This window comes from Apteryx mantelli, chromosome 14 (assembly GCF_036417845.1).
Source record: "Apteryx mantelli isolate bAptMan1 chromosome 14, bAptMan1.hap1, whole genome shotgun sequence".
Lineage (NCBI taxonomy): Eukaryota > Metazoa > Chordata > Aves > Apterygiformes > Apterygidae > Apteryx > Apteryx mantelli.
The window spans coordinates 3,562,311-3,684,206 of record NC_089991.1 but is presented as its reverse complement, the minus strand read 5'-3'; the positions used below and the strand labels follow the sequence as shown (position 1 = coordinate 3,684,206).

Sequence of the window (121,896 nt, the reverse complement as noted above, 5' to 3'; positions counted from 1 at the left end):
GGGCTAACGGGGTCCGGCATGTCTGCACAGAGACCTGTCGCCTGTAAACAGGAGTTTCCTGTTCTCCAACAAGAAGTCTAAAAAATTCGCCTCGTTCGTTTCAGCATTTTGTCTTTCTGTCATCCAGTCAGATCAGGAATCCGGCATCGCTACGTTTAGTCTTCAGACATAAGGGCTTGAAACAAATGCTCCTATTCCAGCTTCTCCAGCTTCCTGGTGTAACAGCTACAGGAGATCTGTGACTGACTACAGTTAAAGCAGCTCGGGTGCGGGAAACAGAAGCCAACGGGTAGAGTCACAGCACCTACCGTCTACTGCAGCAAGCTGGGGCCTTTCTCTGCTTTCTGCCGTATCCATAGGGGATGCAGTAAAAAACAAACAAAAAAGCAGCACAGGGCAGGGACAAAAGGCTTGTTTACTCATCGGCGCTTTCAATTTTGGCAAGTACTTACTTTTACCTTTTTTACGAGCTTTCTGTCTTTAACCCCCCACCCTCCCCCCAAACCAAACCAAACGAATTTCCCAGCATCCTTACATCAGGTTGCTGCCTAACTTTTTTTGCCAATGCCAGTTTTACAGTGAAACAGGAAATTTGGAAGGGCCTCTGGTCCATCGCGGTGTGGGCAGCAAAACCAGGCGGGAGAGCGAAGCGCCCGGGGGCTCCGCCAGCGCGGGGGGAGAGCGGCACTACGTGGCCGCGGCCGAGCCGCGGGGCGCAGCCGAGCGCCTCGTGGTCGGTCTGGAGGCGCCGGCGGCGGTTTTGGCGAGGACGGAGCCGGGGAAGGGGTCGCCGTGTTCGCTGTGCGCGGCAGGGGCGGCAAGCTTGTCTGAAGGAAAAGCGGAGGATATGCGTTGGAGCGCGTCCGGAGGAGAGGGAGGGGAGTCTATAGCACTTCCATCGGAAGAAACTGGGCTGGCACAGCGTCCTTCTCCTTGTAAGTACCGAATGCACTTCTTTTTCCTCCTAAGAACAGTGAAGAGAGTTATCTGTAAATAAAGGGTGAATTTACGGTCATATATAAAATGTAAAACATTGCAATATTCAGCGCAAACGTGGGGGCGCGCAGCAGAAAGGAGTGCTCGGGGCACGGCACTGAAACCACCCCCGCTTACTGCGACCCTCAGCCGCTCCCGTTCCTCTCCCTGGCCTTTGGCTCGGTTGTGCTCCCCGCTCGCCTCTACTGGCCTCGTCAGCCCAGAGGCTCCCGCAGGCCCGGGGAAGCCTCCCGGGGCGAGTTTCAAGGGGATTAGCTGGCCCTACTGCACCTCCGGGCCGGCGCGACAGCGAGCCGCCAGGTAGCCTGGCTTTGGCTTAGTTTATCTTCCTTGAATGATTTAATGCAAGTTAACTAACACCGTGACCGAGAGAATTTGGAGTAATTTTCCCGCGGGTCGGCCCCCCGGAGGAGCCAGAATTATTCACAGCTCAAGAAAGTGCCCAAATGTCAGTGTACAGTCCTTGGGCCAACTAAGGGCCAAATGTCGAAGCCACTAATCTGTGACCTCCTGCACTATGTTACCTTCCAGAAAGAGCAAAGAGCTGCTCCTGACAGAAGATGCTTCGCCTGCCTGTGATCCAGGCGCCGTATCTCTGATGTGAAAGGAGCAGCTGCCTTCACGGCTGGCCTAAATATAGGCTCAGGCCACGGGGCTCCGTGGACTGGTGGCACCAGCTTCCACGGGGTCTCCCCCACCCTATGGGCCGCTCCAGCACAGACCCTGGTTGCTGGTACCCCTGCCCCGTGCGAGGCGCTGGCATGGACTGGGGGGACCTGCTGGTGGGACACGCTTCCAGAACGTGGGGCACGCTGCACGAGTCTTTGGCCTTGCGGTATCCTTATTAGATGGGAAGGAACAAGCCCCACTTTTTTTCTTGGAGAAAGTGGCCCTTCCCGTGCCCCACGCCTTCCCTGCTCCTTGCGACTGGTACCCTGGTTTTGCTGCTGGAAGAGCACACTGTTACGTGAGTTGCACTCAAATGAAAAGGCCTCGACCCACAAAATATGGAAAAGGAGGTCATTTCTCACCACCCCAGCACTAATGCCACCCATCCAAGCGTCTCTGCTTCTGGGGTGCTGAATGGGGCAAAGGGGCTCTCGTGGGGGTGCTTAAAGACCATGAAGTGTGCCCTGAGCACACATCTGCCTGCTGCACGACCAAAACGAGCCCCTGCACATGGCCAGGTATGTGGGTGCCACGCTGGTGCGGGACTCGGTGCCGCTAACTCGTGGCCCACCACACACGTGAGCGTCTGGTGCGTGGCCCAGAGCCGCACCGGGGACGTGCCCTCAGTCGGACACGGTGTACCCAGACAGCCCCTCTCGGGAAAAAGGTCTCGCTGATGCCCTGCCAGGACATCTCCTGCCCTCTCCGAGGAACACCTGGGAAAGTGGCGGCAGGATGCAGTACGCTGGCCGGACACTTCTCGCTAGTTCATTTTTTGGCTTTCCTTCTACAGCAAAGCGAGTCAACCCAAACTCTCAAGGTAAGAATGTCTCTGTGTGGGGTCCATTTCGCACCGCTTTCCTGGACTTGTGCAGACTACATCTACTCACTTTTTCTGCAGCAAAAGCTTTTGGTCTCAGTCTAGACATAACATCTCTGAATCTCAAAATGCTCTACGTTGATTCCTGCAGGACCTCTAATGACGGTTCAGTGACACAGTTGATTTGAAAGTGCTCAGCTGCTCTGGGTTGAGCAGGAAAGGGAAGAACATGGCATGGGACTGGCTGGAAGAAGACATGGTCTGAAGCTGTGAGATCCCTTTTTTTTGGACGTTAGCCCAGCGGTGAGCCTGAGAAGCCGTATGTGGCTTGGGGATTCTTTATAACTCATCATTGCTATTTGGAGGGTAGATCACCTTTTAAACTGCTCCTCTGTTGACTAAGCTAAGAATAAAAGATAATCATGACAGTGCCCACGGCTTTTCTGGGCAAGAAGAGATTGCTGTGAATTGGCTCTTAGGAAGCAGAGCTACAAGTACAAAATGCAATGTGGACGGATGCTAGAGAGAGATTAGACAGAACAAGAAGTATCTGAATGAACCTATAACCAGACCTGTGCTTCAAAAGCTTCACTTCCATAGTTTCTTTTAATGGAGCATGACAAATAGCTCTGGGGGAAGACTTACTCACAATAAAGATTGCATAGATAAGTATCCAAATAGCAGCGGCTATCTCTGCTTTTCCAGTAAGACGTCCCCAGGGACTGGGCAGGTCTCAGAGACACCAGGGCCCGTGGAGCAGGTGCAGCCCCGCGGGCGGCTGGAGCCGCGGCTGCTTCCCTACGCAGGTCACTGCACGCTTCACTGAAGAAGCACATTCGCAGTCCCCATTTGTTCATGCGTTATGGTCTCGGTGCTTCAAAAATGCAAAAGTCCTACACCAACCTTTCTATAGCTGGATTTGGGAATGATTTCACCACTTCCCTCGACAATTCCACTGTTTAGGATCCTTGAAAGCAGCAACACTTAGCCTGCGTTTGCCCAAGTTTCGGGTGTCACCTCATACACTGAGATTACTTTTACTCCTCCTGCCTATTTACAGTTAGTACCTTGTATGTTGCCTTAAAGTAGTCTGTAGTGAGCATTCTGGTTTTCCTTCTCTTCCCGTGACAGATCTTTCACGTCACCTGCTCCGAATCCTCTAGAGCATCTCAGCACAGATTTAAGCAGTGGAGTTCTCTAGATGCCACCTTAATAACATTAAGGGCACCAATTCCTCTGCTGGAGGTGATCTCGATGACGTTACAGCCATCCAGCTAGGAGGACCTTCTTCCTACCGGTCAGCTCCCTGCCTCAGCCGTCTCATTTGAGGAAAGCAGAGCAAATGGAGAGCTTGCTAGTGCAGGCACACACCTTTCGCTGAGCTTACTAGTGAAAAACCAGACCGCGTTAGCATATGCATTAACTAGTCCAGTGTTAAATATGACTTTGCACTGGACGTGAACAAGAGATGCAGTATTACTAGTGTCAGCGTCGTAGTTAGCCATGGTGACCCAGTTAGTTAATGTGATACGAAACCCAACAGCCCTGCCACACTGAATATTTAACACTGAGGATATTTTACACTGGCTGCAATTTTAGAGTATAGACAAACCCTGGGAGAAGTTATATTTTTCACAGACATTTCAGAAGCAGCTGCAGGAAGAAGAGTTTCAAAAACCTATTTATAAGATGATAGGTATGTATCCATCGATTCACTGATCTGATCTGATTTAAAAATACAGATAAAAAGCAGATCTGATGTAACAGATTACTGATTAAATGAAGCCTTTAGCGGCCTACAGTTAACATGTCTATTATTCAGCTAAAAGGATATATATATATACACACACACACACACACACACATATATATATACACACATATACATATATATGTGTGTGTGTGTGTATATCTCCCTGTCCCTTCCGGACCTATAGCAACCTGGACCAGTTTGTCCCAGGGAGGAAGAGGAAGGTGAAACCTCAAAAGCAGGAACACGCTGTTTCAACCAGTTAAACGTCTCCTGGCGTGGAAGGGAAATTCTCTGGTGGAAGTTTCTCTTAGCAGGTGTCAGGACCAGAACACATACGGCAGAAGCCCTTGAGCTGGCAGTAGTACATTAGTACTGGAAATTGCAGAACGGCTGTTACTAAACAGTATTTGAGTGGCAAAGGTTAAAAAAAATTGAGAAAGCATGCTAAGGTGTAAGAGCAGCTCAGCATTCGTGTTACTTGGGAAGCAATGCAAAGTGTTAGCACTGGAGCTGAATTAAGGGAGTTCAAACGAAGTAGGAGTGAAGCGGTAAGAGCTGCCCAAAGACCTGCGGTCAGGCCCTGCACTACTGTACGGGAGGCGGCAGCCCAACGTTGGTCTTCATGTAATACATGAAATAGTTTACTTGTAATACATTAATACTTTCAGGGAAAGTACTAATGAGGCATTCAGGGAGTTCTGTCCGGGAAAAAAATGGTGCTTGAGTGACATCATCCCCTGTACAAAATGCAAGCGTGGGCTGCTTCTAAGCTACTATTAAGTAGTAAAAAATGCCCAGAGAGAAAGATAAAGCGCTTGCTGTTTCACAGCACCCAGAAGTACACGAAGGACTTTGTTCAGCCTCCTTCTTCCTGCCCGCTGACACTGAGCTCAGGGCCAGGGCAGCGACAGAGCTCCTTCAGGAGATAATCAGTTGAAAAAAAGCAGGTTTGTGGAGGGTAGCTAGTCTCGGACAGTTTGGCTCAGTCCCAAGTGATTTGAACACTGGTTGGCCATCACTTGGGTTGCTGCTAAGATCAGTGACCAAGCAGTGTCAGGACTCCGGGTGGCTACATTTCTGGGATTCAGGTTCAGAGAGATTAAATAATTTAGCTGGTTCTAGCTGTGATAAGCACACTATGCATTACTTTCCCCTTTTACGCAAGGCCAGCAACTCTCAGATTTTGCTAGGCGGACTCTTTAACATGTTGGCATGTTGCTCTGCGCTACAGACCGTAAACCTCTGCTGAGGCTGCATCCTCTCCTTGCTTGGGTGCCTTGGCCCAGGGATGGGCCAGGAGCTTTCTCTACCTGCATCCATTTGAAGACACCCTGAACCAGGTCATATTTATTTGGCTCAGGCTTTAAGCTTTGCTATTGCCTTTATGTGTTCATTCCTTAGAAGCTCAAGGCATGGAGCACTTGCAAGGTGTCTCGTTGCTTGAGGTTATTGCGCCCCTAATGAACGTGGGCGCAGCAGAAGCTCTGGGCCACTTGCTGAGCCAACAAGAGGTGGCTCTCAAAATACAGGGTTAGTCCCAGGTATAAATAGGAAAAACCCCCACCTGAACTACTCACTACTGGCCCTAGAATGGTATTTTTGTGATGGGGAATCGTTACAAGGGGAACAGAGATCCCACATCAGGACTCTTCTTGAAAACAGGGTGGGGATGAGAAGCGACTCAACACCAAAAAAAGAGACACGTCTAACACCAGGGAAGCAAGCGACCCAAAAAAACACGTAAAACATGCCATGACCTTGCCTGCCAGGGCAAGAAACACAGGGTGACGTTTGGACCTAGCGACTCGGACGGCAAACGCCGTGTGAACTGCGCCCCGAGAAACGGCAGCCGGAGGTGAGGGAGCCCCGAGAAAACCCCCCCGAGCCGCTCCGCCGGGAGCAGCCCCGAGCGGTGCCGCCGGCTCGCTCGCGTGTTAGGAGCGCAGACCGCCGGAGGAACATGCACAGAGACGAAACCGCACCCGCGGGAGAAACCCCGGCCGGTGCCGGGGCGCAGAGGGGGAGTTTCCGATACACACCTGCACGGGCCGCACCAGTCCGTTTGTTGGTTGAGGCCAAAGCGAGCTCTGCATTTCTTAGGAGAGGCAGGATCTGAACACAGAAGCATGCGTGGCGGAGAATGGGCAAGGCAGAGGCACAAAGAGGAGGAGCAGCAGGAGGAAGAAAAGATGCAACGTCATTTTAGCCACTTTTAGCACATAACTAACAGACTACAATCCGGTTCTGCCGCAACGCCGCTATGCCGGCACCACCTCTCCTGTAAAAAAGTGATCGTTAGGCAAATATCAAAGATCACGTCTAGCAGGCTGGAGGAGGAGGAGGAGGTTTGGAAAACGGCCTCCAGCTCGAGATTTGGTGCGTTTTGCTCTTGCTCACTTGTGTTTCCCTAGCTCAGCCATTTCCTTCCCAGTTCGCAGGCAGGATTCAATCCCAGTACGGGCAACCACCAGGGAAGTCGCCGCTCTTTGCGGCGTGTGAAACTCCTTCGTTCGGAAACGGCTGCCAAACCAAGCAGCCGCCGAGCGCCTCCCGCGCGCGCGTCCTCCCCGGCGCCCGCCTCTCCGGCGAGGGCCGAGCGGCCTGCCGGAGCCGTCGCGTTGCAGAGAAGAGGAGGAAACATTGCAGAAGCAGGTTGAAAGCAGGGTCAGCACCACGGAGATCTCGGCCTGGGCAATGCCACGCTGCCTCCCCAAATTCCCCTTCCAGCGCTAATGGGAAAGCTATTCTCCGCGGCCTTTCCCGAGGTCCTGCAGCGTTGCTGTATGAATACGGGACTGATGAGGGTGAGGCCCTGTTTTCTTTTAGGTACATCATGGGTTTTTTTTTTCCCCTCTAGTGCTGTAAACGGGATTCGAACAGCATATTTCTGTGCTAGCTTCAGGCTTCCTCTTTCAGGCACCACTAGTGTTTCCTGCTGTACCATCAGCAATCGTCTCCCAGTCCATAATGGGTGAAATTATTATTTTTATACTACACATACAACATGCATAATATAAGCCTAAAAGATTGTATTTCCCTTATCAGCGTAGGCACTGAATGAGACCAGCAGTGTTAACTAAACTGAAGATATTCCTGGGACGCATTTACGGAGTTGCATGGACAACTCAAAGCAAAGAGGTCACCCGGAAATGATTAATTAAGCTATTGACATAACCTGAGCTTTACGAATTACCGCAGGTTGCAGGATTCTGGCTGCACGGAAATGTAATCCACGGCTGTAAAGTTAGTCAAGCCAGCGCTGGACTCCCACGTAACAACCGACCAAAGAACGGTCCGGACGCAGCCAGCCAGGCGCCGCCGGCTTCCCAGGAGGGCTCCCGTGCGGAAAGGTCTTTGCAGCCCTGCCTGGTGCAGCAGCCCAAACGGCTCCGAAACCGGCAGTCTGCCCGGGCGGCCTCCACGGCGGGCGCTTTCGGAGGTATCCAGCCAACAGCCTATCGCCTGATTAACTCAACTTCATCAAAAAGCAATAAGCGGTGAGCAACCGGGACGCTGAAGGGCGGCAAGAGCTCTCGGGCGGCCGGCAAGCGCGCGACGCTCGCGGACCGGCGGCGCTGGGAGGACCAGGCGAGGCGACGCCAGGCCGCGCGGCGCCCGGCGGGCAGGGGCACCCGCTCGGTGTGGCCCCCGGAGCAGAGACTTTTTATTCCCGGGATGGCAGAAATGCTTCAAAACTCAGCGTGGGAATAGCCTTGGATGAGGCAGGGGGAAACGGGCGTGGGAACAGCTGAAATCTGCCACAAGGTTTCTAATAAACAGAGTTTTGTAGAGTGAAGAAACCTGTCATGCTGCTGCACGGGTTTTTAGTACGACTTGACTTGACTTGAACTCGAGGTTACTTTGAGAGGAAAAATGTTTTTTTGGGCAGTCCCATAGGTAATCTTCATGTCTTTCACTGCCTTTAGTCCCCCCCCCCCACAATATTGATGCATTTGAGAGGAGTTTTCTTCAACTAACTGTATCTAAAGGGCTGACGGGGACATCGTTTTGAGCAGATTAACTTTGGTGATAGCTTATATGAAGTTACGCACTTGCCAAAACCTCATCTTTTCAGTTTTCATGAACTACCCATGTTCTAATTCAAACGTGTGCTTATGAGTAAGTCACAGAAATGTTAATTTACTGTGCCTTAAAAAAATAGCCTATTTCTTTAGTTAAAGTCAAGAGAATAAAATAAAACATGGTAAAACATGACAACTGCTTTTCCCTTGGATAATCCACTCCGAGCAAAACCAAAGTGACAACTACGGAGAAGCGCACTTGACTTAGCACCAAGGCATTTACCTGAGTTGGAATCTTGCTGCTTTTCCCGTGTTCGTCTTTTCTTTTTCCCCTAGGACACGAAAGGAAAAGACCATTAGTCCATGCTCCCAGAAGAGCGAGGATGTTCCTTGAGGCAATCACCATGGGGGCCCTGGAGCCCCGGTCCGTGGTTCCCGGACCCCGAGTGCCCAGTTTTATTTATGCAAACACCCCTTTTTTCCCCCCAAACAACCCAGTTCAAATACCCTGAAAAGAAATCTGGTGGGAAGTCCCAAAGCAACTGCCACAATCAAGCGTTTGCACAAATGATTACGGCTGTCACTTAAATTGCACAGATTTATTCTGGGCATGTACGGCAAAACCCCCCCCTAATTTCCAGCATCCCCAAGCCCCAAACCATAGGTGTTTTGACTAACCCCCAGCATGCCAAAAACCACTACGCACACAATCTGCGCAAGAGCAGCAAGAGAAACTTGGAGACCAGGGAGGCTGCGTGGCCGCTGCCGCCCAGCCCGCGTTCGACAGCACCTCTCCCTAGCGTGGTGCTCCCCGACGGGTTTGGGCAAGCTCAGACCGCGTTAGGTGCCTCCGCGGTCGCAGCTGCGCTGCAGCTACAGCTGAGCCCTGATTACACTGCGGTCTGCAAAAGAGCTTGCAAGAGAAAACGTCTGTGAACGCGACGCAATAAAAAAGTGGGTCATCTTTGCAGAGCGTTATTCTGTGTGATAATCCAGCTCTGTTACCCAATTCAAAGACGCACCGGAGTAAATCACAGCGAGGTTTCGCCCGCGCTGCACGGCAGCAGGCTGATCTAAGGCTATTTAGGCAGAAACGGCCGAGGCGCCGCAGAGCTGCAGCGGCCCCGAGCACGTCGGCGGGCGCCCACAGGCTGCGGTGGCAGCGGTTGCTCTGCTTTGCGTAGGAAAAAAATAAGAGCCAGCATCTGAAACAATTCAGGATCAGAGGTCGATCAATGGGAAAGAAGGTTTTCGGAAACCCCCAGAGACCGTGTTTGGCGATACCCATCTCTGTGCCGTCACAGCTCAGAACCCACCTATCGTACTTCTGTTTTCTTCACTCGTTAACAGGAAAACACAATTTTTTCCCCAAGCTGCCTCTCTGACCCAGAATACATACTAACGCTCTTTATATCCTCCTGACTTTTTTAACGAGGGCACAGGAGAGCTGGAGCAAATCTGGCCTGCGTGAAGAACGCAGCTGGCAGTGCCGCCTTTGACCCGCGACTTTTTATATGACTTCTTGTGGTTTGAGTGAAGGTGGAAAGCTCCTAACTGCGGTGAGCTCTTCTGCAGTGTGGGAGCAACTGTATTTCCTGTCTGCGATCCGAGTCACGTGCCTCGAGGTGACCTACATTCCCCCTGCCCGTGCTCCGGGGACGGATGAGCGTTTCTGGCGCAGACCCCGAGACCGGCCGCAGCTGCTGCCCGGTGCCGGGCGAGCCGGCGCGTGGAGGCCCCTGGGCGTTTTTAGAGCCCGGGTGGCCCCTCGCCGCCGCGGTCCTCGGAGGGAAGGCTCTTCTGGAGGGAAGGAGCCAGCTGCTTCGGAGGAGGGACGATGCGGGGGGACAGGGCTGAGCTCCAGATCACGCAGCGGAGCCCTCGAGTTGATGGGTGGACAGCTGAAGACTTGCATGTGCTTTAGAGCACAGGTCTCTAACGAGCTTTTTTGGCAGGGCCCTTCATATGCAAGATCAGAACAGCCTAGAAAGCCACTGGAGAAGCCTCTTACTCTATCCTGTGCTTTTGGGGCACTGCTACACCTATGGAACCTCATTTCACTTGCTGCCTCTTAAATGATTAACATAGCTAGGAGGAAATGAATTTTTTTTTAATAGTAAGTTTTAAAAGTCCCATGGGCCAGCCCGGAGGCTTCCCAATCGTCGGTCCTACCATCATGAGCAGGCGAGCGCTGCGAAGCTCGAGCTCGCGCATGAGCCGCCGTGCGTTAACCACGGCACTGCCCTCCAACGACAGGCACCGCGTCTCCCTCCTGCTCGCAAAAGGGGCAATAGTACTGGAGAGAGACCTAGGTGCCTGTCTGCTTTAACCATGTTTTCTGGGATCTGGTTAAAATGTCGTCTTTGTATCACTCCACTCTCGATTCTCCCCCCGCTAAAATTCAGCTAATGACTCCGCGGGGTGAGACTGTCAGAGCGGCTCAGCGCTGGTCCTGCCCTGCCACCCCGGTGAAACTCCGTTCAGAGCTGCTCACTTCTGAAAATCCCATCTTAGACAGGGTCAGACTGCGTGTCTAGAAAAACCACAGTGCGGGTTCCTCTGCTTGTGGCCAGGGACTCGGTTCAGAATTGGTCACTAAGGCCAGCGAACCTCCTTGGAGGTCAAACTGAGGAAGACCAAGGCCGTCACTCCGGCGCTTTGCCTCGGAGATGCTCCCTTACAGCTCGTTGGCTACGGGCATTCACAGCCCCGACGCTCAGCGGGTTTCAGGGCCGTCCTCGTCAGCTAAATCTCCTTGCCGAGAACCGCTGCTATCTGACGAGTTGCTCAGCTGCTCTGCTCAGCAGCCGCTGCCTGATTTGGGGGTTGCTTTTTCTTTTTTGATCTGGAAAGGGTCTTTTTTTTTTTTTTCCCCTATCGGCAACCTTGGTTGGAGAAGAGACTCCCCGAAGAACCGGGTTTAGCTCGCAAGCTGCCAGCGCAAGCACCGCTGTCGTCCGCGTTTGCTCAGACTGCATTTGAATACTTTGAACGCAGCACGCTTGAACTGTTTAGGCTCCTCTCACAACGGCAGGTCCGGGTGGAACCGCAGCACCAGGGGGACGGCAGAGCCGGCGGCGGCCGTCCCGCGGCGCGGCCGTCCCCGCTGCGCAGCGTGGGGACCGCCGCTGGTGGAGCAACCCCACCCAGAGGTCTGAAGCTGAACTCCACAGCCTGCAACGCTCGGGCCTGGATGCAATTCATACAAAGCAGCTTTCGTTTTCCTATTCTGCCTTTTTTAAACTACATTCCACTGCTGTGCAGGCTTCCCTAGGACACGAATTGCAAATGAACCGTACCGGAGAACAAGCTTAACTAGCAAGGAGAGCTTCCCGGCGCTCCAAGGCACCCTCAGCCCGGCGCCGGGCAAAGCGGTGGGATTCCCCGTGAAAAGGCCACGAAGGTCGCTAAGGTTTAGCAACTTTGCCGTCTTGTTGAGCACCTGGGAGTGCGGCTCCGGCAGACGCCCCGAGCTAGCGTGAAACCCGCAGAGCCGCCACGGCCGCGCAGGATTCAGCAAATCCCCCCCCCCCCCCCCCGAAAACGGAGCGCGGGCTGGCACTTAGCGCCGCGCTACCACGATTATGGAGCCAGCGGTGCCAAACCAGGGAATTTAAAGCCCATGGAGGAGGCACTAGCGCAAACTGAAGAGTTTGGTAAACTGCAACGGCCTTTTTTAAGACTCTCCTGCCTTCTGCCCCGAACGCCAGCTCCTCCCCGCGTTTCTCTTCTGAACCGCTACGCGACAGCCTGCCGCCACGGGCTGCCCTGGGCCAACGTCTCCGCACTGCTGCCTGAGGGTCTCCAGGGAGGGGTTTCCGTGCAGCTACATCTCCAAAGGTCATCCACATCACTCCTTAAAAGTTCATCTTGACTCAGTTCGAATATACGGACAATAAGGAAACTGGGTGTGTAATCTGTAGCAGTGAGGAAAGTATAATGTTCGTGCTGCAGCTGTGCAATGATTAACAGCCAAGGGGATGTTCAAAACATTGCCGAAATGGGTATTTCCATACGCACGACTGCACAAACGCCCCGCGTGGCACTACCACTATATAGCATTAGAAGGAGCGCTGAGAGGCACCCTCAGAAATCACCGTATCACGAAAAGACAGGAGATTTGGTAGAGGACAGTTTTCCGATTCACCAGCTCATTCCTAACGGCGTGGTGTGTGTGTGTGTGTGGGGGGGGGGTCGTTAGCCCCCGGCGCATTAACCACTCACATAGTTGTCCCTGGCGGACCAGCCTGGGTAGAGCTGCATGTGGAGTTGCCGCTCCTTCCGCGCCAGCTCGTAGTACTTGGCCTGCTCCTCCCGCGACAGCGCGTGCCACTGCAACGAGAAGCGCCGGTGGTGAGCCGGGTGGGACTCACCGCTCTGCTCGGGGCCGGGCAGGCCCTTCTCCCCCCGCCACCAACCCCGGCCACGGGCGCTATTGCACCGCGATGCCCCGGCCACGGCGGGGAACGTCTGACTTTGCAGCGTGCAGCAAGAGCACGCAGCTGCCCGGGCTGCTGCGCGGCAGGGACTCAAGAAAAGCAGCGGTGGGCAGCAGCAGGTGAAGCGGCACTGCCCGGTGGCTCTCGCCGGGGACAGGCGTACTCCCTCGCCAGCGCTCGGGTCTCACGCTGAGCGAGGAGGACGGAGGACATACCCGTGGGACCAAGGTGGCAGCACGTTTGCTACCCTGAAAACTGTGATCTCCCTCCGAGCGGTTTTCCATCGGTGACAGCAGAAACCCTTCCGCTGCCGTACGGGGCAAAAACGGGCTGTTTGCAGGCCACCGATTGCTCAGGACCCTCCGGAGAAGAGGCCTGACGTGACGGAGCTGCTCGGCTCCTTGGGGACGGCGGAGGGGAAGGCGGCTCTGCCCGGAGACGCTGGGCCCCGAGCCCTGCCGCATGCTCTCACCCTCCTTCCTAGGATCTGGTTGATGGCCGCACTCTCCTTCAGGGTGCACTCGGCGATGACTTTCGCCCGCATCTCTTTCATATACAACATGAAAGCATTCAGGGGCTTCTTGATAGTGGGCTTCTTGGCTTCCTTCTCTCTCTTTGGTTCAGGCTGAGGTTTCCTTGGTAGAAACGAAAGAGAAGCAGTTAGCGCCGGAGACGCCCCGCCGCCGGCTGGGGCGGCCGCGGGAAACGCCGGCGGGCGCTAAACCCCCTCGGTCGCAAACATTATTGGGGACAACTGAGGTGCCCGCCGAAGCGTTCGTGCCGTCGGGAAACCCCGGCTCTGCCCGCCGTGACTTCCGACTTACATGTTCCGGTCGTAGTGCTCCATCTCCTGCTTGCCGGAGTGGGGCACGATGGCCGGGTGCGGGATGCCGGTGGTGTGCATGCCGGAGCCCAGCATCAGCGGGTGGGTGAACCTGCAAGAGAGCGCGCGTGAGCTCGCCTCGCCGCCGGCGCCGCTCTCGCTAGATGGCACTCTGGCTTTGGAAGCCGCGGAAGCAAGACGGTAAAAGCGGGAGGACGCGGCAAGCACAACGCCGGGTGCTGCCCGGCGCGGGCGGGCGGGCGAGCGAAGCAGCGGCGGCGGCGGCGGCACATCTGGCACATCTGGCGAGGCCGGGGCGCAGAGCGAGGGGAGCCGGGCTTGGGCCCTTCCTTTCCCGACGCGGCGCTCGGCTCCGTCCCTCGCTGCGGCTTAGCGAGCGGTCCTCGGCTGCCTCGACGGCGGCCCGTCGCCAGCCAGAGCGACCGCGCGGCAGGCGGGGAAAGGCCTTCGCCCTCCCAGAGGCGGCTGTAAAAACCCATCTGCCGCCCAAGGCAGCCTCGCAGAGATCAAGGGCTCTTCTAAACAGCGTTTCCAGCTGCTCAGACCTCTGTTGTTGCAATATCTCGTTAGCGCTGCAGAGAGAAACAACAAACTCAAGCCAGCGTTTGGATGCGAGGTGAGGACCACCCCACACCTTTCCCTTAGCGGGAAAAAGCCCAAGTCGGAACGTGGTCCAAACTCAACCCCAGGAGGGGCGCCTCGCCCAGGCGACGTGACCCGCAGCGCGGCGGCGAGCTCAGGAGGGGTCTCACCAGCTTTCAAGCTCCGCCGGCTCTCCGTGGAGCTTTGGGGGCAAAGCCGGAGCCGCTGGCTTCGCCGAGCGTGCCGCCGTCTGCCCGCAGCTCGCGACGGCGGCGCTGCCCCCGGCAGAGGAGCTGCTCGTTAGCTACGCTGGCACCAAAAGAAAAGCTGCTTAATTGAACCCACCGGCGCAGTCGGCAGCCTGATCCTTATCGGCCCAGGTGCGCTCGCTCGCCTGCGCGGCCCCGGGAGCTCCCGCACGCCCCGCGACGCCGCGGGAACCCTTAGCTCCTTCCCATCGCCCGACCGAGGCCGGGACGGGAGACGCCTCGGAGAGCGAGGTGGCTCCTTTCCTCTGGCGAGGATGAAATCCGGTGGGAAACCTTCCCTGCGGGGCCGCCAGTGCTCTCCCCCCCCGCGTCAGGACAAGGCGAAGCGGAAGCGAAAGCCGGCGGCGCAGACGCACGTTGCTTGCAGGGGACACGGCGGCGGCGGCGGCGGCCGGGCTCCGCCGGGGAAGGGCTCTGCTCCGCTCAGGAGCCCGCCCGGAGGCACCGAGCTCCGCGGCTGCGGAGGAGAGCGCGTGAGCGGCACTGTGGTCCAGGGCTGAGCCGCGGAGTTCGACCTCCTCGATATTTGGGGTCATTTACGGTCTGCGCTGCCGTGGGGGCCGGTGCAGGCTGGCCCAGCCTCCGGGGCAGCCGGCCGCCTCCGACGGGACGGGGCGGAGGGGATGGAGGCTCCTTCTGCCGTCCCGGCACAGCGCCCCTCTGCCCCCCGCTTGCTCCTAAGACCGAGACCGGGCAAAACTCATCGGTCTCTGCGCGGCAAAGCTCTGGCGGCGGCGGGAGGACGGCCAAGCTCGCGGCGAGGAGCGAGACCCTGTCTGGGCGGCGGGGTTCGCCCCGTTCTCGCCGGAGGCGGCGTCTCCTGGCTTCGCTCCCGGCCGCGCGGGCGGCGCGGGGGCCGGGGCGCCTCCTCGCCCGCGGCCGCCCCGGGGGGGCCGGCGGCCCCGCTGCAAGCTCCTACCGCAGGCACGGCAAGCGGCGAGGCCGGCGCATACTCACCTGGAGAAAGAGGCCCCAGCGGAAAGCGCTGACGAGTACGGCTGCCTAAATCCACATGACGGGAGCGGATAGACAGACTGGCTCTGCCTGGGATCGGGAAGAAAGAGGCTGTGAAGTATCTACAGCTGCGCGGCTGCTTCCTAAAGCCACCCTCTTCCAGCCGGGCTCGCCGGCAACGCCGGTGCTGGAGCCCTGCCGCAAAATTAGGAGTCGGGACCGCGGCACAGGCGCTCGCAGCTGTTTCTGAGGCAGCGGCATCAATGCGAAGCGAGTTCCTCCATCGCTCTTGCGCAGGGAAAACCGCCCCCCCCCTCCGGCCCCGTTTTCACACGGGGGCAGCTCAAAAACGCCCTCGTGACCATCAACCGCGGCAGCGTCCGGCTGCCCGGCGCTGATACGCCGGGTGCTTTTCGGGGGTAAAACACGGCTTCTGCCCCCGCAGAGCCCTAACGGGAGCGGCGCGGCCGTCGGGGCCCCGGGCCACAGCAGGGAGGGGAGCAGGGCGGTTTCTGCTCGGGGCCCTCGCGGAGCTGCCGTGTCTCGGCTCGGAGGGGATCTGGAAGACGTGTCTGCGGGAGAGGGAGCCGCGGCGGGTGCCAGCCCCAGCCCCAGCCCCAGCCGCAGCCCCGCTCAGAAGTCGGCGCGCATAAACACACCAACAAGCAGCCAAGCGCTGCAGCCCATCAGGAAACCTAAACAGCCTTTGAAGCCTCGCATTCCTGCCCCAGGGCTGAGAAAACACTCGGAGTTAATCCAGAAGTGACATTCGTTACTCCAGCGGGCCAAGATATTAGAATATAAAAGGACCGTGGCACTCATGGCTTCGTCCAAAGCGATTCTGACACACAAATTAATTCAATTGCAGAATCAGCCCCTGATGGCTGGGAATGTGCAGTTACGGCTTGCGTCGCCCTGGGACGGACGGGGGAGCAGCTCTGGAAGAAAGACGAGCGCAGGCGGCGGAGGGGCGAACGAGGCGCCGCGGGCGCGTGAACCCCGCGGCTCTCGGCCGAGGCGCGCAGCAAGCACGCTCGCCGCCCCGGAGCTGCGGCGGCTCCTCCTCGCAACGCGCTCGGCAGGAGCAAAGCGCGCGCCGGCCGAACTCGAGCTGCATCCGGCACACCGTCGGCTCCGCGGCACGGCGGCGAGCATCCCGGGCTGCCGCGGCCTCGGCGCGCCGCGGGGCCCCCAGCGTCTCGGCCGCCCTTTGCCGTTAGCGTCAACGCTACGGGAGCAGCCAACACTTTATAAAAACGCAAATTAATGCCCAGGCTTTTTGCAAAAATCATCCCACAGCATCGCTCCTTCCCTCCTTCGGGAGCCCTGTTATTCCCACGGGGAAAGCCAAGCCTGAGATGCAACCGGGCCTTAATGCACCTCCGTGCAGAAGAGTCCACCTAAAAGCAAGCGCGGGACTTACTCCGGGCCCTTTGCAAGCGGGTTTGTGGCTCTTTCTGCGAATTTCAGGCAGCACGAGCGTTCAGAAAGGTTCCGCTGCAAACGCGCGCTGCGGGAGGCGGCTGCTCTGCCCCGCCGGGCTGCTTTTCCATTCGCTGCTTCACCTTATCTACCCTATTAGTCACCACTGAACGGGTCTGACCAGCTCGGCGGAAGATGCCAAGCCCTGCCAGATGCCGGAGCGGCTGTCAGCAACACAAACTGCCTCCGCGGCCAGCAAACAAACGAAAACGCTCTGAAAAACAGAATATATATATCCGTATTTTTTCCACGTATCCAAGGCTGCCTTTAACAGCTCCCCATCCCGGAGAGGGGACCTTGCATTTGGCAAACAGGCTCCTTTCTCACCCCCGACAGTGTCTTTCATGTTATAGCACAGTCACTCCAGTACTTGTTTTTCCTGAGGATGAATCATATCATATGAGGAGCTAAATCATCGCCCAAGAGTAGCAGATTTAGCACAGAAAGCAAAATGCAATCTCTTTGAAGCCCAGCTCTGTATCAAAGGCCTCGGCCTCTCTTTCTCTGTGGTTATATATCTGGAACGCAAAACTCATAAACAACAAAAAAAAGAGGCTAACTTTTTACTCGGTGTTTTAAGGTGTTTCGCTTCTCCCATTTTGCAACGCGGCCTCACGTCCCTGTGCCTGGTGTCTCTGCCGGGGTTTGCCGGGTTTCAGCAGCCGGCAGCAGGGAGGACACGGCTCCCTGCTGCCCACCCGTGACGTCCTCCTCGGCTTCAGGCTCGCCTAAAGGCTGCCGGTCCCCGACGCAGCCTCCTAATCCCCCTCCTCCAGCCACGAACCTCTCCTCACGCCTCCGCAGCGCCTTCGCAGCACCGAAATGAATTAGGAGCTCAGCTAAAGAGCCGCTATGGGAAGACAGCACCTCCCGCCCCGCCGGATCCGCTCCCGCAGGGTCATCCGCTGCGGGACACAAGCGGCGACGAACAGCATGGAGGCAACACCGCGGTGCGGTGCGTTAGCTTCTGTCCTGGGGGGGGGGGTTTCCCCGAGGTTTGCAGGATGCAACCTCCAGGCCTGCCCGCGCGGGACCCTCGGGCAGCCGCTGCTTCCCCGCGGAGCTGGCACTGGGCGCCCGGCGAGGGGGCGAGAGCCGGAGGAAGGCGGCCGGTTGCGCTCCCTCCTCCTCCTCCTCCTCCTGCTGCTGCCTGCTCCCCGCCGCGCACATCCGCCCGCCGGAGCGGTAGCGGCCGCGGCATATTCCTTCCCCGCGTACGAGGAGAGGGCAGCACGGCCTGGTGGCTGGTGCGTGCAGCCGAATGACGCTGAGCCGGCAGCACGCTCGCGAGGGGGAAAATCACCTCCGCGTCCAAAGGAGAGGCTTTTGTTGGGATTGGAGGAGCGGGCAGAGCAGCTCTCCCGTGTTTTCTAATCCGCGTACAGGGTTAGACGCAAGGTAGGAGGTGGCTTTGAACCAGACAAGTAGCTGGGTGCAACCTCGGCTCCGCTCCGAGGATGCCTCAGCTGGGACAAGCCAGCAGCTTCTCCGCGGATCTGCTTCCCGTTCGTACAACGGGGTTCGTAACACCTCTCCACCACTCAGATCGCCGGAGGAACTGGGCCGGGGTGAAAGCACCGGCAGGACTGCAGCCAACAGTCGGTAAAACAACCCCTCGCGGTGCGGGAAGCCAGCGCGAGTCCCGACGGGAGGCGGGAGCCCGGCGAGGCCCAGGAAGCGGGGTCGGGGCCGCGCCGGCTCGCTGCGCCCGGCTGCAACGCGCAGGGGCTCACACTCACCATCCCATCGAAGGAGTGATCTGTCCGACTCCGCCAGGAGGGAGGGGGTAGAAACCAGGGATATCGGATGTCTGGGAAGGACGGTGCACTCCTAGGAAAAGGGAGAGGAAAGGCATTGGACCAAGCAGCAGGCTGGGGGACAGCAAGGAATAGATACAAAACGCCTTGCTATTACACACCCCGCAAATGGCAGGACATTGTAGTTGCTATTTTATTGCTCTGGTTCTCCTGGTAACGCACGTGGAGATGCGGCGGATAGCACACACGGCTGCAGGAACAAAACCACTCGTGCAATCATTTAGGGAAGCCGGCTTGCTCCTGCACAAGCACCATCCATGGTCGCACCTGAGCATGCCGCCGCCTGTCCCGGCATTCCCCCGCCGCGACTCCCCGAGCGCCCAGCGGGAACACCCCCGCGGGAGCATTGCCTGGATTTTAGAGGATCTGAGTCTCCGTTAAAAACAGTCCTTTCCTGCTGCTCCGCGGGAGCCAAGGAGCCGCAGAGCTGGGTACCGCGCCAGGTGGGAATTCACCTTTCGCAAGGGGAATCCCTGTGGGATCTTCAAAGCCTCTGGCACAGGAGGGGAGAGGAGACAGCCAGAATATCTACCCTTTTCTATCATCAGCTCTATCCGGGCTTCAGAACATGCTACGTGTCCTCCACGAGCAAAGAGAGGGAGAGAGCGTGTGTGCGGCAGGGCGAAGCGCTGCCTGAGAAACGTCGTGCCGTGCCGAGACACGTGAAATGGGATCCAACGGTGCCTGATGCTCGGGCGGGATTTTAGCCACGTCCCGGGATATGTGCTAGCTGGCTGGACTCTGCAAAACACTGTTTTCCAAGACACTTGAATTTTTTACAGTTCACCCTGGCGGCTCTCCGGTCCTATCTCTGAGGCCAGCTCAGCGGATGTTCCTGTCAGGTATCTCAGGGGTAGGATCGATGAATTTTGCAGAATTCTCACCAAAAATGAATTCTGATTCCCAATATGCAATATTCACGCTGATGGCTGGACCTCAGGATCACAGATCACTCGGAGAGGAAACAGATACACACTGCACCATCTCTGCATCCAGCTAAAACAGTGTGACTTTCCGATGTAAAACACTAGCTATCAACCACCCGCAAACCGGCCTCACGGAAAGAATCGTGCACTGAGACTGTTCAGCCCCTGTCCTGGACGATAAATACGTTTACAAAATCTGTGATTACTTGCAAGCAGTTTGCAAACTCAGGAAAAGTCTGGATTATTCACCAGATGCGTTAATGATAAATTATGACTTAGGAATGACACCAACGGGTTCCAAGCACCTTATTAGAAGATAATTGAAAGAAATACATAAGTGAAGGGAAAGGGATACCTAACTGAGTGCGGTGGTTTGCCTGGAGCTGTGCTGAAAGGGACCCAGCACCCCGGCCTAGATGACACAGGGTCCAGCTCAAGGTCCAGCTAAACCCAGCACCCACTACCAGGATTTCCTGAGATTTAGACCTCCAATAATAAAAGCTGCGTAAGTCAGAGCACACATTACTCTCGATGGCCCGGAGGTTAAGCGCTAGCCATTTGCTCAGAAGATCCTGGTGGTGCTTCCTCATCTGTGGAACAGACATCAGCAACAGCAGCACTTGCAGCAGTAGCTGAAGCAAACAGGCAAATGATGATACTCGGCCAAAAGTTCTGCTCACGCTGTATATTGTGGAAGGTTTTCTTTTGCGTTGAAACGCAAGGGAGTTATCACTGTAGTCTCTCTAGGTCATTTTACTAGTGACTGTGACTTGCGGATTCCAAATAAATTCAAATTGATGAGCTTCTCAATAAAGTACTTGCTAGAGTGGGAGGAAGCTATGGGTTTTTTTGTTGCTTTTTGCATATTCAAATTCTGTTTATGTTACTCCTCTGAGGGTAGGAAAATGAATTGAAACGAGTGTTTAACTTCTTTCTTAAGCATCGGGGTGAGAAAACAAGAAATAAAAGACAGGGGCTGCTCTCTGTCAACTCTCCACCCATGAAATACTTTAAAGGGAAGCCTGTATGATAATGGGAGACATTCCCATGACAAAAATAGAGATGGGTCACATCCACATAAAGGGGGAAGGAAGCCCCTGCCTTCGACCGTGAGCACAGGGATGAGGGACGCAAAGGTGACCGTACCGTGGAGGCAGGTCCCAGCTGAGGATGCTGGTCTGAACCTCCCAGCAAAGGGATCTGCGGGATCTCCGGTGCCTCCAACATGCACGAACGTGGGCACCGCGTGGGGAACAGGAGTCCGGAGGGACCCCAAAGACGCAGGCTGGCGCATGGCCGAGATGGCTCATGGATGGCCCTACAAGCCGTTCCCAAAGGTGGCGTGGGCAAGGTGTGTGGTGCTGTGTTCCCTCAAGATCCGAGGGAGACGCGTGGAAATGTGCACGCTTCCTTCTGAGATCTGGAAACCTGCCACTACTTGAGTTTTTAATCTGTTAACTCTTCGTATTTTTCTACTGAGCTTATTATACTCTGGTGGCTGACAAGCATTTGTTGGTTGGAAGAAAACCAGGATGCGTCCGGGTATCTATTACCTCGGACATAAATCCTTCCCCTCAGTGCCACTGACGGGCCCCAAATGTGGCCTCCGGCGTTCAAACCAACGAGAGTTCAGCACCACTTCCAGAGCATCCGTGATTGCAGATTGGTTTTAGAAATGCAGTTGACTTGGCAGAGTTGACATCTGCTGGACAGTTCGTAAAAGTGAGCAACTACGGAGATCTTCGACGAAGGACTTGCCCAAATTGCAACAGCTTGTTGTCGTGCCTTGGGTTTGGCACTGACTTCTTTGCTCGGATGAACCCTGAATCCCTCCCACAATGTAGTTTGACACAGAACTCTGAATTTGCTCACTTTACATGAAATCAAGACTAGGTTTGTGCCAAAGTTTGGGTGGTTTGAATAGGTTTTTTAAGATTCTGTTGCGCTAGATAGAAACCTGAGAAAAGTCTGACTTTACAATCATCTTGCCTCTAACCCCCAAAGAAAGCTGCTCTGTGGTGACTTCTGGCCTATATTTTACAGCTCAGGGTTTAACCTCTCTGTACTGTACTTTCCTCCGTAGTCTCGTGAGATAACTGATGTGCACTGGCCTAACACAGCAACCCGGAGAGTGTGACAACCGCATAACGTGTGGCCACGGACTGACACACAGATATAAAAATCCAGTTAGCTATCAGACACCGATCCTATTTAGTCAAAATATTTCCTGTTTCAAACATTTATTTTCTCAAAATGACAGCCTGACAACAGTCTGGGTATGAGTCAAAGGAAAGATTACTTTCCATTTTCTGGTTGACTCTTCTGCATCATCTCTCAGGCTCCGGTCTGATCTCGAGCTGCAGAGGCAGCTTGCACAGGCAGCTAAGCACATTCGACCAGCAAGGTTGACGCTTTTGATATCAAACGCCCATTGGCCGAGATTATAAAGAATTGCTCAGAAGCTAAACCTCAAATAAACTCCTGTCACCGAGCAATGCCCCAGTTGCTCACGGTACTCAACTTTTCCCACTGATTTGAGACCAGGGTGGTGGCGCCAACCCTTGGTTTTCCCCGGTCTTGGCCCCCTCCCGCCGTTACCTTGCTTCTGGTTGATGTCGGCGGGCAAGTGGGGCGAGTGGGAGCCGTGGCTGAAGTGGTCGTTGCTGTAGGGAATGAGCGGCGTGAGCGGGTGGACTCCGTGCGACGGCTGCACCACGGGAACCTTGTTAGACTGCAAGACACAAGGGGAAGGGAGCAGAGGGGTCAGGCACGGCGCCGGGGGGGCTCCGCGCGGCGGCAACCCGCCTGCCAGCCCGGGAAAGGGCTGCCCGCGAGCCTCCGACGGGCAGGAGCGCCGGAGCCATCGCCAGCCCTGCCTCTGCGAGGCTGCAGCGAGCAAGCGTCCCCAGCGCCGCTCCAGGACAAGGCGGAAAGTGCCCTCGCCTAAATAAATAAGCAGCGCAGCAGCCTGCACGGAAAATGCAAAATCAAGCAGTGACACAACCGCAAGCTGGTGTAGGTTTGGCCAACGCAGCGGACGAGCACGGCTAGGTATAGATCAGCTTTCAAAATCTGGAAGAATTTTTTTTTTAAATTCGTTTCCAGTATCTGTTATTCCAGGATGACCGCTACAAGCACGTTACCAAATGCAGCACCCTTGTTTTCTGCTCTGCGCCGGCGCAGCTCGCCATCGCCCGCCCGCGCAGGGGCAGGAGCACGCGCACGTGCGTGGGGTCCCGCACACCCGCCTGGGTCTCGATCCGGACGTGCACACCGCGCACTGCGGCGTCGGAGCGGAGAGCCGCTTTCCGACCCCACGGCGCTCCTCCGCCGTGGTGTTAGCAGGGCCAGCACGTACCCGGCGTTTTTAGGAAAAAAACAACAAAAAAGCCCCCAGTTTCCCTCTCTCTTTTGCAGTGACTCCCGGTTCCTTCCAAAGAGGCACCTTTCCGAAGCACGCTGCTCGGTTCAACGCGCACGCACACGCACGCTTCGCCGCCTGCCTCCAGCCTCCGCGCCCCGAGCGTCGGGCTGCTCCGTACATGCCCAGTTTCGCCCGCGGTTGCCTTTCAACCCCGGCCGACTTCCCCCGGATGGCGGAACGCTAGGATTAGTCCCAGTTAAAGCCGGAAAGAGAAACAGGACTGATCGCACAGCGAAACTGGGAGCAAACGAGAGCGGCCCCCGCGAGAAAGCTGTGCAGGCGCGGGGAGCTGGGAATCGCTACCCAGACCTTCAGCGTTGCACCGGGGCATCTGCAAAGCGTTCGCTGCACGACTTTTGGCAAGTCATTTTAGACCTCTGCACCTGATTCACTGCTGCCTTTCACTTCGGTAATGATTTTGCTAGGGCAGAGTGAGCACGAAACACCGGTCGGATCTGGGGGGGCCGGAGGACCTGTCCGGGGACCTCTGCGCCGAGGCTGGGAGCTGCCGGGAAAGCAGGCGGAGAGCCTCGGGCAGGTCCTGCGCTTCACATCGCGGCTCGGCGGAGGAAACCCGAGCAGCAGCGAGGCAGGCAGAGCGGAGCGATGGAGACGCCGCTTTACACGGGCCTCTCCCACAAAGGTTCGCTCGTGCAAATCAAAAGCAAGAGGCACGCGGTTTTTGCATTTAAGAATGACCGCAAACCTTACACCTTGATGCACACGAGGTGCCGCTTCGCCGCGTGCGGGGGATATCGGGAACGTGACCCCCGCCCCAGCGCAAACCGGGGCGATCCCGGCGCTCCTGCCCTGCCGCAGGGCTGCGGAGGTCCGGGCTGCGCCTGCCCCTGCTTAGCCCATCCGGAGCGCTGAGCTTCGGCTACTCCTGCCCATGGGAGGAGGTGCAGCAAAGCCTTCCGGGCATGGCTTTAAAAATAGCTACGGCTCAGCTTATTTAAGTGCCGCACAGCCTCAAGAGGGACACGCGTTTCTGCGGGCGCCCCTCAGCACCAAGCCGGAGCAGGACGAGCTCTGCGCTGAGCCGTGCCGCAAGGCTCCCGCGCGGCGTCTCCGCCGCTCCCAGCGCCGCCGGCCGCCCGCGCTCCCGCGCTCCCACCGCTGGACACGCCGGCAGCTCCGGAGTCCTGCCGTCGACCCGCAAAGTGCAGCCCGCGGCCCCGCTCCCGGCTCCTGGGCTGGCGGCCGCGTGCGCCCTCGCGGGGACGTCAGGCCTCCTGCTATGAAAATGAACGTGCCGGAGGGGAGGCATCGTTTCCCCTTTTTTTGTAAGGTCTAGATTTAGTTTCTGCAAATCAGCTGCGGCACATGAACCTTGGAGAGAGTCTTCAAAGCCAGAAATCACAGCTGATGCTGTGTCACGTGCTGTAAAATTAACCCCACAGTAAACGTTTTCTGCCGGCTGGACTGGATTTAGCATAAGGGCATTTATAGTCTTTTAAATAATTTCTGCAACTCGACTTTTATTTAACTTTCAACCTACAGGTACCTTGAAAAGAAAACCTGTTGGGGGAACGAAAGTAGAAGTCGAACTTGTGCTAAAGAGGCTGAACTGCTTTGCCGGGTGCTCGTTTTTGTGCATTTTAACTATTTCCCCTGGAAGACCGTGCCGCGGGATTGCTCGTTACGGGACTGGGACGACGTCCCACGTTCAGGCCAGGTAGTTTTCTCCTTCCCCCTTTGCAGGGCAGCTGGGACAACGAGCCGGTCAGCTGGGACCTTGCCACGGAAAAAACGTGTATTTACAGCAGTGTTTACCGGCGTTTCCAGGTGGGACAGAGCAGCAGAAGGGTTTTTGCTCTCGGGTTTGTGGCCCTGCGGGGACCCCGCGGCTCCGGGGTGCCCCACACCTGCCCCAGGGCGGCAGCCTGGTCACAGCTACTCAAGATTTCTATATATATGTATTTTTTTGACAAAATGTGGGTTTTTATTAGAAAATGGTGATAAATCGTAACCAAAACCTTTCTGGAAAACACCTGGTGTTAACAGGTATTTTGACTCATTTTTTTTAAGACCGATACATTTAGTCTCGACTTGCTAAAAATGAGTAGTTTTACATTGCTGGCTCAGTTTTACTTTGCCGGCTTGAAAGGTGTTTTTTTGTTTAAAAGCTTGACCTTAAGCATGGCACAATGTAACACAGAAAGTCAAAAGCCAAAATCAGAATGAAATGATCAAAACTACAAACTTCCATCGACTCCAGTGTTCTTCGGGGTTTTAGTTCTGTGAAAATATTAGAGATTTTTTTTTCTTTTCCCCCAAAGAATTTCTTTCCGCTGGACGCACACCTGGGGCGTCACGTCTGCTCAGTGCTCAGCATGCGCTTAGGAAAAAAAAAAAGGGAGAAAGGAAGAGGCAGCTATCCCGCGGCACTAGCGCGCTGGGAGGAGGAGTAATCCTAGCTGCCGCGATTCAGATTACACCGAGGAAAGGCAGCAGCTCCTCTTGCGGAGCTGCTCCCGCTCTGCCTGGCTGCGCGCAGGCACGGGGTGCCCGTCCTGGCGGCGACCCCGTCTCCAGTTTGCAGATGCCTCGCTTTCAAGAGTTTTTATGTTTTCCCCGCGTTTTGAACAAAAACAAAATTAGTAAAACGCTGGATTTTTAATAGCTTGTTTTTAAAGCCAAGCCACGTAAACGATGCTGCTGTGTAGGAAAGCAGCATATATTTTACAGATTTTCCACACGTTTGAAGTATGACTGATTTAAGAATTGCGCTATCACCTTATAAACGCCAGCCCTAAGCACCAGGGGATTTGCAGCGGCGGCAGCCGAGGAGAAGGGAATTCTGAACGCGCAGCAGCGCTTTGCTGCAGAAGCGGACGATCCTGCCCAGAGCTGCTCCGCTCCCCGTTCGGAGCGGGGCAAAAGCCTGCTGAAGGTTTTTTCACAATACTTTCAGACGTCTCAGCCCTGCTACGCCATTCCTATACTTTTTTTAAAGAGGTTTTAACAGCTCCTCTGCCACGAGCGACAGCATCGCTGGAAACTGCCTGCCCTTGGCCTTGTTCCCCAGCCTGGCGGCAGGGATCCTGCGCAAGCAGGACACCCCACACATGTAGGGATCCCATGCACATAGGGAGTCCTACATACATAGGGAGTCCTATGCACATAGGGGATCCCATGCATGTAGGGGACCCCATGCACATAGGGGATCCCATGTATGTAGGGGACCCAGCAGGCATAGGGGATCCTACATACATAGGGAGTCCTATGCACATAGGGGACCCATGCACATAGGGCACCCTGCCCTGTATATAGTATAGGGGACTCCACGGGGCGCCGAGCTCTCTGCAACACGGCTGGGGTGCACGGAGGGGCATGAACTGAGGCTGTCGGCCTCCGAATGCCCAAACCCCAGGCAGGGGGAAGCACTGGGAAATGCCTGGGACAGCTGAAGTTCCTGCGGTCACCAGCCCCAATGGAAACCAAACGAGGGCTGGATGGCAGAAAAGCCCCTGCTGAGGGAGCCGCCAGCCTGCCTGGAGCAGCCTGGGAGACTCATGTCCCGTGGAGCATCGCCGCATCCCGTGGAGCATCGCTGCATCTCGCGGAGCATCGCTGCATCCTGCGGTGCATTGCTGCACCCCACAGAGCATTCTGCACCCTGCAGGGCATCACTGCGTCCCGCGGAGCATCGCTGCATCCCGTGGATCATTGCTGCATCCTGTGGATCATTGCTGCATCCTGCAGAGCATTGCTGCATCCCATGGAGCATTGCCTCATCCCGTGGAGCATTGCCTCATCCCATGGAGCATCACTACATCCCACGGAGCATTGCCGCATCCCGTGGAGCATCATCACATCCCATGGTGCATCGTTGCATCCCGCGGTGCATCATTGCATCCTGCGGAGCATCGTTGCATCCCGCAGAGCATCGTCACATCCCACGGAGCATCGCCACCTGCCCCGGCTGGCGTTCCCACAGCCCCCCCGGCCGAGCGCGCCCGTGCACGGCCCCGCGTGCTCGTCGCTGCCGCTCTCCGGCGCCCGGCGAGGCAAAGCTGGAAACACCCCCCGGTCTGCAGATGAGTAGTCCCCCGCCGTCACTAAGCCGGCGCTGCGCCCGGGCCGGCGGCGGCGCCCGGCGAGCGCGCGCTGTGGTTTCCAGCTCCCGCCGGGGAGCCTCGGCAGCGGTGAGGCGAGATTAGTCATATCACTTTCAAATTTTCCCACATCGCCGGCCCCAGAAATAGCGAAATGAGAAGGCCGTGGGCCAGCCCGGCGGCGCCCGCGCAGCGCCGGGGGCCTGGGCGTCCCGGGGGCGACGGCGCCGGGCACCTGCGGGGGCGACGGCTCTCGCCAGCCGGGCGGGCGGGCGGCGAGGGAGCACTGCCCCGTGCCCCCGAACCGCCCGCGGCCGGGCCAGGACGGCGCAGCCCAGGCCGAAGAGGTCACCCCTGACTGCGTCGGCTTCACGTCACTTCTCAGAGATGAGTCTACGCGTCGGCTATGAAAAACAAAACCTATGAAATTTGCTGTTGCTGATTCAATGAGGAATCAATTCCTTTTCTCTGCAAAATTAGTCATCGCGCCACAGAAAGCAAGGCTTAAGGTCAGGCTGCACGGAGCGTGCGCCGCCGCTGCAGCCAGCACCAGCCGCCGGCGTTTTGCTCTTCGTGCGACCGTCGGTGCAAACGAGCAGCTTCGCAGGGGCCGGGTCCGTCCTGCGCCCCAGACGGCTCGGAGCACGGCGCCGGCTGCTCGCGGACACGGACCTGGAGCGCACGGCTCGAATGCAGAGCTGCAAAGTTTCGGGGCACCTCTGAGTTCTGCTAAAACCGCCCGGTTTGGGCCCCCCCCCGTTAGAACCAAACCAAACCAGATGGTGCCCACAGGCACTTTCGACAGTTGTTTCCCTGCGGTATCGCGCGAGGAGCTGCCGTGATGAACCATCGCCCCAAACACCCGTTGCAGACGGCGTGCCGCGGCGCCTGCAAGCGCCCGTGCGCCGGCCGGGGGACGGAGGAGACCTCCCCGCACGCCAGCAGCCGCCGGCGCCTAGTCATTTCTCGCGCCGGCATGCTCTTTCTCTTTTCTCACTTTTGCTGCAGTCACCTCTCTCCAGCCCGCCGCCGCAGCGGAAAGGAAGCAGGGAAAGTTAACGCCGCCCACGCTCGGGCGCTGCCCCGGCTCGGCCCCGGCCCCGCGTCCCTCCGGCGCAGCCGAGCTCCAGCAGGAGCGGCACCTCCGCCGTGCACGGTGCGCGGTGCACGGTGCAGGGCGAGCGAAGGGCTCGACGCCCCGTCCCTGCCTCCACCTCCGCCGCCTCCGCCTCCGCTCGGGGCTGCGCCACCGGCGCCCACCAATATTTGCAGGCGATGGTCAAACGAAGGGCGAAAACACGCGCTGTTGAGCAGGCACATGACCGACGACGCGGAGCTGCTGCGCTTAAATGTACATCCCACGTAGGAGCGAACGGCGTCGCTAGCTCGGCTTTTCATCCCTGCGCTTCGCACCTTGAGGCGGGCGGAGCACTGTTGACTCAGCTCTCCGCTTTCCCTCCGGTTTCTTTCAGCTTCTTTAAAATCCGGCTCTGCTTTGGTTCCCAAACCTTTTGGTTTGAAAGCTTTCAGCGAGCCTTTGGGTTTTGTCTTGCGTCCGCGCTAGCGAGGCGCCTCCTGGACGCTCCCGCTCCCTGGGTACGTTCACGGCGAGGCGCTCGCCCCCGTGGCAAAGCCCGGCGTTCTGCCGCGTTCGCTCGCCCGGCAGCTCTCTCGGGGGGGCACCGCGCCAGGATGCTCCTCGCTCACCGCTTAACGCTCCGAGCAGCGTTAGGAGCCTCGGTCCGTGCCGGGCTCGCTGCACGAGGACGCGCAACGCCCGAGGCCCCTAAAGCTTTGCGCCCCGGAGGTCAGAGCCGTCCGGTGCTCAGCAAGGCTCCCGGCGACAGCGCTCCACGCACGACGGCAAGAACAGGGAGCTTTTTACAAGTTTTCACAACTTTTTACGAGTTCTCTCTGAGCTCTTCCCTGGCCCAACTCGGAGGCCGTCGGGCTTTCCCTAGGAAAACCCACGATGTCCTGGCCTTGCCGCGAGAAGCCTGATGCTCCAGAGTGGAGCAACGTGCTGCTCCGCAGCGAGACTCCCTGTGCTGCCGCTGCTGCTGCTGGTTTCTGTTTTTAAGCAAGGATGGTTATTATTTTTAAGCTAAACTCTGCGGGGGAAATAGCTGAGCTTTTCACCGTTTACGGGCACAGGAAGAGCCGTTTCGCTTCTCGAGTATTTATCTTCTAAGAGAAAGATGTAGGTGGTTCTTCACGAAAAAAAAAAAAAGGCATGGAAAAATAAAGATGAAAAGTCCCTCCCAGAGGCTGCTTCGCTTACGGTGACAGAGGACAAGCGCTGAGATAATTACGTCCCCTCCCAGAGGAGAGAAACCCCCTGCAAAACGAGCTTTTGACATCACTGCCCAATATTTACAGTCACATTTAGAAGACGGGCCACCTCACTTCAGGAAGGCTCCTCAACGGTGCAGAAAGTCCCGCTGCTCTCGAGCCGCTTTGCCCACGAAACGCGGCTGCTGCGATGTTAAAATCATCGGCTCAGCGTTGCCCTTGTCGCAGGGGACGCGCGTGTTGCCAGAAAATCCCCCCTCCGGCCCCGTTACGGCAGGCGAAACACCGGCGGCGGCAAACGCCGGCGCTGCAGGCAGAGCTTGCAAAGGCTCCGACCGAAACGGCACCCGCTTGACCCCCGGCGGCTGATAGCATCTGACCTCCTTTATCCTGCCCCGGCTCTCAAAGCAGAGCAGTTGGCGAAATACCCAGAATTAATCAGGAAAATGCCCAAGGGGGCGAGGCAGGAAAGCGAGAAATAAAAGCGTGCAACAGGGCCAGCTGTTGCACTCGCTGTAAGAAGTCCCGAGCTACCGGTTCCAGAAGCATTAGGGAAATCGATTTTGGCTCGTCCGGCATGCAGCGAGCACCGAGACCCACAACGCAAAACGGCACCAAGGTTCGGTGAAATGCAGAAAACGGGCTCCCACGGTAAGATCTGCATCCCGCTTTCAGACACCCGGCAGGATCGGGGGACAAAACTCGCATCTATCTAGAGGAGGGCTTGGACCTGACACGAAGCCAAAGGGGCTTTTGGCCTCGGCATTTGGTTTGTGAGTCCGTCTCTGGTCAGGATATGCCGTGGCAGCAGATGGAAAATTCTGTGAGATTTCTCGGTATATCTGTTGGCAAATAAACCGAACAGGAAACCTTGAGGTGTCAGCAAGGCACATTTTCAGGCGGCAAATGTTTGCTTACATGTCATCTGGGCTCTCGCAGGAGGGCTTGCAGCTGCTCCGCTGGGTTTTCTTTTCTTTTTTTGTTTTTTTTCATTTAAAACAAAAACAAAAACAAAAAAACAGCCCACTGACTTGAAAGAGCACAGGGGAATTAAAGAAAAAACAAACAAACAAGAAAAAACTCCGATGCGATCGAAGGCGTTTCGATTCTCCTAACATCAGAGGGCGAAACCTGCCCCTTGCGCAGGCGAGCGGGGCCGGCGAGCGAAGCCGGGAAGCACCCGCACGCCCCGGCCAGGGCCAGGCGCCCGCTCGCCGGCCCCTCCTGGCTGCCACTGCCACTTCCCGCGGGATTTTCCTTCCCGCCTTCTGATATTCCCAAAGCCCCGCTACGGCGGGGGGGATCTTAGCAGGTGGGGATGCCGCTGGGTTGAAGAAACGCGCAACAAAACAGAAGCGTCTAAGCTGGTCTGAAAAGGAAATCCCCAGCTTGGTGACTGCGCTCGAAAAAGTGATAGTAATAACAGTAATAATAATAACAGTAATAATAATAATAGCAATAATAGTAGTATTGGTATTCTGACCCTGCTGGCTCTTTCAGAGAGCTTTCTCCCACCACATGCAGCTCCCAAGGCCGTGCACTTGCACAGTGTCAGATGACACCAAGAGAAGATCTTTTAATGTCAGATATGGTCATGCCTTAGGTGTGTGCAACTGGCTAAATGACAGATAATAAGGTCCAAGAGGGGAAGATAAATTACAATAGTCACCACCTTTCTTCACCATTCCTTCCATTGCTATGGTGAAATCCTTTGATACGTATATGGGTGTCAGAAGCGCTTCCAACACAGACGACCATGAACGAATGAATGACAGATGACCAAAATCTTCCCCAAAGCCTTTCCTAGAGTGTTCTGGAGCAGGAGGCCGGATGCTGGCCCGGCCCCCGGGAGCTGCCCGGCCGGCTGCAGTCCGGCTCTGTAGCCCACACCAACGTCCCGGCCCGGCCAGCCTGGAGCTTGCTGGCTGGAAGACCAAGAGGCAAGGACTACGGTGTGGGCCACCACGAAGGGGCAACCAGAGCCCCCCTGGGGTTTGCACCCTGCTCGCCCCCGCCGTGGCCGGGAGGAGCTTTGCCTGCAGCTGCGGCAGGACCAGACCTCACCCAGCGAAGGTGGGCAAGTTACCGACGTCACCCGCCGAATTCGGGACCGGTGCGCGGTCCTGCTCCTTCCCTGCCCGTGACGGCCGCCCCCCTGCGCTGATCGGCACCGCCGCGTATTTCCCAGCCGCGGTGCCGTGCTCCTCTCTGGAGGAGGCAGAGGGACGCTGATCCCCTTCGGAGTCAAAGGCATGTTTTATGGACACCCTGCAGCTTCCCGCGCTCCTCGCTCGCAAGGGCGGCGTGTTTACAAAGAACGCTGCAGCCGCTAATCCGGGATGACACCGTGTGTCTGCCTGGGAGAAATCCTAATTTTCTCGATACGAGGAATTAGTTCCTTTAATGCTTAACACCCTTTTTCTCCGCTGAAAGCAAGCAAGCGTTATTGTGCGCAGAATGAAATAAACATTTTAATTAAAATGTAGAATTTATCTTGCCGCGGAATTCTTGAGAGCCCCCGACGATATGTCAAACTCCACTTTCCCATTTTGAGTCGTTCTCTGATCTCATAATGCGAATGGCTGAATTAAAACCTGGGCTTGCTGGATTTGCATATAATTAGACGGCAAGGGAAATTAATAGGGAATTGGATGGTTTTCTCCTCTGCCCATCTGATGTCTTTACCAGATTAAAACCAGAAGAGTCGATTTTTTTAATTACTGTAAAAATGTATTAAATGTTATTTAACCTTTTTTTGTTGGGGGGGAGGGAAGCAGACAGGGTAAAGAAGCAAACTTATACATATGATAACGAACGCCTCCTATCATGGGAAGCAAACAGCATTGTAATTAGGATTAGAAAAGAATCCTAATTAATCTTGTCCTGCCACTTGACTTCTAGAAGTTCCTTAGCGGTTGCCTGCTAATCCCCGGCCAGGAGCGGCGGTGGCCGTGGCCGGCGGCGGGGGGCACTCGCACATCCCACGCCGCTCTGCTGCTAGATTTCCCAGTATGAACCAGGCAACGAGAGAGCGAACCAAGAGGCATATCATGCATTAAGCACCACAGCGACGTCTGACTCTACAAATAGTGATCCTTTCTGACCTTTTATCACGTTTTATGTGGTATTGCCTACAGAGTCTATTTAGAAATACTTATGGGGCTCATTTTTTAGGGTGGAACTGCAGGTAAAGGAAAGAATAAATCAGGAAACTTAAGCTCTATTCCTGTCCTATGCCTTGGTTTCATCTTCTGTAAATTTGTGATGATAAAGGTAGCCTATCATACCGGTCTTAAGTCATTCATTCATATTTTAACTCAGCTCTTGTCATGTGTCATCAAATCCTGTTCTTCAGGTATTGAGATTCTTAGGTTTAATTGCACAATATTTTATTATGTGAGTGAAAGGTAATATGATTATTTTCATCTTTGGGTCTTCAGTATGGAAGTTAGATTTTAGAGAGCTGGTTGTTTCCAAACTTCAGACTTTGTCTGAAAAGTTTAATTTTCTGCCTCTGATACTGCAGCTAAACATAATGTCAGGTGATGCTGGCCGTAAAGGCAGGGTTATAACTTGGACTAGTCCCGAAACACAGCAAAGTGCAACTTCTCTTTGCTTTCTGCTAAATAATAAATAGCAAATGACTACTGCTACAGCTAGGACAGCTTCTCGGCAGAACTTTTTCCAAAAACTCCAGTAAGTTTTCGGCTACAGCTTTATGAGAGTGACCCCGAGCAGCAGCCCGGGAATAGCATGGTTAGTACAGACATGAAAAACCTCCACGTCAAAACCGGAGACCACACAAAATGCACCCGGTCTTGAATTTCATTTTAAACCAGGCTGACCAAAAGTTCACAAGCCAGGATCGATCAAAGGTTTCCCACTGAAAAAACGAGAAACTCACAATTTCATATGGTTTTAATGAGAAAAATAATTGACGAAACTTTGCTCTTTCAGCTTGGTTTTGCTTTGAGTTTGGGGTTCATGTGAGTACGAAAACCAACAACGGGTGCAAACCCGCAAGGAATGAAATCACCGAGTTTGGTACAGTTTTAATGACCAGACTCTTACAACCGGAGCGCGTCACCTGCTTTAGGACTGCATAAGGGTCAGGAATTTTAAAGAATTTTATTTTTGTAAGAAAACGCAAGTCACGGAAACGGCAACTCTCTGCAGGACACACTTTCACCAAAGTTTTGTTGGGAAAGTTTTAGGTCCAGGGTAAAATTTCGAACCACTGCCTGGCCGATGCACTTTCCCAGGAGGTGCAAGACCCAGATTCAAGCCCTGCTCTTTCTGCATCTTTCTTTTTCTGTCTGTACGCTCGAATGAGAGGGCTGCAGGAGCAATTTTTTACCGGGCCGACCCGCGGAGAGGGAAGCTGGTAGCGCCTTTCAGTTTCCTTTCGCGCAAATTTGAGATATCGCAATTTCATTCTGATGGCGAATGGGGAAAAAATGTCAAAATACTGCCTTTTCTAGCCAAAGTCAGAGTCTTGCTGCCCAAACACCTCTCCCTCACGGCCCGCCAGGACACAGATATCCAGGAAAAATGCTTTGCAGAAACGTTGAACCCGGCCCGGTTTGCCGGGTGCTGCCACGCCGGAGGTGACCACGCGCATCCCGATACCCAAACTCATTCAGATTAAGCCCAAGCCGCCCACTGCACATCTATTTCCTTCGGTCTTTTTTGGCATTGGAGCTCACAGTAGGCACCAAGGGGTTTCCTTGGGGGATTTACTGCGCTTAATGATTTGGGTCCTACTTTGTGGCTGCTCTTGCCATTAAATACAAACTGATTCACTACAGCTGCTTCAGCGCTGAGGTTCGTTCAGAAGAAAGGAAGAAGCAAAAGAAGCCAAGAAGAAGGAAGAGGAGATTGTAATCCAGGGTGCTGTCAGTACATCCAGATTCCTGGCATTCTAGTTTTTTTCCCAACCAGGTGGTTAACTAATTTATACCGCTCTCAGGGATCAGCTGTTTAACTGTAGGTCACGTTGTGTCACAGTTTATTTTTTTAACTTACTTGGAAATTCCTCTGATTTATTACCATAACTGACAGGAGCATTCGCTGAATGACGAAACCGGGGTTACACAGAGCATCAGTTACAATAAGAAATACATCCGCCACACCTCCTACCTGCGCACCGCTTCCACGTGCCTACACAGCGATTTTCTAAACTTTGTCAACATTTAGGGCCCGAGCTGGCAGCCGGCGTGTTCACATCTGCATTACAAAAGCCTGAGAAGGAAAAGCTTCTCCTTCCATCTGGACAATGATCCAAGGGCAGAAGATCCCCCCTTCAGCAGGACACCACCACATCATCAAGCCCTATACTAGTATTTTTTTTTTTTAAATAAAAGTCCTCTTCCTAACAAATGGATTGTGCATTTGTTAAAAAACGCAATTAAAACTATTTCAGTTGGTTTACATTTCCATTTTTCCCTGTAATGTTTGCAATTCAAAAATAAGATCTTCTATCTTATGGTCATCATCGAAGCTACTTAGAATGCAAAATGTAAAAACCATATAGGTCGTAAAGGATTACACATTTTTACACTTCTTTTGGTTTCAACGGAGGAGCTACACAGAGAAAGCAATTTATTTTTAAAAGATATAATTAATATAATAGCGTCCCTTCAATTTGTTGGCTAGCTTTCTCCACTGTTCCAGAACATAAAAGAGCTTGGGGCTTTCTGAAGAAATAAACCCTCAAATATAGCCGAGACCTCGCTGATGGCATTTAGAAGGAAACATCACCTTAGGAGAGGCCACTTCCAAAGGCATACAGCTACCTGCCACGCTGGTAGCAGCTATCACTCAGGTTTTTAGGTACTCCTAAGCATGGAAAAGGCTGCACCTCATTGGCCTCGGAGACCGCAGACGCTTGATCTGCAACATTTTCTTTTTTTCAACATGCTTTAGCAGTGCAAAGTGTTTTTAATTTGCCAGGAGCACCAGTTCTACAGTAGCACACGTGGTATATGCACAACATCTGGACGAGATAGATGCAAAAAAAGCATCCTTAAAAGGGTAGTTTAACCCGGGCAGGAAACGTCGCTGCGTTGAGCGCCGCGATGGCCCTGCTCCGGCTCTCGTTTACTCATCTCAGAAACCCGGCTCCCGTGCCGGGCGAAGCCCTCGGCGCGCCGGGGACGGCGGCTCCTGCAGCCGCTCCGCGTGCACCGTCGCCGCTCGGCGGGGCCGCACTCGCCCGGGAAGCCGGGCGAACCACATGAAAGGCGCCTGGTTTCGTGCGCGCGCGCGGCAGCCGTCTCTGACGCTCGGCTTTCCCGCGAAAGGCGCGGGAGAGGCTCCCGACGCCTCCCGCTCGGAAGAGACCGGCAACGTGGCCCGCGACACGCTGCGCTTAGCGACTCGCTCTTATCTTCGCCTCTATCTGCCCGTAGCCTCCGTGCAACTGCGTCCTAGTCGTGTAGGACCATGTTCAGCCCAAGAATTCAACCCCGGTCGCATTTCTGAACTGTAAAGTGTTTTTAGGGTGGAGACTTGTTATCTTCTACATCTGAACAAGGTTAGACCTCAACAGACTCGCTGCTGGCTGTGACCCTTGCAACACAGATAAGAAATGCTGTTCAAAGTAGTGTGCTCTTGCACATAATATATGGTATATAATGTATATGCATATAATATTGGTATATATATTTACAATAGTATAATGATCATTGCAATTTACCGCGCGAGTCCGCACGTTCAGCTGAGCGGCGCCCCTCTGCCTCCCTGCACGCATCCCGCGGGGAAAGAAAAGGAGCGGAAATGGAATGGGGGGAAGGAAAGCTAGCAGGAATATTGCTTGATCTTTATGAGGATGAATTTTGCCACTGGCTTCGGCAGCAAGATCCGTGTAGCCGGGCCGGCACCGAAAAGCCTTCGCCAGGCCAGCGAGGCTGCAAGCGCGCATGCGGGCAGGGGCGCAAGGAGCGCTCCCGCGAAGCCCTGGCCCACGCTGCCGTCCCGGCGGGATTTGCAGCTCGCAGGGAGCGCGGGGAAGCAGAGGACGGGGCTCCACGCCGGGGCCGGCACGATCCGGGCAGGTGTCCCGGGCGGATCGGGGCAGCCCGGCGTGAGCGCGTCCCGGCACGCCTGCACCGCCGCCAGCCGCCTCCTTTCCTGCGCCCGGAGCCGGGAAGCTCCAGCTGGGGGGAGAAGCGGGTTCGGACGGTTTGGGGGAGGCTCCGGGGGTCTCTCCCGCGGGGCGGCGAGCCATCCCCCTGCGCCACGACGGACATCCTATCTGCAGGTTAGCGCTACCGGGGAAGCACGAAATTTTTCCCAACCGGTGAGAAAACAGCAGTAAATCACCCGGCTCGCCGGCCCTGGCCAAGCAGGCGCGGCGACCGCGGGAGCCGCGAGGCGTGAACAGGGCTGGCGGCACGGGCACGGCCGCCCGCCGCCCTCACTGCAGCGCCACACTGCAAACCGCCCCGGCAACGCATGCACAAAAACCAGGCTTTTATGGCCCGTTTCCAGCAGCGTCCTCCCCCCTCTGCCCCCGCCGGGGAAACCAGCCCCGCGACGCGGCTCGGAGCCGAGGTCAGCCCGGCCCTTGCCTTTGCAGGAGCCAGCGACCACCATTAAACGCCGTTCCCCTTGCATGCTCCTTTTCTTTCTTTTTTTAAGCATTTAATATTTTAAATTACTATAATTTGCGCTGGGGACTAATAAATCATAATTATTCACTGGAAAACAAATTGTAGTGTGGAATTTAATCCCTCATATCTACTCTATCTACTATAAACGAGCTACCAGTGATCTAAGAACGAGCTACCTGGCAGTCAGAGATCACATGGTTCATTTTTTTTTTATTTCGATTCCCCATTGGTTGCTATCTATCTGAATACCTGCGCTGCCTCCGCTCTCGCCCGACGCGTCCTAAGCTGCGTTGGCTACGATGACATCTGCTGGTGATTACACACTTTCTCAGCCGCCCCAGGTATTTTTATCCGCCGAAGGCAAGAGAAGTGGCAACGCGCTCCCGTAATTTGGGGGATTTTTTTTTTTTTGAAATTTTTTTCCTCCTGTCAGCTCAGAGCGGAGCTATGGGACGGCATTTACGCGAAAAGGAGCAATTACGCCGCCTGCGAGCAAGCTCCGGAGGTAAAATCACCGACCCACCCAAGCGGGCCGCAGAACGCAGCGCCGCGCTGACACTTTTTGGTGGTTTCTTTAAAAAGCCCATTTGCCACGGTTAAAAAAAGGAAGGGGCGGGTTTCGCAGCCGTGGAAGAGTCAGCGTAATTACAAGTTACTGGATCGTGGCGAAACCCAGGGTAAAGCAAGACGTTTCCAGTGGCAGGCCTCCAGCAGCTTCAAGGAAAGACAGCCTCAGTCCCGTCTCCGGCTGGGGAAGGCGCACGCGTCCGAAACGGGGCAGCCGCAGAAAAGCCGAGGGCCACACGGATGCCCCCCCGTCTGGGCCAGGGCCCGGGCGGCGCGTGCCCCAGCGTACCCACAGCGCGCCCCGCTGCGCGGGACTTTTGCTAGAAGGCGCCTTGCTAGGAGAAAAAGCACTGCAATATAACGTTAGAAATTCCTGCTAAGAGCCAGCGCCCGGAATAGAAGGACGGGGATGCAGCTTTGCATCGCAGCTGCTCTGCGCGAGGGTGCAGCAGGGAAACACTGCCCATCACCGTGCCCACAGGCCCTCTCTCTTGCGATATTGCAAGAAGTTAGAGGAACTTGAATTCTGGAGCTAGTGACCTTAGGTTTTAAATGGGAGGGGGCTCCAGGCAGGTTTCCTTTCCTTTGCTGCTCCACTCGCTCCTGAGACCCAGGCGGATGCTGGGTGAGACCAGGGCAGGACGGCGACCCGTGGGCACTAAAGGGCTCTTAGTTTTGCCTGGCGCTGGCACTGAAAAAGCCCGGCTACGAGCTTGCGAGCTTTGAAGAGACGCGCTCTTAAAACCGAAAGAAATAAAAATAAAATAATTAAATAATCTAAATGGCAGCCAACAGACTGCTCACCCAGCATTTTCCCACCTCGGGCAGGAGCTCTGATTAATGCTCATCAGCTTATCTGCACGTTAGATCCTCATGATTCATCACTTACTACCCTAGGAATTATGACGCACTGGGGAGAGATATATTTGCAGATTCCATGGGTGTATGCCATGTCTGGAACACTTAAATGATTTTGGCATGAAAAGGGACCAACCACAAGCCCAGCTAATCAAACCAGCATTTCTCAACCTACACCTTCCAGTAGTTATAAAAAAGATTCGGAGCAAAGACAAGACTATGGCAGTGAAGACAAATTTATCTGCCTCATCAGTGGTGTACAATCTTTGCAGAACAAAGGACTTTATAGGCAGCCTGCCAGGAGCCTGTGGCTGCTCCTCGTTTGCATATAAATTTAAAAAGAATTTTAATAAGTGTTAAATGCACATGATATTATTTTTTATTTATAGCTGAAAGTAGGTGTATGCAGCGCCTCACAAAACACACAGAAAGAAAAAGGACGTTTGGAAGTCTGAATGGAGATCAATGGAAAACCTGTGACTGCTTCTCTTAACTAACTTCTCGGTACACGGCTTTATTGTTCAGGTGGCCACGGGCACAACGGAGACGGAGCCGAGCACGTCACGCGATCCCAGCGCTTTCGCATGCGCGGCGCCGCACCAGCCAGGACGTGCTCGCAGATGTGCGCAGATGTGCGCGCTTCCAGAGAGAGGCGCGCGGGTGGCTGCCCTCCCCCTTACCGCCGGGTGACTGCCGCTGGAAAACAGTTCCAGAAAGGGAATAGCGTTTCTTCAGGACGCTTGGATCGCGGCGGCCTGCAACGCGCAGATACTCGGTTCTGCGAGGACTCGGGCCTCGAGCGTCTCTGTAGTCGGCTGCGAGCAAGCACGCCAACGGCGTGACGCTTCCCTTGCGCTCCTCTCTGGAACTGTTTTTCTTTGCTGGTTTTTGAACTGTTGACTACATAAACCCCAAACCTACATTTCTACGCTGCAGGAGCAGCTCCTACTCTCGTGTTTCCTGAGCGTTTGTCACCAAGTTGCTAAGTCGGAAAGGTCACTGCGTTGCAGCCATCGTACGAGCCGACTCCGGCACCTGCTTGGTTTTGATGTAAGCGGGATAAGAAAAAGAGGCTGAATTCTTCTGTGGGGGCTGAAGATTCAGCTATCTTTCAGACACCAGGCAGTCATGAGACATTAAAGATCAAAAGAGTTATTTGAGAACTTCAGAGCTATTACTGGATACAGTATCTTCTTATTAAAACATCTTTACCTCTTCTGTAACTCAAAAGAATTTCCTGGGAAATATATCTTTGCTCCGCTGCTAAGTTACAGTCCACCAAAACGCCTTACTTACTTACAAAAGGAAAATATTCTAGCCAAGTGATGTCATCTTACAGTGATGACATCAGATATTCTTCCCTGAAACCTTTTTCCAAGGGAGACTTTTGTCAGATCGCGCAGCTACAGTATCACTTTTATTTTATCCATATGACAGCAGGCAAAGAAATCGGGGACAGCAGGATTTCCCATCCTCTAATTCAGGAAAGCGTCAGCAGGCAGGCCGGCCGGCCATGCTGTCAATGCTCAGCCACTTTTTCCTAGCTCATAGGTCCCTAGGGCAGCAAAACATTAAGCCCAGACTAAACCCTAAACTTGCTTTGGAGGATGATATTAACCTCAGACCTAAACGCAGCCAACTGGCACCTTTTGATATTCTATCAAAACGTAGCCTTGTGGCCCTGCTAAACCCAATCCTTCCTCTTTCTCCACCTACCTTTACCAGCTCAGAACTTAGCTCCAGCCCTAAATCCAGCTGCAAGCCTCCCCAGGAAACCAGGACGGTCCGTCCCTCTCGCAGCAGCCCTGCCCCGGCTCTCCCCAAACCCGCTGACCCTCGCGATGCCAGACCTCAGTGCAGTTTGTACCAAAAAAACAGCAGCCTGGAAACCCCGTCTGAACCCTGTTTTAAGGCAGCTTGAATACAGCTGGTATCTTTACGACTTAGGCTAGAGTTTTGGTTAGGGGTAGTGTTTAACGAGGGGAAAGCGATGATGGTGAGGTTGGAGAAGGGGTCAGGATTATAATCCAGGCCAGGATGAACAGATGAAATTGGGCAACGACAGGGTTCAGTGGAGGCTGGTGGGTGAAGTAAGGGGAGAGGACACAGAGCTCTCTGAGTTCATCTTCTTCCAGGACTGGTGATGGGTCCATGAGTTTGTGAAGGGCCAGAATCACAGTTTTATCAAAAGAAAGTCATGGGCTAGGATAATAAAGAGATTTGGGGGAGATGGCACCAATTTGAAAACTCACGTCGAGCGAATCCGTGACTCCTTTGAAGTCTGAAGTGATTAGGAGTCACTGGACTAGTGAAAGGGCTGAGGTTGAGGTTAGAGTAGAGTTTGAGTCCAGCAGATTATACGGTGGACTCCCAATGTGCTGCCACATCTGGAACCATTATTAGTCTCAAAGTATATTTAGCCTGGGAACAGGGAGAAGTTCCTAGGGCTGGGCTAACACTGAGTGTAGGATTAGGGTTTGAATCAGGAGAAACCAAAGAGTTTGCACAAGAGAGGGTTTCTGAAGAGGTCACCAGACCAATCTGAGGGCTGCTCGTACACCTGGACCACACTTGGACTTACAGCCAGCAAGGCACTGTTGAACAACGCTCAAGGTAGTAGGCGAAGGCTCAGAGGGAAAGAACCAATTAAATAGTGTATCATGGGAATTCAGAGGCGGTGGACACTAGCTACTCTGTCTCATGGCTTTTCCCAGCTAAATCCTAATCCTAAACTATCTTCCTCCTCTCTGGTGTTCCCCAGCAGCCCCCAGCCCTAGGGCAGGTCAGTGCTCTGTCCTGGTGTCCAGGCTCACCTTCAGCCGTCGCTTGTCCTCATTTAGTTCTTATGTCTCTACCAGCCCAACCCTTAACCCTAACACGTGCCTTATCTAACTCAAAAACATAGATTTTTTTCTTTTGCTAAACTGTGCATTCAAGCAAATACATCACAAAATTGTTGCCATGAGCAGAATAACTAGGTCATGGTTCTTTCAATTGTTGCTAGTCTTCTGTATCTGGTTCACTGGGGGTCTTTGCGCTAATGAAGAATGTAAAGAGTAAATGAGAATGAAAAACTACACATGAAATCCATTTCCTCTAGGGTGAGTCTACTGACCTGTGAAACCCACACGTGTTACGCTACAGACTGTAAGCCTTCAACGCTGGAGAGGGAATCAAAAGTAAAAGCAATTCTCTCGCCCATACATTAATACATAATGATAAATACATCCAAGGGTTCTTTGCACAGAGTCTCTACCGGGAGATTTTTTTTTTCCAGTACCAGATTGGAAACTTCTCATTTCAAATGTTTTATCACAGAACTGGCCAAACATTACTTCTTCCCTGATTCTTTGAGTAACAAATATTTTACAAATAATAATAAGACAGAGACTCACGTTCTGCCTTCCCTTTCACTGGCACGAGTCACTGGAAATTGGGAAACAGCTGTAATTGTGCAGTTTAGGGATAAGACGCTAAAGGACTCCCCACCCTCCTTGCATTTTTGGGCTTTACTCCCTGGATCTTGATCCTCAGAGCATCTGAAAGCAGAGCAGAGGTCGACTAGAGGAGATGCCCTGTGAACACGTAGCTCTCCAGAGAGGAAAGGAGCTTCTTTCCAACTCAGCTCCAGCAGAAGGGCCACAGCCTCTCCTCTCCCTGCCACTTCCAAGCTGGGAATACTCTGCTCTCCAAGTGGCAGGTCTTACATGAGGGAAAGCAAGGGAGATTTTTATGCTTGACTTCTGGGAAAGTGCTTATTAGGATTTATATGACTTGAACTTATCTACAAAGACTCGCAGAGCGCAGCTATCTATTTAGGTTTATACAGGCTACGACTAAAATAATTTCCACCTGAATGTGTTTGCACACGAAGCGTTTATGCCACCGCAGGGGGGTCGGAGCGTTGCACCCCGCAGCCCAGCTCCGCTCCGGTGGGCGACGGGGCTCGAGCCCGGCCGCGGCCGCTGCTCAGCTCGCACAGAGCAAGCCCCCGACTCGCACCGCTCTGAAGTGGCCGCAGGCTTCACCACCAAACGCGACCGTTCTGCAAGCAAAAATGGTACTAGGAAATCACCTGAGAGGAGCATGTGTGTGCGCATACGTGTGCGTTTTTCTGTATTTGTCTGTGTGCACACTGAGGAAGTTAATTTTAGTTTCATATCTAAGACTCTTCACTGTTCTATCTACATGGTCTCCTCTGCCTTCAGAGTGTGTGTAGCGAAGTTCAGGTGAAAAACACCGCATCTGTATTTTCCATGGTAAACCACAAGGGGTTTAAATTCACATCACTGTATTTGCAAACAAGCAACTTCTGCATGCACAGAATCCTGTTTCACTTGAAACCCTTACCCCCAAACTGTCTTAACTTAAAACTCTTTCAGAAAAGAAAAAGAAAGTTAACTTCTCGACCACAAGCAGAAAACCTCACACTGGCCCCACTGTATCCTGTGCACCATTAGCCAGAGAGGAGCCTGTGTTTTGATTTCCATGCCAGGTTGTCTTTCTGGTCTGTCTAGGCTTGGTCTAGACTGTATTCTGAACAGCACAAGCTAATTCCTCACCTCCCTTTCCCTGTGCACCTCTGTGACGTGGAACGAGCTCTCAGGCACCAAAGCAGGAATAATCACCCTCCAGGACCGTACATTAATTTGTTCTACGCTGCTCCTAAATTCAGTCTCTCCACTTCAATAATCACTCTTGGTTTCCACCCAACCCACAGCGTGAGATTTTGCAGGCTGGCTATTTCAGACACGAGGGCCCAGATCCTAACTGCCCATCTCTGCTCTTGCGTTTCCACAGCATGGGAATCTTTTCTTTGCTCTATACGTTGACTTCAGAATGGGAAGCTAAAGCAGGGCTCTGAAAACACTTTTTTACCACCCAGACACTTCACTATATTGCTCCCTTTTTAGCAGCTGCCTTGAACAGAAACATTCGACTGAGGGAAAAGAAGATTAAACCATTTGCGAATGGCCAGATACTCCTATTAGCACGGGTTGCTAGCCTTTTCTTCAGGAGGTTGCACCACCGAATCTGGCTTGCCTACATTCTTTGCAGGTAATGTAATCCTCATTTAAAAGAGAGCTTGTGGCTATCCAACGTCACTTGTTACCTCCCTTCCACAAATAGCCACTTACTACCAAGAGCAGTGGAAGGCAGCAGATGTAGAAATCAGACCTTATTGCTAATTTGTGCTGTGGGGCACGATAGAGGCCGAGTGTGCCAAGACAGAAGTGAACTAAAATGGGGCCAGACAACCTGAATTCCTTGTCCCAGCTCTCCGAGCACCAGCACTGCCGGGAGCTCCCGATGGAGGTGCCCAGCGATCCGGGGCAGGATATATTTATTCACAGCACGCCAGGCCCTCGCTGCGGCTCCGAGCGCCTCCCTGTGCATCCCTGTGAGTAATGTGCGTTATACCCTGCCGACTCATGCATTGCTCACGAGCAAATCCCTGAGTGCTGGCTTGGAAATGAAAAATAAAAAGAGATTTTCTACAAGTATATATTTAAACTTCTTGCTGAGACTATTAGCTAGACTGAAAAGGGAAGTGCTGTGCAAGTCCGCGTTTGCACACCCTAGCCAAGAGGGTCCCCAACTGTGGCGGGGTTATTCCCAGCTTTTCCAAGGAGAGGCCCACCGCTCGCTGTTAGACTGTTTCCAGACATCTCCACTCCCACCTGCGATTACAGCAGCCTGAGCTTCTCCTCCCTCTCTTTCTGGGACATTTTTGGGTGACCCAGCAGTAGCTTGGATCTCCAGAACCGCTGGTGGCCCCAGTGCTTGAGGAGAACACGTTACCCATGCTCTCCCCATGAGACAGCAGAGCTGGTTTTCCCTTGTTTCCAACTGCTTTTACCCAACCTTCCTTGCAAGGGAAAATCCAAAGATCTGCGAACAACTTGTCTAAGAGAGCAGGGGAGCAGAGACCAATATCCGACAGCTCTCAGCATGTCCTGCTCATCATTTAAGAAGCAGTTTTTAAAAATAATATCACAGTAGCAACATTTTGCTACTTTTCTGCTGTTTCCTTATCTGATGCTCATGGAACGCGTTATGTCTTAACCAAACACACCGATGGGCAGAGCGCTGGCAGCCGATGAATCACCCTAAACGGCGCACCAGGTTGTACAACCCAAGTTACGAAGCCCACAGTCATTTCTGCCGCGTGTGGAAGTCGCGACATTCCCCACACCTGAAACTGTTGATATAAAGCTGTCCTTTCCCTAAAGCTGATCAGGAATACCTGTGCTACGCTACAAGGCAGGGAAATGCAATGGAAGCAGCAGAGCCCTAAATGCATGCGGTACCCCAGGACGCTGCTGTTCTCCTGCCCCGGCCGTAGGCGTTCCTCTGGGATTTGGTACCCAGGACACTGGCGTCACTTGTTTAATTCCCCGTTTCGCAAGCGCCCCTGCCACGGTGCTGCTGCACCTCCTCCCTCCGCGCGTTATCTCCATGTGGGCACTGCTCCAGGAACGGGAGCGTGGAGCGGCTGGGCAGGACGGAGCAGACCTGGGATGCTCCCCGGGAAGGCGGGCTCAGCCCCGGGCGCGCAGGGATGCGGGAGATGGCTCCGCTGCGGAGAGAGCCCTCCACCCCAGGCAGAGGTGGAAGCACCAAGGAGGTCCGTACGCCTCCGCTGCCCCCCTACACAGGGGCCTCCTCCACGGGGCGAATTCGCGAGGACGGCGAAAATCCCACAGCATCACCAGACTGCCTGGGAAAGGCGGAGGAGCGGAAGGCACCTGCCTCTGTTCATGTCTCCAAAGCCTCAGAGGCCTCTGCCAGTGGAATATCAATGTCACGGCACGGGATCGTTTGCGGCACCGTGATCCCTTTTCATATAGGTGTTTTGAAAAAGTTGGCTCGCCACCACCTGGCAAGACAACACCACAGCGTGAGCAAAAGGTGTACCTGAAAATCCTCTCCAACTGCAGAAGAGGTGCTCCTAACAAACTGAAATGATTAAAAAAAGATAAATTTACAGTTGGTTTCCAAAAGAAAGTAGTTAATTTTTTTTTTTAATTCAGGTGAATGAGCACTGGAACCACAGTTCCAAAAAATGCCCATATAAGATTCAATGGCTGTCAAATTATGATTTCATGATGCAATTTCAAGATTAAAATTAAATGACTGTTTTTTTAATGTTAGTCATGCAACCTTCCCCCGAGATCTGAATGTCAAGCTGGGTCAAGCTCTCTCTTTCCTCCACATGATCATCAATTCTAAGGTCAAATTTTATGCAGTCACTCCGGTAAAGCTATTATTTCAAATTATATGCCAATTATGTATGCCAAATTTAGCAGCTCTTCCTTTTTAAATCCAAGCCTACTTAAAACTCCTGGTATCTGCAGCAAAATATTTTGCTCACAGTTGTGGTCCTGAATCTGCAGAGGACCAGCAGTGAATGAAAGTCGTCTTCACCAAAGAGCCATGTAGTGGCTTTGAAATCAAATTCCAATAGTGACAAAAGCTCAGCTTTTGGAAAATCTCAGCACCACATTTGTCCCTAATATCAAGAGGGAGGCAGAGAACTGAATGGACATAAAAAGTAGCTATGTTTGCAACCTAAAATAAAGGGGGTTAATCTAGAGCTTTCTATATCTTTAGCAATAACCTTTACCCACAAAGAAAATTATATCAACATATAATTCAGGTGGAGCTGGGGAGGCTGAAATAGAGTTATGGTCTAACGAAAACATTAAAGAATCGTATTGCTTGTTTTGCACAGGGCAGCACACATAAAACCCACAGCACAGAAACAAGCTTAATTCATTTTCTTTCACCTAATCTGGTCATCTATGAATAGAGCTGGTTAGCATTACACACGCTGCAAAACCAAAATACAAGAACTCAAGCATAGCCTATGATCTGAACAATGAAATGAAGAAATTCAAGCTGAATTAGATCAAGATGAAAGAATTTCTGAATGACGCCTTTTGGACTCTTTTTGTAGTCCTTAACAGCATCAGGTATTGGTTAGCTCCAAGAGCAGGATGTGAGATGTTATCAATTCTGTATTTTTCCTTCATAAACTAGAGATTATAGGTTTCTAGTGTGACTAGAGCTGATGCTCTCTTCTTCCAGAAGCAGAATACGGACAAGACGACAGAACTCAGTGATCAAACAAGCAAGAAAAAAGCATCTGAAATGTGGACAGAGGCAAACTGGGGCAAGGGAACCTCTGACTTTCCAGAGGAAGGTTTGGTTTGGTTTGACGGTGTAAGGGGCCCACGTTTGGAGCTCCAGTGGATTGCAGGCTCCTGATGAATGCGGAGAGCACGACGCAAGCACTGCCAGCTCCTAGACCACGTGCATCATGCGCTTGGATTATCAAATTCGAAACAGTCAAGAAAAATTATCCCCTCTGATTCCACGGAGGTCCTAAAATGTCTTCAGGACTGAAATTCAGCTTTCACTAGACTGCCTTTCGATGAGGTCTCTTCCCGTGTGCTGTTTTGGGTCAAAAAGAGACTGGGCCCTTTGCTGCCCCAAAGTTTCCCAGAATTATCACCCAGGAACGTTTCAGATGAAGTAATGATAGAGAAAACACCTGGGCCACGTTGTTCAGTGTGTCCATGTTTATCAAAGGTAGACTTGTCGGGCATAGGAGGAAGTGACAAATCCATGAGCTAATTTAAGAAAAGGAAATTTGACAGACTTTGAGGTGAAGTCAGTTAAAATAATGGGATAGTAATAGGTTAAAATAATCTAGACACAAATCCCACACCATTCTGATCTCTGCTTAACTGATTTCATTGAAAGAGGCTGAGAAAAAAGTGTAAACTTCTTTCTGTACAAAACAGGCATTTTGGGGGTCTAGATTGCTGGCAACACACAATTTTAAATGCTGCATCCCACAGGAAGCTTACCTCCTGGAGCGTCCTTCAGTTTATCAGAAAGTGCTAAATTTAATAAATACCTAGAGGTGCAAGAGAGGCATATGAGTGGTTCCTACCGAAATTCAACGGGGCCTATGCAGTAGAGAGCTCTGAATACCCGATCAACAACGCTTTCATGCATCCAAATGAAAAATTTTACAGAGTAAAAGTCCTTGATCTTGCAAACACTTACATATACAAATAATTTTATGCACAAATTGTCAGGCTGATTTCCACAAGACCATCCACACATGTGAAATAATTTATTTACACAAGCATTTGCAGGACTGAGCTTTACGCACAGTGAAGATCTCAGGAATTACATTGCCCATGGAACAGGCAGTAACCACCAATTTAGGAACAAAGGGCATTATGATCCAATCTCTTCCATAAATCTTTAGTGTCCATACAAATCTGAGTTTTTAATAACTAATATATAGGTTGAACTGCTTGAAACTTAGCAGAAGGGTCTGTGTGGGACCCTTTGCCACCGATGATAAAGTCAAACTAGTGAAAACCTCTCTTGTAGACATTGTGCAGCGTAAGCCACAACCTGTATCAAAAACCTCGTTCCAGATAGCTTGCATCCATCATTTAAGAGAATTGTACAGCTCAACAGGGATTAAACCAACAAAGTACACAGACATTAAGTATCCCTCTTCAGAATTTTATCTAAAAAACTACAGTATTTTTAGAGAATGATACCCTCTGTGTCATGAGCATGTTAACTATGGTCTGGAAAAGAGTGAAGAATTATATCTCCGAGTTACATTCAAGAATTACACTCCCTGCCAAAGTAATCTGTAGCCCAGTTTAAAGAAAAAAAAACACTGTAAAAAGATTATCTCCAGTTCTCTAGGATTCTTACGCATGGGCGCATGCAATCTGAGGACACGGCTCTTTTCCGTGAATAATGTCATAAGCAACAGGAATGGCCAAAAAGCAGGAAGAGCTGCTGCCGGGGAGACAGAGCAAAACGGGATCAGACAAATCAGGGGAAAACACAAAGCCCCAGGATAACGAAAGCTTCGGGGCTTTCCTAACCGCCGGCGGCGCGTAGATCAGACCCGTGCCAGTTCCCACCAGCCCTACCTACAAAGGTGCGTATACAAGGATGTCGTATTCCAGCAGCTTTGAAACTAAAGAAAGCAGATTACCCACCAGAAAAGGGACCATTTTTGCCACTAGCGTGTTTTGCAAGCGTAGGATACGCTCGGCACAGCGCTCCCGGCTTCTGCCTTTACTTGTTGTCACTTTGTGTGCGCAGCAGCAGGCCCAATTCTTTCCCGATGAGATAAAGCACTTCTGTGCAGCGCTTGTTTTAAAGGCAAATTGTAAATGCAGGGCTGTAATTTATTTAGGTACATTAGAAACTAGCTAATTTGCACTAGTGCCTAGATACCCTATTGGAGGGTTTTCGTGTTTTATGAATCAGCAGGCAAGCTAATGAACAAACAATTAAGGAGCGAACAAAGAAGCGCACTTTGTTTGTTACTTTTGGTGGGCTCTAATAATATATTATATTAGCAAATATGTTTTGTTAAAAAGCGATGCAGTCTAGACAGTAACCCAGACCGTGCGCTGAGATACTCTAGAAACGAAGCGAAATGCCTGCACGCCGTACGATAACGAGGCAGCGAGCGACGCAGGGCTGCGCGCACCGGTAACGGCGTGAACCAAACGCCGACGGGCGCGAGCGACGAGCAGACCGAGAACTGCTGCCTGATGAGGCGAGCGGGCGACGGAGGAAGACGACGGCGGCGCTTGAAAGGTCTGACAGCCACGCGTCAAGCGAGGCGAAGCCGTCGTTCGCCCGAAGAAAACCCAGGCGTCGAGGGGACGCCCCGTGCCGCGGCCGAGCCCGGCCCCCCGCGGCAGCTCCGTCCCCCTCTCCGCCCGGCGAGCGCTCGGGACTCGCCCGACAAAACACCCGAGCAGGAGGAAGTGGGGTGTGTGCCGAAATGCTCCATTACATATTGTAATGGCAGACATTAATTCAACGTTAATAACACTTTGCACTTTTCAATCACGTATTCTAAAACCCTTCAGATAGGTGGGGAAGCATCTGGCTGATGATTACTGGGCAGAGCCCAAAGGTGTATCCTTTCCCCCGGCGCCAGGAGGTGAAGGGACTTGTCGGGGTGGCGGAGCTGGGAAGGCAATCCGCAGCTACCCATTTCCAGAACTGCATTCCCATCCAGTTGCCAGAAAGAGGAGCTAATTTAAATATTACCGTTCGCTGACCTACTTACGGCGCTACCATCAAAACTTGGAAGTTGCGATCGAGCATTTCCCCCTCTACACTCGGGCTTTTTTAGGATAACACAGTCTTTGAAGTAGGCCTTCCAGCTGCATTAAACAGACGGATCGTTATTATTCGCTCCACTTTCTTAACGAGTCCCCGTTTGCCGCGATTCCGCCACTGCAGAATTTGGATAGAATCTCACAAAACTTAAGATGCGTTTCCAGCACGGTGGTTTTTACGGACACACGGCAACAGTGAGACCTTGCCCGGGAGCTGGTGGCACCTAAAGACACGGAGCAGCCGAGCTGCAGCATCTGTGCAAAAGGGCCAGCCCGTATCTGGCCCCGTTCGCCCCCTTCCCCCAGACCTTCAGCTCCTCGTTCCTCACCGTCTTCGGTATTTATCGGGCCACTTTGTCACCGTTTATTGTCAGCCGTCCTCCTCCCCAGGAGGAAAAAAAAAAACAAAAAACAAACCCCAAACCCTTTCCTGCTTACACAGAGCGCTACAGGCGCGAGCCAACGTCAACAACCGCGGCGCGCAGACGCGAAAGGCGAATGCAGCGACACGCGCTCCAGCGGCGCCGGAGCGGCCGGAGCAGCCGGCCGGGCAGGGGGCCGCGGGGCGAGACCCCCGCGCCGGGGAGGAAACGCTCCTGCAGCATCCCCGCCTCGCGCGCGAGATCGGCGCAGCCGATAGCGGACGTTTTAGCCCCGGGAGGACGGCGGAAACGGTCATTGTTCTGCCCGGTTTTGAAGGCAGGTCGACGCTTCCTAAGTAGGTCACATCCTGCGGTGGTAAATCACGGTTATCTGCGCCCCGGCAGGGGCTCGCCGGTCCCCAGGTGCGATCCGGTCACCCCGACCGCGCTCCGGACATCCCAGACACGGAGCTGACCCACGGAGCCGGCTGCGGCCGAGCAGGCGGCAGCGCGAGGGCTAAATCCTGACGTTAATCTCCCCGAAACCCGCCCCGGGAGAGCCGGCTGCAGCAGAGACGCCGTCCCCGAGCGCCCTCACCATCCTGAATTTGCCAGGGCAGCTGGAAGCCGTTACACGTCTCCAGCCTCGCCGTAACCTCACTCGCTACACGAACTGTTTACAGACATTTTATCGAGGTGCACCAGGTGTGGATGCGGTTACCAGCTTTGCGACTGTTTACCTCATCCTCCTCTCTGCATCACATTGTCACAGACTGTATGTAAAAAATCAGATAACAATGGTACTTCGGTCACAGCCCGCTCAGCCTCTGCACACCAGACTCACACATGCACTGGAGGACGTGGTTCACGTACAATCCTCGCAGCAAACCACACACGAGCTGCTGCAATCAAATATCTGCCTTATCTCTCTCTCTCTTTTTTTTTTTTTGCTGAAGTAAATTACACTGAAAATTTTTTTTTTTTTTTACCCTTTTCAAAGCTAATACACAAATGACAGGATGTTGTTGAAGGAAAATATGAGCTTTCATAAGCTATTATTATTAGCACATGCGCACCTCTCTGCTGCTTTGATCTTACTGTAGGTTCGTGTTTATTCCTCCTGACTCTGCACTGGCTGAACTCAAACCTGATGTCTGTTCCGATACCGATCGTGAACAATTAAAGCTGGATTCGTTAGCCACAACATCACGGAGCCGGAGCTACGGGATAATTGCACGGGTGACATTCTGCTGAATACACTATATATAGTTTTCCCGAAGCCTCTCAGCTGTGACGAGGTGTTTGCTGTAAAACGGAAGGGCGGTAATGTGTACTCAATAAATGCTCTTTGATAGTTAGCATGTAAGCTAGAGCGTGTTCAGGTTTTGTTTGCAGCGGAACTGGGCTTCTTCCATTGTTTTATGAGCAAAAAGAAAAGAAACAACGTCGAATAAAACATTATGGGCGGACTTAAAAATGGTGCAGGTTCACTCACGGATTTGCAGCCACTTTGGCTGGTTTCAGTGACCAAAATAAGTTTCTATATATTATTATGTATTTTCTTTATGCTTCTACTAGCAGTAAAGTCAACCCACTGCAGAAAAGTAATTTCCAGGCTGTTTCTACTTCTGTCATCACTGGAATCATTGACTAAGTTCCAGTCAACGGCAAACCTGCAACCTCACCGAAGGCAGTGGCATTTTACAGACAATACTCAGGGCATAATTCGGTGATGATGCACCAAAAGAAAAAGCTAACTTGGCTCTTAGTGCCTGGACTAGATGTGCAAACCCAGCAATCAGGAACAAGCAAGCGGCCAGGTAGCGAACAAATATGACTCTATTATAAAAATCTAGTATATTCTCCTAGCAATACGCAGCAGGGTCCATTTGTGCTTGGTGCTGTACAGACACACAGGACCAGAGACCTTCAAGTCTGGAAAGGCTGGAAACTTAGCTGAAATGCAACCCGTTTTATTAAGGTAAATGGAGGGAATGAATGGGGGAGAAAAATGTAACAGGAACAGGAGAGGTGATTATACCAACTGGCTTCATGCACAATTAGACAATAATTTTAGACAGCCTGCTTTCAAAGCTGAGCCACACTTTAATACAGCAAACGGCCAATTTTTCTGGAAACAAATTGCAAAGTGTTCGCACGCTGTCTTCAAACTCCCAGCCTCCCAAGGCAGCATGCGAGAAATAAAATCCTCCGAGTGCGGGAGACCCAGGTTTGGAGGGGGAGCTCACAACGTCCGCACAGAGCCGCTGCAAAACAAGCTGCCACTTATACGCGAAGCTGATGGGAGGCTGCCTGACTGCAACATCAGGAGGCTGGAAAAAGCGATGTGGAAAAAAAAAAAAAAATTGAGCACAACCAGTTTTTGAAAAACGCCAAAAAAATAGTTTGCAGAAATTTAAAAATTTGTGCTCCACCACAGCGACTGCGGAGAGGGAGCGAAGAACGGCAACGCTCCCGGGAGAGACGCGGCTGCCAGTTTCGCTGAGTGATCGCTTCCACCAGTGTCCTGCCAACAACACCATTACTGGATTATCAGGGCGGACTAAGCCTTCAGCCAGCTACCCTGCCTGGTAACGCGCAGATTGTCTAGACTTCTTCATGTTCAGCGATATGCACAAAGTTTGTCTTTATTGCTACAACATCACCCGCTGCTCCTGTGGGATTTCATCCCGCAAGGCATCCTCGTGCCGCCGTGGGAGACTCAGCTGAGCGCAGCCCGCAGCTCGGGATTGGCTTAGGGTGGCCCTGAGCGCAGACGGATTTATTTCAGACAGAATTCTCATAAATTCAGAACCACTTCCAAATTTCTTGACTATGAGATCAAAGAGGCAAGAGCTTGCTTCGTGCCATCTGTGGAGCTGCTCGACAGGGCAACGCAGTCTGGAGCTGGGGGAGGAGAAGGCAAGGAAGAAAGTCTCGGAGATTATGCCCTCAAAAACAAACTCAAATGCCACCCTCACATGAAAAAGCATTGGTTGGCAGTAACAATTAATTTCTTAACTGAAACCCGCCCAACTGTGTCCAAGTGTTTTAATTTGCCTATTGCTACAATATGCAAGGGAGCTGGCAGTAATGGATTTGCAATTAAAACTAAAACTGGCAAAGAAATCGCAAAGCTGGCAAAAGAGCTAATCTGCAAGCCATGATCACAAGATTACAAAGTGTTTATGCACATGCTAATTACCAGAGCACATAGCTGAGAATGACTTGTAGCAGAGAATACTGGGTTTGTGTGCTCTAAATCCCTGTATCCATATGGCTAGCCCGGTGTGCACCCGAGGTACTTCCTGCACCTCCTGCCTGCCTGTTGCAAGAGCTGGAAGACGCAGGAGAAACGCCGTGTTCGGGACTCTCCTCGCACACGCTCGAGCGGAAGGAGTGCTCCGGACTCGCCGGAGCGCGAGGAACGGGACAATGAGGCAGAATGCGGGAATGACCCCGCTGGGATCACGCTGAGCGTTTCCCCCACCCCTACCACCCCACATCCATAGCAGCAGAAGGGCTGAAAGCACTTCTCCAGCACACAAACTACAACAATATTCACTGGGAGCCATTGCTTCATCCTTGATTGGAATATGGAACCTATGCATGTGAAATGAATATCACCCTGAATAAATTAGCACCCAGTTATTCACCGTATCATCTTTCATCCTGCTATCTCTTGGATCTAAAAATAGTTATTCCAATTGGTCCCCGGAGATCAGCGGGTTACGCTGCACACGGCATTGTTCTGTGCGCTGCAACTACCGAGGGCAGAAATACTCATATTGCCACGAGCACAAAACCTTACGCATTGCCTGCAAAAGCAGGGGATGGAAAGGAAAGGGAAAAGACTTCAAGTGATCAAGCGTCAGTGCCAACAGCTAATAATGGAGGAAAGGGGCACCATGAAGAACAATTTCGAACCAGAGGAGAAAATTTCAAGGAGAAAACAGAATGGAAGAGCAGTCCCAGAATAAAAGGCTGCTGGGAAAACTGAGATTCTTTAATATGTAGGATTAAGGACTGCCAATGTCCTCAGGGAGGAAATGCAAATGGGGTTCAAACCATTTTTTCCATAAAAATTAGGAAGGAGAAAGAACAGACTTTGAAGTTCAACATGTTAGTAAATGAAAGCAAGAGTAAAGGAGACACAAAGAGAAATCAAGCCCTGGACGCCCAGAATTATGTCTTAAACACTCGCTAGTGAAAGACAGAACCTGAGGTGATGATGAGACTTCCCTTCATGGTGTGCACAGATCCCAGAAAATCTCTAGATTAGAAACTGCCTGAGAAAAAAGTATTACACAACAAAGGTACGATGGAGTATAGCATTCAAATGGGATGCTTTGTGCCTTATTCAGCGAGCCGGGAGTGATGAGGCAGCGAGGAACACACGAGTGAAAACCTCATGCATATGCCAGCCTGCTCTGGGATGCGCGGAGCAGAGGGAAGATTTCTGTAGGTGCTCTTCTGTCTGCAAGATGGCAGCTGGAGTTGGAGTGGAAGGAGGCGACAGCTACTGGAAGTCTACAGAGAAGTCAGAAATGCTGCCAACATGTTTAAAGAGATTTGCAGAATTCAGCTGCATCTGCAGGGGCCGATCATTCCCGACACCCTCCCGAGAGCAGAACAACTAAGTCCAAAGTGTATGGAGGTGGTGAAAGAGTAAAAGCATCTTGAGCGATATTCAGATCACTGCTGCCTCTGGCAGAGTGATGATGTCTGCGGTGAACTTTTTGAGGTATCAGTGGCCTTGCCTGGGTCTGGTCACTAGTTGAGAAGGGCAATTTGTATTTGGCCGAGGGTCATTTCAACCTGTGTACTCGTGCAATGCAATTACAGAAGGAGTTTAAGTTGTCATTACTGGTGGTCATGGAGTGGCACGTATCAGGGAATGGAATCCAACCATCACCCTGAGCAGATAAGCGTTCCGGAGTTAATTAGAGCTATATAAACTGTGATTCAAAGGAGAAGTGCTTCAAAACTTGGCTTGCAGATGAATTTATCCAACCTTATAATACACTGCGAAGCAAATAATGGTATGTCCAGCTACTGGAGTAACTGGGTGAGATTCAGTGGTCCCTGACATAGCGGAGATGATACACCATGATAAAGAAGAGATGATATAATGCTGGTTCCATCTGACCATAAGCTCTATGACTCTACAGTTGTTCCTTGTGAGATATGTGGAGTATAAGAGTTTAAAAAATGCAACACAACTACCAATTTGCTATGCTTTTTAAATACATTTGGGATAAATCTTCTCTTATCTCCACAGATTGGGTGGGTTGCTCTGTGCTTTTCAGCAAGCATCTCCACCAGGTTCTGCTGCTGGGGTCTGATACTCTTGCCTTGCGCGCGGAGAGACCCACACACAAACGCTGCCTATTTAAAGTCATCTACAAACCAGTTTAATAAAAGCTGACTGCATCTGCTTCCATGTTATTAGTTCTGCCCCAAAACTCTGTTTCTGGCAGCACAATGTTCCACGCTAATGAGCCAACTCTTCCCCTCCCATGGCAGTTCTCCTAAACCTCCACACCATTCAGTTCACAAAGTTACCACCCTGTTTTCCCCTCGGGGGAGGGAAGGATTGCAGCTGCAGAGGGGGTTCTTCAAATAATATGAAGGCCAAAGATCTGTGGGAAAATCTGCTCTCAGACAAACAGCACTTGGGGGCATCTGCGCCGAGAACCAGCCCCTCTTTGCTTCTGTCTGGGTCCCACGTCCTTCTGGCAGCAACGTTCTCCCCGAACCGCGCTGCCATTAATCCCCTGCCAGTTCATACACCCTACCACCCTCGGCGGGGAGACGGCAGAGCGGGAGATCACGCTGCAGGGAAGCGGTATTCATTTCAGCTGGATCGCGTGGCTTCATGGGAGACTTTCTACTCGGGGCAGTTATTTCTCACCCGATCCTACCGCACGAAGGAAGGATCCGGTGCGGACCACGCACCGGCGGCTCTTCTCGGCGCCCTTCTCGGAGCGCTTTGAGCCGTTTTTTTGCCATTTTACTCTCCTCCACGCAGCACCTCGCTCAGAATAAACAGCAATTTGAGGTTATCGCTCCGAGATGCTCGGTGGTGCCTCTCAGATTAAAAAGAAATCAGATAACCCTGATTACCTAACTGAAACTAGCTGCTAGACTTTTATTTAGAAACGATAACGTCTGCGAGCTGGGCTGGCGGGTTCAGCTGCGCGGCAGAAACCCCGCTCAGCCCCTGCAGCGCTCTCCCACGCAGGTGCGAGAGGTCCCGCGGCCGCCGGGGCCGGCGCACGGGGACCCCGCGCCAGCAGCGGGCGGCTTGGCTCCGGACACGCTCCCACCGGGAGCCTGCAGGAAGGAAAACGCGGGCACCGTCGACGGCTTCAATATTTTCCAAAGGGACGGCGTACGTCCCATCGCTCCCCGTTTCCTCGTGCTTCTGAAAGTTGGACTCAGTTCATCCGACAGGCTCCTCTAACACTTCTCGTTATAAACCTTTCTGCACCACATGCGACAGCAACCTCTCCCTCGAAAAGCTTCCACTCGCTGCTGACTTTGCCTCAAGCCATTAACTGACAAACTGGCAGCTAACTACTGTTAACAAATGATTTCCTAGAGATTACTGTTTAAGTGAAAAAGGTTCCAAGATAAATAGACTCATTCTTCATGACAAGGAATTTGAATTATGCATCCAGGGGTTTGGTACGTGTGTCCAAAAACTACGCAGTTGCAATCCTCGAGGTTGTTCTCATCAGCATATTACAATCTGGTAAATGAGAAATGACATTTTGTCCTCGGTTCAGGACCACGGGTTTGTACAGCATGTGTATTTCAGAAGACATTTTGGACCATCCAGACAGCGTTCCCATCCAGCTAATGTCACTCTATGAAATTACTGTTTAAGGCTGAAAAAGTGATTTGTTTTTAAAGGGAGAAAACATGCCAACCGCCTTGAAGGAGTTGCGGTTTTAGGGCCACCTGCAACTTGCTAAAAGATTATGAAATTGCAATTTGTTTAATATCTTGGAGTAAACGGCCTAATAAAGCAGCACGGCTTGCTTTTTTGGCTGGTCCTTTCTGCAGCCCCCCCTGTCGCAGGATCCCGTGCTGGGGCTCGGTCTTGCTTTCAGCACCGGCGTGGCTTTCCTCCCAGCACACTCCCAGCGCCACTTGCACGTGAAGCCATCAAGCTTCACAACACTCCTGGGGAAACTGAGTCACGGAAGAGCACGCTCCCGGGGCACCCGGGGCAGGAGCCGGGATAACACGGTGGCTCCCTCCGTCGCAGCCTGGCGCTGCAGCTACAAGACTATCCGGTTCCTCTGCTATAAGACTTGGTAACATGCCTCGCTTCGTACCTGATTTTGAGAACATCCTGTGTTAACACATAAACAACCGGGGTTGCTAATGCCTGTGTGTTCAGCTGTGCCCAGGCGGCTGACACGGCACGGCACCCGGTGCTCCCCGGGAATGGGGATCGGGCCGGAGAGGGGCCGGCTGCCGCCCCCGGGGAGCACCGGCAGAGCCCTCATGCATTTACCGTGGCATTTTTTTTTTATATTATTATTATTATTAATTTGTACAAACAGCAATGCTTTTGGAAACGGCTGCTCATCTTTCACGGACTCATGCTTAGCATTGCAGCCTGCCTCCTTCCCTCGGTCTGTATTTATATTTATATGCAGATCTGGGTACTAGATTAGTAAGAATAGTACATGAGAGTTTAAAAGTATTTTTATTTTGCAAAGTTTAAGCGCATGCATCTAGTTATATAACATCTTCAGTTAATGCCAATATCCAAGCAACTGGCACTGACAACAGCAGGTAATTTTCTGTCCTCCCGAGTGGAGGAGTGAAATTTTCTCTACAACTCTTATGTTCAAGTGAGATTAAGAAGTCACAGAACTACTCCACCCTACCAGCATAAAACTACTGTTTTTAACTGAATTCTGCTCCTTCCAGGAAAAACACAGAGTCCAGCTGAATAGTAGAAAACCTACACTGCCAGATATAACCCTGCTTTCAGCCATCAAATTAATTATGGAAAACAAAAAAGGGCTTAGGCATGATGTTAACTTCAAGCCAGAAGTGTTCAAAACCTTTTACTGGCTGTTTCTAAATGTAAGAATCTGTTGCATTATACAGACCAAATAAGCCAACATGTGAGCCAAAACTTCTTAGAACTGAGTTGGAAATAATACATCCTTAAATTACTACTGATTGTGTTCAGAAATGAATGCATTTACTCTCTGAGGTTTAGATAAATTCAAATTATTGATTGTTTCGTCAGGGCGTTCCCATGCCCCCCTACCAGCTCTGTTAGGGAGCTAAATTAGCAACAGCTCACACATTTCTGTGATGTCCTTTTACAATACTTGATTCTTCGAAGTTACTAACAGCCTGCAGGAATTCAACAGCTTGATTTAGCCAGTTGAACGTTACCACTGGAAAAGGACTCCAGAGCTGGACAAAGGACAAGAGCTGCCCTTTAAGTTAAAACAGCCTGGAGAACAACTGAAGCTCTCACAGTGAATCACTTAAAGTTACATTTCTTGAAGAGTTTGTGTACGACAGCATTAGAACCACAGCTACATCTGATTTGAATGAAACTTCAGACTTAATGATGCTCATGCCAGCTATTTAAGAAGCAATGCAATTTTCTTGAACACCCTATTATTTTGTTTGACATCTCCAAAGATTTTTCTCCCATTCCAAAAGCAAGCTCGTTTTAAGGAAATAAACCCTTTCCAGTTGACTTTAGAGGGGCCATATGCTTAAAACCCTGGACAGGCTGAAACCGCAGTGTTCAGACACCCCAGTGTCTGGAGGTGTTTGGCTCCAGCAGCTCAATTGCTGCTTATAAAAGAAAAATGCAAACAGAAATCAGCACTGAAGATTCAAATGTTTTTTTAAAAAGCTATCCCTATAGTAATGATTTCAAACAAGTAACAAGCTAAAAACAAAACACAACAGCAATAAAATAAAATCTGATGAACTCTTCAAAAAGATCCTGAGCGATACCACTTGGCATGACTCTGTTGCCTATCCCAGAGCTACGGCAGTTTAGACCAGCCAGGGCTCTGCTGCAAACACACCAAAACGAGGACGCTTTATCTTTTCATATTTCAAAACAAAAGCCAAATTCTGACTGCTGGGAGGAGGAAGAAATTTTTGTTGTGGATACGTTACTGTGTAATTACCCACTGCAATTTCATTTACGTACTTTCGAATGCTACAGCAGATGCAAAGGCTAGGTAGATGTGGCAGTTCCTCATATCCATATCTAATGCTCTAGGTTTGCATTTTCACTGCTAGCCTTCAAATTTTAGGGATGTGCCTGTCTACTGAAGCAAAAAGAAAGAAAATATTTTCATTGTTAGGAGAATGGGGAATGTAACTGATTTTGCCAACCTCTGAGGCTGTCAAATGGATGGCAAGGAAAGAGTTTAACGTCCAAAAAAAAAAAAAAAAATTACCTGTTTTCTCAATAAAATCAGGGTCAGAAATATGGGGATAAGATCAGAAAGGAACACCAATGGATCAGAGACTATTTATGGGATCAGAACATGGAAAATTCCATAAAGCACAAATGTTGCTAAGAATATTCAAAAGTCAAAAGCTTTCTGTGGGTGTGCATGCATAGAGATGTCAACACAACTATTTCATGATCACCGAAATTGCTACTAGCCTGCATCCTCTCTGAATGGCTATTTTTAGGACCCAGCCTTTCATGTGGTATAACGATGTGGATTTTACAAGAGCATTTATAATGTGTTTCACATGGTGTACAGTCCTGGAGAAATTGCTTTGTATCAGAGAAAGTTAAACAAAAAGGTTTGAGTTTTTCCTTTCTTATTTTACACTATTGCTTCTGTTTTGGATTTAGGGTCAATATGCATATTTTTAATTTATCCTATGCGACAGAACTAACTGTCACCACATCACACCGCAACAGCTCTCCGCATGACGCGATGCGATTCCACAAGACGTTACCTGGATTTCTGAATCTTTGTGCCACTTCAGATGGTCTGATTTCAAAGATCACAATGCCACATTTTGTAAGTTATAGCAGGAAGTCAAAGTTCAAAGGCTAAATTTCTATCTCGGTTCTACTGATGTCAGAGGTTGTGCACCGTCTCCCATGTTCGAATCTGGCCCTTTTTCTTTAAGGGCAAAGTCACAAAAGACCAGATTCGTAGAAGAAAAGGACTCCTCTTGGCTCTCTGTCTTAGCTTCGGTGATATAACAGCGCGCGCTAGCAATTGCGGGGAAGCAATACGTAATGAGAACCAAATCGTCAGCCTGTCCATGAGAGGAACAACAAATTTTCATGTGGTAGATCTTAAGATGGTTTACTTCCTAAACATAAAAGCAATATCCACAGTGCCATCTTTTCATTGTTAGGATACACGTCCCACATTTCTGATCCGTTCTGAGCATTTTAGCGGGAAGAATATCTCCTAAACAATTATTCCACAAGTGTGTTTATAATTTTATCCCCCTCATGCTGAGTCAAGCATACTTTACGATCCCCGGCTTTCACATTTGCCTTTTGTGTAAGTCACATCAGAGAAGAACCTCTGTTTATGCTTGTATACGCTATTCCTAAGAGCAAACCACAGCAGAAAACAAATTCAACATATAGCATAGGAGGTTGAACCACTTTAAAACTTTTTTTTTGGTCAGTCCATGATTACTGCATAGCCCTTCGAGACAGATGTGTATTTTGTATATTATAATTCCAAATTCTCAGCGGAACAAAGGCGATATTGTTGGAGATTTTTTTTTTTGCCTATCATTTAATCAAATGTAAAGTTGTTATAACCGGAGGGGAAAAGTACTCTAGATTCTAGTATCCAGCTTTACTTTGGTTTCGAAAACTTACCACAGCATTGTTGAGTTTATTGTTTTGTTTGACAAAATACTAATTTTGGGACCCCGTGAAACACAATGAACCAGATTCTCTTTGTTGTAGCTAAGCTGTGTTTAGCGCAGAACCAGCGGGCGGGAGAGGAATGGTGGTTTAAAGCCACTTCAGTGACCTCTTAGCCCGGAGCTGCCGGCCAGCATGATGGGCCGGACAGGCACCACCGCTTCTGCTGACCTTCCTCATGCTCAGTCCTGGCTGAACGTCCCGCTTTCTCCCTGAAATCACTTTATAGAGGCAGCGGCGGCACAACACGCTCCTTTGCGACTCTGAAGACGCTCACAGTTTATAAACACCCCAACGCCAAACCAGAGAAAAGGGCCACGGCGCAGCGGTGGCGGTAAGTCACGCCGCAAGGAGGGACGCGTGAAGGCGAGAGCTATTTGTCCAAGACCATTCGGAGGTGACCAAGAAACGGATCCTGCTGCGATCGAGACGCAGAGGCACACGATGCTGCAGTCATTTCCTTTAAGAAACAAAGTAGGTGGGTTTACGTGCCAACAGCATGTGCTGAACCGGCAATCCTAAGGCGAGAACGAAGGCCTCGGGTTACGCTAGGAAAGGGTTTGGCAGACGCTCTGCAGGTTCCCGGCGTGGCCAGCTGGGCTCGGAGGACACCTCATTACTCACGCCGCGAAATACTCGCCCCGCTTGGGAGCTGCACGGAGACTTGCCCTCTCCGGCAGGCCGCTGGACAAGCCGGCAGGCAGCAATAGGCGTTAGGTCTTTACTGATTCAGCTGGATTAAACCTGGAAACTAGGAAATGAACAGCCCTGTATCCTGTTACCGGCTCTCTGAGTCACCCGGTCCTCCTACCGAACCCTGGCTTCATCCTCCAGACACGGAGATTAATGAGCAAGTGTGCTATAGCCTGTTTTTTAAGGAGATACGTGAAAGAATAGCGCATGGGAAAGCCGGTACGGGGTGCTCACAAATCCCTGCTTGGCAGCAACGCGGGATTTTGTCAGGCCAGGAACATTTCCCTGCTGCCGCGACTCTGCGGCGAGTTTTGCAACAACCGGTACCCGCTCTGCTCTTCCGCGCCTTGCACCCGCCACGGTGAACCAAGAGGAAAGACCCCATCAGGCCATGAGAGATGCACCAAGGCGGGTGGGAAAGGCACGGGAACCGCAGGAGGAGCGGCGGCAAAGGCAAGGAGAGACGTCACGCGGCCGCTGCAGACAGCCCCGGCGGGGCGCAGAGGGTTGGAGGGGAGGGACGAGGCAGAGGATGCGCCTCCCACGGTGGGAGCCCCTTCTGCCGGGACGGCACTGGGGGTGTCTGGCGCCGGCGCCGAGATGGTCCCTCTTCAAGCCGACGCAGCAGACGGCACGAGAAAACCCCTGAGGACTCCGGGAGCAATATGCGACTTGGAGGAGTTTAGTAACTGCATGGCACCACGTGCTTGACTGTAGTTTACCCAAAACTGCTCTGTCCAGCAGAGTCTCTCTCAAAAATATGCATTTCCCGCAGAGGCAGGCAGGCCGCAGAGGCCGTGGACCTCCTTCACCTTCTCTAAGCAGATCACTGGGGGAGCTCAAACACCAAACCGCGCGAAACGAACGCTAAATTTGGTCTGAGCCTGAATCAGTCGCCGCCAAAGGGCAGGCGAGCAGACCCGGGGGTGTGAAGTTAATGGCAAGCCGTAGATATCTCCTCAAAACTGCTGACGTGTCTCAGGGCTCGGCTGTGAGCTACCAGGGACCGTAACCCGCCACGGGCGCGCAGACCCGCACCGTCCGGACCCGGTTCTCGTCTTAGGCGTGCGGCTCGCCCCTGCCGTGCCCTGCAAACCTGCTCGCTTGCAGATCGTCCCGCAGATACGGAGGGATCCAAGCCTGCGATTAGGATCCGGCCCCTTGCAGACGTACCGCGCGAGCAGCCAACGCAGTCATCCCTGCAGAGCCGGCAGGGCTGCTCAGGCGCAAAAACATGCGCGCGGCTGCTCGAACAGGTACATCGGAGCAGCAAATGCCGGCGAAGCTGAACTTACAGATCTGTCAGAGTTTCCACCCAAAGTCGGGAATTTAGTGGTGTCTGCGTATTTATCGTAGGAAACCGACTGCCGGCTGGGACACGCCACGTCCTCCGGGGCGAGCAGCGCCGGCGCCCTGCGGAGCTGCTCGCCTCCCTCCCGCCGGTGCCCCGCTCTCCCCTTCCAAGCTCTGGAGAGCAGGCTGAACAGCGACCTCCTTTCATCTCGGACGCGTCACGTGCCTGACTAACCCCCAAAACCGCTTTGTTCTTCACAGCTGAAATCTCAAAAATATTAATCATTAACACGGATGAGCTCGGGGAGCCTGGGTTCGGGTTCTGTTTTTCCTCTCCCGATTCCCAGCCAGTTGAGCTAACGACGCTTCCCAAGAGGCAACAGTTGGCAGCTGGTGGGAACAGCGCCTTCGACGTACGCAAGCTCATAGCAGCTCCCCGCAGCAAACGCAGCCCGGGAAGCGCGTTCCAGGGAAGCCTACGAAGGAATCCCGGCGGAAGAGCAGAGAGTGTCGCGCTGTCTAAATCACGTGCAGTTATTCGCATGCAAGGATTTACCTACAAATCCCTTTTGTTTCCCTGTGACATTTTTCTTTCTCCTTTTTTTCACTCCAAACAATTTTAAAAATAAGCTTATGTTAGACCACACACATGCAGTGCTGTATCATGTCACTGCTTCTTAGGCAGAACTCTAATTTATTTCAAAGGGAAGTTCTGCCTCAAAATTGAGGGTGTGATATGAACTCAGAAATTAACACAAGAATTTTCCTTGGGGGAACCAAGGCTGAATCAGACATGCAATAAATGACCTCGGAAGCCCTGCGCCTTGGTACATCCACCTATCCAACATTAGGCTTTAATGTAAAAAATTATTTTCACCATGATCCCATTTCAAGCTAGGTAGAAGAGCTGGAAGAAGTGGATTCACTTTGGTCGGGAGGGAACAAGTTAGTCATCTCTCTGTCTGCCAGGATGTCCATCTGCAGACACTGCACTCCTCGCACTTTTTTTCCCTTGAATATAAGAATTATGGGGTAGGAGTAGCATGCTGGTGATGCCTAACAGCCCAGATCCCGCTGTCGGGGCCCGGCTGGGATCCGACAGGCTCTGTGGCTTTCACGCAGCAGCAGGGACCACCGGTAAAGTCCGGAGCTGCCGCCCCTCGTGGCCACCAGCCCCAGGCTCTTCAAGCAGGCTCGCCCGACATCTGGCGGGACGCGCAGCAACTCCCTCGCAGCGACGGATCCCGATCACACCGACTCCGGGGAGTTTTGCCACCAGTTTCAACAGGATTGGAACTCGACACAGAAAAAAGCAAATATTGCCCTGACGGCGCAAGCTCGGACAGAACAACCCGCACAGCTGCTGGTGCTTTAGCTCTGCCCGTCGCTGGACCCTCCGCTGCCAGCTGCTGATGGAGACCCTGCTCCACGCACTTCCACCTCACGAGACGCATCCGGGGCCTGTGGCCCCGGGCCAGCAGTAACTGCACTTTGATCTTGCCCTGCCCAAGGGGGGATTTCAAACCCACTAAAAAAAAAAAAGCACCAAGCTCAAGGAGCCCAGCAGACCCCAGGGACCAAGTTTTGAACATCTGCACTGTTTCCTAAGCCTGCTCCCTCACTTTTTGGTACTTCAGATGAGCAGAGCTTGGGAAGGTCCCACCACCCTTTTGTTCCTACAGGAGCTCCAGCTTGAGGATTTAATTACTAAGAAAAATCAGGCAGAGGCTTGGTTTCCCAAAGAAAGAGAGGCTCCCGGACCTGTTTCCTCACGCAAGAGCGGGACAGAAAGTCCAGCGCATCAGCTTTGCGTGCAAAACGTCTTCGTTCTGCTCTCCCACTCCTCGCGCGCTCGCTACGCGCAGGAGAGGTGCACGAGAGGTGGGAACCGAAGGAAGCCTCAACCAGCCCGGTCCCGCTTCCCTGCGACCGGGGAGCCCGCTCACCCCTCTGCGCCCCACGTACAAGCACAGCGCTGCTCATTCCCCTGCTTTCTAAAACTATTTACAAAAGCAACCTGAAGGAACTTATAAGTGCTCCTTCTACCATGTAACTACCACATGGTACAAGATAAAACAATGTTCAGAAAACCCCCTCAGGTCTAAACGCAATTATACAACTGTAGCAAGAAAAATATTTTAATCTGATCAAAGTGTTAACATGTTTGACCATGTCTGACCTCTAATGTTTGTAACCACCTAAAAGGCTGATGTTCTTACCAAGGATGTACTTTAATTTGATTTAAAGTTATTTGTACTATTTAAAAAAAGGATGTAGCTTTATGATTTTATATTTCATTTAGAAAAACAGTTCCTCGGCTTCTTAGTATTCTTTGGAAGTTTCTTGCAGATTTTTTAACCGATGAATCCTATATATTCTGCTCTGGGAATAGCTGGCGTCTTCCAAGAGCAGGGAGCGCCGAAGCAGGCTCGTGAAACGCACATGCATCATCCGAGAGCTGCAAGCCTGCTTTGGTGGCTCTGCTGCTGCTCCAGGGCGCTGGCTAGCTAAACGCGCATCTCCTCCGCGCTACGCGTGCTCAAATCGGCGCCGGTCTAGCCCCAAAACAGCGCTCGCCACCCGTGGCACGGGCGGCCCGCGCGGCGCCGGGTGCCAAGTACCTGCCTGCTGCAGGGTGGCTCTTGCCACATCCTGCCGCGAGCGGAGCCGAGTGGAGCCGAGCCGAGCCGAGCCGGGGGCACAGCGAGTCAGCTGGGCGCCGGGCCGCCGGTGATGTCAGGCGCCGAGACATTTTTCCACCCACCATTCACCAGCGACACCCGGGCATGTAAATAGCGCAAGTGGGTGTGTTTTGATAAAACACGCCGCGCCGGCCCCAGGGACGCAGCGACCCTCCCGGCACGACGGTTAGCGGGCCGCCAGCGACCCGAGGGAAATACAGCAAAAGCGACGCGGCTGAGAAAATAAAAAGAGGAAACACCACTAGGGCCACGCTAGTAGCGACACACCCACCGAGGCAGGCACGCTCCGGGCCGGCTCCGGCCGCCGATCACAGCGCCGTGCCTAGGTGCAACAGGAGCCGTCGGAAAAAATGCGGTTTTACGGTGCACGGCAGGGTGGGGGCTCACGCGGCAGCCTTAATTCTGACGGCCCTCGAGCCTGCAGGGAGTTGCACTGTATTTTTCAATCAGTTAAATGCAAAAAGTTTGGAAAAAAAGCACTGCTGGGCTAATTTTTCAATATATTTTTTTTTTCTTTTAAGGATTACGAAGTTAATCCTAGCTGCACACAGATGTTTACAGGAAGCTCCAGTCAGACTGAATACAACCTTTACTATCAAGTGCATGCGCGACTGCGATATGTAATCCCATTCACGGTCCTCCCCCTCGTTTTGTGCTAAAAACGTTAATTAAACGCACTTTTATGGATGGTTAAGTATCCAAAACTTTTGGTCACAGATTTGACCTCCTCAATTACCGGGAGCAGCCACCAGGTTATAGCCCACATTTTATATAATATACACAGCAGCAATAAATCTGCATGAGAGCAACATCGAATCCATGGGAGCTAGCTCATGAGAGCAGTACAGAACACTATGATAACCTTCACACAGGCAGTACAGACACAGGGCAAAACTGTCCCCCCAAAATATTGCAATAGCTACTGGATCATCTCTGAAAAACAAAGGAAAGACCAGCCTTTATCTGAGGAAGAAATCCGCCCATGTCTGTTAGACAGGTAACAGATTTTCAGCTGAAAACATTAAATCAGCCTTTTGAGTCATAAAACACCACACGACCCGAACAGGCCTGAAGCAAAGCCCACCGCGGCAGGGGAATTATTTCCGCGGACCTCGATGGGATGGGAATCGTTCCTTCTCTGCTACTGATTTTTCTCACCTTCGAGCTCCGCATAGTCTATGCGCTTCTATCTGTTGCTCTGACTGTAGCCTTTTTACATTATCAACAGGAAGGATAATTCATAAACCCAAATCTACTTTTTAGCCTAATTGCTAATAGATACGCTATCCCACTTTGTTTTCCCACACATAAGGGTTTAAGATTAAAAGAAATACTCCACTACAACGAACACCTGTTGGGCCAGTGTAACTCAGAACTTATCCAAATTCTCTACTGGGGAGCAAACTAAATGCTTTTAAATAAAACTGATTTAACACCATGATTTAAACTTTAGCAGGCAGAGAGCAGCTTTATATTTTAGAGAGGTGAGGGGGATACCCGCTACCTGGAGGAAGGGACACAAGGTGGGAAGCAGCGGAAGAAATGCTTATTTTGATTACAACACTGCACATTGGCCCCTACCAACGCAAACACACCTTTTCTTTCTGTAAACTGAAGGAGAAAAATTTAAGGACAGGTCCTAAACATCCATACTCTGCTTTCAGCAGAGCTGTGACAGTCTACAGCAGCGCAAGACCTGCTCCACGGCCTAAAAACCAAGGGCTGCGCGGTGGGTGCGAACAGCCGTACGGGGGGACCCGCGTCCTTGCTGCCTTGCGGGCGGGCAGGGCGGGACGGGAGGATACAGCAGCGACTCCAACAAACAGCTTTTTAATCACACTTTAACTCAAAGGTTGTTTCATACCCCACAATCTATCAATTTTTCATAACACCAGTTTAACATCCTCCCCCTCCAAAGCACAAAAGATTGAAATGGTTATATTAAGGGGGCCATTATATTTACTTTTTTAAACCTTTTTGCCTTAAAGGTTAAAAACTAAAAGTGAAATAAAATGAGTGATGTTCTCATTCACCATGTTCTCATTCACCCAGCTGTAAATGCAGAATAATGTCTGAAAGGAACACAGCGTTGCTGGCCTCCTCCCAAAGGAACAAGAACACTGTTTATCAGGATTTGTGAAATTCTTCCCCAAAGTTCTGACAGAGACAGCCACAGGTAAAGATAGCGTTTACAGAGAATCCTCTAGTTTAATTATTCATATTGCCAAACTTACTATAAACAATAAAATGTACAGACTTACTAGGCTTGACCTGAGAGGGTAAAACTTGGTAGGAACAAGACTGGAATAGCCCAGTACTGCCTCCAGCAGCATTAAATATTTTCCTAAAAAACCTCCATTGCAATTTAAAAAGCGTAAGATCCACCTTTCGGGAGATCAACCACAACAGAGCCTTTACTGAAGGGAGGCCAAAACCAGGCCATCTTGCACGCAGACACACCGAACAAAAATTAAACTGTGGCACACATCCCTGAACGCAAACACCAAAAGCCGCTCACCTCCGAATCCCGGGACGCAAATAAAGCAAGGGGCGTCTCATGTTAGACCCGGTCTGACTGCTGGAAAAGTGAACTTGGGGATAAGGAGGTTTGAAAAGAAGCTCCTCGAGCGAATTCGGGGAGAAGCGAACGCTCGCTCCCGAGCATCGTTCACCCTTCCCACTCCCTTTCCCTCCAGCCGGGACAGGACGTTGTCCGGGCGTTTTAGAAACAGCACCGCAATTTGCCCGAAAAAGCCCACGCCGGGGCCCGCACGGCGCTCCGGCGGCGAGCGAGGCCGCGAAGCCCCCCGTCGAGGGGCGGCCGGACTCACCAGCGGCGACATGGATCCGTTGGGCAGGTAGGGGTCGGAGAGCATGAGGAAGGGGTAGCCGGAGTACGCCGACCCTTTGTACATCCCCGCGTCCTGGTGCTTGATACCTGCCGGCAGCGAGAGCCCCGCGTCACGCGAGTCCCGCGCCGGCCGCGGCAGCACGACGGGCCGCGTCCGCGGAGCATCGGCCGCGGCGGGACGGGGGCACCGCGGTGCGGGGCGCGGTGCTGGGGGGCAGCTCGCTGGGGGGCTGTACGGGGCTATGGGGGGGGGCTATAGGGGGTCGCGGCGGTGGGGATGGGGATGGGGAGGGGGGGGGGTCTCGCTCCCACTAACCATCTTCCATGTGGTCCGGGAGCTTCTCCTGATAAACCCTCTGCGGATCCTGCGCGCGGCGGATGGCCTGTACGGGGAGGAGAGAGAAAAAGCGGAGCCGGGGGTGGCGGGGGGGCCCCGCGGGGCAGGGCGGGGGGCGGGGGGGGGGCCCGGCGCGGCGCGGCTCGGCTCGGCTCACCTCGGGGTCGGCGGCGGCGGCGGTGGCGGCGGGGCTGCCGCTGCCCTCCGACTCGTTCACCAGCGAGGACTTGAGGTCGGCCAGGTCGCGCTCGGTGAAGGCGTTCTCGGGGATCTTCTCCTCCTGCTCGCCCTCGTCCTTGAAGGCCAGCATCTCGTCCGTGGCCCCCAGGTCGTCCCCGCCGCCGCCGCCCCCGAGCTGCGGCATTTTCCTGCCGCCCGCCGCTCCCTGCGGCCGCGCCGCGCAGCAACTTTCCCGGCGAGGGTTGTTCCGCGCCGCTCCGAGCGAGCCGGCCCCGATTTCTTAATTTCTTGGGTTGGTTTTTTGTTTTTTTTTTTTTGGTGTGTGAAAAAAAGCTGCCCTGAAAAATTTTTCCTTTCAAAAGTTTTCCCCCCCCTTCCTTTTAAACTTTTTTCTCCTCCTCCTTTTCAACCTCTTCCTTTAAATTCCTTTCGAGATTTTCCTTAAATTCTTTCTAAAAAAAAAAAAAAATCTTTTTTTCTTCCTGAATATTTTTGTTTTTCCTCTCCCCCCCCCGCCCCCCGCCACCTCCTTCCCCCGGTGTTTCGCGGGGGGCTCGGCAGGCAGGCTGCAGGCAGGCAGGCAGGCAGGCAGGCAGGCAGGCGTCGCGGGATGCCGGGCCCGGCGCGCACCCTCCCCCCCCCCGCCCCGTGCCGCCCCCCACCCCACCCCGAGCCCCGGCAAGTTTCCCTGGGAGCAGCGGGCGCCGGCGGCAGGCAGCGGCACGGAGCGCCCGGGCGCCTGTGTGCGAGCGCGGCGGCGCGGCGGCCAGGCGCTGCCGACATCAAAGCGGCCGCCGCGTGATTGACAGCGCCGGGGAGGGGCCGAGGGCGGCGCGCACACACGCACACACACGCGCACGCACACACACACACACACACACACACACATACACATGCACGCGCACACGCTGCCTTAAAGGAACAACAAGCCCGGCTGAGCCTCCCCCCCCTCCCGCCCCAGCGCGGTATAGCGAGGTGTCCGCACCCCGCTATACCGCGGAGCCCCCGGTTTGGGGGGGGGGGGGTGAGGTGGGGGAAGGTTTTTTGGCAGGGGGCCTGTGCAGCCCCTGGGGGAGGTAGGTGCAGCTGGGCGCGCGCACACGCAGGCGGTGCGCGTGCACGCGGTTGCGCACACGCAACCGTGCACGCACAGCCACGCACACACATCCGCACATGTGCTGAGCGGCATGTGTCCAGGCTCATCTGCAGGCGGATGTCTGCGCACACATGTGCACGCGCGTCTGCAGGCAGGCACCTGCACACACGCGTCTGCACACACACACATCTGCAAACACGCCTGCATGCAGACATCTGTCTACATGCATGCATGAAGACATGTGCGCACACCTCTGCGTGCAGTATTCTGCACGCACACATCTGCAAATACATCTGCATGCAGACATCTGCACACACATCCACACTCACGCCTGCATGCAGACATTTGTGTACGTGCTTGCATGCAGACATGTGCGCTCACCTCTGCGTGCAGTATTCTGCACACACACATCTGCAAATACATATCTGCATGCAGACATCTGCACACCCATCTACATGCACCTCTGCATGCAGACATCTGTGCACATATGCATCTGCACACGCACCTCTGTATGCAGACATGTGCACACATCCACACACACGCCTGCACGTAGACATCTGCACACACATCGGCATGCACCTCTGCATGCGGACATCTGTGCATGTGTGCCTCTGCACACACATCTCTGCATGCAGATGTGCACACACACACACAGGCACATGTCTGCATGCAGACACCCGCGCCCACACAGTCTGCACGCATCCATCAGCACACATCCACATCTGCATGCCTCCCACACACACATCTACACACGTGCATCTCTACACCACTATCTCTACACACGTGCACAGAAACAACCGTGCGCACACATGCATCAGCATGCACAGGCATCTGCACACACATCTATGTAACTTGCACACGCGCTTTTGCACTCCCGTCTGCAGACACAGAGCAGCACACATCCCCACGCCAGGACACACGTGTGCACACACATGTACACACAGAATGCACCCGTGGGGGCACATGGGGGATGCACACACATGTGCGCAGCCTCGTGGCCGCCCGTGGAGCGCCGCAGGCCCAGCGGTGGGGCTGCCCGGAGCTCGGCCTGGCCTGGCCTGGCCTGGCTTGGCTCGGCCCAGCTCGGCCCAGCCTGGCTCAGCCTGACCTGGTTCAGCTCAGCTCAGCCTGGCCCGGCTCAGCTCGGCCCCGCTGCTGCCCACGGGCAGCGCCTGGCTCCCTGCTCCCGGCTCCCTGCTCCCCAGCCCCTTTGGAAGGAGGGCCCCGACGTCGGACTGCAGAAAATTATTACTTTTCCCGACTGGCCCCAGGGTCAGGAAACACAAAATTAACGTCTTCGCAGCCCATCTCGAAGACACCAGACACTTCTGTGTCGGCGTCAGACTTTTTTCTGTAAGCAGTTCCCATGGAAAAGGAAACTCCCCATCTCTTCTGATCGCGTACAACAGGTCCTGTGCATGTCTCCGGTAGCTTGAAAAAACACACCGATATTTATTTTCCTTAATTAAGATTGCATAAGATAGCCCTGGGTCCTGGAGACTTTTCTACAGACTGTAATGACGCCATGTAAATTGTTTTTTATGACCCAATATACTATATATTGTCACATTCAACACTTGAATAGGAAGCTAAAAATCTCGGTCCCTATTTTTCTTGTTAATTAGGGTATTATTACTATGGATATAATCTCATTACTTTTTGGGGAGGAGAAGAACTAGTTGGAGCCACTTTGAAAAGTACTGAATGTATTCAAATGAAGCAAAATCCGTCTTTCTGCTAATTGCTGATTTTGCATGACATAGAATTATTGTTCTTATTTTGGGGGCACAGTTTTCGCTATGCTGAGGGAGATGGGAGACGCTAAAGGGTGCTGCTCACTATTTTCCTGCTCAGCTCTTCCAGCCAAATGAATGAACAGGCTACCCCATAGGAAACTCCGTCTGCAAATTTCCATTCTTTTAAACACCACGAAAATAAAATAAGCTGCAGCCACTTTGAGTAATAATCATTTGAATGAAATATTTTCTACTTTAAGATTTTTTTTTTCTTTCAGATGATCCTCGTTTTGCATGTGAAAAAAATCGTCTGAGATTTACAGCCCTCCCAAATGGAGATAAAGCCTTGGCAATGAGTTGGAAACCTGTTGTAATCTGTGATCCAGGAAACAAAGAGCCTCATTAATGCAGAGACTTTGGTGAGCCTTTGATGTTAGCTAGCATAGCATTCACTCTCAGTTCCATTTGCATTTAAACATTCATAAAAACATCATCTCTGCTTCCTTTGCCTTAAGCAATTTAGGAGTAAAGTATAGCTTCTATTTAAAGAAACCCACTGTGGTGAGGCTTAGAATACAAATATCACATAATCTTCAAGCAGAGCAAATATTTTATCCTACATTTCTGGTGGGCACATTTAATAATATTATATTTAAGACCCAAAATAAAAGATCCATCTTATTTTCATTAACCTTACACCACACATTCAAGTGAAAAGAGAAAAGGGGCCCTGCTAATTCTAAATATACTACATACGAATTTGTGGGAGTAAGAGAATCCAGAGGATTTTACATTATTCACAAGAGCTGAATTTTTAAAACCTGGATGCCTACAGCAAGGTGCCCAAATCTGTATTTAGGCGTTGGACACTGAAATTTGTGAACGAGGTTGTTTCTTTTCATGGGCAGCTTTCTGGATCGCAGAATCTTCATTCTGTTGTTAGAATGGAGTCAAAAAAGAGACCGTTCCCCCCCCCCCCCAAACAAAAATGAAAATAAAAATAACTCTCAAATTTAGTAAAGCTACTAAATCAGATTAAACCCATCACGTAGAGCTTTCCTTCCAAGAGAAGGCACTGTTGCTCCCAGGCGGCATCCTGACAGCATGGCAGCACGTGGGGAATTTGGGAAACCACTTGGAAAACAAAGGCCTGTCCGTCTTTTGATTTTCAAAAGTATTGTTCACAAACACACCTCTGGGAAGTGGAGCAGTGCTAAAAATATGCAAGTCAGGTTGACTTGGTGTTTGGAAATACTCAGCTCCGGGTGTCCACGTTCAGTGCACCCTTAAAAATAACAGAGAGTTAAAACTGATCCCCTGTCACGTTGTGAGCTCTTTAGGTTTTCACTTTTAGGAGCAAATATAAGGGAATCTTTATGTTTAGGGCTGTGAGCCAGTTTAGCCAGACTAATGCTTTAAGCATTATAGGCAAGTTTCCTATATGATGAATACCCAAAATTAGAAATTGAAATGGAAAACACTTAAAAACAACTTTACCTTGGATAAAATATTTCTGGAGCTGGATCAAAGTAAAACAAAAAGCCTGGCTTACTTGTCAGATCATATCTGCACTGAACTTCAAGGTTTGATTTGTATTATTTACATGGAAAAGGTCTCAAGAAACCAATTTGGCACTAAGTATCTTCATTACGTTTTTTCGCTTGTATGGGTGATTAAATCAATCTAGGGTTCCTATTTTAATTTTTTTTGAAAGGTGCAGCCATCTGTGAATTGTGGAACTTTTCTGATGTCGTCTTTGTGCTGCAGACATGTTTTTTTCCCCCTCTTTTTTAATGAGACATTTAAAGAAAAGGAACATATTTGTTTTCATGATTTCTAACTGTCCTTCCAGCAACTGTTTAGAATTAAAGCCGTACTGTAACTTTTTAGAACATTTTAACTGTAACAGCTGCAGATAATAGTAAGCCAGATTAAACGATAACTAAATCTGTCTGTCAGTCCATCCATTCACTATCCTGCATTTATCAACATGTTGTCTGAAGCCGTATGTGAAACCCAGCACATATATTTTTGTGTCACAGTATGCAGAATGGCATTACGTGTCTTCACCATACGCATTGCATTGAGTGAAGCCTCTCCTTTAAAGTCAGTGTAAACGTTGCCACTAGCTTCTCTTAGGCTAGAATTTCACCCTCAGTTTCATTGAAAGGGGCTTCTAACAGAAGCACTTGAATTTATAGGTAGCTTTTGTTTTCTTACATTTTTGTTCACTTAGTAGAACCAGTTTGGATTAGCTTTCGTTTTACTCTCTCTGGACACGTTTTACATCTCGTATAGGTCCATTTAGTCCTGGCAGGTCGAATGTCCTACATCTGCCTTCCTGTTTCATTGTATTTGACGCAGATATGTTTCTCTGATATGCGTACGCAAATCAAAGTATGCTTTAATTTTAAAACAGACTTATTTAGCACGCTTTTCATACCAGATTAATCCATTCTGTATTCCGTTTCTGAGGAGCCTTCTAAATAGTCGCCGTTCCTTTGGAGGAACGTTTGCCCAGCTCTTCCATAACGACGGGCTGACGGACAGGTTGGCGGTACGGATGTTTCGGATAGACGCCCGCGAAGCCGTGGGCCGAGCCTCCCCGCGTGGCGTTGCAGCTCGGAGCTCCTGGAGGACAGGCTGGTACCAGCTGAACGAATCCTGGCAAGTGACCAGAGTAAATCAGGCCACTGAAAGCTCTGTTTTGCCCAAAGGGGTTTACGCTGGTGTAATTACCTCAGCATAGTCATAGCAGGAACATTTCCTTAGTCTAGACAAGCTCTAATAGGTAAAATAGATCTATCGTTTGCAACTGAAACATCTCGACCCGGCTATGGCAAGCTCTACCCCGCAATGTCTCGTGTTCTTCTTTCCGCTGTGTCTCCCCTTGGCTCACATATGCCTGGGCACAGCAGGACTTTGGGGTGGTTTGGAGCCTCCTCCGGTTTTCAGCTGTTGGTCTGCAATAGGAAGAAGGGTCAAGCAGTCACTCAGCCATTTCCCCACTTGTTTCTCTCTGCCTGTCTGAATCTTGCACTATTTTAAGTATTTATTTGACTTCCATGACAAGCTCTAGGACATGCATTGATCTAAACGTACTTAAAAGATTCACTGGCAGAAGCCAAAAGATTGCTTTTAAAAATACAAACAGAGAATCGACTTCCTGACATTGCAATATTTAGGTTGCTTTCTAATGTCGACATGCTTTTCTGGAACTGTTCCCAGCTGTTATGACTGGAGATGCCTTTTCTCCCTCTTGGGAGGCAAGTAGCAAAGGCACCGCAGCCTGGTGGTTGGGGCCAGAATCGTGCTTTCTCCAGGAAATACTAGTGAAAGAGGAAAATCACTCTCAATAGCCATTATCAGATGTTAAAAGCCATAGTGTGAAATCCATTTTGGAGACTGTGATCTTTGGATAACTCCCTGCATCTATTGCACAACCTGGCACAAGCTATTGTCAAATCTCCCTGCCACAGCTTTAGGTTTTGCCTGTGTTAGACAAGTCCCTCCATTTAGATTTTCTCAGGTTGTAGCACTGTCTCTCCAGGCAGTTTTCCCTTAAAAAGTCATTTCTTTGTTCCTGATACAAACAGCTCTTCAGATTATGAAAGGATTTTAAGAGACTCACCTATTTTTCACTCTGTGTGTTTTGCTCACCTCTTGGTTTTGGAGCTGGACCAGCCAACTGGCATTGGGTTTAATACTTCTTATTACTTTGACTGGCAGGTTCTCAGGCGCTTGCCTGATGCTGAAAGACTTAAGTTTCAAACAGGAAGGAGCTTGTTTATTTGTTTACAAAAACACTTCTCCAGTGCTGCATCCTGTGGTCATACAATCCTCCAAGTAGTCCCTGCTCTGATGAGTCATTCCTCCAAATTAAAAGGACCCATGAAGAAGGATTTGCAGAATCACACTCATTGCTTCCACAACCCTTTTTTCTTAAGCCATAGGGAAAAGTCAGTTGATTTTTTTGACCTATAAAACCCTATTTTTACCAAACCAAACTACCGGATTCCTTTTTTTGTCTGGCACAGTCCTTTAGATTTAACAAAATCCCTACAAGTCCATAGAAGCAGCCCCTTGCTGTACATTACTGGCTTGCTTCAATTCGCATAAAGTACACTTTGTCCTGGGGTTCCTGTTTGTACACTGGATGGAACAAAGTACAAGAGAAATCCAAATATTGTTCTTTAAGCTCAGGCTCTGGTCGGACATGCTCTCCAGTCCACAGCTGAGCCTGGTCGCGAGGTTGTTATTCAGAGTCAGCCTCCAACTGCTTCTTACCCTCTTGCACGTCTTCCAGCCAAGGGGACTGCGCTCCATCAGACGGGCCAGCAAGATTTCACGTGTAGCCATTCCCTATCCTGCTTCCGACAGAATGATCCCATTTTTAAAAGAAAGTCCTAAGGGCATTAACTAGAGTAATTTCAAATAAAAGGGGTTAGATAGATAGCTCTGGCTGCGGATCATCACTGACGACAGGGGCCGGGCTGCAGCTACGAGCTGCTGAACGGAGTGGCACGCAGTGATTTCCTAGTTTGGTTCTAGCTGTCCTGCACTGGGACATCCGAACGGACAACTACTGGTTTTTCGGATGCTCGAGAGAGCAGTGAAAGGAGCAAGACGCAGACTTGAGCCTCGCTGAGATGTACCTGCGGGGACCGGCGTTGCTGGGGAAAAGCAAAAAGGGCTTCGGATTATTATGACAACCTTGGCTGCAGCTCGCCCTGTGATCCCCGCATTAGCACATCAAACTCCTGCCGAGCGGAGCTGGAGGCTTTGGCAGTCTCCGGCCTTACCCGACGGCTCGTTTTGAGTCACACGGCAGGAAGCCCTCCCCGACGCGCTGCGCTTCGGAGCTCGGCGGAAAGAAAAGGGGAAAGAAATGGAAACAGCTGGTAGGAAGTGAGACTAAAAGGAAATTGTCAGGATAATGGTGGTGGGACAGGCCGGCCGGTTCGGAAGCCAAAGGAAAACGAGCCCAATATCTAAAAGCCATCCATATCATTTGGGGCGTAGGAGACCACTTCTGATACATTTCTCCCAGCGCTTCTCCAGACCCTTAGCAAAAGGTGTCTTTCTGTGCAATTTTGTTTGTTTTTTTTTTCTGCATCATTTTTAGCTTATGATTGTTGCCTGCTGTGGGAAAGAAGAAAAAATAAGTGAAGAGCTGGGGAAGAAAGGAAGCAGGGGAAAGAACATGGGACAGGATTTCTAGAGGGGGAATATTAAATTTATAAACTTCCGCAACAAAATTATTAAAAGAAGGAGGAGGAAAGAGCCCAACATATTTACAAATCTGAATTCAGCCAGGTAGAGCTTTCTGCTAATGAACGCGGAACATTTTTATTTATTTTGGAAATGTTATTTCTTTCAGCTCTTTACCGCTGACTTTCTCAAGACGCGCTGACGCGACGCCCGGGTGAGCCTGTCAGCTTCGTACCTCTCCGTACTTCAGACTGCGAAATGAAAGAGAAGTGAGGAAAGGTAAATGCTGAAGGGAGGCTTGTATCCCCGCATCATTTATGCCACCCCCCTCATCCTCGCCACGGCCCCCTTGTCCAAACGCAGGCCGGGGACTGTGCCGTCCCCTCACACACGTTTGTGCAGTACAGCATGGTTGCTCTTACCTGCTTTTCTGAACTTACAAAGAGGCTGAAAAGAAACCAGATTAAAGGAGCATTAAAGGCTGTGCTACAAATCCTACCATATTAAGCAAGGCAGTTCTTAGAGTTGTTTCGGGCTGGTTGAACAGAAGGGGTGCCTTTGAGTTGAACTACATGTTTCAACAGTATGTTGTTCTGAAAAGTGTTGTATATGTGCCGACATCCGCTGTTGGCATGTGTGCAGACTGAAGCTTGCCAGCTCCTCCTAATCTGGAAAGAGGAGACATGCGGTGTTAAATACATGTGTCATCGCTAGTCTTCCCCCCCCGACAATTTTATCATTTGGTTGTGCAATGTATTTGAACCAAGTTAGCCAATTTAGTTTAGATGAACTTCGGCCAAATAACTGTACTGAGGCAGACTTCAGAGGCTTGAGAGGAGTTGCTTGAATAGCTCGTCCCTAAGTAAATGCAAACACCCTCTTGTGCTCCTTATTCTGCCCCTTAGACAAAGACCTTTTGGTAGGGTTGCGGTCGGAGGGAGGGAGAGCCCCTAAGAAAACAAACAAACCGTGCAGCTCTTTGCATCGCACGGCTTTGCGCTCTCCTCATGTTAAATCTTAGAGGCAAAGGAGCGCCAGGCCTGAGCAGGGCTTGCGAAGGGGACTCCAAGGAAACCCCATGCCGCAAGGGTTGGTTTTGGTGACTCAGGAGGTGACATGGGTCCTTCTGAGTCAGGGCTGAGCCTACGTTCAGGCATGACGTTAGCACACCCAAGCTTGGGACGTTTTTTAGACTGAAGGCCTGACTGCTTATGCCAGTAAATGTCCTGGGAGACGTGTGTTCTCGTGCAGACGGTGAGTCCAGCGTCCCCATCGCAGCCCAACGGCATTTCCCTCAACAAGGGCTTTGTACGGTGTCAGCTGCTGCCCCCTTTAAGGCTACAGCCGTGGTCTGTACCGCAGTCCTGAGGTATGACTGTAGCTGGTTGCGGCACACCTTTAACTAATTAGTCTGGAAGCTCACGCCTGTGTGTTAGCTCCAGCTGCTGAGCATTTAAGCTGGGGTCTCAGTGCTCCAGCCCCCCGGTGATGGCTGAGCTGGTGGCATGTGAGTAAGCTTGGGTGAAGCACGCTGGGGTATGTCCATGGGGGCTGTGGGCACACCTTTGGCTTCCCGGGCCGGCTCGTGCTCTCTGGGGTGGCTCTGCGCTTTGCCACCAGCACTTTGCTGGTCCTGGGGTAAGCCCAGGAGTTACCCGGTGCGTAACAGAAGCCTGAAACGCGGTCAGGAGTCTTGGGGGATCCTGGTCCGGGCTCCAGCTCTTGAGAGCTTTGGTTTTGGGCTGAGGTTCTTGATTGAGTGTCCTTAATTCTGTGGTGAGCCTGTTAGTTGTCTGTGTATGCCATGCGTGGGGACAGGAGCTATGCGACAGTAACAGATGATGCATTGCTGGAGAACTAAGAAGTGGACAGTGTGCAGTGGCAACGGGCAGCTTGGTTACAGGCAAACAGGAGTTGCTAAAAGGCTTTAGTGACCGGAGAAGAAAGCACAGAAGCATAGGCTTCAGGAGGACAAGAAGAAGTACATAAAAATGCAATCACCCATTTTAATGGCTAAACATGAATTATGTTATGCAACGCTTTCATCTTAGTATAGGTTAGCATTCCTCTGATTCTTATATTTGTATATAAATATTTTTCTTGAAGTCAAGTTGGCCTAATTGGAAGTAAGAGCTCTTCTATGTCATTTATTTTAATACTCTAATATATTTCCCCTAGTTAATCATCGCTATTTCTAAATATAAATTTCCTTTCCTTTTCTTTCAAGTCACTTAAAATGAAAGGGCCTGCTTTACTCTTTGACCTCCTCTAACAAGCAGACCCTTGAAATGCAGCATTTCCAGAAAGCAAGCTGTAGGAACAACAGATGGATTTAGTAAATTACAGCCTGTGCATGAATTGTATGAGGAGTAAGTTTGGGATGGAGGCTTAAAATACACAGAAATCTTCTATGCTGTAGCTTTTTTCTCGTTGTCAAACCCTGACTGTTAAATGTGTAAGTTGTGCAATGTTAGCTTTCTGTGCTGATTGATTTGTAGGAGTCATTCAGCCCCCAATTACCAGCTCTTTGGGGTTCAGCCTGCACTACTACTTGGCCAGGAGCCTGCGTCCTCTAGGTATGTTTCTGTATTTTGCTTTTTTATTTGGTAGAGCTATTCTGATGGGCTACTTGCCCTGACCAGCAAATTCAAAAACCTGTTTGTGGTTTCCCAGGGATTTCATAGACAAATTAGTCCATGTCTATTTGCAGGACAGGTGACTCCTAAATGATTTAAAAAAAAGTAGTTTATAATCAAAGTTGATTGCTTGTAACAATAATCCTGAGCTAGATATTTGCTTATCTTCCAGTGTGCTAATCCCTTTTGGGATTAACAACTCATTTTTCAAAAGTGTGGATGTGGTTCTGCAGACCTTGCTGACATGAGTAAACATTACTGAGTTCAGGGGGTGCGACTGGGTGCAAGGGCTGCAGGAACAGGCCTTCGTTCGAATAGGTTTCCTGGAGGTGATTTAGCAATTGCTCTGAGATTTGAAACTCCCTAATGTATTTGATGGAGAGAAGCAGCAGTAAGTTGTCATTGTGATCAAACACAAAGCTTCTGTGGGGAAGAATAAGTTATTTGCATGGGTGTGATGAATGCTTGAAGGGAATTTGAAAAACTGCATGTTGAGCACTGGGAAAATTTCTGAAAATGATCAGTGTTCTTTGTGGTGTCAAAAACTTACCATTAGAAAGGGATCGTCACAGGTTCTGTATATTGCATAGTATTATTAAATGTTTGCCAAAAGGAATAGATCTAATATAGCATGGCAATTGATGTCAGATCAGGTGGGTTCTTACTCATGTGAGTATTTGCATCAGTAATGAATTTTTGGAGGAGCTGTTTCACATCTTTTATCCATAAGAGCATCAACACTTTTTACAGCGTGTTCCTATGCTGTGCCCCAGTTTGCAGTCCTGCAAGTCACTTGAATTTAGATCAGTTGTGTGATAGACTTTAATGAATCTCTGCATAAGGACTGTGTATGGGACCAATGTTGTTCAATACGGGACTTAAAGGAATCATGTCTGCTTTAGCTAAAATACAATTCCCCTTCGGAAGGAAAAGATGCATATGGTAATAATGAAAATGGTAATAGCAACAGTCTTGTCAACACTTGGGGAAACTGGTGCACAATATTTTTTCAGTGCTGCTTTCTGCTTGACCTCTGAGTGCAGTATGAGCAGCTGCAGCTCATTACTATCTGCTGCCCTGGTCCCCAGATCGTGCTGCCTGGGGACTGCTCAGCATGTGGCCCAGCTCCCATCCCCACGCAGGGCCTGGCTCCCTTGCAGGGAAACCGGTGCAGGGGGGAAGGCTGTGCATGCGGATCCCCTCCCGAAGCCGTGTTGGCGTGGGGTGAGCGTGTGTACCCGGGGACCAGGATTGCAGGGTGCATTGCACAGAGCATCTGCCCGGATGCTGCCTCTGGGGAGCCGGCCCTTGGGAGAGCGTCTGGCACTGCAAATGCTCCGCTTGCAGAGCGGGTCGCAATGCTGCAGTACTTAGTGCGCCGGCAGCATCCAGTGGCCAGGCTACAAATGGGATGCTTACGCTTGGTAATGGTATTACAAGACTGCAAAGCTTTCCCATAAGTCACAGATCCAAACAGGACTGCTTCTATGAGAAACACTTACAGAATGCAAACATCAGTTAACTACAGTAAAACAGCAGCCCTTGCCTGTATCTGTGATTTCTTTCTTCCAAGGCAGTCATTGTGAGTGAAACTACCAGCTTTTTTTTTCCCCCCTTTTCAAAAGGTCCATCCCACAGAAGTTATCTACGCAGTAGGTTTCACTACATTCCTAGGGCTACTCATGTGTGAAAGGGCTGCAGCAATGCACAGTAACTGGAACAGTTTTCCCCTGATGTGATTTGTCACTGCGCTAAGGTTTGCAACTCTATAATGCTCGTATTTCATGCATAATATCAGCGAGTTGTCACTGTGAGCAAACAAAATACTTAAGCCACTCGCAGCAAGCCTGCATAACGGTTAAGATCTGAAACGTCCAGCTGAAACTCTGCAGAGGACTGCTTGGGGAGGCAGCATGTAATTACCCGGGCTGGAGCCTGGCCAGGTTTCCAAGGTTAACACCTTTCATCTTGACATCAAATCTTTAATGACCACATGTGGTATAGACATTTGTTTAACATCTCGTTTGGGAATATAATGTGTCCAGAGTTACTGTGCCTCTCTTGTCATACTGGACATGCTTGGTTCAATACCGGTCTGAAGGAAAATGACTTTCAAAGTGGCCAGCAATATTTTGTGGACAATCTTGTATTTCCTCTGGTGACTCCTATCCAAGTATAATCAGGACCCACTCTGTGTGTGTGTGTGTGTTTTTTTTTTTTTTTTCCCCCCTCCAGATGATCTGTTCCTCTGTCCTCCTTACAAGCTAATAGCAAACACTGCAATTACCCTTATTTCCAGGTTGCCAACTAAAATAATTAGAAAAGTAGGCAATGTGATTTTGGAAAGATGCATTAGAAAATGAAGGGGAGCAATGACAGCATGTTCTCATGGTGCCAGTTAAAACATTGCTGAAGCAGAGAGCCAAGCAGACAGAAGAGATTCACAGGGATTCACTCAAACAGAAGAATCCCAGGAAGGCTCCTTTCTGCTGCTGAGCATACGGCAGATGGAAATTGTCCAGGGAATAAGTGGTAGAATGGCTTTCTGAAGTGGTGAATATTGTTTAGAAAGTGGCGAGAACAATCTGAAGCATCTTTAAAGATGATGTTTGTTGTGATATCTGAATCAGTCTAGTTGAAACAGAATTGTTACCTGTATTTACCTATTAATTACTCTTGCTTAGGCTCTAACACTCTTTATGATCCTTAAACAACTTAAGCTTTCTACTTCATTATGTATGCCCAACTAACCTTTGCTTAAAAATCTAGATTACGAGTGTTCTAGACACTTTGAGTAAAAGCACAACAAGCATATGTGCATGGCAGAGGAGATCATGAATATCTCACAATATGCTGAATACAAGCTGCATCCGGGCTGTAGTTCTTAATGGGCTTGGAGAAATACCTCTTGCTTGGCAGCAGTTTCAACAGCTGAATGCCAAACTGGATCCCAGGTTTTTTTTTTCCCTCTTCTAATAAATTAGGTGATTCTCTCCATGTGCAAAGGTGTTTTTGTTCCTATGAAATAGAATTTGAAGCACAGTAAAATGCTCATTTGTGAACTGAAGCAAGACAGGGTTAAATTTGGGCTAAATTCTTCTCTTCATAAGGCCATTTTCTCTTCAGTTTATTGACCTGTATCTGTTCCTTATTGGTCAAATTCGTAATGTGCTAAACCAGGCAGTCCCATTTCTGCTTTTTTCTGTCACATTCAAACATCTATCTGCTATAGAAAGAGCTCAAATGCTCACAGGTGTTAATGTTGCTAGCTATGCAATTTTGCTCTGTCCCTGTTTGCCTGTTTCTCTAGACTTTGTGATGATCTCTCCTTGGTGGGCCTAAAACAGCAGGAAGAGTTTGGCGTTTTTTGTGTGCAATATGACCATGCACCATGGCAGTTTTCTTAAGAACTGTTGCAAGCCAAGAAGGAGCAGAGGTGGGATCAGTCTGGGATAAATGAGAAAGGGATTTGTCAGAGATTTTTGTGCATGAAAATTTATCCCTTGTAAAAGCTCTGGCTGTTTCCCCTTGAGGCATGAACCTTCTGTTTAGCCAAAGAGAAGCTACAGTAGCTCTAGCAGCAGCCGTAAGCCTGTGTCCCGTATCAGCGTGCTGCCTGCTTGCTAGAGAAGCAAGAGGAGACCTTCTTGTGCTTGGATGAGGTCTTGCTGGGGCTGCCAACAGCTGTTCAGTCAAGATGGTATATTTTGTAGCAAGCTATCACATTTCCTATGAAAAAATGACCACAGTGGCTCTCAAGTACTATATAAGGAGGCGGAATGAAAGGAAACTGGAGCATCCAGGGCAATATAGGTGGTAGAACACATGTAGACCTCACAGCTGAAAAGCTACATCAGGAGTTTCTTCTCCTTGAGGACTACTGTCTTGCCTGTTACAATAGGAAAGCCTCCTATGAAGCGTTTTCCCTTCCTCATGGTCCAACACATGCCTGTAGCCATGTAGTGTTTGGGAGTTGGTCCCTTTGAACCTCCTCCAGAATCTGGCCAGGCACTCTAGTCCCCATCTCTCTCCAGTGACATTTCAGCAGTTTCAAATGCTTGAAGTGGTACGTTTGCAGGTTTTTTAGAAGTAGTAATACTAAAGAAGCATATGCTCTTATTTAGCTGATCATACGCTCTAGCTCAGTATGAGCTCGTGAGCATGATCTTATGGGCTTGTGATGCCCTGAGCAGCTGCAAGGCAAACCTGGAACTGCTACCTGAGGCTCCAAGGATAGGGAAAAAGTCTTGTAAACTCTTCTGTTTTAAAGTGTCAGAAAGTGCAACGTTTACAGCTGGCTTTCCTTCATGATGCTGAAAAACCTCTTGGCGACAGTGAGGTGATCAGGACACCAAGACCACCACCCGCTGTTTGAACTGGTATTGCTGTCTCCTTCCCTGTACTCCCTGCTCTGCTCCCTCCCATCTTAGTCTTAGATAATGAATGTTTGGGGCATAAAATATCTGTTTGCTCTTTGCAGTCAGTGTTGTCTGTGTCTCTTGGTTCATGACTGGAGCTCCTAAATACAAACACAATCCTAATCTCATACGGTAAAATAGAGCAAATGCAGGTAAAATATAAATATATATATATATAAAAATATATAAATGCAGGTGAAAATAATAATTTTCACTAGCTAAGACAATGGGGATTTTCATGGTTATAAACCTTTGAAATGGAGAAGGCAAAGCCACAATACTGCAATATTTCTTGGTGCTTTCTAAGCTGCCCAGCTGGCGTTTTGCAGAGCTGGCTCCAGCTCGGCTGCCACGCAGGGCTGGCAGGGCTGTGGACTTCTCCGCTGGGAAGCCCTGGCTGGCTGAGGAGCCATCTGGCCCTGCGGGACTTCTGAGCAGCAGCTTCAGGAGAAGGAGGAGTAGCGGGTGGCTCTGCCCTTCACCTGGTCCTAGACGAAGCACCCATGGGTGCAGCAGCAGGATCCGACTGGCCTTTCCTCTCCCACCCAGTGCGTTTTGCTGCTTGCTCCTCACCATGCTTGGAGACTTTCCCTGGGGGTCAGCGACGTGCAGGGAGCTTCCAGCCATCGGCTAAGCACGGGGATGCGTCCCGTGGCATATTGCCCACTGAACTGGCAAAAGGCTCGACTGACAATGTTTTATTACTATTTAACAATTTAGAGGATTGAAATTTATTTTGGGGCTGTACTGCTCTCTTTCTCCCCCCCCCCCCCCGCCATAGTATTTGTGCTAGGCTCTCAGATCATGTCTTTGGATGGCTGAAAACTGCTGCTTTTGCCACCTTTGTTTATCATACAGAGCCAACATTAACATGACAATTTTTATTTTACAGTCTGATTTCTATAATGCTGCATCTATCATAAAAGACCTGAGAACTTCAGAGCGGGAAACTGGTAATTGTCCTTTTCTCAGATGAAAAGAAGCAAAGATAGTAATGAAAAAACAGCAAGAACATCCTTCCTTGTTTTCTAGAGGTCTTCAGGAGCCAGGAGCCTGGGGTTTTGCTCTTCATATTCGTGGGATTTGTAGGGATTCTTTGACCTAAAGCCAGATCTCTGCCCTGCGCTTGGCCTCTTCCCAGTCCAGGCATATCAGAGTTTTGAGGGCTATTAAATCCCAGAGTGCTCCCAACTCTGTGGCTCTGCTACCCTTAATATTGAAAGGAGGTCTGCAATAACCGACAAAAGCTTGTACAGCGACGCAGTGTCTCGGCAGGCACCACGTGTAATTCTGCAGCAGCCTATGCCCGGACTGTGTAGTTCTTTGAGAAGATATCACCAAGCTACTTTAAAATTTTATCCTGAGTCTTGTGAAACTTTATAAAGCTCTTGCTCCAGGAGTCATAAGGCTTGACTTTCTCTTTATTTAAAAAAAAAAAAAAAAATCTAGCTCTTATGACTCCAAAGAGAAGCTTGGAAAAAAAGGACCCTGATGTCTTAACCAGAAAGGGAAAAGAAAGTCTGAACATCTTTTCCTCTTTGTTTCAGGGATTTTAATTTCATGATTTTTTTTAATTAATCTTTTTTTTCCCTTCCTCTGCACAGCCAGCCTAATGACTTTTGTAAACTTGTGTTGGCAGAACTAACAACAGCTTAAATAAAGTGACTAATTGTTTTCATTCATCAGCCATTCATTGCGAGAGCAATTATAGTTTCAGTGCTCTGCCCCCAAATGAGGGCCAGATCCTGCAGTTAATATATTATTTACATTACCTGGCTCTCTATACACATTCTCCAGCACAGAGATGGCCCCTTCTTTTAAAATCTGGCTTCTTCAGATTGGTTTCAAATCACACTTTGGGCATGGTACTTGCAGCTCACCTTCATTTCAAGCAAGACATAAAATACAGTTTATTCTTTTAATTTGATCTGTTTGTATGGTGGTAGGTGGCAACTAAAATGCCGAGAGCCTGATGTTGTCTCTTTCTATTAAACTGAAATTTAGCACCAAGGGAAATTGCCATACTATTGGCAAGATGCCAGGTTCATTTTGTGAAGTGTACTAAATATTTCCAGCTTGCTAGTTGCTTCTTACTTTCCTGCAGATAAGATTTAAGGAGGAAAAAAAAAAATCACCATAGCAGACCTCAGGTTTCCATGTCTAAGCACTCGGTGGTTGAAAGAACCAGAAATAGTTAAAACTTGAAATGGTTAAACAGCACACTGATCTCCACCTGTGTCCTACATGAGCTGCAGGAAAGATGAAGTGGCAATTGTGGGAGCGGGGCTTGTGTTCCCTGATGCCCAGGGTTGGGTTGGTGGGCGATTCTGTGAACTTACTGTCTGGGATTTTGTCTTAGTTGTGCAGTTAGAAATCATATCAAAAGCCCAAACACAGGGAGTGTTCAACCTATGGGTGCAGGAGCAGTAATATACTCTCTTGCCAGGTAGAAATGTGGAGAAGCATTGTAGGCATCTGCATCGGTGGATTGGTTTCTTCTCCCTCTCCTCTTTTCATGCCATTTCAGTACAACATGGGAGAAGCACAGAAAATGTCTACTTCAGTTGCATCCTAGAGCTGGAACAAAACCAAAAGCCCAACTAGAAAAAAAAATTCTGCCGGATTCTGCAGATACAGATAAAGTTTTTGTAATGCTCCCTTGCCTTTCTATTTGGCTGCAGGGAAATTTAGGCTTTGAAAATCCTTCAAGTCTAGTTGGGGAGTTGCTCATCTAATCCAAACTTCATAGCTTGGTCAAATTTCTCCTATTTCAAACCACATTTGTGTGTGATATCCTGAAAGGTAGGGTGAGGTATTCATTCCTAAATCCCTTGTCTATTTACACGCAAAGGAGCTGTAGTAGACAGCAAGTAGCTCATGGTGAAAAAAAAATCAAAGCGAAAACGGTAATCTTAACACTACTTTGTACTCTGCAGATCTCAAAACGCTTCACAAGGTGAAGGTGCCTAAATAACCCCCTCAGCCACCCAGGGAGCTAGTTAAGGAGGGAAGAAAAGTGTTTGTTAGTAACTGAGCTAGTAAATGTAAGATGTATATTTTATAAAGTGGCAGCGTGGCTTTTCAAGGCTGATCAGGAACAGTGAAGAGACCAAGGTCCTACAGCCCTTGGAATGAATATGAAACTCCCACTTCAGATGGTGGTTCCTATTCCAGTATCTTCCCCAGCGAGCGTCATGTGTTGTCATCTTGAATTGCACAAATATCATAACTGGGTTTTCAATATCCATTAGCATTAAGGATGACTGAGAATAGCGAAGTGATACAAGAAATATGAATCTCCTAACAATTTAATTTTAAACACTGTATCTTAAAGTAATGCAACTCTATTACGACATCAAAAATACTTTGCATATATATATATTTGTCTTTTCCAAGGCTCTCAATATGATTTATGAGCAGCAATTAACTAAGCCTTTTAACACCACGTGACAGAGGTGTTGCTGGACCCATTTATGAACTATGCAGGCTGAGGCACAGAAGCGTCAAATGTAGCCTGTCAAAGATGGTATTGCAAAATGCAGACCAGAACCTGAGAATCCTGAATGATAGCCCTGTTCTAAAAATTCCTAGTAAAAAGGAAAAGATGATCATTAAAATCCACTGGGCTTGCTACAAAGTCTGGCAGACATTAGGAACTTACAAATGCTTTTAAATGTAGTGGGGTTATTTTTATTAAATGATGAATGTAGGAGGGTTTTAACATAATGCTGAAGAAATGTATCTAAACCACAGTGGAATAAGAATCAATATAGGTCATTAAAAAAGAAAAAATCCTACTAGAACTGATTTTTCCTGTCATTCATCAACGTTTATATTCCAGGCTCCCTTTATGCTGCTACATAACTTAAAAGCCTTTTAAAAATGTAAATGGCAGCAGGCTTGTAGAATACTGTATGTTATAGCTGATAGACCATGGGCTTCCTTCGCCTCTTTGGTCAGTGGTGCTCTAACTATCAGCTAATACTGAAATCAGGATAAGGCCAAAGCATGTTTAGAAGCAAAGGAAAGGGGAACGGGGTTATGCAAAAAAGGAAGAAGAGAATACTTTTGAAAAAAATGGGTGGCTGAACCCCTATTTTACAGCAGTACCTACAAAAGGAGAACTTTAATAAATACCTTATAGTTTCTTACCTGCAAGTACATTCATATTAGTAATATGGTAAGAATTCCAAAAGATCCACCTTGCTAATTGTGGAAGGATAGAAGCATGTAAAAACTTGATAAATATGGCATGGGGACTTGCCATGTGTTTAAATCTTGGAAAGGGAATTGCTTTATTCACACAGGAAACTAGCAGCTATGTTGTAGTGGAAATAGTAGGGCTTTGTGCAGAGGTTTCTGCTGCATGGCAGATGATTTAATCAGGGGATTTCTTTTAATAAAAAAGGAAAAGTAGAATATAGATGTGGGTAATTAAATATAGGAGATTCTATTTCTGTTTTTAGTGTGAATGCATTTTTACTTGTAAACCTGACTCATTTGTAAAGATATAAAAAAAGATATGGTCACGCATAGAGAATTATTCAAGTTCTTGTATGAGTGTGAGCAGTGCCTCATGAGCCGGTGTCACACTGTTCTGTAGTAATGGTCTCTGCTACCAGTACAGTTCTTGCTCTCACTGATTTACATGTTACGTGTATTTATTTTCACATGCAAGTATCTGGGGAGTATTTTACCCTTTGGTGATAAGTACTTAAAAGTACTATCTGCTTACCTGATTATGTTGGAGGAAAAAAACAAACCAACAAACCCAAAGACATAAACCCCATTCCTAAAACTAGTTAAAAATGCAAGCAAAGCAAGGAGCTTTTTGGGACCCTGCAATTCAGTGCAAACTTTGCAAGCCATAAGACTGCATGGCTCGAGATCCTCATGTTGCTTCAGGCACCTGATTCAGTTCAAAATCCTGCAAACTCATCAGGCAACCCTGCCTATTGGTGTTTTATTTTTTCCTCTTCTGGCTGAAGGTGCAGAATAAAATAGGTCTGTGGTCGTGCTCCCATTACAGTCTGGGAGAGTTTGCTTACACTGAAGTCGCTGACAAAACCCTCAATAACTTTAATGGGGGCAAGAACAGGCTTCCCCGTGATTTAGTCTAAAGGGTTCAGCTCAAGGCAGAAAGACAGGGGCTCTTTGAAAATGACAACTTGTGGCTTTTGGAGAGGTCATTAACATATTTGTCATGGGGGAAAGAGGGTAAATAAGGAACTTGAAAAGAAAGACAGATATTAATTACGCCTCAGACAACATTGCTGTGTGCTGATGACATACTGTAGCTCTCTAGACGACTATAATTTGCAAGTGAACCCAGCTAGAATGAGACTTTACAACAAGCTGAGCAATTAGTTCTTCCTGAGTTGCAAGAGTGACATCATGTGTGCAAAACATGCCTTCGCCTTCAGCTAACAACACACTCATTTATTCTTCCTGTAGGGTCACTGTTTGCTGCGAAGGCCATTAAATCATACCTCTGGTGGATGCGCTGACTTCCAGAGTCTACTGAATAAAGGTCCCTGAAGTGCAGATAAAGAAACACGGATACAAAGCATCAGCTATGCATGCAAAGCATCAGCTGTCAACAACAAAAGCAAGTCTAATACCTGATTTTATGCTGTATAGCTGTCTACCAAATTCCGTCTTTTAAAGACCTTGAGTTATGTTTTCAGCACCTTGAAAACTTGTCCCCATTGAACCTGATATAGTCAAATGTTTTTTATGTGGAATTGGTCAAGAAACTGTTGGGAAAGGTGAAGGCTTGTTTTTATGAGCTCTTTATATAGACTTCTGCTAAAAGCAAGGCGTTTATTTAAATAGGAAATATAATAGAAATAGGAAGTAATCAAACAGGTTATTACACATCTGGGCATCGATTTCCAGTAGAAGTGTGTGGGGGGACTTCATAGCTTGGATCATTTACACAGCATATAACACTATCAAAGAGCCTATAAGGATCCATCTGATACTTGAGAGGGAATGAATTATGGCACTGATCTATAAAGACAATTACATTTATTCTTTAATCAGAAATGTAGTCCCACTGAAGCCACACGGTACTTACCTACAGTCAGCTAAGCTTCTGCTTAAGTGCTTTGCAGAATCAAGAACCAAATAATCTCACGAAGATTTTTCACTTAACCTTTGTCTGTTAGACGTGTGATGCAGACTCTTGTAGCTTTTGATATTTTTATTGGATTAATGAGAAAGAAAAAAGGGATATGGATGGACTTGACTTTAGGGATATGTTTCAGTGTGTGAAAAGCTGCTTTATTCTTTGAAGAAAACTTACTACAAATGCAAAATGAGCATTTCACCATGACAGCTTTTTCTAAACACAGCACTGGACACGCAGATTTGGCAGAGCAGGATGGGAGCAGAAGTAGCACAGCCAGGATGCCAAGGAGGCTCCCACTGAACGGGAGCAAGTGTCTTCTGCTGCGATGAGGACCTTTCCAATCCCACACAGAGCTGTCCATGCATCCTCCTTTCCCTTCTGAAATCCTGATTGTGCTTGCTCAGTGCTGGTTACTCTCAGCATATGTGGATCTGCCACGCTTTGTTCTCTCCCAGTGAAGTAGATGGGAAAGCTCCTGCTTTCCGTGACACCCCAGCTGGGCACGTGATACTCCTTGGCTGAACTTAACCTCCTCTGCAGATCCATGAAAGTCCAGATCTATGAATTCAGTACAGCAGGCTACTTAGACCTCATCACCTACCCCATGATTTCAATGAATAATCTATATTGTTTTCTTGTTCATTCACAAGTTTTTACATAGTCTCCAGAAGCTTTAAAATTAGAACCTTCGAGGAAAACAGAAACCTGTTCTCTGAAGCCAGCAAGATATCTTAATAGGAGTTATTAAGAATATTAATAGTCCTTTATGTTAACAAAAGCAGGAGTGAAATCTGTTGCTGGCCATGCTTGGGATTTGTGACATGCCTTTATGTCCTTACAAAGTAGACAAAACCCATCCAAGAGAAATGGGAAGGGGATGAGAGTTTAGTGCCCTGCTGAACCCAGCTGTTAGGTGGAAAGCCATGCGGCAGTGAGCTCTACAGGGCTAGGCAGCCTTTTAGCTGCTGCCTCCCCGACGTGCTACAGAAGTTTTGGTATCCCTTTTGGTTTGTGACAGCTCATCCCAGCACAGAGAGAGATTGCGTGCAACATTCAATTTCTGCAAGGCAAGAAATGCTCCCGTTTGAATCGCAAGGAGGAAGGAAGGTGGACGTGAGAGATTAGGACAGTGAAGGTGCCACACAGAGCCCAAAGGGAGGAAAAAGCTTCGGGAGCCCTGGGAAGAGTTTGGAACCCTGTTCCTCAGCCACAACTGCAGGGAGTTTCCTCCTAACTGAAAAATGAGGGTCCCTTCCTACAGGCTATCGAGTTCCTTTCTTTATCTGTAGCTGCCAGCACGGCCACAGATGCGGTAGGGGAAACCATGGGTTTTGGTGGTGTGGTCAAAGGAAGAGCGAGGCACGTTTGCATGAACTGTCTTTTGGCTACAGGCTCTGCGAAGCCTGAAGAAGCAAACCTCCCACGGAGCCCGGCTCCGCTTGCTCCGTGGGCCATTCTGCTTGAATTATTCTCCTGGCAATGCACCCCTTCAGCTAGAGCTTAATAATGTAAAGCTGGTGAAAGGCTGGTTTAGGTTATAAGTGCATGGTTTTGATTAATTTCCTACATTTCAAGGGCAAAAATGTGTAAACTTGGTCTTTACCGAGTTCTACACCACTTTCCACATGTTGTTGGCCTTCTACTGAAAGTGCATACCTTTTTTGCCTAGCTCACGTTTCTCCACGTACTGGAGAGATATGGGGACGTTGCACATTTAAATCATAATTTATCATAATCTAGTTACACAACCTCAGTTTCTCTGTGTAATTTTGAGAATAAGGTTGGAAGCTTTCAATCGCAAGAAAATGTGCGTGAGCAGAAAGTGCCACTATTATTAGATGATAAAACAAGGCATACGTTCCCGTCTTCTGTTCATCTTGCCATAATGACACATGGTGTATAGAAGAAGTAAAAAGTCTCTCTTCCTTTCTTCTATATGCATGTGCATGCGTGTGCACGCACACGTGTGTGTGCCCATACACACCAACCTCCCCACAGAGCACATAAGAAAGAATCTACTTGGTGGTTTTAATGAAAATGCAGCTTCATAGCTGTAATGATCAACAGCTGGAAAAATGCATGCTTTTCTCCTTCATCATCTCTAGATGTATTTGAAAGATTTTTGTTCTGCGGCTTTACTGGGTGACTTTCCTGATGAACTGATTTTAAAAAAATCATTTAATTTCTTCGAAGACCATCGTGGTTACCACAGAAATACGTTAGCTGCAAAACAAGGAGTAATTAGTTTGTTTGTTCCTTTGTGTCTCCTAATTTCTTCCATTCAGGATTTTAAGCATATAATTAAAGGGATTATTCAGCTTTGTGATTTTTTTTTCTTCTATAAATTCATTTAAAGACAAAACTCTGATGTCTGTAAAGCATAAATAATAATGATTACATGCGGTAATTAGTCCAACCTGTTTGTCCACATAGCAGAAAACAATGTGTTTTCTGTCGAAGGCTGGAATGCTGACCAGTGGTCGCTCTCGGCTTCGGCTGCGGCATTCTCAGTTATCTCTCTCATCCTTTATAGGTACTCAGCTAATTGCCCTTAAGAAAACATTGTGTGGGAAGTACTTTCTGTCCGTGTGCAATAAAACTATTAGAATTTGCTTTTAGACAAGCAGTGAGTTCAGAGACAAACCTGGCTGGGTGGCTTAAAGTGCCTGGGGTGACACAGCCAGCCCCTTTGCCTGGTGCGGGACAGCTTCTTCCGTCATTCAAGTTGTGGGGCGAGTTAAATTCGACAAGAAAGGCATCAGCAGGCTCCAGAAGTCCCTAAGGTCAGATGACAGTTGAGCAAGGATGCAGAGAGTTGCGACACGGGGATTGAAGGTAGTTATTTAACACCTCTGCCCCGCCGGGATTTGCTAAGTAGGCAAAGTTTGGCCTGTCTGTGCAGAAGGGCTGAACCTCGTAGGGCTTCTCCGGCATGCCGGATGGACTGGGACTGGGATGTTTACCCTGAACACAGGAAAGGGTGTTGGAGCCCTTCCATTCACAGGGAAGTTTAGAGGTTAAATCACTTTGTAGCTATTCTCTCCTGGAAGGAATGCTCTCTTTTCAAGATGAATAAACTGTCCTGGGAACAGGGATATAAGTCTTATCCCAGGGCTACACAGTCCTGTTCCCCTTCTTCGTTCAGTCTGGAGGTGTACCCCACTAGGTAGGGAAAAGCATCAAGGGGAGGATTTCTGTACAGTCTCCTGTTGCACATCAGGCTGCGGTTTGGTAGGTAGAGCACTGCCTGCGGAGGTGAGGTGTGGTGGGAGACCCATGTTCCCAGCATCCTGCACCGGCTCCAAACCTCTGAATTCCCCCATGGGAAGGGGAGAAGAGCCAATCCCTGAGCTGGCAAATGTACTCCAAAGCCTCTCTTGGATCAAGCCTGGCAGGAAAAATAGTACCAATCAGTGCAGTATGGCTTTTGAGAGGGCTTAAACCTGAGCTAGCTTCTGTGATGCTTCGGTCTGTCTAGACAGAGGGATGGTGGGTGCATATTAAAAATTTACTCACTGTGGATGGAGCAACTGAATTCTGAGCATCAGTCTTTTGGGTATCGGGCTTTAAAGTCCACGTTAGACCCCTTTATGCACCTCGTTCCTTATTTGACCATCATTTCTAAGCTTCTCTTTTTCTCTGAAGGTTTTACACCCTTTGTATCGCCTGGCAACACAAGCAGCCAAGTTCATCTGATTTAGCATCCTAAAATATTTTCCACCCCGCTCGCTCTGAACGTCCAGCGTTATCTTCTCAAAACAAGGCCACTGCTTTGAGGGCATAAATATGATGCCGCTTAACTGCAGCAAACAAGTTTGAAAGCTTGAGCGGCGGCGCGGCCGGCTGCGGCAGACCGCGCTGAGCGTCGGCGCAAGGCCCGGGCGCACCGTAAGCGGCACAGCCCGCCGCGGCAGCTGCCTGCTCGGGAAGCGCTTCTGCAGCAGCTCCGCGGCTGCTGTGACTCGGGGACGTCGCTCAAATCCCCCTCGGGAGCGGAGCGGAGCGCGCGCTCGGCTGCGGTCTCGCCGCGGGCGCGGAGGGCGGCGGCGCCGCGCAGCACCGCGCACAGCACCGCGCACCGCCCCGCGCAGCGCAGCGCCGCCCTGCGGCGCCCCCTGGTGGGCAGCGGCGGCGCGGCGCGGTGCGGTGCGGGGGGCGCTGCGGGTCTCGCCCCCCCTCGGCTTCCATTCGGCCGGAGCCTTCCACAGCTCGTGCTCAGGGCGAGCGCGTGGAGTCTCCCCGGGAGGGTCCCGGCTTCAGGCCTTGCCGGTGACGCCGCCGGCTGGGCGCGTGGCCCTGGGTGCGCAGCCCGCTTCGGGGGGTTACGGGGGTCGCGCCTCCTTGGCGCAGTCGGGGCGAAGCCCAAATCTCCGTTTCTCCCTGGCTGCACCTTCAGCGCATGCTGGCGTTGCACAAGTCTAATTTGCGCTTTGACATCACCCCCGACGTCCTGGATCTAATTCTCAGTGATCCTCTAGTGTTTCTAGTGTTTGCTTTAGCTTCTTGAAATATAAAATTCATTTCCTAATAGCAGGATGACTTTTGGTAATAACACATAATATCCAGGAATGTGCGTTCAGGATAGAGCATTCCTCTTAATGCAATTCTTGCACAATTATAAGTTGTTTACCTTAAACATTATTCTGAGGAGTAATAAAAAAAGTAAAGAAAACCCTGGTTAATAACCTAAGCAAAACAATTATCCTGCTAAGACTCTTTATTGAATCATATATGCAAAACAGCAGGTTTTCATAACAGATGTATTTAATCTTGATGCAATACTTGGTTTTAACCCTGGAGTGTCTTGCAATTCAGGCAGAGCTGTGCTGCTTCTGGTGTGGTTGAATAGACGAGACTGAGCCAGAAGCCTCCGGAATAAGAAACAAGACTTTGCTGTTATGGGAGCCCCTCAAAGGTCTTGTTATTGTGCAATAGTAACTGTAATAATGAAGCCTTGGAAGATCGTTTATATAATAGTTCAATGGCTTGGTTAGTTTTTATAACTGTCTGCAATTGGTTTTTGGAAGCTCTCCCAGTGTTTATTGAAGTAAATGTCAGTACAAGACTATTGTGTTGTTTGTGCCATAGATACAAACTCTGGCAAAAGGTGAATAACCTAGTGGCATGCAGCGCTCCAGCGTTTTGCTCGTCTAGGGAAGGACAGCATCTGGCAGCTCTCTCCCTGCTCCCCTCTGGTTGCTATTCAGAGTAAAACTGCTTACATTTACTGGGCTTCTGCTGTCGCTAGTAGTAGCGGTCAAATGTCCTGGAGCACCACAAAAGCTCGAGTCTGTGGAGTCGTGCCAAAGACTGGAGCATGGAAGGAGAGAGATCAAGAAAAGGCTCCCACGAGTGAATGTGTGAGACTTTGCTGCATCGTGTCCCGTGATGTGGCGACGTATAAATAGACTGCTGGATCTCAGAGCTGGCAGAGCATTAGTAGGTCACCTAGACAATTTCCCTGCAACACAAAGGGATTGATTCTTCTTGCCGCATATTTATTAGGGCTTTATCGTGCTTGCTTTTGAATTCTGCAGTGGAGGAGTTTCTACAAATGACCCTTTTGCCCCCCAACTATTTCATATTCTAATTTTCTACTTTAATTTTCTTTCCTCATGTTGAGCCTAAATTCCTTTTCATTCAGTTTCCTATAATTGCTCCCAGTTATCCATCCTATCCCACCCTCAACACTTCCCTCCTCTCCGTGAAGCTGATACCTGTCAGATATCCATGGACTGTTTCGTTTGGTCACAGACATACATATGCAATTCCTCTAATCTTCCCGCTGCCATCCCTTCCCTCAGGCTCTTCATTATTTTGCTAGCCCCGCTCTGAACTGCTTCCCATTTATCAATATTATTTTATAATGATTTCCGAACTGCACATGCTGCTGTACTGGCATTACTCTATGCGTTGTCCATGTACATAAATCCCACTGCGGTTGCATTATGTGTACGGACCTGGTTGATCCTGTTGTCTTAACGAAGGAAGCTCTCACAAGGGACAAACACGGGAATACCCTGTCCTGCCTTGTAATCATCTGCTCCTCAAATGGGACCACTGTGCATCAGATACTGCTCACAGTTAAATATTCACCTGCAATAAAACATTAGAGGCAAGCATGACTGATGAGGGAAGAGCACTGTTTTTCCCCATCATTTGAAAATCGTCTTCTGAAGCCTCTTCTGATGTCTGAGATCTTTGCTTATCTGGATCTTTTGCAGCCAGTAACAGGAGCTGCAATTGCTGAGACACAGCTATAAGTCATGTAGCTTTAATCACTATTTATTTTCCATCGATATTGCTTAGTTTAGAAGGATACAGTCTGTGCTTTCAACATGTTGGTCTCGTGCACTCTGGGGTTCTTGCTTTTACAGTGTTTTTTATGGCAGTAAAGAAATGTGATGTATTCCTGATGGGGTATGGTTTGTGCCTGTGTTGTTGTTTTAAGGACTTGTAAGCTTGTCTGGAAAATAAATAGTTAGAAAGTCTGCTAGTAAAATGCTTTTTGGGTAAGAACATTTTGATACATAAAACTTTGTCTGTCATCTCTTTGCTATAACATTCAGCTTTCATTCTGTAATGGGCAAGGAAGACTGCAGAAAGATATGTTTAGGAGTCTTTTTATAGCAAACAAATTATGTTAATACATAGAACAGAAAACAACTTTTAAAACCACTAAGTACTAGCAGTAAAATATAGTGACCACCAAGTATTTCGTTTCTGAAAATAGACCACTAGAGAATTATATTTCAAAATGTTTTGCAGACTGAGCATGTTTCTGAAAAGTTAATCTTTAAAAGAACAAAAGAAAAGGCTTGAACAATAAGTCCACATGAAATAATTATGTAAGTAAATATCAGGCTAGTTAAGGAGGGAGCAAAACTTGAATGAACCTCACACAGCAGTGTTTTAAGAACAATAAGACAGACTGTGACTAAAATGGGTGGCTAGACTCTCCATCGGGGTAAATCATTGCCATTAAGTGAGGGTTTGGCCTGGGGTTTGTGATTACAACGTCTTGCTCTTTGCAGGTTGAAGTGCAGGATATGCTGTTGGTTGCTTACCCTCGCCTTGACCAAATTTAAGAAGAATCAGAGATGCTTATGTGTGGAAGAGAAGAGCTCCTGGGATATTGTTCACTTAACTGATGAACTGCTAGTGGAAGATGGCCCAAAGAATGTGCGATTCTACTGTCTGTTTGCCAGTTACTGTTGTTCATCTTTGGGCTACTTAACTTCTGTTCTCTCACTGCTTCTGAAGGTGGATGTGGCTGCTCTCAGCCATGACCTTCTCTGTAACGAAATGAAATGGGTGCCCTGTGGAAGGGAGGCGTCCTGCTGTCTGAGATTTGTCAATGTATTTTTTTTTTTTTGGTCATACAAAGACTAAGAAAGAAAATGGGCGCTCAAGTACGCTCTGCAAGAGTCCTTGGTCACCAGAACTTTGTCCTTCTCACTCACAGATCTCTGTCATCAGAGTGGAGTTGCATCATCTCTATGGAGCTTCCAGGCAAGGTTGGCCACTAACTGCTGCTGAGGGTTTAAAAATCCAGAAAATTTTATCATTACAACATCCATGAATATACAGTTGCATTGTGTTTGGTTAAATGATCTCTTTGATCTTCCCAGAGAACCTAACCATAGTCAGCTATTTAATGAGCAAGGAAAGGAGTCTGAGGAGTCTTCTGACCCATCCCCTCAACCACTACAGGAATGACTACCTTTGTCATTTTAGTGGAAAGTTTTTTATCCTTTTCTTAAACACTTCCAGTGATGGAAGCTCCACAGTTTCTCCAATCAACCTATTCCAGTGCTTCCCTATCGCTACAAAGTTTTCTTAAAGTCTAGCCTAAGTATTTCTTGCCAAAGTTTAAGTCCTCATTGCGTCCTTCCTGAGAGTCCTCCTCTTTGACTCAACTGTGGATGTGGCCAGTAAAATATTTTCTTGTTTGAATGCCTTTTCAGGACTGCGATCATGTTGTTTCCCTGCTGGTCATCAATTCATTGGGCTAAGCAACCCCGTTTTCTCAGTCTTCTCCCACAGACCATGTATTCTAGTTGTCTGATCATTTCTGTCTTTGGCCTTTGCACTTTCTCCAACTGATCCATACCTTTCTTGAAGTTCAGGCCCCAAAGTGGCCTTGGTAATACAGCGGAGACCGTACTGACAGTGAATAGAACTGAAGCATCATCATATGTCCTACAGGAAATACTGTCTATGCACTCCAGTATGATGTTTACTTTTTTTTTTTTTTGGAAAAACCTGAAATTATTGACCCATATCACTATAACCAATTCATGGGGTGCATCTGCAGACTTGCACTGGTGCTTCCTCCTTCTTGTGTTGTAATACATACCACCTGTCCATATTGAACTTCATCCATTCTTATTTCTGTTGTAAAGATCGTGTTGAATTTCAGTCTGGTTCTTTGATATATTTGCATTGGCTACCACATTCACATCATCTGCAAATCTAAACACGTTCCTGCAGATCTTTACTTCATGCATAAACTTGATAATGAGTTGTTGATGTTTGCCCTCTGGGTATGGCTGGACACTCAGATACCTGGATCTAGGTATCCACTTTGTTTGGCACCCACCCTGAAGAATTAGTCAAAGTCTATCTAATCTATAGAGCTAGAAGTGGCCAAGTACCCTGACTGTTCTACCTAAATCTGACCAAATCTGAGGCTCATTTATGCCTGAAAAATTATGTTTACTGCCAGTTCAGAATGGGAGTTACTGAAATCCCCTGAGGGCAAAAACACTGCCTTCTTTGGGAATTGGAAACAACCCGAGAGCCACTGTCTCATGAGATTTCCAGCTCATACGAACTAGCTTCTGTGTGAGTAGGAAGCACTGCGGTAAAAGGATCTGAAGATGAGAAGGGGCAGAAAACTTTTGAACCTGAAGTGCGAAGCAAAGCTCATTGAAGTCAATGGAAACTCTCTGACTGGTGGCTCGTGGCCATGTGGAGGCCTATTAAAAGAGCAGAGCAGAGAAAGAAAAATATACTGTTGAAGCAAAGAAGATTGGTAAGATAGGAGGGGAAAATATATTTCTGCAGAAACTTCAAGGGCTGTGGAAAAATATTCTTCCAAAGGCTACTTGGAACTATTTAGAGCAAGCCTCTTCCAGTTAAGTAATAACAATAGCACAGGGCGCAAAAGAGTGAGGGAGGGCGTAGAACAGGAGATCAATAAAAACAAATGAAAAATACAACAAATTAAACCAAACGAGCTGCTAGCTTTCTGAAACTCCAGGCTGTGTGGGCCAGCCTTTCCACATTTTAAGGTTTTTGTTTTGCAAGTTTTCTTTCTCCTGCCTGGGTAATGGGTACAGGGGAAACGCACAGCTGCCTTCAGCCCAGAAGCAGCAGCTCCGTCCGCAGCAGAGCGCCGAGGGTGGTGTGGATGCATTTGCAGCTCCGCGGGTCTTTGGGACCCTTTACTCGTGCATGAACACAAAGGTGCCGTAACGCTGCTGGTTTGGTGCAATTTCCTCTGTTTTCCTCAAGCAGACAAATACCATTCCTCCTGTCTTGTGCTGATGTTATTCTCCCTTGCTATTAAAAATGGTGCTTCTGAGTGCTTTTTGTGGGGCTACGTGTGTGCATATGAGAGAGTCTGTCTGAGGGCAGAATTTGCCTGTGCTGCCACATTTTATTGGCAGCAGGATAACAATTGGAGGAGAATTAGTCCTTGGCTCCTGTTTGGTTTCTAATATTGTAGATTGACTGCTTGTTGCAATAATGAGAAATGCAAGTAAGCAGGCATCACATCAGCCCTTGCAGTCCCACTTTCTATTGCTGTCATCAAAGGGCTGAGGAAAGTTTGCATTCAGAGCAGTTTTTTACAATACACACACAGTATGTATTTGCACAATATTGTCTGGGAAATCCTGCACTGTAGATAGTGACTTATGGCTAAGGCATGATTTGGGTTTGGGCATTTTGGTCCAGTGGTCACGACTGGGTGGAACTGGAACCAGAAAGTCCAGGTAAGTCAGGAACCAGATTAACCACGAAAGTAAGGTGACTGGGAGCTGGGTCATGGCCAAAAAGTCAGAAAGTGATGTTGTACCGTCCTAATGTATGAAGCTGTTCTGGATTTAACCAGTAAACTGGAAACATCCTGACTCTCAGAAAACACTGGAACAAGGCCACAGGACTCTAGATATTCACGCTTTGCAGATGATTCTCATTCATCTCTGCCTTTTTTTTAGTTTGGGGAAGTGGCAGCTTTGTACTGGCTAAAAATAGCTGTAGTTACAACCACTGAAATATTTTTGATCATTTTGCAGGAACAGAACTATTGCTTTTAGTCTGGATTTCCAGCTACTGAAGAGTTAGGGTTGAAATCTGGATGGGAAATTCCACGGTGATTTGCTGCAGTGTGGTATTTCATGAGGTGCTTTGCAGTTTACCAGCCATACAATAGGTTGGATAAAATGGATAAAGTGTTAAAATTAGCAATAATTTATAAAGAATTCTGAAATGGCACCAGTAGGAGTCCCAGAAACAGATCAAAAGGTTATGAAGAGTCTCTACAGTGGCCAAAAATAAAATATTTACACAACACAGGCTTTGAAAGCGAAAAACAGAGCAATATTTGATAGGAATAAGAAATTCATGAACCGGAAGTGGCATTTGCAACCTAGGAGGAACTTTCTGCTTACAAGAGCAAGGATTTTTTTCTTAATTCTTCTTGCTTTATTTCACTGCTTTTTGCTTTATATTGCTACTCCAGTCTGGAATAAAATGAAGCAAGGGATTATCACAAAATCTGCGCAGCACTTACAGCTCATGTGAAGTTTGAAGCAGGATGCAGAGAACAGGTCCTGAGCTGGTCTCATCTCTGGCTGAATTTCATTTCTAATGAACACACAAGATTTACATTTTACATAAGATGAAACACAGCAATGTTTTCTGATTAAAGGATCTGCTCTTGTTACTTGTATACCTAATTGTATATTTGATTTGGGCCTACAGTGAGAGGCTATTTTAGATGTCCAAGAAATACTGAGGTTTCAGAGCAGCATTTCAGACCTTCAGGAACACTTGGCAAACAGGTTATAAAATCTCTGCTCTCTGTACGAGAGTAGTCGCTCTATCCAGAGTGTTTTAGCATTGTCCTTCAACCTTGCTTATCACTATGTGTTTTTTTACCTAAAGGTTTTAGTGTTTTGGATCATGTGCATTTTCTGATATTGTCCTGGTGTTGTCCTTCAGGAATCTCCCTTTTTCTTCTTTCCCAAACCCAATGTCATGCAGCCTCTTCTTGTACCTGGGCACCTGACATACCCCACATGGCTTGGTAGAGGTTTCCTGGGGGATGGAGTGGTCTTTGAACTTGCTCCAGTTTCATATGTCTAGAAAAAGTCTTCAGTCTATGAATTGAAGTCCAATTTGCATTCTGTTTTTACAGACAGTTTTATTTTCAAAGCTTTGCTTTATATAATTTGTTACAAAGAGCAAGAAGCCATCAACTATAGTTAAAACTGAACCATTGACCATGAGGGAAGGAGAAGGCCCTTTAAGCTATCAGATTTCTTTAAGAAAGCAAAGTTAGTCAGAGTCATCATCTGGATTTTATTGGATTTATTTATTTCACTTCATTAATTTTTAAGGTTTGGTTGCAAAGAAATACATATCCTCTTTGGAACTGCGTAACTATCGGAATGAATATTTATCACATGATTCCCAGAGAGACTGGGTTTTGAAACACAATGTTGTAGCTATTACAAATTAATGAATGTTCTCTTAAATATTTCTGTTTTATATCTTTGCTGCCTTAAAGCCTTGCCAGTATAGGGGAAAAGAGAGCTTAATAAAAATAAGCAAATCGCTTTTCAGTTTGCTAGAAGAAATGATTGATTTCTCTGGACAGCTGAATGGCTCTTTCAGCAGTGCTGGGAAACCACTGCACGATTTCATGAGTTTCTGAATTGGACACTGTGGTCTGAAATTCAGTCTTTTGCGAACTATCATAATCCAGCTGAAATCACCATAGCTTCACTATTTAGACTGGCTGATGATCTGTTCCTCTCTTCCTGAAAACGGGTGCTTCATTTTTTATAAACTAGGACTAGAAATTCCACCTCTTCTCCATGCGGGAAGGGGCACAGTCCGCAGACCCGCGTGGAGGAACGATGAACAGCGGAGGCAGGGAAATGCGGGGTGGCTTTGCTGCAGGACTCGGGTAAGCTAACCCAGCTCTGGGGGCTGAAGCGAGCTGCGCAGCGAAGCCGCGGGGCAAGTCTCCAACGCTTGGAGGCCGAGGCTGGTGGTGGCATCTGGGGTTGGTCCCAGCTGCTGGGGCTCTGGCTCCGGCCGGCTCGCGTTTCCCTCCCTGCCATCAGCCCTGCTGCTGCCACGTGGTTGCTTCTGCCAGCTTTGTCCAGGGGACAACCTCCAGGCGAAGCTGGGGGTTGCAACGCCTAAGGCAACGGTGGCCCTTGGCTCCGGGGCGCGTGAGCTGGGTGCTGGCTTAGGGCGTTTTGCAGCAGCAGTGACGACCGTTCCTTGCTGGCAGCCAGCCTGGGGCTAGATCACAGCAGCAGCATGGTGATAAAAGACAGAGGGAAGCAAAAAATAAATGAAAGATGCTTGGATGTGTTTGGTTTGTAATCTAGTAGGCATCTATTTTCCCCAGTCTGGGAAATGCTTGACTCTGCTTGTCCAGCCTAGGATGATCTTGACGTGGCTGAATATTTGCCGGTTAGTAATGAGCAGGGAAGAAGGGGCGATGGGAAGCAGTGCTGCTCGGGAGTGTGCGTCCGGGACCCCAGGTGCCCTGTGCTCAGAGGGCACCCCTGTCGCTGTTGCAACTATAAACCCGTATTTTGAAAAATTTAGCTTGCTGTTTTAGTTCTGCTTAAGATTTTCCATGTTGCAGTTGCCTCACTCGATAATTCAGAAATTATTTTTCTGCTAAACGTTGCAAAAAAATATTTGAATCTAAGATACTTATTTCACTTTTCTTTTTATATGTTTGATTACATTTCAGTGCAGGTCAAAGCGAGGTCCAAAGACGCACTGCCTGCTGTGCCATATACCAAGAGTACTCTTAAAGTGACTAGCTAGATGCATTGTGATCAGCTGTAACTAATGGAAGGCGTATCCAGAGTTCTTACTAGAGAAATAAGAGAGCTAAATATAGAGGTAAGCAGACTCAAGTTACAAATTTTAAAAGTTTCCATTGTTTACTTATCTAATTAAGAATCTATCTCCATATAGACACTTGTACGGCAGGTACAAATATATCAAGATGTCTATCTTTGTTCCACTGTACGTTTGCCAGTCGGTCTCTATACATAGCAACATAAAACGGCTTGTATATCCTGCTGCCTTTTGAAACTTGCAGAAAATTACCAACAGTTTCTTTTCTCTAGTTTGCTCAAATGCTTGTGGTTAGATATTCTGAAAGCAGAGAATTACAAAAAAAACAGAGAGACAAAAAGAGAGAAGATTTTGACACTTTGAAAATTAGTTGCTTGATTAAAAAATGCTTTCTTAATAAGTCAGGACGTTATTTTGATTCTCAGCCTCTGCTTGGTGGATACCGTGAAATCAGGCAAGATTGCTGCTAAAGGTTCAGTCGGTTTTTGGGGAGTCCATCGGCTGGGCTGGAGTCACGTTCAGCATGTGGCACCCGACGGCTAGAATTTGAGAGCGATGTGGTGGGTTTTAGAGAGCAGAGCCAGACTAGACTGCATGTTTGTTACCAAAAAGTCCGGCTAGAGTAAATGAAGGTTTTGCTCAGAGCGCACAGTGACCCACTGCATCTTATTAACTGTCTCAAAATCCAAAATGTAAAACAAACTGAGAGGAGAAGATGAAAAGAAAATTCATTATTAGGTTTAAGAGGGCTATTCCTCATTAATATTTTTTTTTCAAATAAGAATCAAAACTTTGCATAGCAGCACTTAAACATAAGAGATTAATAAAAAAGGGGAAATGTCCTTAATGAAATCATACCCAATGAACATAATGAGCACAAATCATATTTAATAATTGAGTCCTATCTAGGAATGGGTTTAAAGTGGTTAAAGCCTGAAATTAATTTGGCTTTGTTATCTCCTGGTTAAATTTGATTCTTTTCCAGATTGGCCATTAATATTCAAAAGCTACGAAGAGCATAAGCACACCTGGCCTTATTCTTTGTTAAAACACCCCGGCAAGAAGCGTGAATCGCTAGGGGTAGCATTCTGAATGTGACAGGCAGTTCATATCAGTACTTGAAGACTCAAAGGAACAAAGATCTGCAATGTGTTATTTTAAACGATTTCACTTTGAAAGTTGTTCAAAAAGGTCCCCAAATTAGTATTCAGTGAAAAAAAAACCCTTCATATCCATGACTTTATGATGCCGTAGTGCTGCATGTGAGTGAGCAGCGTTCCTTTTTTTTTCGCTGCTGTGTCGTGTAATATTGCAATAATTCAATATTATTTCTAGTTATGAATCTACTGCAGTTTCTTATTCTTGATACTGCTAAGTTTTATCTTATGCATATTTTAATTATAAAAGGCCATTACTAATGATATTGGTATGAATTACTACAGAAAAGTTAATGGCTTAATCCTGATATCTTTGAATAAATGACCGGGCAGGGTTTCAGTGAAAGGAGGATCGTTCCTGCTTTCTTTTGTAATTTATAGCCCTGATTCAGGAAAACTTTTAACCACAGACATTAAGTTAACCACCCATTTAAGTCCCAGTGACTTCAGAGTAATTTCAAGATCAGACCATTAGCAATATATTGCTGTGTTAATATTGACTCATTTCTGTCAGATGCACCAGAATAATAATTAGAATTCAGCTGTCAAAATTCATCCAGTTTTGTGGAAGAAAAAAACTTTGCTAAATTTACTTTTCTTTTTACAAAAATTTACAAAAATTAATATATAAAATTATGAATTTATCTTAAAGGGTTCCAGCTCAGACATGAAGATAAACACAGTCCCCAGTCTTTTAAAGGGATAATTCTTTGATGAGCTTCTGTTCCTCTAGCCTTGTGCTCCGTGAAAGGTGGACCCATGCATCAGGTATTGAAGGAACTTGGAGCTTTTTTTTTGGTATCAAACTTATTGGTTACCCAAAGGAACTTAAGAAAGACTTTTGCAAGCATAAGTTAATTTATGGCTAGTCCAGGTCTGAAATCCCAGTTGTTGTTTAACTGGAACTGGCTAGCCCTGTTTTAGAGAATTCTTCTTTTCCTTGATTGGTCGGATTTAATTTTAAATTTACTTCCATGTATATTACAGCACGGGAGATGAAAATTTGCTTTCTGCAAGCATTCACGCTAGTGGAAGTGGCTCACACAGATGTCAGTTGAAAAAATAAATCCGAAGCCCCCATGAGAACAGGCAGAATCAAACGTTAAGAGGGTTGCACAGCATCGTCTTTGGTGAGTGTCTGTCGCTGTGACAGAGCTGAAGCCTTCCTGCATTTCAGTCTGCAGCCCGACCCAGGTGAGATGTTTGGCTCTGAAGGGCCCTGGGTTTTTGCAAGGAGCTCACCACCGCTCCCTCACCGGCCATGGGTTTGGTGTTAGTTCCAGGCGGGTTTTCTACAATCAGCAGTCTTGAATGTCTGACCCTGTGCGGTGCTGAGCGCTTTCGCCCACCAGCTGGGGTTACCCACCACTTTGCAGGACAGACCCCAGGGAAGAGGTTCAGCAGCTCTCCTGGTGGTGGCTTGGCGTGGTGTTCTCCTGGCAAGGGATTAAGGTAGTCATGTTGTCTAAGGGCAGCATTCCTCCTGGAGAATAATGTCATGTTCGTTGGATACGTATGCAGAACTGCCACTGCTTTCAGGGGGATCTCTCCATGTGGATCCAGTCTGGGCTATGAGAGAGGTGATGGCGTGGATAAGTGATCCACGGTTTTGAGGAGACTTTTGCCTCTATTAATGTGCAGAAGCAGCTCCATGTTCCAAATTATTCACTTATTAAACTGTAAAATGAAACTATGAACCAACTATATTCCCTGGTAGGACTTTGATTTAGCAGAGCTCTGGAAGGCCTTTTCCTTGGTGGAGTTTTTGGAAAAAGTTAGTTTGCATCAGAATGTACGGAAAACTGAGGCTTAGGGTTTTGTGTATACAGAAGTACCATAATGTGACAGGAGAGGTGGCTGAATGGAGTAGGAGATGTAAGTATTTGAGACCAAATGTACACGCTGAAGTCTGAGATCTGCTTGTCACAGGGAAGAGGCCAAGCAGGGACTTCTGGTGAGATCTTCCTTTCACTTTTAGAAACCTTGGCTAAGAATGAGCCACTGATCCACAGATGACTGAACTCTGCGCCGGTCGATCAGTCAACTGGTTAGACTTTGTCCAAAGTCACAAGTAAAAAGAAGTTTGTAAGGGTCAACCACTGAGACTGGTGGAAGTACAGCACCATTGACTGGGAGGCTCTGTTGCAAGGGAGACAGGATTTCCATAAAAATTTTGGCTAAAAGCTTTGGCAGAGCAGTTTGGAAAGTGTTACAAACGGGTACAATTCTTGCCAGCACTCCTTAAAGCTGGGCTAAATGTCAGGGGTCCTGTCCTCTCTTCTTCTAAGGATCTACCCTTGGCTTTCGTAGCACTCCCACCCAAATCTATTCATTTTTCTTACCACTGCAAAACAACTTTAAATGCTCATGCTCACACTGAATCCTTTTTGTCCCAACATGGATATAGCCCTTAAAAGCTGTTCCTCACCTTGGTAGTGTGGATCACAACTCTCCCTCCTTGCCACCACCACAAATACATGGAGGTCCAGCATTTTCCTCCCACAGCCAAACCTTTTCCGGTCCCTCCTGACTCTCCTAGCTGGAATTTTCCCTATCAGGCTTTCCAGCTCAGAGGGGCTGACAAGCAAGGACGCCGGCATTGCCCCGGCTTCCAGCCTGGAAGGAGACGGCAGGCAAGGCTTCGAGTCGTGCTCCTCTCCCAGGCTTTCTTCAGGGGTCAGTCCTACCTCCTCACCGGGTCCTGGTAGGATCAGCCTACTCTGATCCTTATTTCAAAGGACCGGTGACCTAACAACACTGCATTTCCCTGGACTTACAGCCTGCCACGCGGTCGTCAGCCCAGCATTGCCGCCGGCATGGGAAAGCGTGGTGTGAAGCTCGAACAAAACCAAGACGGTTTAAGACATTTTCTTCAGCGTCTGGTTTCTTTCACAGTTGATCCGTTGGGTAGTTTTGCTAGTGAAAATCATAATGAGGGAAAGTTTTAATTCGAACAGTCAAACAGACAAAAGAAAAAAAAAAGAAGAAGAATGATCTGGAAAAAAATCCCCCAGACTCCTTTTGCCTGCCATGCAGCATGAAATGGAAATAAAGGTGGCCACTGCCTGTACTCGACAACGCTGTGACATGTGATATTTTCAGAGGTATCTCGGGAACATCTACCACATTTTACAGCATGTGAGGCATATCATCTGGAGCCGTTTTGATCTCCTGTAACCTGTTCACAAATGCATATATTTCATAACAGGCCCCGTGCGTCGATAAGGATCTTTGAGCTTCTTCTGCGCGGTATCTGCAAACAATTCAAAGCTGTTCCACACAAACAAATGTGAGAACCCCCTGACCACAGACTGCCTTTAGAGCAGACCAAGATTTGATGTTACTCATATCTTCCAGTACCTGTCAGAGTTCAAACAGGAAACCTGGTTTTTCCTCTAATGTCAACAACTTTTTTTTTTCTGAACAGGCGTTCGGCAGCAGGCTCACACTCGAGCGGTGGAAGTCCTGTATTTCTTCAGGACAAACAAGTGCTTGCTCTGGTACGTCATTGGTGACATTAACAAGAGCTGAATATGTGGTTTTCGGTGATCCTGTGGGTGCTTCTATAGAAACGGACATACTGGCTTTGAACAATCACACAAGAAAGGAATTCATTCATACAGGATATAGGTAACGCAGAGCGGAGGACTCACTTCAGCTAGCGCTTTGCTTAGGAAAGGTCAGAAAAAAGTGAGTGCTCTTTCTTTGGGTAGTGCTGTATTTTGTGCTTACCTGGTGGCACTTTTCATCGCTTCGGCGTGTTTGTCGTTTGTACGCTATCCTGCTCGCAGTGCTTCACTGGTGTAACACGAGAAGTTTAAATAGAATGAATATTCGCGTTTACCAGTGAGGAAGTTTCATTTGAGCATCTCAGCTATTAATTAATTGACATGTCCCCCTAAGGCATGCGAGTAGTCTGATATCCAGGTCGGGGATTTGGCCATAGCCACTCATGGATTTTTTAGCACTGTTGGGAACAGAAATTAGGAATCGTAGCTAACAGATATCCCCGCTAAGCAGTACGCATTACTTACCTTTCATAATTCTAATTAATAAATGTAGTTAAATTTGAAACTCTCAGCACTTTTCATTCCAGGACTTGAAATGCTTTAGTAACATTTAACTTCACCTCCCCGTGAATGTGGGAAGTGAAGAAATATAGGACAGCCAATAATTCCTGATATCAGCTAACGTTTGTGACGGAAAACATTGACTCTATCAAGAAACCTGCTAGCTTTGAGGATCATTTTCGTGTATGATTTATGCTTGACAGATGCGAAAAATATCTCAAATGCAGCTGCACTGCGAAAAGCAAACACAGGCGTTTCCATGACTTTCATCTCGCTTTGTATTTATGTCATTATAAAACATGCTTCTGTGGCATGCATAATCAAGGGGCAGAACATCTGGTAAAGTCTTGTTACAGCAAAAGGTCCTTAAAGTAAAATATTGTAGTCGTCTTCTTTTTTTAAACAATAACAAACAGCTGGATAATATTGTGACTAGTAACAATACTTGCTGTGAGTGACACACGCTAAAATGATGGTAACAGGCTGACAAGACCCACAGCTCGGCTGATTCATAAAGGGGTCGAGGAGTTTCTTGCTGGCTGGCGCAGAAGAGCTTATAGGCACCTCGGAGCTGCTCGGCAAAGCGTCGGGCAAAACGGCACTCGTGAGCCCACAGTCACCCTAGAAATTACACAGCCCAGTAATGTGCTCTTGTTTGCTCTTCATTTTTAAGTTTCCAGTAGGGTTTCTACCCAAATGATTAATTTAGTTTGATTCTGTCGCAGTTTTTCCAGTACCCATTTCAGGATCCAAGTGCTTTATTTAAAACCTGACATGTAAACGCTACCAGAAAATTGCACTGGTGTGCTGTTTGCGTAGCTTGGTGACAGTATTCACCCTGCTCCCACGGCTCAGCTGCAAAGCTGAAGAGGCCTTCAGCCCTCAGTCCACCTCTGCCTGAAATGCCCCTAGTCAGGTGGCAAGAAAAGGGGGATCAGCGGCTGTAGAAAGGAATTATTTGCATTCGGTAAAAGCAATGTTTCTAATTTTCCTTCTAACTCTTAATATTCCATGAGACCTCAGTGAAAAAAATAATTCCAGGTATGGCTCAGTTACTTATAACCCCGATTCAGCAAAGCATCTAAACACACAGGGTATATGGCTAAAGTCAAGTATTTAATATTAGAAATGACTATTAAAGCACTTACAAGCTTTTTATTGTTTGCATCTTGCTTTACAACACATCTTTATGCGTCCACTCAGCAGATAACCCACATTATCCCTAGGAACTGAACCCACTGAGTGCAATTCAGCTAGGGCCGGGGCTAAACTGGAGGATTCTGGTGCGCTAATGCTACTTCTGAAAATATGTCTGGTTTCCTTCGCTTCAGGGTGACGGTACCCAGTTTGGCAAGAGACAGAGCGCTGACTGTGTGAGCTGGCTGCCATGATCTGGATGCTAATTAAATGGGTCACTTCTTGGATGTTTGCATTTCAGAAGGCACCTGATGCTCCGTGGATGCCACCACGTTCAGCAGCACCTTCAGGAAAGTGCTTCGGGAAAGCGCTACTGATCCTCTTCAGGGATGTGCTAAGGTGCAATTAGGTATGTTTAAGTAGCTACAGACAACTACTGTTAAAGGCAAACTGAGCTTTACCCAGTAATTGTAGGTATTACTGTTTCCAGTATGTAAATAACAACTGCATACAGCGGTATATATTTTTCTAGTTATGAAGGCTTGCTAGTAATTGAGTTATATGTTGTTGCTACTAACCCTTATTTCAGGGGGCAACAGATATATTTTTGCTTTTTTATGGATTCTAAGTTGTATAAATAAGAGTATTGATTCCTCTGTAATATTCAGAAAAATAAACGAGTTCACCTCGGTGGAGATTAGCACGTGCATCAGGGGCACGTGCTCCTGTGACACAGCGCATATAGCAGTTTTGATAGACATATGCATTTGGATTTATGGCAGGTTTTTAACTGATCGCACAGGCCTATGGAAAACACACCCTCACACCCCGTAGAGTGGGACAGCTTGCTAACCCCGGGGATCTTTGATGGGTGCCACCATAGACTTTGAACTTCACCAAACTCAATTTCCCACCGCGGTGGGCAAAGCTCTGAGAAGCCAAACAGGTGTTGGAGAAACTCCTGGTTTGTAACTATGCTTCATGCTTTTACCTGGGTCATTGCAAGTGCAAATGGGCCTGGGGCCGTGTGGTGGTGGTCCTGCGTGGTGGTGGTCCTGCGTGGTGGTGGTCCTGTGCGGTGGTGGTCCTGCGTGGTGGTGGTCCTGCGTGGTGGTGGTCGTGCGTGAGCTGGGGCTCCGCTGTCATCCTATTTAAATCAGAGCATTTATGTCGGAGCGAAGGCGCCGCTGTTCTGGAGCAGTGTCTGCATGGAAAGGCAGCCGCCCGTCCAGCAAATTTCCCTGCCACCTCGGGGCCCGACGTGCCCTTCCGCGCGCTCATGGCTCCTTTCCCAAAGCCCCATGCGGTACCTGCAGAGCTGTTAGTGCCTACAATTACAGAGCGCCCTTCGTTCGTTCACGGCAATCACGGTGCCTTTTGCAGACGGGGAATTGAGACCAAGAGCCGGGAAGCAGCTTGCTGGGGATCCCACGGGATGCTGGCAGCAGGGAGGTGCGCGTCTGTCTGCTGCTCCGACCGCCGAACCGTCCCGTCTCCTGCTTGCAGGCGCGAGAGTCTGCAGACGCCATGGATTAGAAAGTGCTGCTAAAGCAAGGGAGCAGCGACTAGACTCCGCTGCCAGACATGCAAAAATAAACACCAGACAAGAGGCAGTATCATGTAAATGAGCTTTTTAAGGCTTCGGCTTTAATAATCTAAGGTGCTATTTAGAACAGGCAGGCAAGGAAATGTCTGGGTTTTTTTTTAAATGAAATATGATTTTAACCAGATAAAATCTCTTTAATTAGTCTGAAATTTTTGCTTATGTTTTATAACAACATATTTCCATGTGCATGCCAGAAAGTTGGGAAAACATGGAAAGTGCTGATGGCATGCGGCGGTCACTGCTTGGCTAGAGCAGAGTATTTTAATGAAACCAGGTAAAGGCCAGCTTGTAGGAAACATTTGTCTGGTGGTCCCTTTCCTTTACTTTGTCATCTTCTATTGCACTTCTGTTTTGGGACAGAATAAACGAGCCCATGTTTGAGAATCAGGTTGTTTATATAATGCAATATTTAAAAGATTTTTGGTTTTCTTAAATGAGAGCTATATGTCTGGGCAGATAATCATCATCTTGGTAGCACCGGTTACAGTAACGAAGCACTCCTTTCCTTGCGTGCCAGCTTGGGTCACTACGGGAAACGGTTTCCTGCAAAACAGCGATCCTTTTGCACTCAGTTTGCCCCGACACGGGGACCTTTTCATACGGCTGTTCAGCATCGAGGTGGTCCTCAGTGGAATTTGGGAATCTACCATAGTGCAAACGATGGTTGTTACTAGTAATAAAAGTGCAAGAGCGCTTCAATCGTACGTACGCCTAGGCGACTCGTGGTGAAAGGCCGAGAAGCCCTCTCCCGTCCTGCCGAGGGCTCTGGCACGCGCGAAACGCACCCTCGCGGCGCGCGCTCACTTCCTTCCCGCGCCAGGGCCGGGCGAGCACCGCGCTGGTGAAGAGCACAGCCTTGCATATTTTCCATCTAACTAACCACAGGCAGTTTGTTTTTAAGCGCTTCAGTTATTGCTCTGTGGTAGGGAATAGGCTGCGTAGCCCGGTACCTCTTCTACCAGCTTCTCTGTTTTAGACCTCAAAACGCCGAAAGGCTCCAACGTTGGGAGCTCTGCCCTTGCCGGGGACCCGTTTTGTCCCCGTGGTGCAAAGTCCCCAGTGAGATGCAAAGAGAGTCTGTTTTCTCCTCTCGAAACTCTGCCTTTAGTCTTTAGGGTGTTTTCCCTGCATCTCTGGTTGCTTCTCCTCCTGCAAGGCTCCTGGCCACCAGGCTTGGCTGCCATGGCTGAGGACACCTTTTCGTTGGTGGCACATGGGCTGGGGAGGTCCAACTTGCTGGAGCAAGTCCTCACGCTAGGCCTGGAGGAGCGAGCGGTGGGAGGAGGTGACACTTCCAGGGCTCAGCGCACGGCTGCCACGGCCGCGTGGTTGCTGCCGGCTGGGAGCAGCGTCACCCACGTGCACCCTCACCACCCTTGTCTTCTCCATCTCTTAAACACCTCGTCTAATGCTGCTTGTGGTGCTGAGACTAGAGTCACTCCATCAGCTTCGGCGAGGATTCATTGCAGTGGCCACGTGTGCCTCAGTTTACCTATCTGTAAAATGGTATATTTTCTCATTAGGTTTTTTGGGCAGGTAAAACACGGTTTTAAAGCTGCCGTGAGCTTTTCAGGCGACAGGTAGCAGGGAGTGGAGACGGTTATAAGCTCAGGTGTTACTTTGAACAGTGAGACAACTTTTTTGAGGCCTATCAACTACAAGATAGCTGCACGAGTGCCGGAGTGGGGGGGAATTCAGAGAAATCTGCCCAGAAAAACCACATTTTTGGGATCCATGCTCTTACGTTGCCTCTGACTCCTCACACTAACAACCTTGTGGTGTGCCTTTGGTTGAAACCGAGTGGAGAACACAAAAGAAATATTATAGCAGAAAAAAACCCCAAACCCTCCTGGTTAAAACACAAAGCAGCCCAGGCTGATTTTCTTTTCTTTCTGAATTTCTTTGCTGCTTTTGTTTGTGAGATGAGAGTGGGTGGTTGCATGTACAAGCAGCCTTTGGTCCCCGTTTTTGCTGAATACAAACAAAGCCGGGCAGAAGGCAGAGCATCACTGCCCAGTCCCCCACCGCTTCCCACCCCTGCCGCTGAGCTATGCCAGCAGAACCGAAGGTGAAGATTTCCATGATTTCCATGAAGATTTCCGTGCCCCCTGGTTTAAGCCGGGTGGGAAACACTAGTGAGAGCAAGTGTTAAACAGGGGTTTTGGCAGCTTTTGTTCTCCGGAGATATATGATTTTGGAAGAGATGAAACCTTGACTTTCCAGTCAGAGATCTTATTTGCTTGGGTAAGGCTAGAGCCGTGCAAATAAATGCAATGTAGAATGAGAGTGACAACTGTCAGCGCTGGATATTTCACACGCACTGTAAAACTGAAACCTGTTTTTTTTTTTGGAAAAATTCACTGATTTTTTTTTTCCATTCAGAAATGAGTTATTTTCAAATAAAGATATGAGGCTCTGTTTAGAAATGAGTAAAATTTGTCCTGTCTTTAAGCAAAGGGGATTTGCAATGGGAATATCTCAGTTTGTGCAATGACACGTTTGTACACATCTCTATGTGAAAACTTCATTTTGTGAGCTTGAGAAAGGAGAAAACCAAAGCTACGCAATGGTGTTTGCAAAATCACCTAAAAGTGAATCATGAAGATGCTTCAGAAATACGCTTCCCGGCTGTTTTCAAAGCCAGAGAAAAAAGCCTTTTCCTTCTAAAGGCTCTAAACTGGATTTTTGTAATTGTTTTTTCCTTTGCATTCAAGTCCCTTATGGGACTGCAGGAATATTTCATTGCTATAGGACCACTTGCCTTGCTTCTTTTTTGCTCCGTGTTACACCGCAGCGAGCTGAGGGTTAGCACAAGTCTGATCTGCAGTTTCAAAAGGGTAAAAACAGCAGGTCACAGCATGCCTAGGGATTTTTAGAGAATCTGGGTATTGTAGTTTTCTTTCAAGTTAGGCTCTGTCTCATGTTTTAGCTGGTGTTTTGGATGGGAGAACTAGGGTAACAAGACAACCAGCCAAATGTAAATGAGCCCCTGTTTTTATCTGTCATTATTTGATCAGAGATGACGAAGATGATTAAATGTCAAGAGAAAGTTTCTCCTCTGCTACCGACTTATTGAAAAACTTGCATTCTCTCCAGTGCATCGTTTAGGTGATTAATATAAAATGAAAGACAAATCCACTATGTCATGATTCACTGCTTTTATAGATGAAATAGGGAGGTATACCTCTCATTCTCACCCCCCCCAAGCACAGGACAGTGGCTAGGGAGCCTTGCGTAGGCATAAATTGCCATTTATTACAAATGTTTGTCCAGGAAACAAACCAAGGTGCCCAGTTGCAGTCCGATTCCTGCTTATCAGCACGGGTGCTTACAGAGTTTATGCATTATCTGTAGCCATTCTTTTTTACTGAATTACTGAATTCGGCATTACTTAATGGACTGTCAGTGTTGCCAAAGCGTTTCTATGAAGTTGCTGCAAACCTGTAGCTTGACACAGGCACGTGTGCTGTGAAAGCATTGCAAGGGAAGTCCTCAGGCAGCTCAGCAGCAGTAGCTCCTGGACACATGCTTGTGCCATGCAGCTGGGGGCCAGGGGAAGAGCAGGTAATACAACCTGCCCCATGGAGCAGGGCCTTGGAAAGGCATCAGCTTCATTCAAGAGCTACCGATGCACCCAATAGCCTGGATTGCACCAGAACTCAGAGGTTATCAGAGATGCAGGGGAGTCGTCACAGATAAACTCCATTTACCTTCATTTATCTGCCCCTAATGAGGGCCATATGGAGCTTCCTCACTGTGCACCAAGCAGGTGGGTTCACTCACGTTTCTACTGATCACTAAACCACCACCTCCTGGTGCTCATGACCTTGACATTGGTTAAGTGAAAGCTCGTTCTTTACAAACAAGAAACGCTAAAGCCTTCCTTTCCAAAGGACATTTTAGGTTCACAGTGGTGCTCCTGCTGGAGATGGGGCTCTCTCCTGGGCAGTTGAATTTCTGTGGGCACTGTCCCCATCTAGTGGCATCTTGCAGTTGGTTTGCAGGGGCAGCTGTTGCCCTGTGCTCCTGCGGGGTTTGCCCAACGAGCACTCTTCTCCCACTTATCAGTACTGGCTTTACCAATCTGCAAGTTAAAAAGTCCGCAAGTGTGGTTGCAGCATTACCTAACACATTTTTCTGTTGTTGCTGTTAGGGAGCAACTCTGCTGGATCAAAAGAGGACAATTTTCATGGTAAGATGCCCGTGGTTCTCTTTGGAAGATGGGAAAGTTGTGTTTAAACCTCTGGCTTTGGGTATTTTGGCATGGGAGGAAAGGCTTGTGGGAGAGTTTCATGCTCTCAAGAGCTTGGACTACTGCAAGTGGAAATGCAGTGAGTTGTGACCGACCAAAATAATCTCTGGCAATAACAGAGTGGGGATGGGTGTGTGTGTTAATCATATGGCCACAATTATGTTATTTAGTGGTTTGTTTCAGTTCACGGAGGAAACGCATAGCAAAGGCACCCCCTACTTGCTGCTCAGGTCTCTCTGCCATCCCCTCTGGCATGAAGCATTCACCTCTCATGGTCAAAGCCCAGCTCTCGTTTTCCTGTCTAATGCTCAAAAACTCGAGAGGAGCAAATCCAGTGTGGTTATTCTGGATTTCTTCCCCCTTGCCATGTCCTTAACAGTCCTTAACGGTTTTGCGTGATACCCCCCGATGCGTTTGCATGTGCTCCTGCCAGGACCGGGAGGTGACACACCACCTGCCCTGTGCTGCTGCTGCTGCCTCAATTTTAGAGGGTTTATTTCCACACGGGAAAGCAAGTGATGGGCCCATAAATCGAAGCAATGATTTCCCCTCTCCAAGGCTGTGGAAGGACAACAGGTAGGACAAGGTTTGTGGCAGCCCGCCTGGCATTGCGGGTTTCTCAGAAATGATTCTCAGCGCTGTAGGACCCACTTGTTTTGCATAATAAGGTAACTCTTAGGCATTTCTTCCCCGTGCGCAGCTTTGGTTTGAGTTTTCTTTGGTTGTGAGTCACTGGTGGCCCACAGCGTGTGCATCGCCAAGGAGTAGGAGCATCAGTTATCTTGCAAATGCGAAACCTCGTCAACTCAATTTAGCCCCTTCTGCGTTTCCCACAGACGCCGTGCGCAGAGCAGGTAGCCGAGTCGCTTGCAAGGTGCTCTGACACCCTGGCAAGAAGGGAGACAGGAGTTGTATAATTAGTGAGAAAAAAGGCAAAGTTGGACTTTCCGGCGTGCAGCCGGTGTTTCCCGACGGCCCCGGCTCCCGGGAGGGCTCTGCCTCCCCGTCCTCGAGAGGTCACCTCGGCGGGGTGCAGACCAGCCAGCGAGGGCCTCTGCGCTCCCCTGTCCTGCCCGAAACCGGGTGGCCGCCTCAAATAATGGCACTGCTCACGTCTCATCCACAGCCATGAAAACTTTGTGTGGTTTCTCAGTTTCCTATTTTCAAACTTCGAGTAGCCATAGCCGTACCCCATCCACCCGCCTCGCCGGTAAGGCAGCGCTCGGCGAACGGGCGGGAGAAAGCAAACGGGGAGCCGTTCTAAGAAGAACGAAGGTAACCACATCTGAAAAAGCAAGAGCGTAACCCTTACAAAGAACAGAAAATGAAAAGGACTGCTTTTACACCAATTAAGCTAACTGATTTTTTGATTATTAATCCCGGCCGGAGCTCAGAAATAATGAGGAAGAGCGAAATGGAAAACAAGCAGCTTCCTTGAGACAGTTCTTTATTCTACACCGGGTGAACAGTGACCAGAGAAATAGGGTTGGGACAAGCAGTGCGCCAACTAATCTGATTTTTGGTACGTGTGCTGAAGGCTTAGTGAGTGAGAAATTAGTCAGCAGGTATTTTGTCTTTCCTGTAGGTCACGCTGCTGCTGCTGATTAATTAGGGACATACCTGACAAATTCACTCTCTAACTTTCCTTTTGGAAGAGAAGAAGTCATTTTGTTATCTTTATGCAGTCTTCTGCCTTCATGAATGTCTTTGCACGTGTATTTCTCTCTCTGCATGAGTGTAAGAGTGTGTGCATCTATACAAACACATGCATGATTATTTTAAGTTCATATCTTTAAGTCCTAATCATTTTCATGGCTTTTGGGGGAGGATATTCTCTTTTCTCACCTTGTTTTTGCTTTATTATCTTTATTTCAGTTTCTAATCTGTGATTCCTGTATTTTCCAGAATTTTCATCTTGTTCCCTGGCCCCCAAGGCCTGTCAGATGTTGTTGTTGTTGTTTTTGTTTTGCTAGCCTTCTGCGCACGGGAAAAGTTTTCCTTTGCTTACAATATTAAGGTGATCTGAGGGCAAAGAGTTTGAGTTTTCAAAAGGGTTCAAGATCAGTTTTTTTTTCCCCCCCCCAAGTCCTCTGCTCCTAATAAAGAGAGTTGAAAGGGCATTGTGTTTTCAAAGGCACCTAGTAGCTCCTTCTGTGATACTTCAGTATAAGTTACTGAAAGGTGGAATTGCATGAGTGTTAGTTTAAAATTTGTCTTCAGCTATGAGGGCTGAGATATATGCAGTATTGCACAAAATTCATAATACGATTTAGAGGGTAGATGCCTATGGCAGAGAGCTGGAACCTGTAGTTTTTTTTTTTCTTATAATTGATAATAGTATCATACATGCCTATATAGATTGGCCATGCATTTCTGGTGTTAGCATATTTTAAATGGGGGAAAAAAAATTGTTGCCAAGAAGGGTAAATGATTGTGCGATTCTACAAAAATGTTTCAACAGGGAGCTTTACTGGTGCCTCCCTGGAGCCGGCACTGGGTGAGGAATTTGGGATTTATCTTAAAAATGGCCCGAAGCACTAAATGGCAGCTCTTTCCCCCGGATATGCACAGAGTTTCTCTTCTGCACCAGTGGCATGCGTGCATGTAAATAACGTTTTTGGCCTCAATTAACTCTGCGTGGCCCTGGCGAAGCCGAGGTTTTGTAGCGCGTTACGTGGCGTTGCGGCTCCCTGGAAGCGAACGGTTAAACCCGTGGGCTTTGCGAGGGTCGTCTTCTGCCTCCTCTCCGCGCCCTGCGGGGATGCTCCTCGGCGCGGGGGGAGGCCCTGGGGGGCGGCCGCCGCCGGCGGGGCAGTGCACGTGGACCCCCAAAACCGGGGTGGCCTTTCATCCCATTGCCGTGGTATTTGAGGGGAATATGTGCCTTAACGACAGCGATAGCGCGTTCATATTCATTCCCCTCGAAGTCTCGGCACGTTCGTACTTATTCACCTCAAAGTCTCGGCTTCAAAGGGAGAATTCACCTTTCATTTTCCTTTTATTGACATGCTTTAAAAAGAGAAAGTGACTGTATTCAACAAGCAGGTATTCAGCGTGTCGGCAATTAAAATGTTTAGCAAGCTCGGTCCGGATGAAGAAGCGGCAAATGGAAGCTGGTTTGTCTGAGATGCTGCAGCATTGGGGTCAGGCATGGAAGGAGAGCTCGTGGTCCCCAAGGCGTGGGGAGCGTGTGTCTGCAGCCGGCGCTTCGTTCCCCCAAGGTCCAACTCTACCCACAGCTTGCCCTGAAATGCCGAAATAGCTCCTCATCGGCCCAAACGAGGTATCTACCCCCGGCACCTGGCTCTGCTCCGACCGACCCGGGCTCGGTGGGGCGCAGCAAGGGCACGTGCGTTTCTGACCCGGAAGTTGCCTTCTTCTGTTAACGCGGCAGAGGCCACCGAAAGCCCAGATGTAATTAACTTATTGGTATCTGACCAGGATGCTGTGGTCAACTCTTGTGAGAGGTCATGAGGTCCTCACTAACCACAGGAACTTGGTTTTACATCTCATGGCACATATAGTAGACCTTCAGTTAATGGCTCTGTAGGATGTGTCCGGGCTTTGATCTCTTCCTGTAGCCATCTTTTATGCCTAGTATAATAAACCATATTTAGTGCATGGGGGAAAATCCACTTACCTTTTCTGCTGACTTTGCCTAAGAGGTTAATTGGACACCTGCTCTGATACTTGCTTCCAAGTTTCTGATCCTTCTCACTGGTGCGTTTTGAATTCATCTATAAAGAAATGATGAATTAAATTTCTCCCTCCCTCTTCTCCCCATGAGAAAGTAAAAGCACTAAAATGTACCCAAGTAGGGGGGGGTAATACTATTTTACACAGGTGTTCTGCAGAATCTGTTTTTATATCCTTTATGAAAGGAAGTTTGGGGGTTTGGCTTGGTTTCAGTTGACATATTATTACCGCAGAACGGTGGTACGTTTCCCTGAAAGCCGAAGCACAAAGCGCTCCGTTACAACTTGCATGTGTGTGTAATGGATGTACACCTATTAAATACAAGTTCTGACAGCGCAGGTCAAACTCGTATTTGTCAGCCTTTGGGTTGCCTCCTTTCGCATTCTCCTAATTGTGCTCATTTTCACGTTTGAAAATAATTGGCGGAATTTTAATATTGGGAGAACAAAAAAATAAGGCAACTGCTGCTGAGATCTGTGAAGACAAAACATTTTAATGTGCTTTGGAGTTCGTGTAACAAACCTTTCTAGTGAAAAGATGCACCAAGAGATACGTTTTTGTCGTGACCTGTTTTCAGCTGGCAGTTTGGAGCATGAGGTGCTGCTTCCTGTGACTAAGTGACAGAAATCTAACTCGTAAGTCTTGGATCATGTAAAACAATGTGCATAGGGATGTCCTATAGATCAGGTGGATGGAGCAAAAAACTGCCCCCTGCAAAACCCCTTAATCTTTGCTCATAAGCTAAAGAAAATCCATCAAAAATTCCGCTTTGTTGTATTTTAGAGAGCTTTCTTGCAACAGAGCTCACCTAGTGAGTCACTTGTAAATGGGTCACTTGAAATTCTAAAAATACTGGTCAGCGGTTCTCTAGAATCCTTTCTTCTGAGAATGCCACAGAGCAGGAGAGGTCTGCTGGTGTGACAAAACTGCGAATCCCTCCCCGAATAGTTCTTCTGCATTTCCCACAGCCCCTCACAAAACCACTTGCTGCACAAACGAATTATTTATGAAGTAGGAAAACTACTGAAGTGGAGATATATCCACTGGTACTTCAGGCCATCCTGATTAAATCAGAGCTGGTCAAAGGTTTTGATTAGACCTGCACTAATAATTTGTCATGAATGATTTATGCAATGAATTTTCATTGCTTTTACTCTTCCTCATTCTTCCACACACGGACTGTGAGTTCGGTCATCGTTTTGCTTTGGCGAGCACTGAGGACCATGTAGTGCCATGCGCAAGTAAAAAGACTCTGTTATCCTGTAGCCCCCTAAAAGCTAGGGGATAGGAGTTTCATCACCTTTCCCTCTCTGCTCCTTCTTTTTCAAGAAAGGCGTAAGCTCTGCTGCAGCTCTGCATGGGCCAACGTGTGCTCTGTGCGTGGCACCATGGCCTGGAGGACTTGTGCCCTTGGCTCGCAGACCTGCGGTATGCTCTGATTCCTATCTCAGGAAAGGTGCATAGTCAGGGGCATAATTCAGGTCCTAGCAATTTTCTGCAAGGTACTCCTTATTCCAGCTTCTTCAGTAAATCAGTTCTGTGAATGATTTATTTCTGTGCTTCTATAAGCAATGTAGGAGTGTGTTTGGATTGCAAAGTCAAGTTGTTTCCCACCGCACGCGTGTTGCATGACACATTTCTACTCCCTCTTCAGGAGTCCCTACTACTAGGATTCGGCGTCTGGTATAAAGTTCACTTTTATGAGAGGAAAATGTACTTTTCACTCTTGTCCTGAAATATGTGATCAAAACTTCTTGTCTTGGGGACTATTTCTGGTGGTGGGTTTGTACATCTAGGCTTGGCATTTCATGGGGACGTAATGGAATGAGTTCCCTGACTCCCTTAAAGGAGTCCAGGGGATATGGCCAACTGATTCCTTTAGGGTCCTTTAAAAAATCCAGCTAGAATATTTGGATAAAGCAAGTGTGAAACGGCTGCAAAGCTGGTAGAAGGAAATTAGGTTAGAGATGCAAATAGCGATCCACAATTTGGGGAGTGGGGGGTGAGGGGAAATAGTCACCGGCTACTCCACAGATTGATTAAGCAGCCTTAGCAGTTGGTATTATTTTGTCAAAGTGAAATTTGCCACTCGCCAAAGCCCTGAGCAATACCCTTTTCTTTTGACAGTTAAGGAAGGATTTAAGTGAAATGCAGACCTTGCACTGACTCTGTACAACAGTGAATTTCACTCTGAGTGAGCAGAGGGAATTACTAGAGAGCCCTTAGGGTTAAAGATTTATATCATGCGAAGAGAGGCATCCAGAGACTTCGGCCACTGCTAATATACAGTTCAAAGCCCCAGATTGTCCCTCTGAGATGCAAGTATTGGAGGGAATTGTAGAATTTAATAGAAGACTATAAAGTTTCTGCAGGACTCTTAACTACCATGTAAAAATGAATAGAGATTAATCAGTTTTACTATAGAATTCTATAGAACACTTCAGGAGAGAATATAAATAGGCCCCCCATGTTTTTACCATGCTCGATGCAAAGCCTTGTAATGGTTTTATAGCTCCGCATTGTTTTCATCCCCCTTGCATAAGGGTTTTTCATAAGCAGTGTCCTGGCAGGGAGGAGCCGAGTGCCTGATGCATTAGTTGATGCAGCCCCACTTAGTCCGCCTTCTGCTCTGGTCGCCCGTGAATCTTCACTGTCCTCCCGGATCTCAAGTGCTGGAGGCCACGTCATGGCTGCTGTTGCACGGAGTGAT

The 121,896-nt window shown here is 49.2% G+C and overlaps 1 protein-coding gene across 1 annotated transcript; it reads right to left on the bottom strand.

Moving 5' to 3' along the window:
- Window positions 1-429: 429 nt before the first annotated feature.
- On the bottom strand, window positions 430-69,100 carry TCF7 (transcription factor 7). Its single transcript, XM_067304829.1, has 12 exons — window positions 68,894-69,100; window positions 68,716-68,782; window positions 68,380-68,486; window positions 22,172-22,304; window positions 18,570-18,660; window positions 15,352-15,438; window positions 13,524-13,634; window positions 13,172-13,334; window positions 12,485-12,592; window positions 8,544-8,592; window positions 6,278-6,350; window positions 430-964 (listed from the first exon to the last, which is right to left on the bottom strand). The coding sequence occupies exons 1-12, from the start codon at window positions 69,098-69,100 to the stop codon at window positions 688-690; spliced, it is 1,473 nt and encodes a 490-aa protein (XP_067160930.1). The 3' UTR covers window positions 430-687.
- Between the last annotated feature and the right edge of the window lie 52,796 nt (window positions 69,101-121,896).

Coding starts and splice junctions, on each gene's coding strand:
- TCF7 (XM_067304829.1), bottom strand. CDS start 69,100: ATGCCGCAGCTCGGGGGCGGCGGCGGCGGGGACGACCTGGGGGCCACG. Junction 68,487..68,715: donor CCCGGACCACATGGAAGATG/GTTAGTGGGAGC, acceptor CGCTGCCGGCAG/GTATCAAGCACCAGGACGCG. Junction 15,439..18,569: donor ATCACTCCTTCGATGGGATG/GTGAGTGTGAGC, acceptor TCCCGATCCCAG/GCAGAGCCAGTCTGTCTATC.